This window comes from Zootoca vivipara, chromosome 11 (assembly GCF_963506605.1).
Source record: "Zootoca vivipara chromosome 11, rZooViv1.1, whole genome shotgun sequence".
In the NCBI taxonomy this organism is placed as follows: Eukaryota; Metazoa; Chordata; class Lepidosauria; order Squamata; family Lacertidae; genus Zootoca; species Zootoca vivipara.
Window position 1 is genome coordinate 23,309,948 of NC_083286.1, and position 144,179 is coordinate 23,454,126.

Below are 144,179 nucleotides of genomic sequence, written 5' to 3' on the forward strand. Positions count from 1 at the left end.
TCTTGATAATACTGAACCCTCAAGTAATTTCTTTTAGCATATATCACACCTGTTAGCTGAAATTATGCAAGGCAGCTAACAAGATATCTCAAAACAAATACAGATTCAAATATAAATAGTTGACTTAAATAAAGTAAATCTGTAATTTATACTTTGTAAATGCTTCACTGAATAAACAGCTTTAACTTTCCAGTTCCAGGACAAACATCTCCATCTCTTGGGTACAATCATCTAGAAGAACCTGTCCCTCCCTTGGTGATACCCATATACATTTTTTTGAATATGCTTTTTATTAAGTTATTCATCATACATAGATTTCATTACATTCCACATTATATATTTTAATGTTCTTTCTCTTTACTCCTAAGAGTTGACTTCCACTCTTCTTTCTTTTGTCTCCTTCCGTTGTCTTTATCTTTCGCTTTGTTCTCTCATCTTTCACCTCTCCTTTTTATCTTACATCCTATCTCTTCTATATGTATTTACATCTTTTATATACAGTACAATATATTGTACAGTCTATAACATTATATATTGTATACCCATACTTTAAGTTCTTTTATACATTACTTATACCTCTATTTATCTAATTTTAATAACCATCTTTACCTGTTTCACCATACTATATCCACTAAACTGTATCCACCTCTATATCAATCTTGCTACTGGTTTCTGCTATGATACCCATATACATTTGATGGCAGGGTGTTCCTGCAAAAAAGTCCAAGATAAAAAAATCATAGGATGTTCATACAGGAGAAAGTAATCCTTCAGATATCTTTGTCACCAATGGTTTAAGGTGTTTATTGGTAATTAGGAACACTTTCAATTCTGCCTAGAATCAGACTGAGATGGAATGCAGATCTCTCAGCATCAGAATAATATATTCTATGTCCTGATTAATAACCAAGCAATCACATTTTGACACACAGTAGCTTCCAAATCCCTATTAAGTGCAGCTCCACAAAATCTGGAAGCTAGCAAGGCATGGGTGGTGGTTGTGATACCTTTCTTCTGAAGGGAGAGACATAGCTTGCATACCAACTGAGGTTGATAAATGAGGCCACAGATGTCTTCTTTGGCATCCAGGATGCCACCCAGAAACACCTCCAAGCTGCAAATCCTGATCCTTAAGAAGGAATGCAACCTTCACAAAAGCAGCTTGCACGCCATCTTCAGGGTCAGCTAAACCACCAAGCACTGGCCCTTCCATCTCAACTACGTTGAGCTTCATTATAATAGCCCTCATATATTTACCTAAGTGGGAGAGAGAGCGCGGCAGGGGGAAACCCACCTTAACGTGAACATGGTATCGACAGCAGAAATAATAGCAGAGACTTTTTGAAATGAGGAATGTTGTAATTTGTTCCACTGTAATGGAGAGAAATGTAAGATATGATTATAACACAGGCATGATAGATTGAATTAGTGGCAGATTAATGAAGAGAAAAAGAAATGCATTTGGGGAGTCATGAACCCATGACAGCTGTGCCATCCTTCTTTTGGGAAATTCACAAATGAAGTCTCCCTTTGAGACTCTGAGTGTGATTAGCTTTAGTACTGTTTTCTCCCCTCCACTATAGACTTCACTTTTAGTTCTCATTAAAGAATAATGCCTGAATCCCATCTGAATGACTTCTTAAAGGTTTAACTCACCAAAGGTATTCACGGCACGGAGGTAGCAAAGAGATCTGCGAAGCTAATTGTGGAATATTACACTGAAACTTCATGTCCCAGATCAGTATCAATTAAGGATGAACACACCGTGTCCCACATTATTTTAATAGGAAGGGTATTTTTAATTGGGACAGGTGTTCTCTCTCAGTGAGTGTTTACATTTTGTCATTAAAATCTAGAGATTCCAATCTCACATATAACTATGGATTGTCCATAATTCCACAGATATCCCCGATATTATTTCCATTAGGCTATAAAAAGGGCACTTTTCTTGACAAAGACACTTTCATTGTTACTGTAGGTCAGAGAAAGAAAGAAAGAAAACAGGCAAACAACAACTATCACCCAATAAATAGCTATAGATATTGTTACACACCACTCCACAGCTATGTAAAATTCTAGGGCAGCTGTTCTGGGACTACAATTCCCATCATCCCTGACCATTGGTCCTGTTAGCTAGGGATAATGGGAATTGTAGTCCCAAAACAGCTGGAGGGCCAAGTTTGGCCATCACGGTTCTAGGGGTTACAGGTGCTCACGGTGGGCTTTGAGGTGTAGAGAGCAGCAGCAGGAGCATTCTAGGAAGCTGAGGCAGACAAGGGCCCTTAGCCCAGCTCTCTATGGGAGGAGATGTGTGATCCCCATCTTCCCTGACCACTGGTCCTGTTAACTAGGGATCATGGGAGTTGTGGGCCAAAACATCTGGAGGCCGCAGTTTGGGGATCCCTGCTCTAAAACTCTACTTCAAAGGCTTTGTTCTTCCTGATTCTGAGTTGAGATAGTGTCCCTTCCCATTTCCCCTCTAGTGCAGAGCCACTCCCTTTGGCCCAGCTAAAGACTCGTCCTAAACGACCACTATCTTGTATTTTTAGCATACTAAATACAGTATCTTGCACCCAGGGATTAGAAGGGTGCAATCTACTAGTACCTGGAGATGCTGGGGTCCTTCTGCATGCAGGACAGATGTTCTGCCAGTGAACCACCACCCTTCACCAAAGGGACTGGCTGAGGTTGACTCACTGGAGCTGCTCTCCTGGTTCCAGGGTTTAAGGGCCAGAAGTATAAAGCAGCATCCTATGTTTCTGAGGAGAGGGAGGGGAGGGGAGGGAGGGAGGGAGGGAGGAAGGAAGGAAGGAAGGAAGAAAAGAGGGAGTGGGAGGGAGAGAGGAAGGAAGGAAAGAGGGGAGAGAAAGAAGAGTAGGAAATAAGGAAGGGAATAAAGAAGGAAAGAAAAAGAAAGAGGGAGAGAAGACAGAAAGGGAGAAAGAAGGAAGGAAGTAGAGGGGGGGAAGAATAAGAATGAGGGAGAGGAAGAAAGATCGGAAGGAAGAAAGGAAGGAAGGAAGGAAGGAAGGAAGGAAGGAAGGAAGAAAAGAGGGAGCAGGAGGGAGAGAGGAAGGAAAGAGGTGAGAGAAAGAAGAGTAGGGAAGAAGGAATAAAGAAGGAAAGAAAAAGAAAGAGGGAGAGAAGATAGAGATAAAGAAGGAAGGAAGGAGAGGGAAAAAAAGAATAAGAACGAGAGAGAGGAAGAAAGGGAAGGGGGGGGTCGCCGCCTTGATTCAGCGCCAGAAAAGAGTGTGAAGGGACCCAGGGGCAAAAAGCATTTCCCGTGCAGCGTGAGGCAGTGGGTGTCCGTTTTAGGAGAAGTGCGTAAAGCCTCAGAGTTGCACGTTCGTGCAACTTTGAATCCTCCTCCTCCACGCGGCGCTGCTGGGTGCTTTGTCTGTGCTTCAGCAGCAGCAGCCGTTTCCAAATGTTGAGCCGTGGCAGGAGGAGGAGGATTCAAAGTGCTACAGAGCACTGCTGCGTCGCAGAGGCTCGGGACTCTCCATGCGGCGCTGCCGGGCGCTGACCCGGCAAGCTGCCTCCTCCTTCTCCTGCTGTGGCTCGGGGCGCTCCACACAGCGCTGCTCCGGCCGCCTTTCTACACACACACCCGGCCCCAGCTGTTTGTCAGTGCTTTGTCGGCGCAGCGCTTCAGCAGCAAGATCCCGCTGCTGGGTCCCGCTGGCTGGGGCGCTCGGCGGGCCACATGGCGAGGTCTGGCAGGCTGGATTTGGCCCGCGGACCTTGTGTTTGACACCCGTGAACTAGGGATTGATTTCTGGAGGCCCACTGTTTAAATACAAATTACAAATCTCTCTCCCCCCCTTAACATTCATGTTGCCAGGAATGAGAAGAAGAATGTCCATATGAAGAGAAAGCATGAGGTTCTGGACTGCGCCAGGACTGATTTTAGAGTCTGCTATAATAATAATAATTTAGTTATTGTAGAGAACCTTTTTATATAGCGAAATTTTGTTTAGTCCCTCTTACCCTAGGTTTTAGTGCAATAAAGGGAGCAATAAGAGACGAATGCTTCCAACAAAATATTGAAATACAATAGTCTGTCACACATCAAAAGCTTCCCTAAACAAGGCTGCCTTCAGATGACTTCTAAAAGTCTGGTACAGTAGTTGTTTTTCTCTTTGACATCTGGTGAGAGGGCGTTCCATGGGGGGGGGGTGCCACTACCGAGAAGGCCCTCTGCCCAGTTCCCTGTACCTTGGCTTCTCGCAGCGAGGGAACCACCAGAAGGCCCTCAGTGCTAGACCTCAGTGTCCGGGCAGAACAATGGGGGTGGAGACGCTCCTTCAGGTATACTGGACCGAGGCCATTTAGGGCTTTAAAGGTCAGCACCAACAGTTTGAATTGTGCCTGGAAACATACTGGGAGCCAATGTAGGTCTTTCAAGACCAGTGTTATGTGGTCTCGGCGGCCAATGGTTGTGCAATATGAAATCCAGTACAACAGTTGCAGTAGAAGAAGCTTCCTGCACCTTCTCTTGAGCAAGCCATTTTGCCACAGCACCCAGCACACCATCAAGGGATTTTAATTTAGTGCTACACAAAGTTCTTCTCAGGATTTTAAGAGTACAAGTACATTTCTAAATTCACTTTTCAAAGTGGGCAGGAGTGAAAAGGTCATTGTGGGCCTAAGTCGGGTTGTTCAAAGAAGCAGTACAGTTGGATGTCAAAAGGAATATTTCAGAACATTCTTTGAAAGTATGACTGACTTGGCATATGTAAGATGTCATATGAAATGAAACATCACAGGGTGTGACAGGTGATAATCGGTTGCTAGGAGATAAGAAATCAGGCACAGGCCACAATTATCCAAAGGTTAAAAAAACATTGACAAAATTGGGTTGTTTGTCTCTGTTTAGGAAGCACTTGACAGCAAATGAGGGGAAATTATGTTGTGCTTTCATTTGCCCTTTCTTTGTGATAGAAAGTGATTATGGGAAGGCCTGTATAATTGTAAAGACCCATAGTGGGTCTGTGCCTGTGTAATCTATGTGTACATAGAAACATGGTCACTTGAGAGTCTTGGTCAGTGTAGGTAGAGCACTACTGCCAAGGAAGTGTCATACTGTGTTTTAGGACTCAAGACAAAGACCAGATGAAAAAAAAAACTTCAGGCAGCAAAGTTTCAAAGTTCTAAGAACAATTTTATTGTTTCTGTCAGACAAAAGCAATAAGGTGCAGCGAGAATTGCACAGAAACCATGTGCAAATACAATTTCATACAGTAAAAGTCTGCCCCTTACCAACCCCTCAGCAGTATCCCCTTAACCAATCAGCTGCCTTCTTAGTTTCAAGCTGCATTGCTGTTTTGCTCCCCCAGGGGGTGCGGAATAACTATTATTGTAACCATCTAGCTGTCAGTTATCTACTCAAGCGCTGCTGTACATCGCTTTGCATATACATCTGAATTTAGATATTCTGTGGTTGGCCTTGTTCTTAGGGAATTTCCAGCAGCCAGCATAACAACAGGTGTTTGGCTGATGCATGACAAGTTTCAGTTTCAAGCTTGAACAATCATAGCTATTTCTGAACCTTGCCCTTTGCTAAAAAGAAAGATGCACAGCAAAATGGGGTTTTTCAGCTAACATGGAGTTCTTCAAATTTGGTCAAGCCTAGCACTGCCCAGTGTTGGTCAGATGCCTCAGCATGGCTAGGATTGTTCTGACCCAGTAAAGGCCCAATGCCTCAGAAGACGGTCTTTTCTTTGTCCCCACTGCAGCATTCTTCCTAAGAGTAGTGTTTTGTTTCCCTCCCCCTGCCACCATGGAATGAATACTGGTAGCTATTCATTTAGTATGGCAGAAAGCAACAAGATACACCATTGGTGTGCCTAGATACTGTAGGATGCGGCAGTTTGCAGCTCTCTCTCTAGTGCTGCTTATATTCATAATTTTGTGTGTACAAAATTCATAATTTTGTGTGTTATTTTCGGCACCACAGAAGCGAGTCCCTGTGCTGCGCTGCGCTGGTTTAGCACAGCGTGTGGGGACTCACCAAGCAGGCAGCTCAGTCCAGGGGCGGCTCGTGGGCCAGTTAAATGAACCCCATGGGCCGCTTGTGGCCCAAGGACCTTAGGTTGCTGATCCCTGCTCAAAAATATGTTTGCTCAGCTTCCCCCATTCTGCACTAAATGGCATCAAAAATTCAAGGAATCTTATGCCTCCAGAGACTGTTCAGGGTGAATAAAGAACTTGTGAATGAGCACACAGCTTTGTTAACGAAGTACAGGGAGATACAGAAAAATAGTCGAGTCTGTGCAGTAGTAAGTAGAGTGAATTTGGAAGGGACTTTCATTTACTGTCAATTAAGATATAAGTAGCTTCCATGTTTCAAACTGGATGGGGAACAGCGTGCTCAGATTTCTGCACTGAAGGGAGTTGGACTAGATGGCCCTCATGGTCCCTTCCAACTCTACAATTCTATGTCTAAGTGGCTCAGAGCTGGTGTTATAATGGCTGTCAATTTGAAATACTGTCCCCCCCCCCCCCCCAGAGATTTTGAATGATAAATGTGTCATAATTATGAAACTGGCTTTAGTGTTCTGCCACTTTTGCTGACAAAGGGCTAAGCACATTTTAAATGGTCCTAAATGTATAAAATGGATTACTATCAGCCCTGTTTCCAAAGTACTGTCTGTGTACTCACGAAGTAGCATGCAGCTTTAGGTCACTGTAAGTCCTTTGGAATGTCATCAGTTAAAACTCTTTTTGATCAGAAGCCATACATTCTAAATTAATCATTAATGTGTTTTAAGATACGTAATAGCAGTTCTAAAAATTTTTTTATGGTGCATACATGTTGGAGTGTTTATGATTCAGTTTATAAGTGTGCGTTTTAGTTATCTCTCTCTCTCTCTCTCTCTCTCTCTCTCTCTCTCTCTCTCTCTCTCTCTCGTAGAAATCCATGTTTGTTAAAGCCCACTTTTCTCCGAAACCGCTTGCCCGATCGCGTTCAAATTTGGCCACAACGTCACATGCGAATATGTGAGTGTTTGCATGCACTTAGATTGGACAGATGTCACATCTATGGCAGGTAAAGCAGGTAAAACCCATTGTTCCCGAACACAAAACACATACAGTTGGGGATGCTGGGAGCACAGGAGACGTTGCAAAACAGCCCCCTCCAGCAATGGCTACACTGGTACTGTAGCTAGGAAAGCTTCCCTCTTCACAGCATCTCGGCTCAGCTTTACAGACTGGGTCAAGTGGAGGTAGGGGCTTGCCTGGGTGGGGGATGGGGGAGGAGGGGGTGGGATAGGTCATGGGTCAGGACAGGGCATGCCCACCCAGAGGAAAAGCCAGGGGGTAGGGGAAGGGGGGAGTGGGGTAACTCATGGGTCGTGACAGGGTGGAGGGAATCACAGGGATGAGCCTGTGTAAACAGAACACACGTAAAACATTACCAAAAAATAAGGGGAGAATCTGAAGGTCAGGGGAGTCTGAAGGGGGACTCTGGGGGTCCATTTAACAGTCTGAGCCACAGCAAAGCGTGGCCGAGCCAGCTAGTAAATTATCAGAATGACTATTGCTAACTTGTACGTTCAATCAGATAATCTCTACTAACATGTAACTTGATATTTTATGGCGGGGGGATAAAAGTATACTGGGCGAGATACCAATATTGTACATCATGTAGTCTGAGGTATATAATGTCAGTGTTCTGCATGGAGGAAACGTTTGAAGAATATATGAAGTCCAAAGTCTTCAGAATGCAGTCAGATTTGATGCACAATGCAGGGTGACAGCTCACCTGGGAAAACTGTGCTGAAATGTTTTATTACCCATAAACTTAATAAAGAAAAGATTCTAAATCAAATGAAAGAAAAAGAAAAGAAACTGAGGGAAAATCCTAAAAATCAACAGGTGCAGAAAGAAATTAAGGCATTGCAAGTTCAATTTTCTAAATTGATGAATCAAGAAATTGAATCTAAAATTAAATGGATGAAACAGAAATCCTTTGAGTCAGCAAATAAATGTGGAAAGTTACTGGCATGGCAATTGAAGAAGAGGCAGAAATTGAACACTATTGTAAGTTTAGTGCAAGATGGAAAGCATCTGGAGCACCCGACAGAGATACAAAAAGCTTTTCAGAAGTATTTTAAACAATTGTATAAACAGGAAAATCAAAATAAAGAGGAAGTGGAGCAATTCTTGGACAAATTTGGGCTGCATAAAATCCCAGAAGAGAACAAATCCCTACTGTCTCAACAGATATCAACGCAAGAAGTGGAATATGCTATACAACAAATGCAGTCGGGCAAGACCCCAGGACCGGATGGTTTGACAGATGCATATTATAAGACAATGAAAGATTGGTTAGTTCAACCTTTGAAGGATTTATGCAATGAAATTTTGAATGGAGGAGAGGCCCCTGAATCTTGGAAAGAGGCTTACATCACTCTGATACCAAAACCGGACACAGATAGAACGCAAGTTAAGAATTATCGCCCAATATCCCTACTTAATGTGGATTATAAAATATTTGCTAACATTTTAGCCTCCAGATTGAAAAAGGTTTTGAAAGACTTTATACATCAAGATCAAGCTGGCTTCCTTCCGGGGAGGCATTTGAAAGATAATATTAGGAATATAGTTGACATTTTGGAAATGCTGGAGCAGAAGATAAACAAAAAAGCCATTCTTATGTTTATAGATGCGGAAAAGGCGTTTGACAATATTTCTTGGCTATTTCTAAAAAGAAATTTAGAAAAAATGGGAATGGGCAATGGTTTTTTGAATGGAGTAAAAGCAATCTATTCAGAGCAAAAAGCTAAGATAATCGTGAATAATATGGTGTCAGATGAGATTAGAATTGAGAAAGGTACAAGACAAGGGTGCCCTCTCTCTCCTTTGCTTTTTATATCGGTCCTGGAAGTCCTGCTTGACAGGATTAGAAAAGATGATGAAATAAAAGGTGTAACTGTAGGGAAGAGACAATATAAACTTAAAGCCTTTGCGGATGATTTGGTGTTAACTTTACAAGATCCAGAGTCCAGTGTTCAGAGGGCTCTGGAAGTTATTCAAGAGTTTGGAAGGGTAGCAGGTTTCAAATTGAATAAATCCAAAACTAAAGTACTAGATAAAAATTTGAATAAGGAAGAGAGAGAGAAATTGCAAGAAACAACTGGTTTATCTTTTGTTAAAAAAGTGAAATACCTTGGAGTGTATATGATTGCAAAAAATTTAAATTTGTTTAAAGATAATTATGTGAAATTATGGAATGAAGTTAAGAAGGATTTAGAAACGTGCACCAACCTGAAATTGTCTTTATTGGGCCGTATAGCAACGATTAAGATGAATGTATTGCCAAAGATGTTGTTTTTATTTCAATCATTACCAATAATTGAAAAGCTGAGTTGTTTTAAAGAATGGCAAAAGGTGCTATCAAAATTTATATGGCAAGGGAAGAAGCCAAGAATCAAATATAAGATATTGACTGATGATAAACAAAGAGGAGGCTTCTCTCTACCTGATTTTAAAATTTACTATGAAGCAGCTGCCTTTTGCTGGTTGAAAGAGTGGTTTACATTGGAAAACGCTGATATTTTGGACTTAGAAGGTTATGATAATGTTCATGGTTGGCATGCATATGTGTGGTACGATAAGGTTAAGGCCCATGGAAGTTTTAAAAGGCACATTGTTAGAAATTCACTGTTCAAGGTTTGGTCCAGATATAAAGATTTATTAGAAAGAAAAACGCCAAATTGGCTCTCGCCTTTGGAGGCCAAGGTTCGCAAAAGATTAAATATGGAGACCGGTTGGTTGAAATATAGAGATTTGTTGATTCAAGATGGAGACCAATTTAAATTAAAAACATATGAGGAGTTGAAAGGTAAATTGGATGATTGGCTCCAATACCATCAGATAAATGAAGTGTTTAAAATGGATAGAGTAATTGGCTTTCAAATTGAGAGGTCAAAGGTGGAAACAGAATTGTTAGAACCTAAGACGAAAATACTCTCGAGAATGTATAAATTGCTGCTAGAATGGCATACAAAAGATGAACAAACTAAAAATGCTATGATTTTGTGGGCAAAGGATGTGGGACATAATATTATGATAGAGGATTGGGAAAAGTTGTGGAAGGAAAATATTAGATTTACTGCGTGTAGTTTATTAAAGGAGAATATAATGAAAATGATGTACAGATGGTACCTTACACCAGAAAAGCTAGCAAAGATTTACCACAACAATGACAATAAATGTTGGAAATGTAAGAAAGAAATAGGTTCATTTTACCACATGTGGTGGACATGTCCACTGGTGAATGACTTCTGGAATAAGATTTATAATGAACTTAAGAAAGTGCTAAAAGGCACATTGGTGAAGAGACCAGAGGCATTCCTAGTGGGCATTGTAGGGAAGGAGATTCCCAAGAGAAAGGTATCCTTTTTCATGTATGCCACTGCAGCTGCGAGACTGTTGATCGCTAAATACTGGAAGCAGCAAACGTTACCAACGATTGATGAATGGCAGATGAAGATGATGGAATTTATGGAATTGGCAGAGATGACCGGACGAATCCGCAACCAGGGAGAACAAGCAATTGAAGAAGAGTGGAAAGATTTTAAATTGTATTTAAAAAAATACGCTAAAGTAATATTTTAAGAATAGAAATTAAGCGGTAAATAAATCTGTGGATTAGGTAAAAGAGGTTATTTTAGAATAGAAAATAAGAATTTAGTATTAAAAGTGAATATTTAGAGGTAGAATTTGCTAAATTGGAAGTGTGTTTGAGAAACACAGGGACGGGAACCCGAGGAGGTCCCAATATACACTGTGATAAAGATAAGTTATATAGTTTTCTATTTTTTCTTTTTTATTTTTTGGTTTTTTCTGTTTTTCCTGACTTTTGTATTTTTGCTTTTTTGTATATCCCCCATCCCTTCTAAACCTTTGTAAATCCTTTTTCTATTGTGAAAATCAATAAATATCTATTCAAAAAAAAAAAATAAACTTAATGGAATGTTTTGAATGAGCTCATTTGTAAAATGGAGAGTTACAGCACAATCCTGTATGTGTTTGCTTGGAAGTAAGCCCCATTGTGGTGAGTGGGGCTTACTCCATAGTAAGTGTGTTTAGGATTGAAACCCCAGTCATTAATACTTTCCATTTTATAAAAGAGCTCATTCAAAGTTAATGGCTAATAAAAACATTTGAACACAGTTTTCCCAGGTTAGTTATCAATCCACAATGTCTCCATTTATGTGCACATGAGCAAAGCCTTTAAACATTAAAACTGCTTTTGAAATTATTAATGCAGAAACCACCATCTTGAGTTAATTGTAAATTTAAATTTCTGCCGTGCAGTTCAATGGTACTTAAATGCTTACATTATTTCTTCATGCCCAATACTACTAAAATAAAGCCCCAGAGTATATTCATCACCTCCTGGTAAACTCTGGGTAGTTTGTATCATTCATCTTCTTACACCAGTGTGGTGTAGTGGTTAAGAGCGGTAGATTCGTAATCTGGGGAACCGGGTTCGCGTCTCCGCTCTTCCACATGCAGCTGCTGTGGAGGTGTGTGTGTGTATATATACATATACATATACATATACGTGTATACATATATATACAAATACATATATACATATACAGTGTGTGTGTACATACATACATACATACATACATACATACATACAGACAGACATACATTAATAATAATAATCTGTAATAGAATTATGATAATATGTAATACAATTCTGAAAGCAAATTTGAGAATTGGCTTGAAGTTTCCCTTCAAATTCCTTTTAGCTTCAGTATGAAGCACAGTGCAACCTTAAACATGTCTACTCGAAACTAAGTCCCATTGAATTTAATGGGACATATTCCCAGGAAAGTGGGCAAAGGATTGCAATGTGGAGTTGCTTAGTAACCCATATAATGCAAATAAGCGTCTCCACCCCCATCGTTCTGCCCGGACACTGAGGCATAGCTGCCAAGTTATCCCTTTTTAAAGGGATTTTCCCTTATGCTGAATAGGCTTCCTCGCGAGAAAAGGGAAAACTTGGCAGCTATGCACTGAGGTCCAGCGCCGAGGGCCTTCTGGTGATTCCCTCGCTACGAGAAGCCAAGTTACAGGAAACCAGGCAAAGGGCCTTCTCGGTAGTGGCACCCACCCTGTGGAATGCTCTCCCACCAGAGGTCAAAGAGAATAACAATTACCAGACCTTTAGAAGGCATCTCAAGGCAGCCCTGTTTAGGGAAGCTTTTAATGTTTGATGGATTTCTGTATTTTAATATTTTGTTGGAAGCTGCCCAGAGTGGCTGGGGGAACCCGGCCATATGGGTGGGGTATAAATAATAAATTATTATTATTATTATTATTATTATTATTTATTAAATAGCACTTGATGGCATCCCCTTCAAAATTTGACAGTTGCAAAACTGCAGAGTTCACATAAATAAAGAATGCACATTCGAACCTGTAAATGGGAATTTGAAATGTGTGTATTTGAATTGCGGTGAATCTATTTGTCTCTCTTTCTCTCAGTATAAAGATGGAGGGAGAATCCTGCCATATGTATTCTTCAATGAGAGCATATGTGAGTATAAGCAGTGAGGCATCCTCATTCAAACTGAAGCTTTGCACGCTCTATTGTCTAACAAATGAACCTTGGTTGTTGCAAACATATCATAGTGTGCATATTAGACATGACTAATCAGGGGTAGCTGTGATGCCTTCCAGAGGTTGTTGGACTACAACTCTCTTCACCCCTGGTTGGGGCTAACAAAAAGTTGAAATCCAACATCATCTGGAGGAGTAGCATGTTAACTCTTCCTTTTTCTACATGAACAATCCCCCTACATCAGCGACCAAATAAATATTAGAAAATAGAATGAAATGATTATCCCAGCTGGGAATATATTACGCATTGCAAAAAGTCCAGGGTAAATAGTCTGTTTATAATAATCAGCCTTCTTTCTTCTTTGCAACTTCCAGAAGTTCTGAGTCAGCTCAAATTTTGTTTCAAGTCATGTAGTGAGAAATAAGTCTGAAGAGCTCTTTGAATCCGAGGGGTTTTATATTATTATTAGAGGACTTTTGTTTAGGGTAGGATCACGTTTGGTTTGATTGTTGCTGATGCTAGCAATAATAGAAGGGTTGAGAATATAAGCACTTTGAATCAGACGGTTGTCTTGAAATGGTCCACAACACAAACATTGAGCAACAGATGATTCATCCAGATGATGGATATGTGCCTTACTCCCACTGACACCCCCCCCCCCAATCCCCAGTTCTATTTGGGATTTCTAAGATGACTTGGCTGGTTCTCCCATTTCTCTTAGCATCCTCTCCAGGTTTACAATGTTGGTGAATACAAGTTGGTGGCGTCTCACAAATTCATATTGCTGCACTGTTGTCTGGAACCGTAATTTGGTTGCTGCTGCACATGGTCCAACTGTTGTATGTAAGTGCTTCTAACACAAAGATGGTTGCAAAGATAAGTGTATGCTGTGATTTTTGTGGTTGGGACAAAAGTGGGTGGTAATCAAGCAGCGGAAAAGAGATGTGGAATGGAATGGAGAATATCTCCTGTACACCAGACAGGCCCATTGTCTTTAACTTGGCCTCCATGATGAAGATTTTCTGTTGGTTTGCTGCATAATTTGTGGCCCAGGAAGTTATGGTGGCTTATCCTTTTGGTTGCACCAGCTGAAATGCTGCTTGCCATCACAATACATGTTGCACCATTTCATTGGCTTTATGCCACGAAGGTGCCTATAAATTTGTGTAACACAAAATGATAAAATAATTCCATATGCCTATGAAGCCCTCAACAGGATCCTGGTGTGATTTGAGTCCCTTGCATAGGCTATTTCTTCAAGAAAAATTCTGCTGTCATGGCCAAACGATGTAATTAAAATAATTTGGCCCTTAGCTCCCAAGGAGACACATCAACAGAACATCCCAAGCTGTTGACACTCAGTTTTGTGGGGATGCCTTTTACTGCCTGTTGGTTTGCCCATGTTTGGATGCTGAGTATTTTCATCCGAGCAATTTCCAGCAGTGACAGCATGGTGCTTCAATCACCTGATATTCTGGGATGACTGGCTGTGTTTCTCTACACCAGGCACCCCCAAACTGTGGCCCTCCAGATGTTTTGGCCTGCAACTCCCATGATCCCTAGCTAACAGGATCAGTGGTCGGGGGAAGATGGGAATAGTAGTCCAAAACATCTGGAGGGCTGAAGTTTGGGGATGCCTGATCTACACCCTTTGCTCAAGCTCACAAAGGCAAATGCAGCCAAGGAAAAAAAACATAATAAAGAAAGGAGACAGGAGGATAGCCAGAAAGCAAACCAACTGCGGCTAATATATATCACAAGGATTAGTTACTCTGCTGACTCTCATTAAAAGGCTAACGAGTAGTGGACATGCACTAAAAGAACCATAATTGAGCTCCGGCAGGAGCAGCGTCTTTGCAGAAACAGCAGGAAAAGCAATTGTGAAGGCAGCTGCCCTCCTCATAACTCATAACAACTATGGGGATAGGTCACATTTTCAATACCCAAGTGTATTCTATGGTCCACTTGCTAAGACTCATTCATGACAACAAGTGTACAAACATGTCATGTCATGCAGACAGTGCTCAAATTATGGGGAAAGGGCAGAGGGGGCTCAGCCCTCTTACTTGACCCCTTAGCTACCATTTTAGAAGGCAGCAGAGTGTCATTAAGTGTCACACCTTCAGCCAACAATTCAAACACCATATATGGTTAGTGCAGCATGTGCAGCAGAGAACATAACTGAAAGTACAGATGCCGTCAGGAATGATAATTTTCCTGTCCACCAATGTGTAGCCCAACTATGTGACTCCTGTACTCTCTGTATGTACTTTTTTGAACTGAAATAATGATGCATATAATTGTTAACGGACATTATTTGAATGTGGGGTGAAAGATGCATAGGACAGTTTACTACGGCTAATACAAGGGTTTTTGTTTTGCTGTGCAGTGGACCTCCTCTTTCTTCTCTTCCCACACAACCCCCACTTTTGTTCTGGGTTTCCCTCAAACTTTCCAGAGAGAGCAAGGGAGAGGAGAAAAACTCTAGCCAATGGCATACAGGGTGTATGGAGAGATGTAATTCAGCAGCCTCTGGGGTTAGGAAATGTCTCCTGGGAATCCTCAGAAGCTCTGATTCTGCAGGAAAGTGTTGCTGACCACAAGCTGTGACCGTATGCAAGGGCATGTGTGTTTGTGGGACAGAATTTTAGGGATAAAGTATGTGTGTGCATGGGCGTAGGCGGGGGGGGCAGTTGCCCCCCCCCCGAAGCAAAAGGGTGAGGGGCGCAGCGTGGCGGCCCCAGGCTTACGCTCCCCAAGCGCCTCCGGAGCTTCGCACGGGGAACGAGAGCCTGGGGCCGCCTCCTCGGAACAGCTGGGAGGCGTGGAGGAGGCAGCCACAGGGTCGCGCTCCCCGCGCGCCTCTGGAGCTTCGCACGGGGAGCGGGAGCCTGGGGCCGCTTCCTCTGAACAGCTGGAAGGTGCAGGCCACGTAGTCCCTCCCACATTCCCACTGTGGCCCCTCCCCTCCCGTGCCTTGGCCCTGCCCCTTGCTCCCCCTAATTTTCAGGGCCGGCTCTAGGTAGACCCCCGGTGGTGCAGGGCACCACAGCGCCGGCCCGCCAGGTCCGCCGGTTCGACAACTGCGCTGTGCCGGCCCGCCCGCCGCGGCACCGTGCAGCAGCGCCTACGGCAGCCGCACTGCGCGCTGCGCCCGCCCGCCCACCGCGCTGGGAAATGGGGCGGGGGGTGCTGGAGGGATCCGTCGCTCCACAGCTCCAGGGGCGCTTAAGACGGTCCTGCTAATTTTGATCCTGGATATGCCCCTGTGTGTGCGAGAGAGAGAAAGCAGCAGGGGTAAGGCCTGACAATGGATAAGAGAAGAAAGGACATTTTCATTTCTCTGTTTGCCCTGTTCCCTCCACTCCCTCCACTCATCATTTGACTATGGGGGCCCAGCTGCAACTATGCCATTAGATCGTTCATAACGGGATGGCATAGTTACGGCGCTTTGGGGTTGTCTGATCACTCCTTGCAAATGTACTCTCAAAATGTTTGACTATAGGCTTGGGAATTGACCATATCAAGGATTCCCAGTTCAGCCCCCAGTACCTCCAGATACAACTGGGAAAGACCTCTGTCAGAAATCCTGGAGAGGTGATGTTAGTCATTGTGTGTATGAATGAGCCATATCGTCTCATTCATGGGAAGCTGTTTTACTAAGTCCTGAAATGCTCTCTAAATTTCTAGACCAGAGTTTGAACCTGCTATCTTCTGTGCTGGTGAACTTTCCCTAAAATTGCTTCCGTTGTACACCAGAGTGAGATTAAACTAAAGACCTTTTGCTCTTCAGCGTTGTAGCAACCCAGTGTTTGTTTGTGTGTCCACAGTGTTCATTAGAGCCTTTTAGCTTAATCAGTGTGTTTTTTCTGAAGTCCACTCTGATCTCTGCAGGAGTCCGAAGTGTGTTAATTTTAGATCTGCAAGTCTTGCTGTTTTATATACTTGCTCTCCATATGTTGTAACATTCACATTCACAGTACATTACCATTGTGTCATTTTGCTGGCTTTCTTTTCAAGTTTTGTGGTATTTGGGGTTTTGTATTTAATAAGGAGTTATGCACTAAGGAGGATCTGATGTGGTTTCTCTTTTATGAGTTTCAGCAGATAATTAAGGATGGTTTCATGTGGGTGTGGGAGAACTCTACCTAATAACATATACAGGGATTTCTTCCATCTAAGACTCTGTACAACAGACGGTGAAACTATGGCAGACATCAAGAAGAAAATCACCATTGATCTGACTCTGCCAGGTTTGGAGGATGGCTTAGCTCATGGCATTTTGCTTTAGCTTTGTTTTAATGCAGACTCTGAGGGCAAAGTCACGTGACCTTTGTGCATATAGTCAGCAGACTTGCTTTCAGTCTGGTTATAAAATGATAATGGTAAACCAGTTATCTGAGCGCAGATTGCACTTTTTGCACACCACTGAGTAACACCTCCCATCATATCATGGCAGTAGCTCAAATGCAGCCTATAGCCCATGCTAATTGCAAACCCCTCTCAGAATTAGGAATTTCTTTTACTTTTTAAAAAATACATCTACTCTGCCTTTCTGTCCACATATGGGACAGCACCTCCCAGGCATCTAACAATCTGCAATAAAAACAAGCACAATAAAATAGCTACAAATGAGACAAGAAAACATAAAAGATGTAGAACCACAGCAAAAGAATCAACAGCTTGAAACATATAATGAGAGAGAAAAATGCTCAAGCCTTCAATTTGCTTGGAGACTACTGTTGTCACCTGGCATTGGGGAGCTAGTAGAATGGAGCCAGGACATTTTTTTTATTCATCAAATATATAATAAATGTATAAACTGCTACTCCAGAGAGAAACACATTGCAAGTGGTGTACAAATACAAAACTGACAACTGTTGTTCAAGAGAAACAAATTGGTTCAATGCAAAATTGGCAACATCCTTGCTCTTAGGCATTACTGTATATATTGTTGTATCCATTTGGTGGGGTAGAAGGGGTGTTAAGGGAGGGGTGGTAGCTCTGGTGGGGGACACATCACACTGCTTCTGGCGTAGTTTGCCCATCTCTGGTCCCTACCCTTCACTCAGCTCTCACTGTGGCTCTTAGAAGCTGTCAGCAAGCCACAGCAGCCACGCCCTGCATGTGAAGACAAGCTCCAGCAGACTGAGAGAACGAGACCAATAGTGGGTCCAATGGTTTAAAAGGCAGTTTCTGCACATGCTGTAGAGCAGGCACCCCCAAACTCTGCCCTCCAGATATTTTGGGACTGCAATTCCCATCAGCCCTGACCACTGGTCCTGTTAGCCAGGGATGATGGGAGTTGTAGTCCCGGAACATCTGAAGGGTTGAGGTTGGGCATGCCTGCTGTAGTGAGAGCAGGCTGGACACTGGTACCTCGGTATATGAACACAATTGGTTCCGGAAGTCTGTTCATAAACTGAAGTGTTCATAAACTGAAGCGAACTTTCCCATTGAAAGTAATGGAAAGTGAATTAATCCGTTCCAGATGGGTCCACGGCGTTCGTAAACCGAAAATTCATAAACCGAGGTGTTCATAAACCGAGGTTCCACTGTAGTGAGAGGCAAATGGGGACCATCAACCTAGGAAGGAAAACTCTGATCCTAATCCAGGAGTAGAAAAGGCTAAGGAGAAAACCCTACACAAATCCAGAGTGGAGCCCCCAATATAGTTGGATGGCGTCTTGTACTCCTCCTTCCAGCAATTCCTGCAGCCAAGCTGGTCCCAGCCATATTGCTGTGCTTTCCTTTGGAACACATCAACGAGGCTGAGAGGAGAGGGGTCTTGTCATCTGGGCAGCCTAGGACCTCTATACCCACTGTCGAGGCTTATGCCCCCAGACTTCACCCCTGGAGGCACACTCCATTGTCTCTTGATGCAGACTGATGGCAACATTCCATTTGGTCATAACATGGGGTGGAAATGACATTGGGCAGAATCTGAAACATAAGGGTAGCCCCCATAAGGTTCTTGGAGGATTTGCGCAGGCCACACCACTAGCTGAGGAGGAGCCAGACATGATACCCATTGCTCCCCTGTTTCCCAGAGGGATCCCAGAAGCTTGGGCTGTGCCATAATGGGGTCTTACACTGGCCAATTCACAAGGAGGCTCCCCAGCAGGCTGGCTGGGTCAAGGATTCCAGCAGCAGGGGCTATCAGAATGAAGGTCAGATCCTTTGCTCTACTGCCATGCCAACCACAATTACCGTACCTACTGTAAACAAATAAAGTGGTGTTTTGTTTTGACCCATGACTGTTTGGCTAGACTTATTCCCACCGCCCCAAGAAGCAGCATCCTGCACAATATCTGATCACAGCACACTAGCCATCATGAAATGTCTCTTTATATTATATATCAGTTAGAGTTCGGCTGAGCACTTAAGACCATTTGGATCTTCATCTTCCTGGCAGCCAGGCGTATGCTGTCCTGTTCTGTTGTATCCATTTTGTGTGCATTTTTTACTTTAAAAACCATAGACATTTCACCCATTTTCAATGCATTCAGCAGTAGAATATGCATTTGTACACATCTCATTTATGTCATTTATTTTTGTGAGCACTTCTTCGGACAAAAATTGGAGAAGTTGCAGTCCAATGTGAAAGCAAGTTTGGGAGTGTCAGATTGTGGACTAGACAAATCCAACCCCCTTTGATTCCATAGGAAGAGAAGAAAATGGTATTTGCATCTTTCAAACTGCAGAGCTTCTCTTCAGCCGCAAGGTTGAGTTTTCCCAGCACAGTCAAACATGTGTTTTCTGGGTCGGTTTAATTTTGATCATCAGCAAGTGTGTCAGCATTATCAGTGGTTTCTACCAGTCACAGACTTCAGTGCAGCATAGCCTCTCTCTTTAAATACAAGCAAGGTGCCATTAGCTGCATGTTTCATTAAAATCAGGACTCCTTCGGACATTTCTTTGGTAACTTGATGCCAAAATGTTAGCTTCTGAATAGTTCCTATTAAGGCTGACCTTCCATATAAATAACAGACTGTTACATCATCCTTGCCTTTTCATGATCAGCTATTTGATACTGTTTAAAGGAGGAAAAAAGAGAAGAACACTCATTGTCCAAGAGATACAACTGGTGAATGAATAGAGACAAAGCTACGGCAAGCCTTATTCAGGCCCACAGCCACTTTGTTCACTTCAGCCATTGTGGGCCACCTTCTTCTCCACCTCCCCCCCGTTTTTTGTCTCATTGAACATTAACAGCCTGAGTTCTTACAAAGCTTTTTAGGTAACCACCTTCACAATGACAGCCATACCAGACAGCTCCTCCGTTTAATTTCCTTATATGTTAATTTCAGTAAAACTTCTGACATTTCCCCAATATTTTAGGAGCCTGGTGGAGACGAAAAGTTCCTTCCAGTTCTAACCACCAATTACACTGTTTAGTGGAACATTCATCATCCCAGATGTTAGGAAGATGGACAACAGATGCAAAACTCAGAGTGGGGGATGTGATCACACACTCTTCCATATTAGTAAATGTTCTTGGACTGCGAAGACTCTTTACTCTTTTTTTTTAAGGTGCCAAGCAGATGCGAGTTTTAAGCAAACATTTTTATTTATAAAACAATGGAAGAAGCAGAGAAAAAGAGAGATTTGTGCCTAGACAGGGCACTTGTAGTGATAGTTTCAAATTAAATATCACACATACATTTCCCCCATCCTGTTTCATGAAATATTAAGTTGCTCAACCAATTAAAAATAGTACAAGCACAATACATGAAGCTGCTGTCTGACAAGCAAGATTGCACATTAAATTGATATAATCTGCTTGGAGAGGTAAGAGCATCTTGGGAATCTGAATTCTAAATACATTTACTTGAAAGAAAGTACCGGCTCACACAGGCAATTTCTTCTACGCATTAATATCCACAGCCTCTCCTTAGCCACAAGCACACATCCAGTTTGCTTGCGGGGAAATGTTGCCATGAACCAGAAGTATAAGGATACAGATAGAAACATATTTGCCAGTCACAGCAATTATGTAAACTGGTGCGATTGTTTTTTCTCCATGCACATCTCAGGGCACATTGTTTCTACATGTGACTGTATACCCGGTCAGCTCTCTGTGTCTCAGATTTCACCAGACTGCACTTCCAAGTAGGGCTGCAGCCACAACCATACCATATTGGAAGAATATCCTATTGAAACAACCAGAAACTGGTTGTTAGTTGAAACAACTAAATGGCTCTGCTTTGCTGGCCAGGAAGTCACTGCCACTCGCCTCTGGCCCTTCTGTATGTATCCAGCAAACATTTTGACAAAAAAGGTCTATATTGGGGTTGGAGGGACCCTGCATCCTCTTGTTCTCATTGCAGTTACAGTAGTCTTGCATATCAAAGAAACAGACAGAAGCAGTTTGATGCAGGGTTCATTAAGTTGTGGCGTCTTTCTGGTAGTAACACAAGATTCTGTTTACCTGGGATAGCTCAGTGGTTAGAGCATGAGACTCTTAATCTCAGGGTTGTGGGTTTGAGCGCCATGTTGAGGAAAAGATTCCTGCATTGCAGGGGATTCAAATAGATGATCCTCATGGCCCTTTCCAACACTGCAATTACACCCACCCAACAACTGTTTGCTGCTTTGATACAGTTGTTCATAGGCTTGCCCCATTATATGTGGTTTGCACCATTGCAATCCTAGGGCTTTGTACTGCTAAATCATTTTTGGGGTGGGGGGGACGGTAGAGAGTGGAAATAGATTAATTTTTTCATACAGGCAAATCAAACACTGGTTCAACTAGCTGCCATTTCCCTTCCTCATCCAGGGCAGCTTCCTTTTTTAAAAAAATATATTTTTATTAATTTTTCCAATTAAAACCAATTATATCACATTCATTATTTCAAATTATACACATATATATCAATCAAACCGAATGTTATACCAAATCATCTAAGAATTTTTGGGGGTTCCCATGCTTCAAGAAATTGGGGATTCCTCGCAACCGTCTACTGCCGTCTTTTTTCTAAAATTCAAATCGTCTCTCCGAGTCCATAATAATCCAGATCTTTCCCTTACAGTCACATAGATGTTTTCCTCTTTCAACCGATTGTTTCCCAGCTGCTGAGATAAATATCAAACAAGGTTTCACAAATGTTCTTTCTCCTGTGTGAGTTAATCAGTCCAGCCTCCCCATAAATCTTCTTGGTCTGGAGCTCCCTGTTGCGTCGTCAACACGAAGCAGCGCCATCTTAAAAAACTCAAATCACTTTCGTTTTCTCTCATAACCATGTAGATTAACGATCTTTGTAAAATTTACAGCTTTTCCAGGCAGAAGATCCAGACATCACACCGTGCATAGACTCTTGGTAAATTAATGGATCTCCTTGCCCTATAGCTGAACTTAGCTTCAGGTCGCTGCTCCAATTCAAAGTGCGTCACAGCTCATAAATCCTCCGAACGCGTCCAGGCACTCCTCCCGTCCAACTAGAGGGGGGCTTTTCTCGTCGGCAACTCCTCATCTTTAAAAAATATGCTCAGTAACAACAGTTTATAAAGTTCAACTCACACAGTCTTTTGCTTCTCTTTCACTCCAAACAAGCCAGGACATCGCGTCTGGGAAGGTACGAAGTAACTCATATGAAGAAAAGTAAAAAAAAAACTCACTTCCCTTATCGCTCCGTCCCCATCAATCCTTCTTCCAGATGAAATACAGCCTTTGACTCCTCACCCTCAGCAGCGTAAATTTCTCAGCAGTAAACAGCGCTTCTTCCCCTCCTTCTGAAGTATGTCCATAGATTTAAGCCTAATTATCTTCTTTAACCATGGAAATCCCCGCCATGCAGATTAGCGTCCGGGAGTCCCGGCCCTCGTAAGTGCTTCAGCCCAAGCTCCCCCCACTCCAAAAACAGTCGGAGTGGGTCTGGGGGCATCGCGGGCCAGCGGCCCCTCTCCGTAACCCCCGGAGAGGGTAGGGGGTTGCCATTTACTCCCCTAGCAACCGCCAAATTCCTTACGAAGGTCGGAGGGATGGAAAACAGGTCCGCCATTCCTGCAGGCGGAAACCGGAACCCAGGGCAGCTTCCTCTGAAGGCTGGTGAAAGCTACTAACCCAGCCTGCAGCCAAGTGTCTATCATGGAAGGAGATGGTGCCTCATTCCTTTCAGTTTCCAAGCTTTAGACTGCTTTCTTAATCTTCTCCTGTCAAGACAATGAAGAGGAGGAGGAAGCAGCAGCAGCAGATATGTTAGGGAGGAAAGGAACAAGTAGGAAGCACCAAGCACTGATTATGTGAACCAGCCTTGGATTCACACATATGCTTGCCTATTATTAGCACATCATTAGGATTAATATTAGGGACCCAGGTGGCGCTGTGGTTAAACCACTGAGCCTAGGGCTTGCTGATCAGAAGGTCGGTGGTTCGAATCCCTGTGACGGGGTGAGCTCCCGTTCCTTGGTCCCAGCTCCTTCCAACCTAGCAGTTCGAAAGCACGTCAAAATGCAAGTAGATAAATAGGAACCGCTACAGCGGGAAGGTAAACGGCGTTTCCGTGTGCTGCTCTGGTTTGCCAGAAGCGGCTTTGTCATGCTGGCCACATGACCTGGAAGCTATACGCCGGCTCCCTCGGCCAATAATGCGAGATGAGCGCGCAACCCCAGAGTCGGTCACGACTGGACCTAATGGTCAGGGGTCCCTTTACATTTAACCTAGGATTAATATTATTTCCTACCTTTCCTCCAAGCAGCTTGAGGTTAGGTCTCCCATTTTAGGCTCTGTCAGGTAGGCTGAGAGACGATGACTGACCCAACATCGCCCAGTGAACCTAATGGCTGACTGGCACTTTGAACCCGATTCCTAGTCCAACACCCTAATCATTGGAAGCTAGTGCATTACTGCAAAGGAGACACTACCTCACCAACCTCAGCTTGTGGTAAGCCAGCCCTTATCTGCCTGCTATCCTACTTACAACCAGTACAGGGGGTGGCACCGGCTGTCGTCTTCTTCAGTCTTCGTGCTGCCAAAGTAGAACGAAAAAAGCTGAGAACAAAACAATTAGTTGACTCTGCTCATCATTAGCTCTTGCTCCACCTGCTGTTTTGGCCTCCTGCCCTAGTCGCGATTGCACGACAGCCCTCTGGCTGTCTGAGAAACCATGGTCTTATCATTGAGAAACCATAATTGAAATAAGCTTTGAGCTCACTTCCTTTATTATGCTTATTAGAACACCGAAATTTATACCAAGATATGGACTCAGTCAAATACTACTACTACTACTAATAATAATAACAATAATAATATCTGAGCTTCTACAAGGGCTGCATTTTGAATGATGGCAGTGAGATCATACACATGCAAAGTTGCCACTGTATGTACAGTTACATAGAGTTGCTCCTGTGCCTGAAGGCAGGGTTTTTTTTTAAAAAAATCCTCACCAGAACTTAGGTCCAACACCTCTCAGGTGAGTGCCATTGGCATTATAAGAAAACGAGAGGTGTTCATGGTGAGTTCCGGCACCTCTTTTTCTAGAAAAAAATATAGCACTGCCTGAAGGCATACACTCTTTTAATTGGCTTGTTGTCTAATATGCTTCAAGGTTCTGGCAGCCTAATCCTCTTGACTTCTACTCAAAAGTAAATCCCATTGAGTTAATTGTGACCTACTCCCAGGTAAGTGTTGATAAGTTCCTAATGCTGCAGCGGAATCCTGAAATAAATTAACACAATGCAGTTGTGGAAAATAAGGTAAATTCGGGGGGGGGGGTGGATGTGAGGATGGGTTTTTGAATTTCCCCCCAATCTGGTCTTCATTATACTAGACTTTTTAAAATATATATAAAAAAACTGCTTAGACTGAAGGATAATTTGAATTGGTTGTCTCATTGTCATTCTAAGTAGGCAGTTTAATCCGCATAAACCACATAGCTCAGCTGGAACTGCTATTAAACATTTTGAACTGCCAGTTTAAATTCTCCAAACACAAAAAAATACATACTTTGCCCACACTATAAAGATTTCTTCTTTTTTTATTATAATGGCAAAAGGTTATTCTAGGATATGTGGTTATCATAAACTAATTCAATCCTGGGCTTTAGTGCTTTATAATAAGCCCATCCATGACAACCACTCCCTTAATTTGAAATGTTTTATGGCTTAAATAATGAAAAACACACTGAGTCCCACAAGACTTGACATCAAAAATCCCATTCTGCCTAATCGATTTAAGGGGTTTTCCTGTTCTTGGTGCACCTCGCTTTCTGTTTAAAATGCTGATGGCACTCTGCCTTCATAATGGAGATGAAGCTGTTTACAAGAGAAACTCTAGGCCTCCTTTACTATTTTCATTTGTACTGTTTCCCCACTTTTGATCTCTTTAAAACATGCAGTTGGATCTTTAATTACCACTCAAGCGAAATTCCAGGCCTTCTGTTCTTAATGCCATCAATGGGAGTTTGCACAGTTGGAGGAAGTAATGCTTGTGAATACCAGTTGCTGGAAACCGTAGGAGGGAAGAGGGCTCTTGCGCTTCCAACAGGCATTTATCTGGTTGGCCACTCTGTGAACAGGATGCTGGACAAGATGGGCCATTGGCCTGATCCAGAAGGCTCTTTTTAGGTCCTTATGACCTTAAATTGAGAGGTTTTCTTTCTCAAGAGAAAATACAAATTAATCATGTAAGCATGTAGCACAATACATATCGGCTAATGACCGTTATTGTTGTTTTCCAAATGTCCCAATACTATGCCACTAATGTAAGAGTAAGTTTATAGGACTCTGAGTAAACACGGATAGGGTAGAGCTACCGGTATTTACAATTTCTGTATCTGGTTAACTTCTTTGGAATAATTGTAAGTCTCCAAACAGAGGCAACCAGGGACCCAGAAGCAGTACCTGGCAGTGGGAACAGTCAGGTACTGTAAATATCGGGTGAGGGTTTGGAGGTGTTTTACCATCCCCTCTTGCATATTACTGTTTGATCATTTTGGGTCCCCAGGACTCATGTACATTAGGGCAAATGTTTCACAGCAACTCTCTGTAGAAAGCCCAGCAAGTCATTGTCTGGCATGCAAAAAAGGAATATCTCTGTGGTGCAAGCTGCTCTTCCCATTCAACTGAATAGATGTCTCTTGGGCAACAACATTATTTGGGATTGTGATGATATGCCCCAGGAACTACTACCGGTATGGGGTTTAGCAAAATGGTTAATCCGATATACACTTAAATAGGAGTGCTTAAATGTGGTGCTTTTGAATTATGGTGCTGGACGAGACTCTTGAGAGTCCCATGGAGTGCAAGAAGATCAAAACTATCCATTCTGAAGGAAATCAGCCCTGAGTGCTCACTGGAAGGACAGCTCCTGAAGCTGAGGCTCCAATACTTTGGCTACCTTATGAGAAGAGAAGACTCCCTGGAAAAGACCCTGATGTTGGGAAAGATGGAGGGCACAAGGAGAAGGGGACGGCAGAGGACGAGATGGTTGGACAGTGTTCTCGAAGCTACCAACATGAGTTTGACCAAACTGCGGGAGGCAGTGGAAGACAGGAGTGCCAGGCGTGCTCTGGTCCATGGGGTCATGAAGAGTCGGACACGACTAAACAACTAAACAACCATTGAACTTGGGGTGGGGTGGGGATATTTTTGGATACATATAAGATGGCATTGCACATCACTTTGAACCATTTGCTCTGGAGTAGTCCCATTGATCGCCATGGGATTTGTCTAGGACAAATAAGTTCAGGTTTGCAAGGAGGGATCATACCAATTAGTTTGGTTCCAAGAAGTCCAAAGTGACAGTATGCAAACTGCTCCCCAAATCAAAAGAGTATCTTTTGTTACAGAATTTTTTAAAAAAAAACACTCACACATAATTCATACATCCTGTAATGAATATTTCAGACTTTCTTTGGTGGATTAAGAGAATTTGGAATATTTCAAACACATGGTGAAATGCAAATAGTTGTGGAAAGCAGATATTTAAAAGATCTGTAAAATGCAACTGGTTTTTTAAAATTCTTATAAATCATCCAGTTTATAAAGATAAACTTCAAGACTTTAGATGCCAGAATGGCAACCTGGGAACTGGTGTTCAAAGGGTTAACAAACATTAATTCCAGATAAAGCTCTCTACAAAGGGAAGGGATATTTGATTTGTATGGCTTTAAAGTTTTAACAGATGAGCCTATCCCTGTGAGACCACAGACCATTTACCGTCACTAGATTGATTTCTTTCTGTGCTAAAGGCTTGATGATACTTTTCAACGCAGTTCATTGTAAGCAGAGTGATACCTCAAATATACATTAACTAAAGAGTCTTTGGAGGCTGAATTAAGGAGATGAAACTGTGAGCAGCAGGGGAATAGGGGCATTTAATAAGTAAAGAGACAAAACGATATCTTGATAAGTTTAATATAAATAAAACCAGCCATTCTAATGAATACACAGCCAAAAGTAAACAAAGTCATGTTTCATATTGCAAAGCTGTCTTTAGGTACTTTACCTTCGATTAGTTAAAATAAATGGACTAAACAAGCGGCTTGTTTCTTTTCAGCTCCATACTTTTGAGCTCTTCCTCCTACCATTTTTTTCCCTACTTTTCCATTTGTGCCTGTCCTTGCTGAACATCAGTGTGTCTAAAGTTCTTCTGGAAGGTCTTCTTTCAAGGCAGGTGCCATAGGAGGCTGCCTCATACTAAGTTAGATCATTTGCCCACCTAGCTCAGGGCAGTATATACTAGAGGCAGGCAATGTGTGGCCCTCCAGAGATTGTTGACCTGCAACTCCCATTATCACTGACCACTGGCCAAGCTGGGGCTGATGGGAGATGCAGTCCAACAACCTCTGGAGGGTCAAGGACCACAGGCGCTGGTCTAGAGACCAAACGTAGTTGGTCTCCAAGGTGCTACTTGACATTTTTCTAAATTTTTAAATTGATTTTGACTGTGTCAGACCAAAACGACTACCTACCTGGTCTATACTGATTAGCAACATAATTTTCAGGCTTCAAACAGGATTATTTCTCAGTCCTGCCTGGAGATTTTCATGCAAATGATGTGATCTATCACTGTGCTACTGCCCCTTTAAAAATGCCAAAAAGTTCAAGAGGGAGAGACTTGAAATCTCATGTGGCAATGTGGCAGCTTCAACATGCAAAGGGGAGGAAGGAGGACAGTAATAAGTTGGGGTTGAAGTAAGAGTTAACAGTGTTGTATTAATTGGCAATGACAACAACTACGTAGTTTTCTGCTGGAGTGCCTTCAAAACCCGTTCTCCAAGGACCATCTCAAAATTCCCATTCCGGTTTCTTCTGTCTCTAAATTACTACAACCACTACAGATCTTAGGTGGGAGCACAGCCCTTAGAGCTAGTTTTTAAAGATGATATATTTAGAAAATTGAAGTAATGTTTTCCTTTATTTTAATGTTTTAGCTTTTGTAAACAGCTTTGATGTGTGTGTGTTTTTATATATAAAAAAACCACACAACCACCACCAAGCGGTGTATAAATTTTATGAAATAAATAAATATTTGTTCTCAATGGGAAAACCCACAGATATCTTAATATATTCATTTAGCTGTCTCCTAATGGCAACCAAAACAGAATTATGAATCTATAGAGCTGCCCTTTACTTATGGGCCTCCTGAAGTCTAAATCCAAGTTTTGTGTACTTCAGGGGTCAACTGCCTTTTCGAGGCCAATTTCCAAACTGGAGATATTGTGCAGACACCACCACCTATTCTATTGCTGATAGTAAAATGTGTCTTTCAAGCCTAATTTCAGTTACAGGTAGGTAGCCGTGTTGGTCTGAGTCCAAGCAAAATAAAAAAAAATCCTTCAGTAGCACCTTAAAGACCAACTAAGTTTTTATTTTGGTATGAGCTTTTGTGTGCATGCACACTTCTTCAGATACACTGAAAAGAGCCTAATTTTAGTGAGGGGAAGAGACCCTGCTGAGCCAGGAAAGTCCTTTCTGGGTACATGTGTGCCCAGGTTTAGCAATCCCTAGTGTTCAGCAGCAGCTCATCAAGGTCTTAGGCAGAGATGTTCCCCCAGCAATGGTATCTGAAATGCCTTCTTAAATCCAGAGGTGTATAGAATCGATCCTAGGACTTTTCCGATGCAACATATGTGTTCTAACAGTGAGCTATGGCATTTCCCATTCCATTTGCTAGTCATAAAGCTTTATGCCGCCACCAGCCATGCCCTTTAGTGGCATCATCCCATTGCAGAGCACAGCTCAGCTGTTTGCCATGTGGAATTGTTTCTGCAGTCAGTAAGCCTCATTTCTGGCCAGCAGCAGGCATAGATTTTTCTTGCCAGACTTATTCTCTGAAGTTGAAGATATTGAAGAGAAGAGAGCTATTTCTGAACAATGCAATCACCTTTAATTAGAGATTTTAAAACTACTAATCCCAGTGTTGGAATTTTATCTGGAAAAAAGCAAATAAAATAAAATCCAACTTCTTGTGCTCCGCGGGCCTCTTTGAGGCAAAAGGAAAATACACTGGCTGTAAGAGACACTAGAATATTGCAGGGGTAAAATATAAGCAAATAACAAATGCAATGAAAATATTTTACTGGTAAATAGCTTACATATATTGCAAAAGTAATAAGGCACGGAGAAGCTTCTTTGTTTTCACTAGTATGATCTACGTTGAGCATGACAGAGAGAATGTTTCATAAATTGTAATTCTACCAGCTTCCTTTCAACACCAGAACATAAAGCATTGCTTTGCTCCTCTGTCATTTGCATTAAATTTTCATGAAGGTAATTCACTTCAATGTAGCTTTTCTGCTTTATGGTAATTCGTCCCCCGTTTATTTTTTCTTTACGGACGCAACGAGTCTTTGGTTCTTCGTGTCATATTTTATGAACTGCTTCCAAAGTTAAACCCACTTCACTGCCTTCTTTCTCTGTGCTCCCTGCCCCCTCCAACCAGAGAATCTTCCGGTAAGGGTGACACCCTGAAGGTTCAGAGACAATTATAACCAGGCTCCAGTTCGAGATGTAAGCCTGCTCTAAGATTACCCTGTGGAATTTCCCAGAGCGAAATTATGCTGAAATATCCAATTAGAATCCTGTAGGCAGGCATGAATTTCATTGTAGTTAAACATTTGCTGACAAGCTGGCCTTTCAGGTCTTTTTCGGTGTGTACTGAGGGTGGAAATCTGATCCTGATTGGCTTTTCTTTGAGCAAATGCTTTCCCATTCGATCTACTCTCTTTCTTCCGGGGTAGCCATTATGCTCAAAACAATCTTCCCAATCTTGCTATTTACCAATACTGCATTTTAAGCGAATGTTCAGTGTAGGGCTGACCATTTCAAAAAGGAAGAGATTGTGGGGGTGAAGGCGACCCTTGGGGGGGGAACCCTATGAAAAAGACATTTCTGATCTAACACATCCATATTTCTATATGAAGGTTATACAGTGGTATTATACTAAAATTTGGTCTCTGAGGCATAATGTTGCAGCACTTTCTCCTTCTTTACTGGACATATATTAAATATTTTAATATCTGAATTATAAATATTTTAGTATCTCTATACAGCTGGAATGTTTTCTTCAGAAAGATTTGTCACACGGACAGAAAACAAAGCTGAATTTCTTTTAGTGATCCTTCCAGCAACATTCATTTCTTCTCCTTTGGCTGATCAAGGGATGATACATTTTGCTGCTGGCTACCAAGCAGGAACACTTAAGCGCTGGATCTTCATTCCTGTTAGGCATTTGAAGATGACTGCCACAATATGAGAAGTCATATAGTATGTTTTGTCTGCGTGGAGGAATTAAACTGTTCAGCCATTTTGTGTTGGGTTTCTGTTGTTTTTTTTAAAGGGATTGCTTTCTGTTGAGAAACTCTTCCAGCCAATTTGCAAGATGCTCAAAAGGTCACTGAAGAGATTACAGGAAACTGCAGCTTAATGCAGATTTGTGGGCATTTGAAGAAATGAATCACAGGAAACACATCTTGCATGTCCTTAAAGAAATACACAGGTTACCAATGTGCTCCTGGGGACAATTTAAAATGCTGGTTTTGACCTAAAAAAAACCCCAAAACAACAACATCAAACAAACCACAGGTGAAGGATTATATTACAAACTAGCCCATCATTCTAGATAATAAGAACACAAAAAAGCCTGTAGGATCAGGATAAGCAGGGACAACGCCTCCTGTTTTGCTTGGGATGATATGGAAATGTGGCACTTCATCCCACTCCTCTGCCACTGCTGAAACCTGACTTTCTTGTGTTGTGTGGTGGTGCACCATTTTGCAGGTAGAACATTGTCTTCACGGCTGGTCATCCTTGATAGCTTCCTGAATTAGTTTAACTCTTTTATTTATTATTTCATTTTTATTTGATTAAATACCCATTTTTTATTTGATATTGATATTTATTTGATATTCTACCCATAAAAAGCCTGACATGGCTTATTTTTGAGGACCGTCTTATTTTAGGAGAAACACGATATACAGGAAAAAAACAATTCAAGATCCAAATATCGAGATTACTCTGAATCTCCTGACCTCCTCCACATCCCTTCCCTGGGTCCTAATGGTAATATTTACAACAGCAAATCAATACTTATCCAAGTTTTATCCTTCCAAATGATCCATACTTTCCATGACTTTACAAGTGTGATTAAAATCGTGCTAATGTTTTAACCTGCTTACAATGGTCTTGTAAATAAATTATAAACTTTTCCCATTCTTTTTTTAAAGTTCTTGTCCTCTTGATTTCTGAGATTCCCAGTTAATTTTTGCCATTTCAGCATAGTCCATCAACTTGGTTTGTCATTCTACTCTGGTTGGGGTTGTTTCTTCCTTCCTTCTCTGGGCTAATAGCATCTGTGCGGCTGACTAACTCTCTTTTAAAGCCATCCAAGTTTATGGCCATTACTACCTCTTATGGGAATTCCATAGTTTATGAGCTCTGTGAAATACTTTCAGATATCTTCTCTGGAGGCCAAGCTACATCACTTCTACCTTTTGAGATAAAGTGGGTGGTGACAAGAGAAAGCGCATATATATATATATATATATATATATATATATATATATATATATATATAACTTTGATTATGGAATGCTTACCTTCTACTCATTTATAAGGCTCTCTCCTTGATGATTCCTAAGAAAAAGCTCAAACTGCTGCTTCCACCCCTCTTGTTAGCAGATTGATTCAGTAGCAGCATCAGTTATCATTAAAAGCTAAGTGTTTTATCTGTTTCAATTTTCCTGATATTGATTTCTTTTAGGAGTTTTTTTATATATATAAGCTGCCTTGAGAATCCTTGTGATTCAGTGATGGAAAATAAAATAAGAAATATCTCGACACCCATTTTTACAGTGTTTCTCAGTTATTATTCCCAGATGATGAACAGCAATGAAGTGTTAGTTACAGGTAGGTAGCCGTTTTGGTCTGCCATAGTCGAAACAAAATAAAAAAAATCCTTTCAGTAGCACCTTAGAGGCCAACTAAGTTTGTCATTGGTATGAGCTTCCGTGTGCATGCACACTCCTTCAGATATCTTGGTAAACCAAGTTTCAGCAATGGTGTGTGTGTGGGGGGGGGTAAAGAACAATTTATTGCATCCAACAAAATCATTCCATTTGCACAAAGACTTCCACCTGTACAATGGAAATTCACCTCTCTCTCCATCCTACTTCCCCAAAGGAGGCGCAAGAGGGCTCAATATAGTAATATATATAGTAATGTAATATATATATATATATATATATATATATATATATATATATATATATATATATATATATATATATAACACACACACACACATATGGGTTGGGTGGGTGGAGTAAAATTAATTGATAATGACACTATGGATGCCAACCTAAATATTTTGCTGCAGACAGCCATTTAAACCTGCACTCTAAAAACTTTGGATTTTCCTGAATGCAGGCGAAGAAGAGGACTCTCTAATTTCCCTTGGAAACTGGAACAGAGATAGTTAATGCAGATGTCTTATGTGAGATTATGTAAAGGTGGACTCATTTTTCCTGGTCGACTAGCGTGTTTATAATTTCCAGATTTCCACAAAAAAACCTTTTGAGCATGTGTAGCATTCCTGTGGAAGCAAGAGGCTTTTTTCACAGAGTACGAATTATCCCAGAGGAATGAAAAGAAAGTTTTGTGGCATATGTCTCTTTTGTTGTCTTCTGTTCACCTTTCTTCCATTCCTCTGTGTTTGGGTTCACTTGCCCTTCCAACATCTGTTACTGTTTGTCTCCAAGTGCTAAATCCTCCTAAAATTAAGCAAAGCAGCTAATGGATCTTACAGAGAGCTGTTGATAGCATGTAACCTACTTTCAGGCTAATCATTTTTCTGTTCATGTTTAACACTTGAAATATGATTCAGCTTGCTATTTCTTTCATACCACTTGTCACTCCATCAGCTTTGACAAGCATTCTCTTCATTTTTGTGGCACAGCTTATTGATTGGATCTGTTGCTAACAGATGCAATACTAGTCTTTTGCCATATGAGGGTTTCTTTCCCCTTTTTTTTATTTAGAGGTAGCCGATGTTGATATTTTTGTTTTGACCATTTTTGTTTGGCGCAAAGGTCATTTTTAATGAGAAGTAGACAAGAGGCCAAGAACTTTTTCCTTCTAGAATTCTTTAAACAAAATGAATGTCTGGTGTTGTTGCTATATAGCCTGTTGCCAAAAGTACCAATATCATGCTTGGCTGTGTGACAAATGATATTGAAGCTAAGAATCTTTGACATCTTCACAAAAAAACAAGAAAACATATTGATGCAAGAGATGGATGGCATAAGCATTTTGGGGAATGAAAGTCTTGAAACATTCACTAGAGCTATAAGGATGCGGGCACAGTTCAAAGCAGAAATTTCAATGTCTTTCAGGAACAAAGTTTGAAAATAACATTGGCCCACATACATTTGCTTCATAAGAGATAAGAGGACTCCATGAATATAGCTGCAAGGATGGAGTATATGGATCACACAGTTAGGAACACCAAAAGTTACCTAAACAGCCCTGTATGCCTGAAGGAGCATCTCCATCCCCATTGCTCAGTCCGGGCACTGAGGTCCAGCTATGAGGGCCTTCTGTTGGTCCCCTCATGCAAGAAGTGAAGTTACAGGGAATCAGTCAGAAGGACTTCTCGGTAGTGGCACCCACCTTGTGGAACGTCCTCCCATCAGATGTCAAACAGATTAATACTATATGACTATTAGAAGACAACTGAAGGCAGCCCTCTATCAGAAACCTTTTAATGTTTGATGTTTTACTGTGCTTTTATATTTTGTTGGAAGCTACCTAGCATGATCGGGGAAACCCAGCCAGATGCCCGGGGTATAGTAACAACAACAACAACAACAACAACAACAACAACAACAGCCAATTCAGATCCAATTGGTCCATCTACCTCACCATTGCATACATACACTAGCAGATGATCTCTGGGGTTTCCTACACTTTCTTCAGTGATGGGGACCTCAATCTGTCTGGCAGGCTGGACATCTCTCCCCCACCCCACCCCTGGCAACCTGTCAATCACGATGACAGCAGGTGACCAATTTTTGTCATGTGGGTTATTCAAAATGTGCCAGTGCTTTATAAGCCCTGATTATCAGCACTTGCAAAGCCCACTTCACGGGGTTGCACAAACCCTTTTGGTCTAGCCAGCTCTGTACCTACACCATGACTGTTGTCATATATGATGGCAGGGGTAGGAGATGTGGTTTGGCCTTAACAACCTCAGAGGTCAGATGAGACGACCTAGTGGGTCTATTTAGATCCATGGGCTTGAGGTTCCCCACAGTTGCCTTGTGTGGAAATAAAGCATACTCCTTTAATTCCTATAGATTCTGAAAAACTCATCTGTTAAAACTTCTTATACTGTGAATTTTGTGCAGTACTCTTAAGTGTGAGGAGATGGAGAGTGAAACGGGCATATCCCCAATATGCATGAATGTAGCAGCTGTGTGATCAATGGGGAAAGAAATCAGAAAAAGCTGTTCCAATGTCATGCATGTTTTCTCCAAGAGAAAATAAGGATTTTCCTAGCTGGAGGCAGGAATTTGAATGTCACATTTATCTATCTGAAAACCAACAGCACCCTGATTCCTCTTCTTCCTAAAAACATGGCCTGAAAAAAATGCAGTTGAAACATAATTTAACCAGGTTGGGGGGATTGCTCTTCTTCAATATCAGCTTGTTCAAGATAGTACAGTTTTTAAAATGTATGCAAGTATTCAGCAGACACAAAAAGTAGGTCCCCCACGCCACCCTTTAGTCAGTATGGAGAAGCTCTGAAAAACCACATATCTTGTTCTTCATAACCAAGGCAGCTTTAGCGTTCTGTTTACCACACTGTACAGCAAACTGCTTTTGAAATGGAGGGGTTTTCCAAAAGCAGCTTGTAACGCAGAATAAAAATCTGTTGTTCAAAACTCAACAAAGATCCTATTGGATATGACTTGTCCCTTAGGAGTGCCTAAATTAGCTCTTGGAGCCTGGCCAATATAATAAAGTCACATGGGAATTACAGTCCTTCTCTTGCGCTACAGCCCAGAGATCATTAGTTCGAGGAACTTCAATGGAACCAGTTGAAAGAGAACAGTAGAAAATTTACTGCCTTTTTGTGGCAAACAATCCCCCCCCATAAGGTTTCTGTCCAATACAAGATATTTTTTTAAAAGTCCTGTTAATGTATTTGTATACTATATATTTTAGTTGCTTATGGGAACAAGATAATGCAAGCTATTTCACTTTATTTTCAGAGCAGGATATGATTTGTTACATATCCCTCTTTCAGAAACTCTTGTTTTTCGATGTGTAGCATTTTGCAGAACATAAATGAACTATTGTTTCAGGACAATAGCACTTTAGTTTCTCCAGATGTGATGAAAGCACTGGTGGGTCATAGGAAAAGATTCCCTGCTCTTCAGGAAGAATTGAATGACAAAGAGAGAGAGAGAAATACATTCTTTAATAACCTCACCACTGTCAAATGAAATGGAACATGTTTGTTACATGAGATGGAACAACTCTCTCACTTTTCTACAGAATAATAGGAGTGTTAAAAACCAAATTGTTCCTATAAGAGGCCCTCCTGGATCTGATAGCGGAAGGGAGGGAATAGGGATTAGGTAATAAATCAGAGCAAGGAATGTGTTTGGTACATCAAGCCTTGCGAGTCCTCCATGTACCCTTTCCAAAACTTGAATTTTCTCAGCTATTTGAAATAATTTTCTGGTTAATTTCTGAAAACAATATTTCACCTAGACATATTAAGCTGATTGACAGCATTGCAAGGTCACACGGAGCAACATTTTTTTTTTAAAAAAAATAATGTTTTAAATTTGGATTTGTTAGAAAGTGTTTTTAATCCAGATAGTCACTCCCTTCCCCTGAATTTGGAAAAGCGCCTTCTGTTTTATGGGTTGGTAGGACAGATCGTGAAGCTGAGGCTCTAATACTTTGGCCACCTCATGAGAAGAGAAGACTCCCTGGAAAATACCCTGATATTGGGAAAGATTGAGGGCACTAGGAGAAGGGGACGACAGAGGAAGAGATGGTTGGACAGTGTTCTCGAAGCTACGAACATGAATTTGACCAAACTGCGGGAGGCAGTGCAAGACAGGAGTGCCTGGTGTGCTATGGTCCATGGGGTCACGAAGAGTCGGACACGACTAAATGACTAAACAACAACAACAGGACTGTTTCTAGCCCATATAAGTAAACCCTTGGCTTAAAAAGAAACCCAAACAAAACACAAATTAATAGGAAAGATCTAAACATCTAAAAGTGTATGTTGTTGTTTAGTCGTTTAGTCGTGTCCGACTCTTCGTGACCCCATGGACCATAGCACGCCAGGCACTCCTGTCTCGCACTGCCTCCCGCAGTTTGGTCAAACTCATGTTCGTAGCTTCGAGAACACTGTCCAACCATCTTGTCCTCTGTCGTCCCCTTCTCCTAGTGCCCTCAATCTTTCCCAACATCAGGGTCTTTTCCAAGGATTCTTCTCTTCTCATGAGGTGGCCAAAGTATTGGAGCCTCAGCTTCACGATCTGTCCTTCCAGGGAGCACTCAGGGCTGATTTCCTTAAGAATGGATAGGTTTGATCTTCTTGCAGTCCATGGTACTCTCAAGAGTCTCCTCCAGCACCATAATTCAAAAGCATCAATTCTTCGGCGATCAGCCTTCTTTATGGTCCAACTCTCACTTCCATACATCACTACTGGGAAAACCATAGCTTTAACTATACGGACCTTTGTCGGCAAGGTGATGTCTCTGCTTTTTAAGATGCTGTCTAAAAGTGTATAGTACATATGTAAACAAAAACACTCTTCTTGTTCTTCTGGCGTAGAGTGTCATCTATAAAAGGATAAGAGTTTAGGAATAATTGATCAATTCTTCTCTTCATATAACATACAAAAGAGGTCAATGATTCTACGTAAGGGTTGGTCCTACAGCTTAAAGAGCATATCCGGGGCTTTTAAAGCTTGAGAATCCACCTTTGGTCTAGATACCCAAAGGAATGAATTACACTTCACAAGAGAGAGAAAACTAATTGCATGCAGAAGGCACACATATGGAGAGAGTTTGTAAATACTGCCTCGTCTGTCTCTTTTGAACATCGAGAGAGCACAAGTGAGTATCCAGGAATAGATATATATTCTTTTTGCTTTTCTTCTTGGATATATAACTGTCTGAGCCTGTTACTTTCCTGCTATACATAACTGGGGACTTTGTGACTTATAAATAATAAGGATGCTGAGAAGTACTTCTTGATAAGTTTGTTGATTAATGATAATTAAGTGTGTGATTGTAATTTAGCAGCCGGATGGGATGCAGCTGATGCAGTACTTTATTGTATAATTATTTTTTGAAAATGGAACAACTTATTATTGTAAGAATATAAAAATGAGCACTGGTGTTTGTTTGTTTTACGTATTTCAGAATCCTGGTGCCATTTTCTCTAGAGCAGAAACAACAATGTCCAGTTTCCAAATCTGTCACCATTTCAGACTATGAACACAAGAGTTTTGAATATGCATACACCCTCTCCCAGAATAAAGAGATAAAACACTTGTAAATGGATTGACTAAGGCCACAGCTTGATTATTACTACACAAAACAAGAAGATCTGCAATAGTCATCCAAACTTTGTGGCAGCATTCTACTGGCCCTGAGCTGGAAGCGCTATACACTTAGCTTTGAGCCATGCCGCAAAACTTCTGGTGTTGAAGGAGGACCCACGACTCCCTGCATGTCAAGAAGCAGGCAGGGCCTCTAACAGGATGCCTTTCTCTGCCCCCAGAACCCAAAGCTCTGAGTGACAGGTCTGGGGCATTCGTGCACCATCTTGGCACCTCGGGATAGCAATGGTAACTATACCTTTGTGCTAAGGTGGCGGCACGCTTGGCAAATCCACACCGTGATCAACTCCTGCCTGGAAACCAATGTCCCCACTGTGGAAGACGTGTGGATCCAAAATTGGCCTCCACAGTCACTTACGGACCCATTGTTAAAATCGTGTTTATGGAAGACAATCTTACTCGGCTACGAGTGATCGCCAAAGAAGAAAGAAGAAGAAGAAGACCTTTGTGAAGCTTCCAAACTCTTCACCCATGTTCCGAAGATGCTCAGAACACCAGGAAGTCCCTTATCTCCAGATACTCTTGGTCAGCCCACCCTCAGACTGAGTTTGGCATTCTTGTCATCATGGAATGTCCTCCTAACTGAAGTTCCTTCCATCCAAACTAGTATTATTATATTACATACCTCTGGTTCAGCTCCAGTTTCTCACCTCGTTCACCACTGAGTTGGTTTTTGTCATCCCTCAGAATCCTTTCATTTGTTCCACTGGGTCCCCAGAAGACACTTTGGGATGAGGCCTGCCCAATTCCTTCTGTTTCCCTGCCTTTCCCCTCCTCTGTCTGTGTCAGCTATGCTTTCTTTCTCAGCCTATACACTACCTCCCTTATCCCTGTTTGTTCCTTCACACCCTCTGGTTATATGGCTATGCCTTTGCTTCCAGCTTCCCCCTTCCTTCCCTACTATGTGAGTTTCTCTCTGGAAATGTTCTTCTGCTCCCTTTCCTTGCTTAATCTCCCATGGACCTTCTCCAGTTGCTGCTCTGCACTCTCTACCTTTATTTAGCTTCTGATTGGGTGTCTCTGCTTTTCCTGTAGCATGGCTTTGTTCTCACCCACTTCAAGCCCCAACAACCTTTTTTTTTTAAAAAAAAAAACCAAACCAAACAAAACAGCAACAACACAACAACTTCCCAACATGTTGTTGTTTAGTCGTTTAGTCGTGTCCGACTCTTCGTGACCCCATGGACCATAGCACGCCAGGCACTCCTGTCTTGCACTGCCTCCCGCAGTTTGGTCAAACTCATGTTCGTAGCTTCGAGAACACTGTCCAACCATCTTGTCCTCTGTCGTCCCCTTCTCCTAGTGCCCTCAATCTTTCCCAACATCAGGGTCTTTTCCAAGGATTCTTCTCTTCTCATGAGGTGGCCAAAGTATTGGAGCCTCAGCTTCACGATCTGTCCTTCCAGGGAGCACTCAGGGCTGATTTCCTTAAGAATGGATAGGTTTGATCTTCTAGCAGTCCATGGGACTCTCAAGAGTCTCCTCCAGCACCATAATTCAAAAGCGTCAATTCTTCGACGATCAGCCTTCTTTATGGTCCAGCTCTCACTTCCATACATCGCTACTGGGAAAACCATAGCTTTAACTATACGGACCTTTGTCGGCAAAGTGATGTCTCTGCTTTTTAAGATGCTGTCTAGGTTTGTCATTGCTTTTCTCCCAAGAAGCAGGCGTCTTTTAATTTCGTGACTGCTGTCACCATCTGCAGTGATCAAGGAGCCCAAGAAAGTAAAATCTCTCACTGCCTCCATTTCTTCCCCTTCTATTTGCCAGGAGGTGATGGGACCAGTGGCCATGATCTTGGTTTTTTTGATGTTGAGCTTCAGACCATATTTTGCGCTCTCCTCTTTCACCCTCATTAAAAGGTTCTTTAATTCCTCCTCGCTTTCTGCCATCAAGGTTGTGTCATCTGCATATCTGAGGTTGTTGATATTTCTTCCGGCAATCTTAATTCCGGCTTGGGATTCATCTAGTCCAGCCTTTCGCATGATGAATTCTGCATATAAGTTAAATAAGCAGGGAGACAATATACAACCTTGTCGTACTCCTTTCCCAATTTTGAACCAATCAGTTGTTCCATATCCAGTTCTAACTGTAGCTTCTTGTCCCACATAGAGATTTCTCAGGAGACAGATGAGGTGATCAGGCACTCCCATTTCTTTAAGAACTTGCCATAGTTTGCTGTGGTCGACACAGTCAAAGGCTTTTGCATAGTCAATGAAGCAGAAGTAGACGTTTTTCTGGAACTCTCTAGCTTTCTCCATAATCCAGCGCATGTTTGCTATTTGGTCTCTGGTTCCTCTGCCCTTTCGAAATCCAGCTTGCACTTCTGGGAGTTCTCGGTCCACATACTGCCTAAGCCTGCCTTGTAGAATTTTAAGCATAACCTTGCTAGCGTGTGAAATGAGCGCAATTGTGCGGTAGTTAGAGCATTCTTTGGCACTGCCCTTCTTTGGAATTGGGATGTAGACTGATCTTTTCCAATCCTCTGGCCATTGCTGAGTTTTCCAAACTTGCTGGCATATTGGGTGTAGCACCTTAACAGCATCATCTTTTAAAATTTTAAATAGTTCAGCTGGAATATCATCACTTCCACTGGCCTTGTTATTAGCAATGCTTTCTAAGGCCCATTTGACTTCACTCTCCAAGATGTCTGGCTCAAGGTCAGCAACCACACTACCTGGGGTGTATGAGACCTCCATATCTTTCTGGTATAATTCCTCTGTGTATTCTTGCCACCTCTTCTTGATGTCTTCTGCTTCTGTTAGGTCCTTACCACTTTTGTCCTTGATTATGGTAATCTTTGTACGAAATGTTCCTTTCATATCTCCAATTTTCTTGAACAGATCTCTGGTTTTCCCCATTCTATTGTTTTCCTCTATTTCTTTGCATTGCTCATTTAAGAAGACCCTCTTGTCTCTCCTTGCTGTTTTTTGGAAATCTGCATTCAGTTTCCTGTATCTTTCCCTATCTCCCTTGCATTTTGCTTGCCTCCTCTCCTCCGCTATTTGTAAGGCCTCGTTGGACAGCCATTTTGCTTTCTTGCATTTCCTTTTCCTTGGGATGGTTTTCGTTGCTGCCTCCTGTATGATGTTACGAGCCTCCATCCATAGTTCTTCAGGCACTCTGTCCACCAAATCTAAATCCTTAAACGTGTTCCTCACTTCCACTGTGTATTCATAAGGGATTTGATTCAGATTGTATCTTACTGGCCCAGTGGTTTTTCCTACTTTCTTCAGTTTAAGCTGGAATTTTGCTATAAGAAGCTGATGATCTGAGTTACAGTCAGCTCCAGGTCTTGTTTTTGCTGACTGTATAGAGCTTCTCCATCTTTGGCTGCAGAGAATATAATCAATCTGATTTCGATGCTGCCCATTTGGTGATATCCATGTGTAGAGTCGTCTCTTGTGTTGTTGGAAGAGAGTGTTTGTGATGACCAGCTTGTTCTCTTGACAGAACTCTATTAGCCTTTGCCCTGCTTCATTTTGAACTCCAAGGCCAAACTTGCCAGTTGTTCCTTTTATCTCTTGATTCCCTACTTTAGCATTCCAATCCCCTGTAATGAGAAGAACATCCTTCTTTGGTGTCATTTCTAGAAGTTGTTGTAGGTCTTCATAGAATTGGTCAATTTCACTTTCTTCAGCACCAGTAGTTGGTGCATAAACTTGGATTACTGTGATGTTAAAAGGTCTGCCTTGGATTCGTATCGAGATCATTCTGTCATTTTTGAGATTGCATCCCATTACAGCTTTTGCCACTCTTTTGTTGACTATGAGGGCCACTCCATTTCTGCTACAGGATTCTTGCCCACAGTAGTAGATATGATAGTCACCCGAACTGAATTCGCCCATTCCCTTCCATTTTAGTTCACTGATGCCCAGGATGTCGATATTTATTCTTGTCATCTCATTTTTGACCACATCCAGCTTACCTCCACTCATGGTTCTTACATTCCAGGTTCCTATGCAATATTTTTCTTTACAGCATCGGACTTTCCTTTCGCTTCCAGGCATATCCGCAACTGAGCGTCCTTTCGGCTTTGGCCCAGCCGCTTCATCAGCTCTGAATCTACTTGTACTTGTCCTCCGCTCTTCCTCAGTAGCATGTTGGACGCCTTCCGACCTGAGGGGCTCATCTTCCAGCGTCATAACTTTTATATGCCTGTTGTCTTTGTCCATGGAGTTTTCTTGGCAGGGATACTGGAGTGGCTTGCCAGTTCCTTCTCCAGGTGGATCACGTTTAGTCAAAACTCTCCACTATGACCTGTCCATCTTGGGTGGCCCTGCATGGCATAGCTCATAGCTTCTCTGAGTTATTCAAGCCCCTTCGCCACGACAAGGCATTGATCCATGAAGGGGCTTCCCAACATAGACCTGCCTATTTTGAAAATATTCCGCTTCCTGTTTTCCAGCATCCTCTGTGCACTAATTGCCAATGGCCCCTCCTCCAAAATACATAGTACAGACATAGCTGCCAAGTTATCCCCTTTTTTAAGGGATTTTCCCTTATGCTGAATAGGCTTCCTCGCGAGAAAAGGGAAAATTTGGCAGCTATGAGTACAGAGTAGGTTAAAACAAATAGTGCTTCTTTGCCAACTTGGCTGATTGACGAAAAAATATCTACTCCAGTGCTAAACAGCATCCACAAGTTGGAAGTTTGGCCAGGAAGCAGGCGGTTGTCCTCGTAAATAAATACATAAATAAATACAGTTTCTTGCAATGAAATAATTTAAACTGATGGAGGTTTATTTAGTCTCCCAAGCTAAATATGTAGCCAAGAAGTTGAATGCTGCGAGTCATATTGGTGCCTCCCTATTGCAAACCATTGGTGGTGATGAAAGAAGAAGAAGAAGAAGAAGAAGAAGAAGAAGAAGAAGAAGAAGAAGAAGAAGAAGAAGAAGAAGAAGAAGAGTAGTTTGGATTTGATATCCCACTTTATCACTACCCTAAGGAGTCTCAAAGCGGCTAACAATCTCCTTTCCCTTCCTCACCCACCACAAACACTCTGTGAGGTGAGTGAGGCTGAGAGACGTCAGAGAAGTGTAACTAGCCCAAGGTCACCCAGAAGCTGCATGTGGAGGAGTGGGGAAGTGAACCTGGTTCACTAGATTATGAGTCCACCGCTCTTAACCACTACACCACGCTGGCTCTCATATGTGGATATGTTCCCACTGCAGTGCCTTAGAAGAAATTGCTATCCTCCATTTAGACAGGATAAAAGTGTCTCTCCCTTTAGCAAAATATGTCCATTGGGTTAACTGATCCTCTGACTAGAGCCTCTTTCAACACTGACTTCATGCCTAGGAGAAGGAGGTGCATATGAACACATGCTCACTATATTTGGCCATAAGCATACTATAAGGGGGCTTCTTTCTCCCACACACATTCCGCAATTTTTGTTTTTAAAAAACCCCCAAAATCATTTCATTAACTTGAGCTGTGCTCCCTGTCAAGAGATTTCATATGCCTGCTGGCTTCTCACATCTTCTAATACTCCTCCCACCCTGCATTCCTGCAGCACAGAGTCGTAAAGACTTCATTGTGTAACCATGTACAGTACCTTGCTTGTGTATAAATAAAGCAGTTTCACCTCTTCTGCCCTTTGCTGGCATGTGTGGCATATTAATCACTTTAAAAATGTTCCACAGTCTAATTCACCTTCATAGCTAGAAAAGAAAATCAAAATCAACTGTACCTTTGGGGGTTGTCTTATTTTCGCTGATAGGACCTCACACTTTGATGGCCCGTTAACAGCTGTATAAAGGAATAGTCTTTCAACTTGCAATGCTTCAGGCAATTTTACATGAGTTAAGGCTAAGTCAATTGATCTGTCTCTTAACTAGAAACACCTTTTCTAACTCAAGTATCATTTACCTGGGGAAAATACAAGTGTTGTTGTAATGGCATGTTCCCACTGCTGGAGCTGAAGGCTGCATAAGAACTCCCAGTTTCTAAAATGACTTCTAACTTGCCTATATATATTGCTTTGTGTTGTTGTTGGTTGAAAAATAGTATAAAATCAATATTATTTGGGCTGTACACAACCCCACATTCCATGGAACTTGGTGATCTAGTGAAGGTGTGGTGTGACCTTTGCAGGTCTCTGTGCAGAGTGCAACCCATTTGGGAGCACGGGGCATTTAGAGGGGACTGGGTGGTCTTGCAGACTTTTTCTTGCATCAAACAAAGGTAAGCCATTGTACCAAGGAGCCAGCTGTTAGTTGGTTAAAAAAATCTCCTTCAGAATGGTGCTGAGAACATTGCAACATGATAATGCACTGTGGTTCCTAGTGACATTGTATGGTTGATGCCATGAGCAACAGCTCACCCAAACAAAGATGACTGCTTCCAATGGACCTCATCAAACAGCAAGCAACTCGCCACCCTTAACTTCTCCCAGGTCAACTTTAATTATTTGACCTCCAAAAGGGTATCACTTCCCAATTCTCCCACTCCATAAACACAGGTCCAGAGGTGGCAGATTCAGATCATCCCTAAAAGGAATATTGTTAGTTAGTTAGTTATAGTATGTAGTAGGTAGTAGTAGTAGTAGTATTTCTTACCTGCCATTCATCAGAAGGGTGGTTTGCAACTAAGGGTGGAAGGCGCTATCAATTTCAGTGCTCTCTGTTTCTCATTTTTCCATTCTTAAATTTAGTTCTCCATATTTCTGCAGCAATTTGTATTCTTTGGGGAGAGGGGAAGTCCTCATAAAAAGTCTTCAGCCTTTTAGTGTGAATGTTGCCTAATAAACACATTTCTCTAAATATATACATATTAATAAATATATATATACATATTGAGTAATATGTTTATTTTAAGGACATTTCCCTATAATATATGCATTTTGCAAAGTGGTTGGTTGATTAGAGAAATACATTACAAAATTTAGGTAACTGTGAATTTTGAAGGATATTTTGCGTTTTGGTTCTCACACTGTTTTTAGAAAGTGTGAATTTGATAGATTCGGCTTCCATGCAAACCGAATTGAATTTCTCCCCCATCCTTTGTTACAGTATTAAAGGCTTTTGTGTGTGTCCTCACTTCCTCAACTCTCACCAGCCATTCCATTAGGCTATAGCAGGGCAAGAGAATAGGACCATCCTAGTGGCTCTGCTGACACACCAGCTCTGCTTGGCACCTCCCCTCCCCATAGTATTTCCATTGCAGGTGGGCATTGTAAGAACTGTTATGTTGCTTTAAGAATTATCAGCCGAGTTTATTTGTTTTCCTTGTTTTGCCCCACCCCCCTTTTCTTTTGTGTTATGGCTCTTAGATCACCAGCCCATGGGCAGGTTGGGAGTCTTTTCAGGGGGTGTTCAGGACCATAGCTGCCAAGTTATCCCTTTTTTACAGGGATTTTCCCTTATGCTGAATAGGCTTCCTCGTGAGAAAAGCGAAAACTTGGCAGCTATGGTCGGACTGACCACCTGATTTGGGTTAATTGTGAGTAACATCAAAGGACAGAATCACTCCACTGCTAGACATTGGGCAAAAGTATGGATATCATTGTGGTTTTGCCTGGGCTACTCTCATTTTGTTGCTGCTGATACTGCTAATTTCAACAAGTCCTTTTGTCTCAAGTGTGAGCTACCCACACATATCCAGATCTCTAGAGGTCTGAGGTTTTCCTGAGTAGGATGCGAGTCTGAACCAAATGTGAAAGACAATGCCCCCTAGACACTGAATTAGGTCTTGGGTGCCGAGCCAAGGGTTATAATAAAAAATGTTTAAAACTCATTTAATTTTTTTCCTTGCATTTCCATTTTGAGGATATTCTGTTTTGACTTTTTCCCTTCCTGATAGCTTCTTTAATCACTGTGTATTTTCTAGCTTCTACTCTAAAACTGAAGCCCTAATCACACTTACCTGGGAGCAAGCTGCATCAAACACAGTCCCGTTCACTCTTGAGTTGATAACTTCTCTCCCCTTTCTGAAGAGTCTCCTCTCACACTTTTGTCTAGATCAGTGTTTCCCAAACTTGGGTCTCCAGCTGTTTTTGGACTATAACTCCTATCACCCCTAGCTAGCAAGACCAGTGGTCAGGGGTCTAGAAGATCTGGTCTAGAAGATGAGCCACTGGGCAGAAATATGCACATTTAATTCATAGAACCATAGTGTGTGTGTGTTAGGTGTTTCTGTAAATGATGGTGGGATGCTTTCCATGCAGATGTCCCAGTGAGTACATGGAACTTTCTCCCAAGCTACAGAGAATGTGTCAACCCCTATTTGAATAGAGTTCTATGGAGCCATGGGAACCTGGCAGTACTTTGGGGAAAAAAACCCTGGAACAATCAGGTGGATGTTATTGGTATGTTTCTTTAAATCTGCACTACATTTCCTCTCTTGGCTTATCAGTGAAGGCTGAACGTCAGAATTATAGACACCCTGCTGTGGCAGGAACAGGAGGTTTATAAAACAGGGTGATGATAATGATGTCTGTGCATCCCATGGCGAAAGCTCGCAAAGTTATGGCTAGGCAATAGGAAACAAGCAAGTCTTCTGAGGTCTGGATATGTTATGGTCTCACTAATTGGTCTGGATTTCAAGCTGATGAGATACTGAGATACATTGTTAATATTTCAGTCCACACTGCGCTTTTCTTGTTTCAGTGTGCTGCATTCCTAAGACGTTTATTTACTGGGAGCAATTACCCCAATAGATAGCATTATATATTCCCATGAGCTAACCTGCCATTCTGAAGTTTTTTTAAAAAGGCAAATTAAGCTTTTTATCACATTGACAATAAGCCTTACCCAATAAAAAAAGGCAAGCGTTAACAACAAGTCGGCATGCTCTCCACAAGGAAAGGTTGATACGTGCCACTGAATACTGCAGATGGTTTTATGAGGCCTAATTGTACAATTTGTCTTCACTCATATAATTAGAAGACCTGGCCAATAGGTCTTCCTGTTGGGTGGTATATTGAAACCCACAGGCTAACGGAAAAAGATCTGGGGGGGAAAGGAGATCTGGGAATGGTCTCTATCCCCACCCCCACCCCCACCCCAATAAAGTTAGCGTGCCCCCATTTGGGAAATGACAGCAGTAATATTCCTCTGGTAAAGCTGAAAATGAGGTCTCTCCTACTTATTAAAATGCCTATTCATACAAAATTAAATCCTTTCCATATCCTAGCCTCTGATGACAGTTCCATTTTTTTCCTTGTCTGGTTTGAATTACCTCAAGTCTGTACCCAGAAAGAATTTATCCCTTTCAAGAGACTTCTCCAAGCCTCTAATAAATTCACATGGGTCGCCCCATCAATGCAGTGAATTTGCATTATTATTTCATTATGAGAAGGAAGAAAGAGGATTAGATCTCTTACAGCATTGGCACGGCCTAATTCAACCTGAGCACATGATTAAAGCTGGCATTTATGACCGTAACTGTCAGGGAAACTAATTGTAAACTGAGAGTTGTGGATAATTATGGCCTTTACTATTAAACCGGCCCTCTTCTATTTATCACAGAGCCAACTACAGACAATACTTATGTTTGCCTTTAGTTCTCTGATTACCTGGACTCTTTATGCAAATGAAAATTGATCTTGGGTCTCAAATATATGGTTCTGAGTAAATTCAACTTCATCTTTGCTTCAGAGACCATGAATGGAAAAGGTGACATACACCACAATATCCATGACAATACAATTAGTATTCTTCCTATCACAAACTCTTAGCTCTCCCTGCTTTTTAGCTGCTGATTCATTTCACATGGATGCTGTTCAGGTAAAAAGTTCCATCACAAGGATGGAAAGGTAAAGGTAAAGGGACCCCTGACCATTAGGTCCAGTCGTGACCGACTCTGGGGTTGCGCGCTCATCTCGCATTATTGGCCGATGGAGCTGGCGTATAGCTTCCAGGTCATGTGGCCAGCATGACAAAGCCACTTCTGGCAAACCAGAGCAGCACATGGAAACGCCGTTTATCTTCCCGCTGTAGCGGTTCCTATTTATCTACTTGCATTATGACATGCTTTCGAACTGCTAGGTTGGCAGGAGCTGGGACCAAGCAACGGGAGCTCACCCCGTCACAGGGATTCGAACCGCCGACCTTCTGATCGGCAAGCCCTAGGCTCAGTGGTTTAACCACAGCGCCACCTGGGTCCCTATTTTAAATGTTACTCATTACTATTTAACTTTAAGCTACATCAGCTAATATATCCCTGTGTCAGGTGTTCTATATGTTCAGTAGAAAGGGAATGGCAAAGGACTTTGGGGTGGAGCAGGGATGGGGAACCCGTGGCCCTCCAGATGTTGTTGGACAGATGTTTTATCAGCCCCAGTCAACAAGGCCAATGATCAGGGATGATGGTAGTTATAGTTCCAAATTATCTGGAGGGCCACAGGTTCCCCATAGCTCAATTGGTAGAGCATAAGACTCTTAAATAAACCCCACATTGCAGGGAGTTGGACTAGGTAACCCTTGTGGGTCCTTCCAATTCTATCAGACTAATTCTATTTGTGGGATAGAGCATTGTTGTGCTAACTCTGCAGCAGAAGTGGCTAATCTGTGACCTGGCAGGTATTGTTGAACTCCAGCTTGAATAGAGTTGTATCAAATGCTAGTCCTCTTCAGGTGAGACTCATTGAAATTAATAGATATGACTCATGTAGTTCCATTAATTTCAATGGTTCAAGTCCGATTAAAACATAGCTGGATACAACTGATAATTTATGACCGTTGTCTATGCTGGCTGAGGCTGATGGAAGTTGGAGTCCAACAACATTTGAAGGACCATAGGTTAGCCATCCTAAAGTTATTGGATGCTACAGAGATCGAGGTTATGTGAGGGCATAGCTTCACTTTCAATGTAGATGTTTCCTACCCCCCTACAATGGAGGTATGATGAATTAGGGGTTAGACTGATGGATTGGCAAAAGGAAATTGGAAAGGGTAAAAGAAAGATATTGTGTTCTAAAATTATAAATCATTGGGGGGTCCTCCCTGTAAAATGGCTCAGTAGATTGATAATATGAGATCTCAGAAAGGAAGGAAGGAAGGAAGGAAGGAAGGAAGGAAGGAAGGAAGGAAGGAAGGATTTTAAAGTCAAGGGTGACAGCTTTTTGGGTAAGAGAAAGTTAATCATGAGAAGGGCAGAAAATGATAGAAGTTGGATGTGTTGGCGCTGGACTAAAGGCATGCTGAAAGTACAGAAGATTAGGGGTGGAGTGAAGTTTTTGGGTAGATCACAAAGGAAGACCTGGGGCTTAGGATGCAGGGCCATGCACACATGGCAAAGTAGGGTATTTCTAAGTGCAGAGTTAACCATTTGCCACAGAGCTGGTCTGAAGATGCCTGGAACAGAGAATCAGGGGAGCAGCAGGCAGGAAGGCAGGCAGGTCAGGGAGAAAAGAAAATGGCAGATATAGGCCTGTCCCTACACATAACGTAGAATGAATTGGTAGATTGCTAAGTGGCAAAACGGATTGCACAGCTTCACACTGCAGGTGGGGAAAATCACATTCTTGAGGCTTCCCTACATGTTTTACCCTCTGAGGTGAGATGCCAGATGGCTAGGGATAGAACCCTTTTGAGCTGCAGTGCCTTGCCTGTGGCACTCTCTTCGTTTTCCCATTCATCTCGCCTGCGCTATATTGGTATTCAGATGCCAGGTGATGTAGTTGCTATTCAGCCATGGTTTCATGGGATTTAGTTTCTTGATGCCATTTTGCTTGGAATTTCAGCTTGTATTTTAATTTTAATATTCATATTATTTTTTGTGAGTTTCTTTTCAACTACATTTTGATTGTGATTTTTTTAACTGTCTCAGAAATGGCCAAACCATAGCTTATCAGGCAAAGGGCTTGACTTGAAGATTCATCTATGATTTGTTAGTCCCCCCCCCCCCTTATATGCAAAGGATTATGAATGTTATTTACATGGGGGAACATTGGATCAAAAGTAGTATAAAATACCAGCAGTCTGAAGTGGTACAGCACACTCTGCTGCCCTGTTTTGGCCTCATTCCAACATTATTCTTCAGCATATGATGATCCAAGCTATTCAGTGGCCCAATAAAAGATACTTAAGGGGCAGGGAGGGAGAACAGAATGAACGTACAAAGATTACGGAGTCCATTATATCTGAGTCACCTCTTGATAAACCAGTTCCCATGTAAAAGAACAATGGAAACATTAATTTTTACAGAGTTTTTCCATATTTATCCTACCAAGATATGAATTAATGCACAAACTTAATAGAAGCACAATATCCTACTGAAGTAAGGTAAAGGTAAAGGGACCCCTGACCATTAGGTCCAGTCGTGACCGACTCTGGGGTTGCGCGCTCATCTCGCATTATTGGCCGAGGGAGCCGGCGTACAGCTTCCAGGTCATGTGGCCAGCATGACAAAGCCGCTTCTGGCAAACCAGAGCAGCACATGGAAACGCCGTTTACCTTCCCGCTGTAGCGGTTCCTATTTATCTACTTGCATTTTGATGTGCTTTCGAACTGCTAGGTTGGCAGGAGCTGGGACCGAGCAACGGGAGCTCACCCCGTCACAGGGATTTGAACCGCCGACCTTCTGATCAGCAAGCCCTAGGCTCAGTGCTTTAGCCCACTGTGCCACCTGGGTCCCTACTGAAGTACTAGCCCCAAATCTGTTATCTGCTAGACTTATGATGTTTGGGTCCAGTTTAAGTTCTCAGCATGATTATCCTTTATTATTCAAAGTGATTTGTCCACCCCTAGCATAGATGCGCTGGTCTTTTACTGGAGGCTCTGCGTGTTTTCTGGATTTAATTGCAAGCACAATTAATTTAGTCCATAAAACCTTTAATCTATTGTGTTTACTTGGTAGTCTCTATTTTTTTGAGAACTGGTGTGTATTTGTCCTAATTAATTGGACCAGAAAACTTGCAGCCATTTACAGACCAAATGGCCTGACTGCACCAGCAAATCAGGTTTCTAAATGGGTGCCATTATGGGCCAAGTTAATGGCACAGATAATTTACCGAAGACTTAGCTGACTCAAGATGAGAGACTAGTTTGGGAAGCAAAAATCATGAATTCAAGTTGGAGCATAGTTTGCTATAATTTGCAATGGAGAGGACAACTTTGTACTGTATTGCACTCAGTAGGAAGTGGAAAAGGCAGAGAACATACTGGCATAGCTGCCAAGTCTCCCGTTTTTCAAGGGGAACCCCCGTATTTTAAACCGTTTCCCACTGGCAGCCTGGATTGGGGAAAATCCCATAAATCCCCCGGATTTCTTACCTGCCAGGGAGGCTCCATTTGGGGTCCTGGCGCCGCCCAATTTCCGGTGCCCAGACATGGGTAGTGCAGCACCAGAGGTCGCTTCTACGCATGTCCGGACATGTGTAGAAGCGACTTCTGGTGCCGCGCCGCTGCTGATCCCGCACTTTCCAGCGGGAGACTTGGCAGCTATGTACTGGAGTCAGGGGAGCTATGTACTGGAGTCAGGGGAGACACCTTGATCACGAGAAAATCTGAAAATTTCTCTTCAGCCCACTGGGATCCATTCTTTCCAACTGTATCCTTATATTCCATTGCACATTGTAACACAAGACCAGTAACAAAAATGGTTTGTTATTACAACAACTAAGAGCATATTGGTGACAACACCATAACAGAGCAGGTATGCAATCTCAATTGACCATCACTGCATAAATGGCCTGTTTACAAGCTCCCAAAGCAGTTTACAATGATAAAAAACAGGGAGCGTTTAAAAACTCAGATCTACAATGGGCAACATTAAAATATGCTGAGAACCTGTTGGAATAAAAACAAACCAACCACTTTAACACAAGAACATAAGAAGACTCTCAGATCAAGATTCCTCAAATCATGTAACTGTAGAATCATAGGATTGGAGGGGAGTCACAGGGGTCATCTGGTCCAACTCTCTGCAATGTAGGAATATCAACTAAAGCATTCATGACAGAGGGCCATCTAACCTCTGCTTTAAAACCTCCAGTGAGCACCCTGTTCTTACGGTGGACAACCAGATGCCGATGGGAAGCTTACAAGTCGGAAATGAGCAAAGTAACACTGTTTCCACTTGTGATTTCTAGCAACTGGTATGCAAATGCATACTGCCTCCAATATAGCCCTTGTGAATAGTAGCCACTGATAGTAGCTCTAGCCTCCATTAAGTGTCTGCCTAATGGCCTCAGTAAAGGGTCCGGAATTATCTCCCTTTGGAGTGATGGCCACACTTAAGGTGCTACCACTGAAAAGGCCCTGAAAAGATTTGCTGTCATATATAAATGTTTACAAGTAACAGTAGTAGGAATGCTGGTAGCTGAAGCAGCAGTGGAAGAGGAGAAGGAAGTGGAGGTAAGAGAAATTATAACTGTAGAAATAAATTTGGGAAAATACGATGCAGCAGCCTATGTGAATGATGTGTGGCTGCTGCTGGCAAAACCGTACGAAAAGATATGTATCTTTCAAATGGAGGGGAGAGATGAAAGGAATTAGCAACTCAACAGTGATGACTATTAAAATGAAAGGGAAAGAAACGATGTGGCTTGGGGGTTGTAGAATAATTAAAGGAAAGAGAAGCCATAGAAGCAAATGTTAATAGACAACAGCTATGACAATAATAATATTATTCCAAAACGAAGTGTTGGATCGGGAAGCTCCATTGACCCAACCCATAAAGTTTAGCTTCTGATAAACATTAGAGCACTATGTTCTTATTGACAACAATGGAGAGAGAGAAAATCCAAATGCTTATGACAGACTTCATAGCCAGGCCCTAAATGATCTCACTTAGCAAAATGAATAAAGCAGAAGACCTTTATTCTATCGTGGATTCATCATTGCCTTAAGATATCCATAATATGACTCATGGTTTCAACCTGCTGGTGCCAGAAGAGTTCCTCACTGCATGAAAAATAGCCATGGAAATTTTATTCCAGAAGCTTCCCAAGGAAGATTTCTATCTCCTTCCCCCATTATAACTGGTTATCATTTCTTCATTTTCTGGTGTAGCATTTCTCCTTTTTCATTTTCTTGCTGGCTGGAAAGAATATTGTTTTCCTTCAATGTCTTTGACAGGCACCATGATTTCTGCAGTAAATCAAGCACATTGGTGGTTTCAGTTTGAGGTAACAGATTGCTGTCAGTTGGCTTAAAGGATTAACTTTGCCTTGGTAATAGAAAATCCTAAAATGCTTTGTAGTGCCATTTGGGTATTGGATCCTTCTTCTGTGAACTTTTCATGCCCTTTATGTATTCATCAAGAATACGCCCAACTGGAGGAGGAAAAAAAAGCAAGGAAGGTTCTTTTTCAACTAGATCTCATAACCACTAAGTACAAGTTTGCCATCACCAAGAAGAACATACTAAGGGTGTGCCCTCAACATAAAACAGTCTTCAATATTCTCCTTTGCAAAAATAAATAAATAAGGAAGCCCAAATAGCAGTTGACTATCAAAAGTAAATGCAGCAGAAGTATTAATGTATCTATGTACTGTACATATCAGCAGCTTTAAATGCAGCAAGGACATTTCCCCCCACTGTTTTTAACTCACTTTTTAAGATGGCTGTACATACCGGAAAGGGGGGGGGGTAGGGATGTTTTGACCCAATGCTCATTGCCTCATTTGTTTCACCGCATTGAACTCCTGAGAGTGAAGCTTTTATCTGAGCATGTGCAACAGGTGTGCCAAATGTACACACCTCAACTTATCTGTGAAGTGAATCTAGCTTATGTTTTCAAATTGGGTGGAAGATGGTTTGAGGGGGAACCACACCAAACAGCGGTATTTCTCAAGAAATAGTGGGATACACATGAATTGCAGCTAACACCATGTGCACATAGTCAGCTTCAAACACCAACATTGTGCTGGAGCCAGAGGAAATGACAATGTGTACATTGATTCCGAACTTCAATGTCTAAAATCCCTGGTAAAGGACAAGAATCCAGAGATCATGCTAAGGGTGCCCAAATTCTGTGCGACTGCCATAAAATTTAAGGAACAAGCTGTGCTACCATAATGACTAAGGGCTTAAATGACCATTTTCAATTATATTTTAGTGATTAAGATTTAACTTATATACTGTATTTTTAACTGCTGCTATATTTGTATTGTCCCTGTTATACCCAATTGCAAATGCAAATGTATCCCTGTCATGTTTTATGACTTCCCTGATATTGTATGTGAACTGGGACTGGTCTGTGACCGAAATTAACAAATTCATTCATTCAATGTGTACACACCCTTAGACTAGATGAAAAAGAGTGCATTTGTTCTATAGATCACAGCAAAAAAGCATAGATGATATATAGTACACAGAAATAATATCTTAGATGGTTTCCCTTGCTCCCCGCCCCCCCATACACATTTGCCAAGAAACAAGCTGAAGTGGGAGGAAAATACAGGGCTAGTCTTCATTTGACTTTCAGTATTTGTGGCCGGTTCAAAGATTGCTTCGTTCCATAATGGGGAACATAACTCCATTGGAAACATGGCCATATTTACCAGTAAGTGTGGTTGTACCTGAATAATAGAATTGCAGCTGAGACACAACAGCATTGTTCTGTGCCTGTTAAATGAAACTTTACACAGGGATGTGGAACCAATTTCCCACAGGGGCGTCTTAGCAACACTGATGGCTTGACTGTGCCATTTTAATGGGTGACTTTGTTGAGCCATTGTCTTATTATTTCTGTGCTCGGCAGGTGCTCAGTGATGGATGCCCACTGGCGGCGTATAGCTTACTGTTCCTGTGGTGCTTACCTTCGTGGGATTTATGAGCTGGTGTAGCTTTTATGTTGTCTGCAAAAGGCATCTCATTTTTCAGCTCATAAACCTTCTGCTAGGAGATCTACCTGATAAGGGGGCGGACCAAGTTTTAGATAGGATCTGTGTTATTTAGGTACTTTTAATTACAGCTTTCACTGATGGCTGTGAGACTGTAACAAAGCAAACAAGCTAACAAATTCAAGAAGCCAACACATGATCTTTTTTTCCCAACCACTTTTGTTCCCCCCCCCATTATTAAATGTGGTATTGTACGTACACATCGTTGAATTGTCCTACAGAATTCAAATTGCATGGGGTTATGTACTGGATTAAGGACATGGGTGGTGCTGTGGGTTAAACCACAGAACCTAGGGCTTGCCGATCAGAAGGTCGGCGGGTCGAATCCCCATGATGGGGTGAGCTCCCATTGCTCGGTCCCAGCTCCTGCCAACCTAGCAGTTCGAAAGCACGTCAAAGTGCAAGTAGATAAATAGGTAAACGGTGTTTCCGTGTGCTGCTCTGGATCACCAGAAGTGGCTTTGTCATTCTGGCCACATGACCTGGAAGCTGTATGCCGGCTCCCTCGGCCAATAATGCGAGATGAGTGCCGCAACCCCAGAGTTCGTCACTACTGGACCTAATGGTCAGGGGTCTCTTTACCTTTTTATGAGTTACAGTACCTCTGTGCATGACATTGTGTCCTATAGAATTTAAATTGCATGGGGTTAAGTCAGGCATCCCCAAACTCGGCCCTCCAGATGTTTTGGGACTACATTTCCTATCATCCCTGACCACTGGTCCTGTTAGCTAGGGATGATGGGAGTTGTAGTCCCAAAACATCTGGAGGGCTGAGTTTGGGGATGCCTGGGTTAAGTACTGGATTATTGAAAAGGTACCTCCTTCTCTTCTTACTTGACTCTCAATGAGTCAAGGTTGGGGATTACCCTGGGGCCAAATTTCCCTATTCCCTTCCAGGAGATACATGCCAGAGTGGGACAAAAATGGACAGGGCAGCAGAGGTGACTCTTATATGAGAGATTACATTTGCAGAAGTTGGAGGTCTCTACACATTCAGAGAGACCTCCATTCAGTGAAGGAAGAGGCATTCTAGAAAAGCAAAAAAGGATTGTAGAGGAGTAAGGCAGTTGAAGGGTGGTCCCGGGAAAAGTTCTGGAGGGATGCATTTGGCCCCCAAGACTTAGGTTCCCCCTCCTTAAGGCCAAACACTACTCCTCTTTCACCAAGGATCCATCCTCATTCCCGAGCATCCTTGAATTATTCTATGCCTCATCACCGCACTGTCTTGGGATCCCTTGCTTGCTGCTTATGTAAGATTGACTTATCTGACATTAAATCATCTCATTATGAATTCAAGAGTGAGTTCAGTGCTTATTACAGAAATTAAGAATCCTCCTTCCAAAGGTGTTAAAGGCATCTTTATTAAAGCATGGAAAGGCACCTCACAGCTGGCATATTAAATGTTAAAAAAGCACCTCACAGCTGGCACAGAAATCTTATTATCCCTGTCTTATAAAGTCAGCAGTGTATCTCAGCGTATCTCACCAATTCAAGATCTGAAAGGACAGAGGTTCCATGTTTTTACTAGAGAATGGAGGGCCTGATGATACAGGGAGTGGTGAAACATTGGGCGGGGTATGGTGGATTTCCACAGGCTTCACTATAAAAATATAAAATGCATTTCTTATTAGACATTGGGAGGAAAAAAAGGTTACAATGGCATATAGGGGAAGACAAAGGAGCAGGAAAGGAGTGGTGGAATTACCAAGAAACCCTCCAGACATCTTTTCTTTTGCACATTCCTGATGACTTGTGTTCATGATACTATCAGGGCGATCGCATGCGATTCTTCTTTCAATACTGTGTATGCCTGAAAAGGTTCATACTGCTTAAGTTTCTATCAGTGCATATCCCTTAACCTAACTTTTTATGCCACAAGTGTTCTGGTTTATTTTTGCCCTGCTTTTGGTGTGCTGCAACCCCCCCCCCGACAGCATTAATGTGGTAGAGATTGTCGCAGAGCAAGGCAAAGCAAAATAAAGCAGCCACCAATGTACTATCATTGGGTCAAGAATATGTTGCAGCATAACCTGCAACGAAACACCAGGCTAGAGGGGCCCCACAGTATGGAGAGGGGACTGATTGAGAGGAACTGATTGTTAATGTTCTGCATTGGCTAAGGGGTCATGATAGAGTTTGTAATGGAGAGATAACCATAGAATCATAGAACTGTAGAACGAACCACAAGGATGATCTACTGCAATGCAGAAATATTTTCCCCAATGTGAGGTTTGAACCTACGAACCTGAGATTAAGTGTCTCGTGCTGTACTGACTGAATGTTTTTTTTTGCTTCCCTCTTTTACCCCTTCCTTCCTTCCTTCCTTCCTATTTCCGGTTTATTTTAAAAGTATTAACCTATTCCATGTTCTTATTTCCATCAGCATTTCTTCTTGTCCTTTCCCCTTCGGAGGAAGAAGACCTTTTTTCCTTACTTCTCCTCCAGCCTCCAACTTCTCTGTCTACCGAGCACCTTTACCCTGCCTGCAAGGAACTGCTGGTTCTGGCACTGGTCCAGCCATTGCGCTTGTCTCCAGATATAGTCAGCTCTGCAGTAATTTTTTTTTGCTCTTTGGCTTTCCTTAGAACCAAAACCAGATGCACCAATATTATGTTAGGAAGGCTGAGTCCCTCCTGCCGACTGCTGTAGCAAATGTTCTGAGTCCTGGAAAATGCTGCCCTAGGCAACCAAGTTAGTGGTAAGGTTGGCCTTGCATTATATTTTCCAGAACATATTAAATGCTTTTCCATGCTTCTTGTTGTTTTGAAGAAACACTCTGTTAATTAATTCATCGTATCATCCTCTATGAAGGCAGCATCTCTGTGAATATTCATAATATAAACTAGACAGCACCGTATAAATTTATAATGAATTTTAGAAGGCATTAAGTCGGTCTAGCAAAGACCGACAGAAGGCATTAACTAGTGCAATAATGTAACTGTTTTGCTCATGTATACTTCTGTAAAACTGAAAAGTTTTGAATGAAGAGAGGTTAGGGAAGGATCTCGGCATGCTTATATTGCAGTATAAATGCACATAATGGGTTTCTTTCCTCTTTTCAGATCCGGCCCATTCATGAGGCGAGATGCAACAGCCACCTATAGCAGTAGCCCCCAAAGGGCAGCACACCCATTCTATTGCCCAGCTTTGCCACTAGTCTCCCTGGCCTTTAGGGGCAGAGAGGGACCAGTTGTTACACTCTGTGGAACGCCTCCATTCCAGCCAGGCAGCGAGAGGCGAGGCACTCTGCCAACAGCTTTGCTGCCAAACAAGAGGGGGAGGTGTCCCCCCCGGGTTATTTTGCATAACTTTGCACTGGCTTCTGCCTTCAGCCAAAGCCCTTGCAGAGTTTGCCCCGCTCTATCTCGGGGTCAACAGTGTGTTGTTTCGTCTCAGATGCCAAAACGCCTTGGGCTTCCACTGCCTATGTTATAGCTCTATTTCCACTTGTGGTTATTGTTCCAATACCCCCCCCCCCTGTTTCTATATGTGTTTTCTGTCGGCCTGCTTACCACAAGTACCATTCTTTTTGAGCACACCGTTAGTGTTCTGTTTTGTTATTTATGATATGCCGCATAGTCAAACAGACTTCCATGTGTTAGCTGACAGTGGAAAAACTCCTGGTCCACACTGTTTTGTAGAAATCTGTGTTGTGTTTTTATTTTGGATGGTATGAACACTATTAAAGCCCACCTGGAAAGTGACTGGTACAGTTTTCTGATGCCAAGTACACCTGTTGTTTAGTCGTTTAGTCGTGTCCGACTCTTTGTGACCCCATGGACCAGAGCACACCAGGCACTCCTGTCTTCCACTGCCTCCCGCAGTTTGGTCAAACTCATGTTTGTAGCTTCAAGAACACTGTCCAGCCATCTCGTCCTCTGTCGTCCCCTTCTAGGTGCGTACATCTAGGTGTGTCTATTTCTCAGTTGAGAATCTACTTGGAAATGTTACATATATTGTTCTAAATTCCTTGGAGGAAGTTTGGCATATAGGAGACCTTATATAAATGTAACAAACCAGGGGGGGGGGACCTGCACACTTGATTTAAACACGTGAATGTCTAGCAGTTTTATAAGTATGGGTGGAACTCTTAGGTTCTACTTCACTGAGTTTTGGCAGGGAATAGGATGACTGTTCCTTTCCGTGCAAATCCCTGAGAGGAGCACAGAAGCCAAAACGGCTTCTGCAATTCCTCCAATCCAGTGAGGAGAAGATAATAAAAATACCACTACTTCCTTAATGTATTGGATCCCTTTGGATGAGAAGAGAGACAAGCACAGTCCAGCGGCTGCAGTTATTTCCCCTTCTACTCAGATGTATATATTGTTACACACCATCACAATCTCTGAGCGGTGCAAGATTCCAGGGGTCCAGGGTCCGTGTTTCTTTTGGAAATGAGGCACAGCAGAGACTGTGGTGTCTTCATGATATATGGTTTGTTTACATATATCTACAACTTGTACCTACGATGGAGGAGCTTACAGAATTGACACTCCAATCAGTTTTTGCTTCTTCCAAAGCTGCAGCCTTGGATTCAAAACAGAAAACAAACATGCTCTCCCCCCTCCCCTGCCAGTTTGCTGACTTTTACAGCCTGAAACCGTTTCCCTTCAGCTCACATTATCCCCAAATGCAATCCTTTAAAAGCTCCACGTTGCTTTGTCTCTGCTGTCTCAGAGCTCAGGGAGGCACCTCACTGCTGTCTCACAGAGTCCCCATTTTTTTAATGGCTCATTACTGTCCCTTTGTTTTCCTTTAATGGTCCATCTCTCAGGTGATCTCCCGAGGAAGCTGGCCTGATTTTTATTTTAAACCTTGTTGGATCCGGAGGTTCAGGAATCATGCTTAAAGTCTAACCTTTTACTGGATCCAGGATTTTAGAGATGTCTAGCACCCTCAGACTCATAACACTATATTACTTTTTACCTTCTCTCCTTGGATATTAAGACTTCTGTTTTGGGATTCAGATATGAGGTGGTCTTAAGCTGAAAAGGTGTTTTGCCGTTGTTCTATGGTTCTCCCTGCTCCCTCCTTTTAAACTGAGGGCTGCCTCCATTTAGTATTTTTATAATCTCAGCTGTGGGCCTGCAGGTAACATTTGGGAAATGCTGATTTCAAAACTGTGGTCAAGTAAGAGCAATTTATAGTCTTTCTCCTATCTCTCTCTCCCCCCCCTGCCCCCGTTCAGAAGGCATGCATACCTACCTTCTTGCACCCTCTGCTATTAGTAGACTTGGGGATCTTTTCATGTCTTCCATACCTTGCTTCTGTGCTCCAAATGGCTTCATGGTATCACCCCGTTAAAATATTGTATTTCCTCTACTGCTTCTTAAATTCTCCAAAGAACTGGAGGGTAGTAACAAAGGAAAAACAAGCAGAAGCTTATTCCCCCCTATTTTCCTTTACCTCCTGTTTTAGGCTGCTATAAGCCTTAGTCTAATGCTTTCTTAATGTAATTTGGTAGGTGCCTTATGTTTGGGCTTCTGTGCACAATTTCACTTCTTGAATTTGTTTCCTTCAGCAATTCCACTTTGTTATGGTGTGAAGACCCCTCCTACACACACAGACACATACATGTGGTTGCGATGTTCACATTAATAGTGGCTTCAGTTGTTTATTCTTCCTGTTACAGGTAGGTAGCCGTGTTGGTCTGATGTAGTAGAAACAAACAAACAAAAAATTCCTTCCAGTAGCACCTTAGAGACCAACTAAGATTGTCATTGGCATGAGCTTTTGTGTGCATGCACACTTCATAGCTGCCAAGTTTTCCCTTTTCTCGCGAGGAAGCCTATTCAGCATAATGGAATTTCCCTTTAAAAAAAGGGAGAACTTGGCAGCTATGGCACACTTCATCAGATACACTGAAACAGAAGTCACCAGACCTTTATCTATAGTGGGAGGGGTATTACTCAGAAGGGTGGTGGGAATGGGTGATTGGCTGATAGGAGTGGTAAACAACTGTTAACTACTGCAATTGGTCTTGCAGGAAAAAGCAAGGGGTGAGATGGCTAAAGAAAGCTTTATCATGTATAATGAGATAAGAATCCATTGTCTTTATTCAGACCAGGTCTCTCCATGGTTTTAACCTTCTGAGTATTACCCCCACACACAAACACACACTGACTATACACAAGGGTCTGGTGACTTCTCTTTCAGTGCATCTGAAGAAGTGTGCATGCACACGAAAGCTTATACCAATGACAAACTTAGTTGGTCTCTAAGGTGCTACTGGAAGGAATTTTTTAATTTTTTTTTTTGTTTATTCTTCCTGGTTAGCTATCTGCACTCTTAAATTCCTTATATTAATTTAAAAAAATACTCAGAGAATGAAAGCAATATAAGAGAAACGTCCCCATGTCTTTGTGATATATTCTACTGAAGAATCAAGTACAGTATCCTTGTTCTTTTACCAGTAAGCACTAGGCTAGTTATGATCTTTATACATGATAATGTGAGAAGGGCCAGTCTGCTGGAGCTCAGATCTGCCTCAGAGTCTGTGGGAAATTACATTGTATGTACGTAAGTATGATATAAAGGTTGGGCAAATGCTTTTGCTACTAGCAATTTCTCAAGCAGGGGCTGCTTCAGTTAGAGGACGAAGCCCAACAAAATATGAAGAATTAAGATGAAAATGAGATCTAAATTATTAATAAAACAAAGTATCGCTGCTTCCCCTCCCCCCCCCGCCAATGCACATTTCCTGATCTATTGGATTTTCTCTCATTGTTCTGCAGAAATTGCTTCTGACTATACAATGGGCTTCTTGCAGGGCTATGGGTCTCAGGTTCTTGATTTTTTCATAATTCACTCAAATGCCAGCTCAATAACATTAAGTGGAAAAATAGAAAGATATGTATTCACTTTTTCCGCAGAAACAATTTTGAAAATCCATTTACATGGAAAATAAAGAGACATTAAGCCCGGTGCAAAGCTGCAGCTGAATGCAGAAATCTGAAAGCACAATATTTTATTTCTCCAGATAACACAATGCAAACTGTTATTTACTGCCTGAGAGAGCTAAGGAGCTCTGTGTTCTCTAAGGAGGCGGCTGCTTCTGTAATTTACAGAGTGATGAAATCTGGCTAATAACACTTTTACATTTTTAAAAAGAAAATAACCCTAAACACTGACTCTCTCTGGAGAGTTTGAAGCAATAGCAGGTATTAGTTAAGCTGCATTTCAGTTTCATTCATCGGCACTAATACTTCCCAAGCTGCTCTGTCCCTGAAATGCTGGCATTCGAACATTCCTCAGATAGCAAACTGTTTGCCACCTGCCACGCTGCAGTGCTTAGACAAGTTTCCCTGGAAGATGTTTTGCTAAATAATATCATCAACAACACAATTACATGGTGGGGAAAGAGGATTTCTCTACTGAGGGAAAAATACACATCTCCAGTATGTCAGCTGAGTGAAAAAACATGGCAAAGACACAATGATGCTTTGCAATTGTAGAGTTTATCTGAACACAATTTGCCAACACATGAAGAATACTTTCTGTACTATCTAAAGCAGGCATCCCCGAACTGCGGCCCTCCATATGTTTTGGCCTACAACTCCTATGATCCCTAGCTAACAGGACCAGTGGTCAGGGATGATGGGAATTGTAGTCCAAAACATCTGGAGGGCCGAAGTTTGGGGATGCCTGATCTAAAGTGTGTGAAGAAGGATCTTGGGAGGTTTGTTCCCATCTGGTACACCCAGATTTTTCCCTTCCATCGGTAGTGTTACACTGAAATATCTTGTGTTGAAATGAGGCCTTCAAGCTGTAGGAACATAGAATCATAGAACTGTAGACTCATCTTGCCTGACCTCCTGCAATGCAGGAATATTTTGCCCAACGTGGGACTTGAACCCACAACCCTGAGATTCAGAGTCCGTCTACTGACTATGCTACCCAGGAAAGGATATGAGTTCTTGTGTTTCTGTACACAGGAACAAGGAGACAGTCCATGCTGAGTATCCTAGTTGCTAACATCATGTGCTCTAGGCCTTCCTCCAAAATCTTCATGTACAATATGAAAATAGTGTACAGTGGTACCTTGTTTTGAGTCCGCCCCATTTAGGGCGGGTCCGTGGAGTACTCAACCTGAAGCGTACTTAACCTGAATCATGGGTGTAATTGGTTCCAGAAGTCTGTTCATAAACTGAAGCATTCATAAACTGAAGCGAACTTTCCCATTGAAAGTAATGGAAAGTGAATTAATCCATTCCATATGGGTCTGCGGCGTTCGTAAACCGAAAATTCATAAACTGAGGTGTTCGTAAACTGAGGTTCCACTGTAATCTAAGATATTATGTCTTATGCAGGGACAAGTATAAGATATTATGCAGCTTTCTGAATGTAACTTTTATTCTTTTAACTTGTTTTGGAGTTAAATTCTGTAAATAAAGCTTTTGAACCATATTTATTAGACTGCATATTTTCTATTTCAATACAATAGTCAGTTTTTTTTATCCACCCAAAGGTTTCCATATGTGCAATAGAAATAACCTCAAGAACCACTGTGAGCCACTTCTTTATCCTGTGTACTGTACCATGGGACTAATAGTGGGTGTAGAAAGCAAGGGTTCAGAAACCTGTAGCCTGTTTAGGAAAGTTTTTTCATGTTTGATATTTTATCGTGTTTTTATTATTCTGTTGGAAGCCACCCAGAGTGGCTGGGGAAACCCAGTCAGATGGGAGGGGTATAAATAACAAGTTGTTGTTGTTGTTGTTGATGATGATGTTGCTGGGCTGAAATACCCACCATCCCTTACTTTTGGTCATGTTGCCTAGGGCTTGTGGGAGTAAGAGTTCAAAAACCTCTGGAGGGCCACAGGTTCCATGGCCCTGGGCTAAAAGAAACAATGCTAACGTTGGGCAAAGAAAATGATTCACTGTGATGTTGATATAGCATTTGAACATAGACAGGCATCTTAGCATTCATCAAATTATAGGCAAGGGTGTGTCTGGTAGAGGGATGAGAAATAACTCCCTGTATTTGGGCTCTGCTTAGTGCTAAAATGAATTGCCTCTACCAAATTAAGTGAGACCCAATGTGTAAGATCGAGATCTTAACATTTTGAAACATTCTGTTGAAATAACAATTCACACTTTCAATGTTGGTCAATGAAATGTGTTTCAAAGAAAGAAAGAAAGAAAGAAAGAAAGAAAGAAAGAAAGAAAGAAAGAAAGAAAGAAGCTTCCGTGAGTGTGGTGTTTGGAATAGGGTGAAGAGATTTAATGCGTGATATTGTTCTTGCCAATATCTTATAAGAGAAGTAATTGCAGTGCATTAAACTGGCTCCTTCCATTGAGTATCCTCACACCAGTTCTTAATATCCATATCCACAAAAATTGAAAATGGCTTGTAAGTGCAAGTAAAGGGTACTTATAAAATTAACAAATGAGCTGTAGTGTGTATCACGCTGGGATACTGCTGCAGCCAGCAGAGAAATTGAGATATCCCAGCATGACACACATTCTGCATTTTCCCCTCTTGTGATTATAAAATAGAACTATGAAAAGAACAGAAAGAAAACTCTCCCTCTCTCCCTTCCCCCCTCCATCTCTTAAATGACACTTTTTATCAATTCTTGCTCTTCTAACTTGTACAATGATAGACTGGTTCACAGTTACAAGTTACAAGTGTTTGTATAAAATAATGTATACTTATTGAATGTTGCATGTGAATAATTGTATGAGTCTTTCACACAACTATTTGTGTGCACAGGAATGCAGACTCTACACTCTTTGAATATTTTATCTGTGGAGCTTAGACTATAGAATGTACTTCCCTGCCTAGCTTCTTTGTTGCTTGCCTTTCGATGAACAGCAAAGAGTGGGGTTTTTCAAGAGGCATTTGGGCTGGTGGAAAACTGCCTTTGTATTTTTGCGCCAGTGATGGTTTTTGTTTTAAGATTGTATTTATCTTCTTCTTTATATTTTGTGAATGCTATTGTTTTTAGCTGCCTTTAGGTCTTGGACTCAAAAATTGGGTTAAACCAAAAGTATGGATTTATAAATAAACAAATGTGTTAGCAGAAGATACTTTCAAGCAAGCTGGTCTAGAAACAGGGTCCTCCCACTTATTCCAGTTATCCAGTTATCACTTCTGGATATGGGATCATATGAGAAGAAATATGAGGTATAAGAAAACTACAAGGAGTAGTAGTAATAATGTGCAACCAACTGCATGTTCTCACACCAGCATCTGGGATGAGGACCTTGTTGCTCCCTAGATTCTGTGGGGCTCCAGCTCCCATCAGCCCCAGCCACCAAGGCCAATAGTTTGGAGTGATGGAAACTGTACTCCAGAAACATCTAGAGGGTAACCAGTTCCCTGTCCCTGCTCTATGGCACAATTCTAGCAGATGTGTGTACTTCAGCACCAGTCTTCTGTACCATATTCATCCATACCTTCAATGCAATGAAGGCGTCATGTATTCAATGCTTCCACATGTCTTGGCCATGCACCCATTCTGTGACAAGGTAGTTTGGGATTTCTGAGAATGTGAGAAAACCAGAAGAGAGATGGCTCTTGCAGGAACCTCTGCTAATTGATCACAGAACAGGTGACAGCTGTTTGGGCAATTTCCACTTCTTTGGTTAGCATTTTTTTCATCAATGACGACAACTACAGTGACTCAAGCGTTCAAAACCATGACTTTCTAGAAGAATGTAGCACAAATTGCAATGGTACCAGTCCAGCTGCTAGACAAGCAGTTTGCGCCTGCAGTGGAGCAGTTCTACTTTGATGACCCGCTTAAAGAAATCCCCCCCCCCAAAAAAAATGTCTTCTGAATGGGATAGAAAGGCATACTCTTCCTCCTCCCAGTTTAGAATTATGTAATCTTTAATTGTTATGTGAAAAGAGACAATAGAAGCTGCATTTTGAATCAGGAAGTGGAAACAGACCGGGGAGAATAAGGTCTCATCCACACTGGAGTTTAATTGGATTCTCTCGGTCTCCCATTGCAGCGTCCACATGATATCAACCTCATCCAAGAAGCAGCCCATAGTTTCTCCCCACTAAATTCTGTTTTCCCAATGTGCAGATAATTAGATATGGGGAGAAAATCCAATATACAATAATATTACTTAGCTGTGGACACAATGAAGCACATTGTGGCTTCTTTTACAAGTGTGGTGTTTCCCTGGCTGCCATTTATTACTACACCCTCTACCTCCATTGTGCATACACGACCGTGCACAAAACAGCTGTATTGAAAATAACAATTGCCCTAGCACTTACTGCGGTGGAGAGGATAGTGAGAGAGAAAGGGAGAGAAAAGGAAGGCACTGCCTGCCTGGTTGAGATAGATTTCACAGGCATTAGCATTGAAAGTGCTTGTGTGTGGACGAAGTTGTTCAAATGTGCGCGCAGAAACAGTGACCCATGTGCACATGAATGCCTTTGTGTGGACACAGCCGGAGAGAAATTAAAGTTCTTGGTGAGCTTTGCAGCAGGGACAATCAGACAAATGCTTAGAGGAGCTGGGGAGTCAACAACAACTGGAGATCAAAATTTGCTCAACCCTGTTTTGCAACCAGAGAAGAAGTGAGCTGCAGTACAGCATTGAAGCCAACTTGAATAAAATATTGGGGTCCTCCCCCCAGATAAGCCCCACTCTGCATAATTGAGCACAGTACACGGCACACACATACCATTGGCAATGCCCATCAACTTTGGGGGGACTCGCTCCCCTCAAATATTTTATCAGGGAGCTGAAGAAGGACCTCGGCCTCTAGGAGTTGGCTCCTATGGCACTAGAAGAGGAGGAGGCAATGTTGTGGAGATATTTCTCTGTTTTCTTACACTGGACAATGTTGTGTGAATAGTTTCCTCTTTCCCTACATTTTGTTGCAACGAGGCAGCACAAGATGAACAGAAAGCAATCCTGTGTTTTGCTTGGGCTTTTAATTTTGCCCTCCCCAGGCCCCTGCACATGTACAGAGCTTCCATCCATCCTGCAAGGCACCGAAGAGGAGAGGCTGAGGCAGGCTCTGAAGTGGGATATTGTGGTTTGACTTGGCTCTTTCTATTCCCTTCACCTTCTTGATCAGCTTCATGCATATTATGAAGTGGTCCCACTTTATCCATGCAAGCATATGCTGCAATCCAGTAGCTAACCTATAAAATGCCACAAAGCTCTTTGACAGGTTTTTCATTTATTGTGGGATGTAACTTGAACCTTGCAGTCAAGTTCTCTTGCTAAACCCAATTAACAATATCTGCATGAACTTCTCTTATGCCTCATTTTCTCTGAAAGATAACAGCCAGAGCATGGTAAACTGCCTCACAATACAGTATTTTTTTTAAAAAATAAATCAATATTTTCTTTATAATTTTTCTTTGCTCTGAACATCTACATCGTAGGGAGGCTTCTGTGCAATCTGAAAACATTCTTCCATTCTTTTTTATTTAGCAGAATTTATAAACTGATTATACATATACATATATATATATATTACACACACACACACACACACACACACACACACACATCCCAACTATAAGTGGTATACAATCTCTAAGGACTTGTTCCTAGAAAAGTCACTGTTGTATTAATTTTCTCAATGACTCTTTCTAATTGGATAGTGAATTGCTATATATGAATAGATATACTGTATGCATTTTTGTCTCCTGACCAAAAAGCTCTAGTGCAGTGCTTCTTTCCCCAGTGCATACTGCAATGAGGTGCAGTTGGATGGATGAAAACTGTGTGAGTGTGTGTGTGTGTGTGTGTGTGAGAGAGAGAGAGAGAGAGAGAGAGAAAGAGGCATCAGCCTGCCATTTTGAATGTCATGTAATGTGGCTGTTGGGTAGGGAAATAGCAGCCAGAGGGAAATCTGGGCAGCCTTCAGACCATGCCAAACTGAGAGGGAGAATTTAACTCCTTCGCTCCCTGCCGTGGTCCTGACAAACATCATCTCTCAATATGCTTTTTGAATATATTAAGGGAAGCTCCATTGACACCAATGGGAGCTTGTTCTGAAATGCAAAAATAAAAGTAGCTTTGAGAAAGAGATTTTTGTCAAGGTGGTTGCAGGCAAAGAAAGTGTTGAAATTCCCCTCCATGTCTGGCACAGTATGGAGGCTGCTCCAATTTCACTTTGACTGCTATCGGCATAGCAATAGGCATGCATTCGTGCATGTATTCATGTGATGGTTTGTTCGGTCCCCTTTCTTTTAGGATAGCTGCTGCTTCTACTGCAACTGCTCTTGGAAAGGATTCTTCTAAAAAAACAAAGAAAACACACCACACACACAAGGGATAAGAAGGTAGAAATCTACTATTTACAATTGGATTGCCATTGAGTCTCTTGGTTGTTCTGTGCTTTGCTTGTTTTATTGATAGTGGGGTTTTGTTGCTTAAAAAACAACACATTTTGCTCTTTGGGGCTGGTTCGGTGACAACACCATTATTGGTTAGCTCAGAATCTTCTTTTGAGTATGTATCATGCAAGAACAACACAAATATTTGGTTGTTGTCCTCAGTGGAAACATGAAGGTAGAGCAGGTGTAGACCGGGTGTACTTTGGAAGGAGCTGCTGCTATGTTTACACAGACCCGGTACATTAGGGATTCCATCCTGAATTTTTGAGATTGAGCCTTAGAGTGATTTAGTTCAGATGTCTGGCTTTGACTTGATTTGGAATGTTGGTCCACCAGGATATTCATCTGGACCAGGAAGCTAAACTACTTAGGATGGAGGTTGAGTTTCTTGGTGGGTTACTTCAGGGATTATCTTCCCTGAAGCAAGACTGCTTGGTAGAGGCAGGTCTCCTCATCACTGATTTTAGATGATGCCTTAAAAGATATGGAGCTGTGAATCTCCTGTACCTCCACTGTCATGTCTGAGTGTGGATGCAATTGTCTGAGAATGAGGTGTGGATCTTGAGGCTACCATCCTTTCCCAGAGCAGGAAGGTAGGTTCTATGCTAGTCTTACGTTGACATATAGTTTAGTGGGGTTTTTTTCCATTTCACCAATCCTCAATAATGTTGTGGCTAGGTTGAATGCCATATTTGTCTCCTATCTTTGTTCCAGATAGGCAGCAATAAGATATTCTGCTGCAGCTTGCACAGAAAGTGTTGTATTGATAACATGATATCTGCCAAATAGTTTGGAAGGCTGACAAGCAATTTAAATAATCAATTCTTGATTTTTTTTGTTTTTGTTCTGAGCATTTCTTTTTTGCTCTTTGTTACACATACTCCTTTGCTTTCCATCACTTTCCACAGCAGTATCGATCTATCCATATTTAAAATATTGATGTGTGCTCTAAAATACACCATGGTACAACTGCACTTATTTAAATGGCTGGTGTAAAGACAGCCCCCCCAAAGTTCAGAAAAGCAGTGGCTTAGACAAATGAGTCCTGTCACATGCTGTTTTCTTCACGATGTATAAATACTGAATATGGATTTTTCTATTGAGCATTCAGATATATAAGTTCTTCTTTGGAACAACAGTAGAACTCATATGACACATGTAGCTCATTAGTTGTGGTCTCTTTTACACTTGCAGGAAAACTAGAAAAGATCACAGAATCATAGAATTGTAGAGCTGGAAGTGACCCCAAGGGTCATCTAGTCCAACCCCCTGCAATGCATGAATCTCAACTAAATCATCTATGACAGATGGCCATTCAACCTCGACTTAAAAACTTTCAACGAAAAAGAGTTCACCACCTTCCAAGGGACTCTGTTCCACTGTTGAACAGCTCTTACTGTCAGAAAATTATTCCTGATGTTTATCCAGAATCTCCTTTCTTGGATCTTGAAGCTATTGGTTTGGGTCCTAGCCTCCAGAGCAGGAGAAAACAAGCTTGCCTTCTTGTTAGTGGCGACCGCCCTGTGGAATGCCCTCCCATCAGATGTCAAACAGATAAACAACTATTTGACTTTTAGAAGACATCTGAAGGCAGCCCTGTTCGGGGACATTTTTAATGGTTGTTGTTTTCTTGTGTTTTTAATATTTTGTTGGGAGCTGTCCAGAGTGGCTGGGGCAACACACAGATGGACAGCATGTAAATAATAAAATTATTATTAAATTATTATCCTCCATGTGAGAACCCTTTAGATCAGGCATCCCCAAACTTTGGCCCTCCAGATGTTTTGGACTACAATTCCCATCTTCCCCGGCCACTGGTCCTGTTAGCTAGGGATCATGGGAATTGTAGGCCAAAACATCTGGAGGGCCGCAGTTTGGGGATGCTTGCTTTAGATATTTGAAGACAGCTATCATATCTTAATCTGTATGCTTCAACTGTATGATATGTTGAGTCGTGTTCAATACCCATGACCAATTGCAATTGCTTTCCACATAAATGAGATATGTAATAAACAATAGCTCTAAGCAGGCTTGTTTCCGAGTTGAGTCACATTACAACTTCTGCTCTTGCTGAATTTCTGGCAGGCGTTGTGTTTAATAATATGGCTTTGCTTTGTAGATATGTTAGTCTTGATATGACCAGGTCTTGATATGACCAGTCTTTGTCATTTTTATGTCTGTATTATTGATGTATGGCTGTGGCAGTGATGATGATGGGAATCCCTTGTGTTGTGCCATAATTTATCATGCTGGAATTTCACGGGTTCCACTGTAGCAAAGATAACAAGGGCAGATAACACATGACCCTGGATGTATATCATAGACTGCACTGTTGATTGGGTATCTGCTGTCATGTCACATGGCCAAATCAGCTCACCTATAGATGACGTATAGCTGGCATTTCATTGATCATCCACATTTCCACCAGACTGCAATATGGCAGAATTTGGGTTGCTGTACATACCAGAGTACGTATCCACTCAACTCTGTGTGCCAAACAGCAGCCACCACTGTACACTGAATGATTCTGTGAATAAGTCCTGATTCTACAAACTAAGTGCAGATGTACTTTCTAGGGATGAAATGACATGACAAGGCAGGGTAAGTGACAGGAAGAAAACTGAGAAGAAACAAAGGGAAAGGAAAATGGGGCAATTTGTCTGCATAACCTGACACATATGTGAAATCAACAGGATAAAATGGTGAGCAAATTTATGGAAAGGCATAAGACAGCCTCCTCAGAGAAGCAGAAGGATATCTGAGAGAGGAGATGAATGAGGTATTTGAGGGATTCTACATGTTTATTCACATCCTGCAACACGGCTGAGAGAAGCAGGGTGGCGAAAATTGAATAGAGTGAAATACCTGATGGCAAGGACAAGTAGTTGGAATCAGGCAGAGAACAACTAGCCTTTGTGTATTTTTCTGGGTAGAGAACAACATCTGACAACACCTTTTCATGGTGTTCAAGGCTAGACATTTTCTTCCTAGTGATAAATTTTAAAAGAATTCCCTGAAAACAACAGTTGCTGCCTTCTAAATTCATCACAATGTAATTTTGTGCATTTGTGACAGAATGATGAATGCATGAAAGGGACATGTAGATTCTAAGAGATTTTTATTTAGCTTTCCATGGAACTACAGAAAGTACTAAAAATGTTTTGTTTTGTTTTTTGTTTTTTTGTTCTGCTGTTGGTCTTTAATGTCCCATGGGACTCATTGTTATTGCTGCAACAGACAAACATGGTCACCCCTCTGCAAATGCTTGCAGAGATTACTTTTCTCTGAGTATGCATAGAATTGCATATTACATATACTCATCGATCAGATAGTATTCAAATGCTCCTCAGGGTGCCAGTTCCACACAATCCTTTCTATTCTTATTAAAAATTAAAATGATCCAACTTATCATATCATATCGGCATACAAATGTTGTGAAGAAGTTCAGGAGCAGATTTTCCAAATTAATGTTGCCATATGACTGATATACTGTGATGGTTTCCATAGAGAACTGTTGTTACCTTGATCCTGATAAATTATGAGTCATTGCTATATATTTCTATTTGTCATGGGACCTTTTGTGAATAATAATAATAATAATAATAATAATAATAATAATAATGTATACTGTCTGCCCTCAATACTACTGGTATAAGTGATGATCAGCATTTTGGCAGCTGAGATTTTCAGCTGACATAATATAATAATAATAATAATAATAATAATAATAATAATAATAATAATAATAATTTATTATTTATACCCCGCCCATCTGGCCGGGTTCCCCCAGCCACTCTGGGCGGCTTCCAAAAAAACAGAAATTCTAAAATACAGAAATCCATCAAACATTAAAAGCTTCCCTAAACAGGGCTGCCTTGAGATGCCTTCTAAAGGTCTGGTAATTGTTGTTCTCTTTGACCTCTAGTGGGAGGGCATTCCACAGGGTGGGTGCCACTACCGAGAAGGCCCTCTGCCTGGTTCCCTGTAACTTGGCTTCTCGTAATGAGGGAACCGCCAGAAGGCCCTCGGAGCTGGACCTCAGTGTCCGGGCAGAACAATGGGGGTGGAGACGCTCCTTCAGGTATACCGGACCGAGGCCGTTTAGGGCTTTAAAGGTCAACACCAACACTTTGAATTGTGCTCGGAAACGTACTGGGAGCCAATGTAGGTCTTTTAGGGCCGGTGTTATGTGATCTCGGCGGCCGCTCCCAGTCACCAGTCTAGCTGCCGCATTCTGGATTAGTTGTAGTTTCCGGGTCACCTTCAAAGGTAGCCCCACGTAGAGCGCATTGCAGTAGTCCAAGCGAGAGATAACTAGAGCATGCACCACTCTGGAGAGACAGTCTGCGGGCAGGTAGGGACTCAGCCTGTGTACCAGATGGAGCTGATAAACAGCTGCCCTGGACACAGAGTTGACCTGTGCCTCCATGGACAGCTGTGAGTCTAAAATGACTCCCAGGCTGCGCACCTGGTCTTTCAGGGGCACAGTTACCCCATTCAGGACCAGGTAGTCCTCCACACCCGCCCGCCTCCTGTCCCCCACAAACAGTACTTCTGTCTTGTCAGGATTCAATCTCAATCTGTTAGCCGCCATCCATCCTGACATTGCCATCCCTTATGTTATCACTTGATGATCTTGGCTGAAAGTGTGAACTGTCTCAACTGAAATGTATTGTATTCAGAATGGTACTGATGGATAGGGAAGCTTTTTGTGATGACCTTTTTTAAAAAAACAATTGCAGCTCATCAGTTGATGCTGCAGCTACCAAGTGATGAAACTGTGCAGGGGCGTAGCCAAGATCAAAACGGGGGGGGGGGCAAGAGAGGGAAGGAAGGAGGGAGGGAAGAGAAGGAAGGAAGGAAAGAAAGAAGGGGTGAGAGAGAGAGAGAGGAGGGAGGGAGGGAGAGAGAAAAAGGAAGAAAGAAAGAGGGGGGAGGAAGGATGGAAGGAAGGATGGAGCTCCCGTCCGCCATCCGGAAATCGCATCTATGTATGTCCGGAAGTGCGTGGACGCAACTTCTGGTGTCGGCGCCGGCCATTTTTGGTGCCCATAGATGGGCAAAGCAACACCGGAAGTTGCGTCTACGCACTTCCACACATACGTAGATGCGACTTCCAGCGCCAGCCATTTTCTGGTGCCCATAGATGGGCAAAGCGGCACCAGAGAAAAGGCCACCGACAGGAACAAAATTAAGGGAAATTAACGGGAGAGAAGCTGGAACGGGAAACCTCCGGGAAATGGTAAGGAAAAACGGGGTTTTCCCGGGAAATATGGGGTACTTGGCAGCTATGCTCTGAGCAGTGAAAGAATCCAGGGTTTGTGTTTTCTTTTGAAATGAGGTACAGTGTCATCTTTGAAATATATTCACACATATATACAATCTGAGCCTATGATGGAGGGGTTAACAGCATTAAGACCCCAAAAGAGCCTTGCTTTCTCCCACAGCCACAGCCTTGGATTCAATCAGAAATCAAACGTTGTTCTCTCTCTCTCTCTTGGTTCTCAGCTTGCTGCTTTCCTTCTCACTCACATCACTTCACTCTGTGCCCTCAGCTCTGGCTCTGTCTAACCAAATACCCGAAAGCTGAGGGAAGGAGACCCGCCCATTTGCCATCTTGCACAGCGCCCCTTCCTTTGTCCCTCTTTTTGGCCCATTTCCTAGGCTGTCACCTTGCTAGGAAGCTAGCCTGACTATTCCAAGAATTAGAAGAGGGGCCCAAGCATTCAGCCTAACCCCCCAACAAAAATAAACCAACAAAATAGTAGTAAAATGCTTTTTGGAAAACTGTCATGGTCAGGTGAGATAGTCCCCTTTGATATGTTAAGTGCTGCAGTTCCCATCTCAAATCTCTCCTATGCAGGTCACTGTATCTGTGTTTTCTTCACAATTGAGGGATCTTGTTCAAAACGGCAGCTTAGATTCTGCCCTATCAGATCTTTGGGCAGGACCACAGTGCCCTGTGCTTTAGCCTGGCTTTGATTGCTTAGCTATGATCTCCCGTGTGATGTTATTGTTCTATGTAACAGTTCAACATTTGCTACGAGACTGAAAGGTGAAGAAATGGCTTCCTCTCTCTCTCGTATTATTTGTTCAGTGTTCTTGCCAGAGGGCTTTGTGCTAAAACTTGTTTTAACGTCCTGATTAACATGCTTCAAGTTATTTGACTTGTCCAGATACGGCGAGGATGTGTGTTGCGAGGCCTTCCAATGTAAATTTTAACTTAATCTCAAGTTAGAGATTCCTCGAGAGGCGAGCATACGGCAACATTTCCCAAGGCCCCAAAGTCTGTGCTGTTCAAACAAAGGTGACCTCCGACCCTGGTAAAACGGAAGACTTCACAGTTTCACTTCCTAAGACGGAACTGCCAACATTGTTAGTGGCAAAACAGTCTTACATTGTATGGTTCTGGCTGACCCGGGGTCTTACTTGAGCCGGGAAGGGAGGAGGTGGAAAAGCGAGCTGTAAAAAGAGTAATATTCTTGGCAGAAAGGCACTGCAGAGAAATTCCAGGGCGTTGTTTTCAGTCTGTGAAAATCTGTTCACACTCTCAGGCAGATTAGTGGCTGCCAGGATCATTCTGTGTGAAAAGAGCAGTCACAGAAAAGAGCAGTCACAGAAAGGTTGGGCACTACTAGAAATGTTGGGCACTACTAGAGAAGACTGTGGAGAAGCTCACACCAGCACTAATTTTTACTGGATTGTAATCGCTTCTAGAAGGCTGTGTTCATCCATATTTTTCAAAGCGTTTTGGGAAGGGATGGAGTGTTCAGGTTTTGGGTGCCATTTCAAGATTTGCCCTAGTTTGGGTGGTCAACCTTCACATGGCTGCAGTTGTGTATGGGTGACCATGGGATTGCACATGCTGGCCCTAATTTCCCTGTCATGTACCCAAGAATTCAGGTCCTGCTATGATGGAAGGTATAAAGCTTGCTGTATGTGCATAGACTAGGGTTTGAAGGCCCAGAATGTAGCCACCTTGTTGAAGATGGTCAGTCCTAAGGCTAGTCAGTGCCTCAATGGGAGACTCGTGTTTTTCTAAAACCGCACTCAATAAAAAGCTGTAGTTCGAGTCTTAGCTTTAGGATAAAATGATTTGGGGTTTCTTCGGAGGAAGGCTTTCTACATGGAACATTTTCTTAGGCCATTTGGGTTAACGATGTGTTCAACTTTAACAGACCTTTATGGTGATGCCGGGTTTAAAGGTAATTGAATAATTCACATCTGTGTCATATTTATTTACTTAATTAATAAGCAGTTTGGTTGGCATTTGCATGTAATAATAATCATATGCAAATATTTGGAAAACAAACAAACAAACTGGCCGTGCTGCCTTGATTGCAGATGGCAATGCATTTATATAATACATTTTATTTATTTCATGGAATCATATAATCATAGAGTTGGAAGAGACCACAAGGGCCATCCAGTCCAACCCCCTGCCAAGCAGTCAACACCATCAAAGCATTCCTGACATATGCCTGTCAAGCCTCCGCTTAAAGACCTACAAAGAAGGAGACTCCACCACACTTCTTGGCAGCAAATTCCACTGCCAAACAGCTCTTACTGTCAGGAAGTTCTTCCTACCTAATGTTCAGGTGGAATCTTCTTTCTTGTAGTTTGAATCCATTGCTCCGTGTCCGCTTCTCTGGAGCAGCAGAAAACAATCTTTCTCCCTCCTCTATATGACATCCTTTTATATATTTGAACATGGCTATCATATCACCCCTTAACCTTCTCTTCTCCAGGCTAAACATACCCAGCTCCCTAAGCCGTTCCTCATAAGGCATTGTTTCCAGGCCTTTGACCATTTTGGTTGCCCTCTTCTGGACACGTTCTAGCTTGTCAGTATCCTTCTTGAACTGTGGTGCCCAGAACTGGACACAGTACTCCAGGTGAGGTCTGACCAGAGCAGTATTATTATTTAATAAACTTATATACCATCCTTCATCAAGAACCTGAAGGGGACCATGCTCTAGTATTGAAACTGGAAGCTCTGGTACTTGGTGTGAGTTGAGTAGTTGACTCTAGCATTCCAAATGCTTTGATAGCAACATAAAACTGAATTGTCAGAACTGGTTTGGCTTTATAAGCTACCCAAATAATAAAGTACACCATGAACTCCACCCCCAGTATGTAAGACGTGGGAATTCACAACTATCTTCACTTGGTAATTTGTTCCTTGTTGTTTCTCTTTTCCTTCACTGCAAGGCATTTTATACTTTTTCTTTGGTAACCCTTTGAAGATGGAAAATAATAAGTGATTTAATGCTTCCAACAGAAGAGGGAGGTGCTAGGTTTGTAGTACAGAAAGCCCACAACTTATTCAGGGGTTACATTCCACAGATTGTGCCTAAAGCTAAAATCGTATTTAGTCAAAACGCATTGGGTTCAATGGTGGGTAGGATTGCCAAAGTCATATTTGGTGGAAGCCTGCCCCCTTTCCACTTCCTTTTAATTTTATTTTTTAATTGCTACCCACATACAGCTGATTGGGCACAAGTTAATAAATGTGTTTAAGTTGCAAGATTACTGTATTTTTATTTTGGATATGGCATTTGTTTTTGTTTCAAAAAATACATATATCTGCTTCTAGCACTCAGAATTGATCTGAATGTGTGTGTGTGTGTTGTGATGAGGAGAACACAGTAATAGACTTCATGGGGGCTTTCCTAGGTATAATTCAGCATCTTCATGAAGAATCTCCATAGCTGCCAAGTCTCTCGTTTTCCCCGGGAAACCCCCGTTTTTCCAGCTGTCCCCAGCTGAAAAAACGATTTTTTTTTGTTTTTCCCCGGTTTATTCTGGTGCGGCAGCCATTTTGGAACTGGGCACAACAGCATCAAAAGTCACTTCTGAGCATGCTCTGCCCAGTTCCAAAATGGCCGCCACACTACTTCCAGTATGCTACTTTCGGTCTGGTCCCTTATTTTTCAGAGAGGAACTTGGCAGGTATGAGTGCCACTTTTCTAGGTATGTGCCAAATACTTACCAATATTTGCACCCTATTAGTGACACTAAAGAGTAGACTGGAGTGGAAAATCTGAAACTGTCAGACTATATGTCCATATAGTCCATGGAAAGATGAGGTGACATCAGAAAGCTTCTAGACACAATTCTGCAATTGCCAGACAGTGGGATGGAAAGGAATCAGTGTTTGGCAGCTCAAAACTGTTTTTCTTTCAGCTTGGTGGGGCTGGGTTTTTCTCTCTCTTTTCTTTTTAAGAGCTCTCCACAAGCCCAGGGCTCTCATTCAATTTTGGATCAAATATTTGCTTTACGTACAAGCCTCAAACCTCATTGTGCAGTTGTCTGAAACTATTTTGGATAAGCAAGCACAAGTCGCTTAAATCCCACTTGCCTCTTAATTACATGTAATATAGTGTAATGATATCGTGTCCACTCTCCCGCCAATATATCTCATTATACAAAAGAGTCATTGTTTGTTTTTGAACACAGCAGCAGCCTGAACAGATAATTTGCTTTTTTTAAAAAAGAAAAAAGCAACAAAAACACGATAACCAACATTGTAAAATGGACTCCTTATGCTTACTTTTTAAAGAACTTTCTTAGGCAGAAAATCATTTCTATCCCCTGAAATCAACAACAATAGGAAAATCAATGTTGTTATGACCATTAAAGTTAATTTTCACGTTTACTCTGTGCTGTGTTTCAAAATCCAATGCTGCAGCCAGCTTTGAAGCATTTAGAGGCCTATTGTGAGCTCAAGTACTTACAAGTTTATATCTTGGTTTTTCCCCCACGGATCTTTTGTGTAGCTGAATGAGGATGTATTCTGCAAGACTTTCAGTCTTTTGTCAGCAGCATAGCAACCATCTCTGGGAAAGATGTAGACAAACACATGGAAGGCTTTGAACTTCAAATATGGCTTGAGCAGTCCTTTTATTCCGACCGTGAAAAAGAGCTACATCTGTTCCTTTATATGGTGTATCCTCACACTGCAATCTTATTGCTTACTTACCTGGGAGTAAGCACCACTGAAAAAAATGAGACATACTTCTGAGTAGAGTTGTATATTCCTATGTCGTATTTGCGATACAGAAGTGGGCTTGTAGAAATTGATAGGACAATACTTTCAGGGCATTCTATTCATTACTTATGACTTGGTGCCAACTAAGTACTGAATTTAACCTGCTCTCTAAAATTCTCCTGTTATTAACTTTTCTATTTCTTACTATTCTGTTAGCTGGGAAGCCAAATTTATGTTGAAGGTGCAGGATGTAAATGAACTAATGTTGTCGTATTTCTAGAAGTGAAATTCAGAATACAAAAGTTGTCCAGCTTTCTTTGGGAACTCAGAGTTGCTGAGGCCATCATAAAACACCCATATATAAGATTTTAAAATATATACAAATAAACACCCATGTAAAATATGTAATAACGAGCATTTTCATTGGAGTTTTTAGGCAATCAACCTCAAAATCCAGGACATTTTGCTGATTTTCCAAAAATTTCCCCAGACACTATTTTCGCTGGTTGAATCCTGAAAACGTCCAGGAAATGCCGGACAAATGGCAACCCTAAAATAAACAATAAAGAGAATTATATTGCCATTACGGCAATAGACCCAAAGCGTCTTCGGCAGAATTGGAGAAGTATTCATCAACTTCAGGTACGGCTGTTCTGGCACTGTTGATTTGTGGCTGCACTTTCTGCTTAGTGCTCTGATTCCTCTGTGGGCAAAAGCTGGACTGAAATGGATCTAGAGCCGATGTTTCATCCAGAAACCTACCAAGCTGTTTGGCAACTGCTCTCTCAATTATCTTACCCAGGTACAGAAGATTCGAAACCAGGTGATAATTGGATAGATCTAAAGGATCTAGAGATGTTTTCTTTAAGAGCGGATGCACCACTGCTTCCTTCAACTCCTCTGGGAAAGTCCCCGTGCCAAGGGACAAGTTGATGATCTCACCCAGGGGGGCCCGTACCTCATCTGGACACGCTCTAATCAGCCAGGACGGGCACGGGTCAAGGGAGCAAGTGGTGGGCCTTCCAGCTCGGAGGAATCTGTCTACATCGGCAGGGAGTATCTGATCGAATTGGTCCAATACTGAACTCGAAGACAGTCGAGGGGCCTCCAGTTCTGTTATTGTGTCCAAATTGGCAGGGAGGTCACGGCGGAGTGTCAAGACTTTCTCCGCAAAAAAGCTCGCAAATGCCTCACAGCTATAGGTCAAATCCGCATTTAAATTTGGCTGTTCCTCTAGGGTTGTTAGAGACCTAATTATTCTAAAAAGTTGTGCCGGGTGAGAGATTTAATAACTTTCAACACTATTTGATTTAATAACTTTCAACACTATTTATACAGTCTGATTAATTTGTATATTGTAATAGAGGTATAACCCCCATGTTGCTTCTGATACAAAAAGTATGAGCCCCTAGATTTTAAGTACCGTATATATCTTCTATTGGGGCCAGCAGGGTTTAGAAACTCACATGTGCTTTTAGGATAATAACTCTGGTTAGCAAGTTCCAACCTTCTAGGCCACTTTGCTAGGAAAGTCTAACAAGATGAGAATAATTTCCACTTTGCTGTAGAAGAATTCTGTAAGAGGCAGCACATTACTGATGCTTTTAATTTCCATTTGATTGCAATCATTTAGATAACTCTTCCAGAGATACCAGATGAGCCTGTGCTTTCCATTAAGACATATGTATTAAACTTATAATAGAAGTACAAGAAATAGCGTAACATATGTTCCCTTCATGTCCGAATGAAGGGTGGTTAATTCTAGTTGCTCTATATGAAAAATGTGACCTATTAATAACTATCGTAATGCATTGGCATTATAAGTTATTAATTGTAGAATGGGTGATGGAATTCCAGGCACATTAGCACATTATGTTTTCTTCAAATCCATCAGCGTTTAAAGCATCCATCAATACTATCACATATAGAACAGCAGGGTTTTTGAATGTACACAAACAAGCTCAATAAATAATAATAGCAACTTGAATAAGCACAGCAAGTAACACTAACAACTCTGAAGGCAAGAAGGTAGGACAGTCATACCTCGGTTTAAGTACGCTTCAGTTTGAGTACTTTCAGTTTAAGTACTCCGCGGACCCATCTGGAACGGATTAATCCACTTTACATTACTTTCAATGGGAAAGTTTGCTTCAGGTTAAGTACGCTTCAGGTTAAGTATGCAGTAAAATTCAATAGAACAGAAAACAGAGCACAAATCCTTTGTTATATTTTTGTGGACCACTTGGAGAACTTTCTGGCATTAACTGGTATATAAATATGTGAAATAAATAAATGAAGCCCCCAAAATGGTGCCTGTCTGGCTTGCTCCTTCATCATCATCATCATCAATACACACCAGGGCTAAAAAATATGAATGAAATCATGTTTGGCCTCAAATCATTTAGAGCTAATCCACACATTACATCCTGAGCTATGAAGGGAAAGGATGCAAAATAAGCACAGTGACTCTCCACAACTCCTGAAAGGAGTCGTGATTGCTACAACTCCTTGTTGAGTATATATGCTCTGCAGTGAGCCTGCATATCATGGGCATAGCCAAGGGGGGCAGGGAGGGGCAGCTGCCCCCCTAAATCAATACAAAACAATAAAAATACATAACTAACTGAGTTTCTGCCTCCCTCAACAAAAGGCCTGCCCCCCCCCAAAAAAAATTCCTGGCTATGCCCATGCTGCATAAAATGCTCTGTGTAAAACGCAAAACGGCCATTTGGCTTTGAAAGAAGACCTCCATGATGGTGCCCATGCCTTTAATAAGCACTTTCTCCTATTTTATCTGTAATTCCAAGACCATTTAAATCTGTCACGGCTTCCTCCAGACTAATGCTTCCTGTTTGTACCATATCCTAATAGACATTAGTTAAGCCATTTCCTTTGCTTCTTAAATGGTTTTTAAGATACAACGTTAATGAACAGTATAGATAGCTAAACATCTGGGTACCAGTTCAAAGAGTTCTGGCAATTACTTCTAAACTGTTGAAAGCTCTTGCTTCGAAGACGCAATTTATTGAAATGATCTGGAGTTGTAAAAGTTCATTTTTTGTAAAGAAAAGATATAGAAAGCTATTTACGAAATTAAATGTACCTTTTCAATCCAGTGATGCTGCAGAGAGCAGTTCTTCTTTATGAAAAATTACGCTGAGTAGCTTTAGGATCATATTAACGGCAAAAATGAATCATATATAAAAAGCAATTTCTTACCAAGGACCGGCTATAAAATATGTGCCTTTGGCTTTTTGTTTACCCTTTGAACTGAATGCAGTGCTATTGCTGACTGATCTAGTTACCTTGAGACATGGTTTTGTGCCCATCAGATTTTCATGCAATTATCTTTTTAGACTGAGTAGCAACATAAATCATCTTCATTTTGTGTGAGATGTTGACATGTATTGATTTAATGTTCTCAAGAAACCTTTCAGGGAAACAGAAAAATCAAATGGCTAGATATTAAGAGATAACATCTTAACAAAAATGGATAAGTAGTTGTTAGAAGGTTTGTCAGGGCGTAATAAGGCCAGCTGTTCCAAAGATACATGGCATCATCGTTGTGACAATTCTTCTTATCGTTTTCTCGGGAAGTTCTCTGTGATGAATTTGTTTGTAGAAATCGAACCAAACATTAAGAAAAAGCCCACAGTTAGCATTTTAAGGTGGAACGAGCTACCCATGATTAGTAGTGGCAAGATTCAGCACTTGGTTTGCAGTTTGAGAAATGTCTTTTAGCCGATTGATGAGGTCTTCAAATGTCTGTTCAAATGGTGCCAATGCGGTGGTGCAGATCCCTAGAAGGGCTTGGGGAATTCTGTCAATGTAGGCATCCAATTCTCTATTGGCCTCCATAACCGTTTCATACCTTTTTGCAGGTGAGCACGGACTTTAGACAGATCGGTGTCTGAGGCCTCATCTGAGTCCCCAGATAATGAGCCTTCAATTTGCACTTTTAGATCTGGACATTGAGGAGTTGCTTTTAGATCAATGAAATACTTGAATCATTACTGTTACTGGTATGTATGGAAAGCTTATGGTTGACCCTCCATGAGATTTTGGCCACACCATGCTCTCTGAGTCTCAAACCAAATCTCAAACTTCTTTTTAAATTATTCTTGTAGCACATAATTTATTTTAAACACTGTACAAATAAATCACAAAATAATAATAATGCCTACATCTAGAATTCACAGTGATAACTCTCCTCATCAGCCTACTTAAGGCTATTTACTCAGTTTGAATAATGGCAGCATTGCATTGGTGGGCCTTATCCATTAAACAGTTATTAGGGTAAAGAAATGAAAATGAAGTCTCTCTTATTTATTTAACCTCATTTGTTAGTTGCTATATCCTTACATGCTTAGGGCACTTCACAATGAGGCAAAAACCACTCTGCTAACCAACAAGTGCTGTATTTTTTCTGTGTATAAGACTGCAGTGGTACCTCAGGTTACAAACATCTCTGGTTACAAACACTTTGGGTTACAGACTCCGTTAACCCGGAAGTAGTACCTCAGGTTAAGAACTTTACCTCAGGATGAGAACAGAAATCATGCTTTTAATCTTTAAGAAATTAGTGTATTTTAATATTTCTGTTGGAAGCCACCCAGAGTGGCTGGGAAAACCCAGCCAGATGGGCGGGCCATAAATTATTATTATTATTATTATTATTATTATTATTATTATTATTATTATTATGCGCTGGCAGCGCGGCAGCAGCGGGAGGCCCCATTAGATAAAGTGTTGTACCACTGTATATCCCCCCCAATTTTTTTTAAAAAAGTTTAAAATTGGGGGTCGCCTTATACACGGAATGTTGAGATTAATTATTTCTTAATTTTGGGCTCAAAAAATAGGGATCATCTTATACATGGGGGTGTCTTATACCCAGAAAAATATTTTATATTAGTATTATGAATTGCTATATTGTCTTGTGTGGAATTGTTTTAAAGGCCTTTAAAACAACAACCAATCATAAGGAGCAATGGAGACAAACAACAAAGAGCATATGACCTATGCGAACCTGGCAGGGTTGATTTTGCTGAAGTGAACCTGAAATTGTAGCCTGATATTTGAGGGCAGGAAGCACAGTCACTGCTGGAAAAGCGCTGGCGACTCTTGGGGCTTGGCCTCTGTAGCTGCATGGAGTGACACAGCAACGCCAGAGAAAGTTTTCCTTATATTCCCAGGGTGTAAGCCATGCTCCGCAGAAACTTCATACTGAGTATCCATCAACTTGTATTCATTAGTTACTGCGAAGAATTCTAAGTCTTTGTTACACATCCGATGTCACAATCAAGCATAAGACCTGCCAAGCTCACCGGTTTCCTATTAGCTCTCCCCCAAACCACAGTAATTCTGAGCACATCATTTTAACACAGCAGGAAGAAGGAAATTGGATTTCTATTATGCTCCTTGCCAAAGACATACAGACAATTCACCTCTTTGCACTTGAAGTCACCATATGGGAGATGAATTGCATTAAAGCTGAGTTCATAAAGGACACCCCTAGATTACAGCTCCATATTTAAATTCAAAACTCCAAGACATCAAATGAAGAAGCACAATCTTGACATTTGAGACAATTATTTAGGTGATATTTCATCATGTAGTGACTAAAATAAGGCAACCGTATTTCTTCTGTCAAATTCCTTTGCTTTGAAAGTTTAAATATATGTTGCAATATCAAGAGATAGCAACATATATTAATGTTCAGTGCCAATTAAAACTTTGGGCAAGAACAATCTTCTGGCAGAAAGAACCATTTCCAGCATGTTTCAGGGTGCCTTCTCGTGCATTCTTGGGAAACCGCATCGAGCAACATCCCTTGTGCTGCAGGAATTGTTTGGACTAGTGTTGAGCTGAAGGAGGGGTGTTTTTCAGAAGCCTTTTTGTTGCTATATTGGAGGTAAGGGACAGACTCTTTCTACAGGTGGGGATGTGCTTTGCCCCCAAAACACAGCTGTCTGGGTACATCCATGCCTCCCACTCAGGTAGTGGTGATATATGATTATTTTGGAAATGAATGTGTATAGCAGTCTTCCCCATGGGGCTGATGGGAGTTCTGGTCCAAAAGATCAGGAGGGCACCAGGTTGGGGAAGGCTGAGACCAAGGCTGAGACCATTAGAGACCAAGTTCCCTCCCCCCCATAGAATACTTGAGGGGGCCACCCCCCCCCCAAATGGCGGGCATTTCCATTCAAATTGTGACTGTGCACAGTGTCTTGTTATCAGCTATGTGGGACAGGGCTTTCCTGCCCCCCAATATTTTATTCATGTTGACACCCTTGGCTGGCACATATTCTCTTTCACTCAAACACTTGTACGGTATATGTATACAGTCATCCAGTATACAGATTCAAAATAACATGTTAACAAACCTTATGTGACATATCTAATGGGCAGCAATGTGCTTTTATCCGTCTTCATTTTAGAAGCCAATGTAATTGAGCATGGACAAGAAAATATTGGCAGTTTTTCCGTGGTATGGAAGCTTTGGCAGTCTGTGTAATGTAACACGGCAGGGAGTGCTGAAGTAATATTTATCCTTGAGCTTTCTTCTATTTATAATCCTTAATTTGCCTAGATTGTTATTATGATCGTCAAATCAATTTCTGAGAGTGTAGCATTGGACAATCATTATAACATCAAGAAAACCTTGAGTATTTCTTTCCACTGGGGGCTGATCCAAACCTGAGAGCAGTTCCATTAGTAGGGAGTAATTCCAACAAGCTTTAGAGTCTCTGAATTTTCTCGTGCTGCAGTTTGCTGCATAATTATTGTCTCTTATTCAGGGCATAATAAATATGTGTTTCAGAGAATTGTCTGGTATCTATAAAGCTATTAAGAGTTTCTGTCCACTTTACAACTGTACTTTTGTAGAGGCTTAACAGCAGAACTGGAGATCAGATTGGACATTAGAGCTAATAGATTCTGGATTTATGGATATAGAACTTGTGATGGTGAAGCACACTTTAACTGAAATTTACTTAGTGTCCAATTTCAAGTCTCTTGACTTTCCAGCTTTCTTCCAGTGCCTTGATAAACCATCTGACTTATTGTCGATATGCTGAGAACATACGTAGTTAGAAATATAATGGGCTAGCTTTGTTCTCAATGGGAGGGAAAGTGTGTATTTTCAAAAATAAAAAAATAGTACATATTTGTAAAAAAAAAAAAATCAGAATAGGATGAAGGAGTGCAAAAGCACTGATCTGTCCTCATTCCTGCCCTGTTCAAGGCAAGAGCCGTACAGGACTTTGAATGAGGTGGTCTCTCCCCCTTCCTACTTATAAGATTGCATCATTACTGTAGTATCCTGGTTTTTATATTTCTCTTGCTAACCCCAAACTCAGAACCAAGCACTCGACTTTTCTGTATTACTGAACATCAGACAAACCAACAACAACAAAGAAATCAAAGTATACGTTGTTTGGTAACTTCTTTTTTGCTGTTCTGAGCAAGTGTACTTTTTTCAGGCAAAGTTTATATTTATTTATTTTGGACAGAAGGCCATTTATTATTTACAGATGGTTTTCTTTGCAGTGCCTGTTGCCCTTGATAGAGAAAATCATTCCAAGAGGAAGGAAATAAATAAATAAGAACAAACTGATTAGGAAGGATTGGAGGAAGCATCCTAAGAGGACAGTTTGATAACTTGCTAAAGGCTCGGCAACTATAATCTTGCGGCTGCCCTGCTTCTCCATTTATTTTTATTCTCATTTTCTTTCTTTCTCTTTCTGTCCGGAGGAAGGATATATTTTTCTATAATTATCAGAAGCAAACTTTTCGCTGACAGCACATGCAATGATTAATCACACATTTTTATTACGGCAGAGATTTTCTTTTTCTTTTTTTCACATCCTGTTTTTCTATATATCCTTTAATTCTCTGTGTCTTGTACAGGCAGAATGAAGCAGTTTGCAGTGGAGGGAAAGAAAGAAAGAAAGAAAGAAAGAAAGAAAGAAAGAAAGAAAGAAAGAGCACAATTCATTTTCTATGAGTATGAAAAGGGGAGAGAGAGAGACACTTAGATCATTTGGTGGTGTTTTTGAGGTCTATCTCCTTCCCTTAATGTGGATGTGTAATCCCTGTTAAAATGAAAAGAAGCCCATCTAAAGAACAGAAAATGATGCCTTGTGTACACAAAAGAAAACCAAATTCTTACCTTCTCCTTCCAAAAAGCTCAAATGCTGAGTGAGTCACTTGGGTCATTAAAACCGAAGCCATCAATATAGACTGGAAATATAAAGACAAGTGGTGATTCAGGGCATGGAGGCCAGCAGTCAGTGTCAAGCCAGCTGCCAAGAGCTGAGTTTTAGGATGGATTTGGCAATGGCCCTTTTGGTATGACTCCCTGCCATACCCTTTAAATCAAAACAAAATGTCAATAGCCAAGATGGTCTGGTTGTGCAACCAAAATGGCAACTAGTGATTAGTGGGTGATTCAGTGCTCTCGCTCATGGATAGCATTTATTTCAAAAGAACCACAGTACATGAAAAATGCTGAATGTGATCATAGACCACAGACCTGATCCTTCAGCCTTTTCTGCTACAAGTGGTCCCCTGCTGTGAACCTGAAGCGTGTGGAATGAATCTCTTGTGGAAATTAAGATTACTGGCAGGAGGAGTCAGGATGACAAGGCCAAGACTGCAGTCAAAAATGGTTTCTCTATTATTTGACCACATTCTCAAAGATTATGGGTTTGAATCTCAGGCCGGTATAAGCAGCTCCAAGCTGTTAAAAGAAATATGGCTCGTTGAACTGAGGAAGAGAGTCTGAAATAGCACATGGACCATATTCTGTACTGCCAAGGAGGGGGGGGGGAATCACACAGCCTCAACTGCTCTAACAAAAACTTGAAGTAGTTTTGGTGTGATACAGTTGAATGATTAACTGGTTTGACTAATCAACTAAAGATTGAATTGTGGATTAATTTCTCTTCATGCTCACTATCATAGTAAATGAGGCCAACTTAAAAAAAAAACAACAATTCTGCCACTGGGGCGTTGCTGAGATGCTGACCCAAGGAATGTACAAATTTGTTCTTCTCTGTGCCATATTCAATAAAGAGGAAACTAAAAAACTCTTTCCCCTTTCTAGATAATACTATGGCTTCCCTTCTAACAGTAAGACTCTGGCAACCGAAATACGATGGAAGTGCATTTCTTTTCATATTTGGCTCTCCCAGCATGGTGATGGATTTTGAACTTGTTTTGCTTAAAGTCATCTCCATATGTTACTGTAAGAAACACCCCATATTCACAAATGAGATAAAGGTTAAAGTGTATTTTCCCCTCCAAATAACAAACACATTTTTGTTGTTTATTAAGCTGTATGGCAGTTAAAATGAATGGTCCCTTTTAAGAATCTTCAGAAACCTATCTTTGTTGAAGGTTTTATAATGCTTTGTGATGCTTAAACATATTAGACTTGATCCAAAGGTGTCCTTCTCTTTGCCAATAATGTGGTGAAGTGTGAACAATATTCTGTTTGAATATTCAGCCCCTCTCAGTTTATACGTTCCTGAGAAGGGACCAGCTTATAATGCAATGCTGTACATGTATCCTGAGAAGTAAACCTTGTGGAATTCAGTACTCCTGGGTTACTCTGGGTAAGAATGTAGCCTTACTGGTAATTCTGTATTGTGGATATAGCCTTTGAATTTTGCAGGCTAAGATAGAAAAGTCAAGGCAAATATTCAAAATTCCTAAAGCCTTATTACCAGAGGCTATACATGAATGCACACAAAGAGACACCCTGAGGGATTGCTGGAGGGAGTTTTCAACTGTATGATGGCATGTGGCATCTCTCCCCTATCCCATGCATGAAAAGAAATAGGAGTGAAAATGCTAATTGCCATCCAATTTATAACTGTAAGTTAAGAGAGTAGCAAGTGACATCTATATGGGGAAAGTGGATGATGTTGTTGATACTACAAAACATTAAATAGTGTCTGCTTCTTAAAATGTTTACAATTTGAACTGAAAACAGACTTGAGGTGTTTTGGACATCGTCCAATGGTCCATGGAAGGGTGTGCCAACTCCCAAGGGTCATACAATAGAGGAGAACATCCTCCCTGTGAACACAGAGGAAGCTCCCCCACCTCAGCACCTGTGAGGGATCGTGCTGAGGAGGGCTGCACTGAGGAGGAATGGTGGGTGTTTCCCCCTCCCTCTACTCCTGATCAGGATCCTGAATCTTCCCAGGAGCAGTATAGATTTGGAACAGTGGTTTGCAGAGGGATATAGCTCAGAAGACAGAAGTTGGGAAGAACTGGGTGGAGAAGAACTAGGAGGAGAAGAACTGGGAGAGAGAGAGTTAACAGACTCCCTCTTGCTGGAAAGCGTACATCTGCCCAGCCCAAGGTCACGATGAGCAGATAAGGGGGCAGCGCAGAAAGCAAAGTGGTTGTGAGATCAAGTGGCAAGATGCGGTAGTGACGTGGATGACCAGGGAGGAAGTGGGTGGAACCCTTAATTGGGAGCACCTTCATTCCTACCGTGTTTCCCCTTTTTTAAGACACCGTCTTATTGTTTTTTTTACTCAAAAAAACACACGGTGTCTTATTTTCAGGGGATGTCTTGTACCTTAAGGCCTCCTCGGAGGGGCCAGGCAGCTGGCTCGGGGTGCTGCTGGGCGCTCTGGGCGGCGCTGCAGCAGCAGCCGGTTCCAGGCACCAAGGCAGCTGCCTGTTCCGGTGGCGGGGCGGCAGGCAAAAAAGAAAAAAAGAGGCCAGGCCGCTGCAGGGCATTCCGAGCGCTTGGCACTGCGGAGCGCTCCGCTCTGCAGCTGCCTGTTCCGGTGGCGGGGCAGCAGGCAAGAAAGAAAAAAAAGAGGCCAGGCCGCTGCGCTCCGCCCAGGGCTGCAGGGCGTTACGAGCGCTCGGGGCTGCAGAGCGCTCCTCTCCACAGCTGCCGGTTCCGGTGGTGGGGCGGCAGGAAAAAAAGGAAAAAAAGAGGTCAGGCTGCTGCAGGGTGTTCCGAGCGCTCGGCGCTGCGGAGCGCTCTGCTCTGCAGCTGCTGGTGGCGGGGCGGCAGGCAAAAAAAATAAAAATAAAGAGGCCAGGCCGCTGCGCTCCGCCCGGCGCTGCAGGGCGTTCCGAGCGCTCGGCGCTGCGGAGCGCTCCGCTCTGCAGCTGCTTGTTCCGGTGGCGGGGCGGCAGGCAAGAAAGAAAAAAAAGAGGCCAGGCCGCTGCGCTCCGCCCAGGGCTGCAGGGCGTTACGAGCGCTCGGGGCTGCAGAGCGCTCCTCTCCACAGCTGCCGGTTCCGGTGGTGGGGCGGCAGGAAAAAAAGGAAAAAAAGAGGTCAGGCTGCTGCAGGGTGTTCCGAGCGCTCGGCGCTGCGGAGCGCTCTGCTCTGCAGCTGCTGGTGGCGGGGCAGCAGGCAAAAAAAATAAAAATAAAGAGGCCAGGCCGCTGCTCTCCGCCCGGCGCTGCAGAGCGCTCCGCTCTGCAGCCGTCGGTTCCGGTGGCGGGGCGGCAGGCAAAAAAAAGAGAGGCCAGGCTGCTGGCTCAGGCGCTCCGTGCGCTCGCTGCTGCAGCAGCAGCCGGTTCCAGGCCCCTCTGGCTGCCTGGGTCCCGCTGGCTGGCTGGAGCGCTCGGCGGTCTTGTTCTACACGGCATGGAGGTATGCCTTATTTTCGGGGGGTGCCTTATGTTTCACTGAAACTAAAAAATGCTGCCATGGCTTACTTTTTGACTACGTATTAAAAAAGGGGAAACACGGTAGGAATGGATTCTTTGTTCTCTCGCTGTGATCATTAAAAATTCTTACTGGTAAGAGACTCCTTTTGCTTTGTTTTGCTTACCTGCTGTCAAAGGGTGGGGGGGGAGGAAGAAGAGTCCCTGAAGCCTGACAGCACCCTCTGTGGTAATGGTAAAGGAGGGAAAGCTGTGGATGGGTCTGGATGTTGTTGCTGTTGTTTGGATCTGCTCGATCCAAAGCCCTTCTATTCTCTTGACACACCTCTGGAATGCGGAGAAAGTACATTAGTCCTGGATTTGATATACTAAAAATTCTGGGAAGGATTCCAGAAGAGAGAGGGAGGTGGGGAGTCAAAAACTACCTCAAGGCCTGCTCTACCTCCACTTTCCCAATTCCTCCAAGGGTGATCCATCAACTGCCCTGTGGTCAACTGATCTTGGTGTGTTTCTAAAGCATTGTTTGTTCTATTTTTTACTAGGTGTAACTGAATGCTCCTTGCAAGCCACCTTGGCATGATTTATATCCTGAAATGCCAAGTATAAATACTTGTGATAAATAAATAAATTGCAGCCGGGGAGGATCTGAAAAGAAAAGAAACCAAAAATAGCCATTGTAGTGAAAGCAAACGAGATCATTGCCCTCTTCAGGATTTTGCCCTGCTACTATTGGACTGGTGGGGCTCTCAGTTTGGAGGTTCCTGCAGCTTGGAATCTCTCACCACCATCTGGGTAAGTTTGCTCTGCCCGAGTCTTTGTTTATATCTTTCCTCTACATTGTAAGAAATAATTAATTCTGTGACCTGCATTCCTTACCATTACAGAAACTGAAATGCAAAGAAAGTCACTCACTATACCTCTGTCTTTGCAGCTGCCCTGCTAGTAATGGAAAAACCCATATAGCAGAATCTGGTTTGGGAATCTGGTTAAAACTATTGCTACTCTTCGTCCCCCCTCCCCCACCTATATAGAGTTATTGATAAGCTCCCTTTGTGAGCTGTCAATGGCAAGTTCACAGAGATGCTATAAATATCTGTGTTAAAATGTAAAATGACTTCCCCTCCCCAAAATGCAAGCCTTTTGGTATCACGTAATTGACTCATACCCTTCTGCCCTGGGAATGAAAATTGTGCCGTTATTATGATAGATTAGACTTCATTTCACTGCATTCAGATTCAACTTGCTTAATCAATGCTTTTGCGTGATAAAAGAAAAACTTCAGACATCCTGTCTACACTTGTCTCTTTTCCATTAACTATATATTAATGGAGGAGACTTTTAAAAGTTATAGGCATATATCATCAGATGAGATGTCAGAATAAGCCAAATTAGACAATAATCAATGTAAAATAATTGATGGCAGTTCTCAAGTGAAATTACAGTGCACAGCAAAAGAGTAATTTTTAAAATTAGAAGAGCAAAGAGGACATAAAGACATAAAGTGATGAACGGGGTGGGGGGAGCTTTGGGAATGGAGTATCGATGTAACATAAAATGCAAAATGAGCCGTGCTAATTGTTGAATAAATGTGTCTCAGTTGCAAAGCTATAGTGACAAAATTCCTACTTTGGAGTAACCGCAACCCTGATTGCCTCTGAATCTATTATTTATTTATTTAATATTTCTTTGTCCGACTCTTCAACTCAGAAGGGTTCCCAGAGTATCTCACAAATCAGCCACAGAAATCAACAATCCAGTCACCGATTCACCAAATATGTATAAAATGGCAAAACAGTAAAACAAAGTATTAAAAACAGAGCCAGATTAAGACATATAACTACTTGTTAAAATAGCGTCTAAAAGATCTAAAAAAAAAAACAGCCCTGGAAAGTTGTTGTTTTTTCTTTAAGATTAAGCAACCAAACTATTACTTGGTAGAGAAAGCAACCCTACAGTGATGGTGGAAGATTCCAAGGGTGGAGACCACCAAATTCAAAGTGTTGGAATCTTTGTCCAATGGGAGGGAAAATCAGAAAGCCAGCCCTGGGGCTGTCAAATTTTCTCCCCTGTTTTCAGTATGTGTCAGAAGAATGGGAGGACTGTGAATATGGAAGTCTGTTGTTGTTTCAAAGCCTACTCTGAAATAAAAAATGCTTTTTCCTTCTTATGTTGCAAAAGAGCACATCAAACTAGACAATGTTTCCATTTTGTCATGAGATGCTGAGCGGAGAAGAAGTATCTTGCCTAAAGCAAGATTGTTTAAAAAAGCCCAAAATCCAAAACTAACAATGTATCTATTGGGTGTCTCTTTCCCTCTGCCCACTTTATTTAGAAGCATCTCCTCACATCATGAACCAGCTTCAACCCTCAGGCCATCTAACTGTCCAGTGCCTTCTGTGTGATGCCTCAAACCACCCCAGGATTGAGGCACACTCTCCACTGTGCTGGCAAATGCAAGCCTCCCAGCTACCTATTGTGCAAGAGGAAACAATTATGATTAACATCAGCTGGAATTAAAACCACAAGGCAGTACAATGGTATTTCCATCATAAATTTTTGGTTGCTTTGCAGCAGAGACCTGGACGAGGAGAGCAGGAAGTCCTGACAGAAGACAGCCAAAGAGAAGACACCAAGGAGGGAAGGAGGAAGGTAAGCCAGCTCAACATCTGCCTGTCCTCTACCACTTTCCCAGCCAAGTGTTTTCCAAACACCTGGTGCCACACTCCAGCGCCACACCAGCCCAGGAATCTAACTCCCACCCCCCAAAATGTTCCAGGTGACAATGTGAACATGCACCTAAGTACAAAGTGTGGTTTCTAGATGTGACAATTCGGGAATTATTTAGTATGATCTGGTTCTAGGATATTTTTGTCTAGCACGTGTGTGTTTATTTTTAACTAACCTCATGGGTTAAATACAACTCTTTTTTTGCATGTGAGTGATATGTTCTTGGTTGTTGACCCATGCCTATAGATTAGAGCGCCCTTTCCCTGGAGCTTCATCTGATTTCTGAATCTGAATATGTTTTGGAAGCAGTCTAAGTCTAAACCTTTCCATTTGGCAGGGATTTAGTGGCTGGCTAAATATGGAGTAGGAAGGTATTTGCATTTCCAGTCTTTTAAGTTTGGCTGTTCTCTACTATGAACCAGAGATTTAGCATGGAGTGCAAGCCAAAATAAATCTAAATTTACAATACGATAGTTCAGCTAACTTGTTCTAGCGAGCTTGTTCTATCTTCTACTCCTTAACATCACGTGTCACCTTTGCACTTCTTATTTCTCAGCTTTGCTCCTTCCATTTTAAGCTAAGTATTTTGTAATAAATGTCAATTATTCTATTGTGGAAGATATGATTCATCCATTGTTAAAATGCTTTATATGCCTGGATTTCCTTTTAAAATCTTTTGTCGTGTTCATTCTGTTTGCTCCCCCATTTTGCTCATGAAAGAGAAAATTATAAAGACAATAGCTTAGAACATAAGAATTAATCAAGCCTTAGCAAAAAATAAAAATAATCTACAGGCAGAAGCACAATTTTGAGCCTAAAGCAGAATGATAATGTCTCTTCAAAACAAGGACTTTGTATCTAAATCAAATAAAATGGAGTGAAAGCTGCTGATTGATAACAGTAAACATCACAATGAGAGACTTTCTGATAAGTCACTTTATCCTTTATTTGCTGAAGAATATAGATAATGAGTTTGTTTGTGATATCAGAAAAAGACAGGGAGATAGAGGAGGTAGAGGGATGAAGAAGTAATAACTCAATGAGATCTTATGCCTCGAGATATTCATTATGTCACTTATATTTTGTATGCCTAACTTGATCTGGGTAGACTTTATTTCAAATCACAATTGTTTAAATTGTGCAAATAGACATCTTGCAAATGAACTATAGGCTGTCACCATATTTTCAATGAAAGCAACCAACAGCCCTGGGAGGAAAATGACAGTTTTGGTTCCTGGTCCTAGCGAAAAATCTCCAATAGGTGATAAAGGTGACTTGAATTTTAATTCAGCTGATTGTCCCTCTTCGTTTAAGGCCACTGGGCTGCCTAAAGCATAGATTAGTGCATTGTCCTTGCTGTTATACCTTTGTGACACTGCTATCTATGTAATCCCTTAGTGACCTATGACAGCCTTGAAGATACAGAGCCTATTGCAATTCAATATTTATCCCCCTTTTGCTTCCTTCACTCTGTACTTGCCATGCTTTGGGTAGATTCTGTCTCACTGTTGGGACAGATAATTGGATATGTGTTCAAATTCTTTCTTCCTATGGGAAGAATAGCAACATCTTGCTAAGGATAGTATTAATCGATCAGAAAGGGGTGGTGGGGAGGGGGAGGGGAACACCAAAAATGACAGAAAAGCAAAAAGGGAGAGACAAATCTCCAGTCTGGTTTCAAGGGAATAATTTATTGACTTGAAAAAGACCCAGTGTGTCAAGGGCAACTGTAAATTGATCGAAGGACCACTGCTGAAAACGGATGCAATACAGTATCTGAGAACATGAGGTGTGCAGCTATTCCAGGCTCACTTCATCATGACATCTAGGCTAGGTGTCCTCGGGGAAGCCATAATCACAATCTCAGGCACCTCATCTGTAATCAGACCCTCCAAGTGTCACTATTTTCCAGGGACAGTCCCAGATTTACCGACACTATCCAGGGTTTCTGATTTAATCCCAGAATGTCCCGCTTTCCCTTAAGATGTCCCTATTTTCATCAGAGCAATGTTGGAAGCTAAGGAGTTATGTGCCCCCTGAACCAATGAGATAATTAACTATGGAACCTTTAGAAGACATATGAAGGCAGTCCTGTATATGGAAGTTTTTTTAATATGTTATTTTTATTATGTTTTTATATATGTTGGAAGCTGCCAAGAGTGGCTTGGGCAACCCAGTCAGATGGGTGGGGTATAAATATAACAATAGGATATCCCTATTTTCAAAAGAGAAATGTTGAAGTGTATGTAATATGGTTGTAAGAAGGAGGTGTTTTCCTATCCTCACAAACCCAACAAAAGAATTAAGTGACAAGTTGCTACTCAGTGCAAATTTATTCTGTCTGCACCCCTCAATGAACCAGAAAACAAATCCTGCTATACTTTCCCCCACTCTTTACCAGAGTATATTTGCAAAAGGAGAGATTCTCTACCAAGTGGAAAAGAGTCTGCTCCCCACGTTGTGCCAGAACCAAAAGTGATGGCAAAGAAAGCAAAGCCAAAGGCAAATCAGACCCATCCACTCAGCCAAGCCATTGGCGTACCAGATCATTGGCCAGAACAAAGACAATTGTGGCGGGGGCGGGGGGGGCTTTGACCTTCTAGATATTGTTGGACTGCATCTCCCACCTTCCCCTCACCCTTGGCTGTGTTGGATGGGGCTGAGTTAAAGTCCAACAACATCTGGAGGGCGACAGGTATCTGGAACCCTACTGAGTCGCTAGTTGGTAGGTAGATTCCGACAGCATCTGCTGATGACGTCTGTTTTTCCTCCTCCAATACTGCTTCTTGGTGGGTAACACTTACTCCTGCCCATAAAGATCTTCCTGCATTTGTGTGTGTGTGTGTGTGTAAGAGGGGGGGGCAGTCCACACTCCTAGATTGGGGGGGAAGGAGGCTCTGGCAGGGATGCAGAAGGAGGCCAGGGGTAATCTGAGCATGATAGGGCATTTCACCTGAATGCAGTTGCAGGGAATTCATTGAAGTCTGTCAGCCACATCGTTTGATGGGCAACTTTCCAGGGGTCATGGACCAGTGATGAGCAGGGCCAAAGGCAAAGCAAGCGGAACAGCCAGATGCAACTCTTTGCACTATAGGCTACATTCCAGTCAGGCAAGCATAGATAACAATCTCATCTTAAGGATACATTCCTACTACCCAGGAACACTCAAGAACAGCACAGAGCTGGTGAAGAATGAGACCTGAGGGGGGGTGCAGGTAGCCTAGGGAGGGGCATTGCTTTGGGAAACTCTTAAGGGCCACAGAAAAATATTCCAAGAGCTGCTTCCAGGCCTGGGGATCCCCATCCCTACCCTCACAGACCAGCTTCCACGGTTCCCAAATTGCAGCCCTACACACACTTGCTAAAAAGTAGCCTAAACGCCACTGGATACAGTGGGACGACAATAGGTAAACATGCCTAAGGCAGAATTGCTTGTCATGGGAGTGTAATCAAAAGTTGCAATATATGAAGGTATATGGAATAGACTAGTGGAGGAAGGAGAAAATTATAGGGAAACATCCCCCTGACTTCCAATGACCATGATAGAAAATGAAGGAAGGAGCAGGTGTGGGGGGTGGGGTGGGAGGACACATGAAAGAAAGAAAAAAACCCTAACAGGACAAAGAAAGGCAGGTGGAGGGAATGCAATCTTCTGTAGGTGATACAAAGTTGTCTTTTACTTAGCAGTGTCTGTGTTTTCAGATGCAATGACTCAAATCACCTTGAATAAATAGTGCTAAGTTTAATTCACCTCCATTTACCATGTATGATCAAATACAATAAGTCATGATTCAAGAAAGCACTTAATCACGTGCTTAAATCCTTTCCAACCCAGATATGCATTTACTTTGATGAGGCTTAAGTACTGAAGTACCTCCATGAATAGGGATGCTTTGGAGGCCTGCCTGCCAAAACATAATTATGGCAGATGTTCAATAGCCCAGTGATCGAGGCAACATACATGTGGCTTCTAATTCTCCCTTTCATTCTCCAGCTTTCACCAAGGGCAGCTTCGGGGCACTCAGAAAAGTGTGAGCTTCCATAAATGTGTATATCTGGTTAGAAGCAGGCATGTGTTATTTATTATACCGGTAAGCATTAGATCTGGGAAAGTACACTGACTGAAGCAGAGATCGCTGTGCAAAACACCATTATAATTCCCACTCAGGAAAAATTTGCAGAATCAAGAATGTAGGGCAACACGTATGTGAAATCTTTGGGCGAGAATATTCATTCCCACATTGGGAAAAGCAGACATATCACAGTGTGTGAGTGGTAATGTGTCTTTACTTCTTTTGAGTAAATGATCAATGATGCATCTCCATAATATTTTATTTTCTAACAAACGTTTGGGAGGAACAAGGAAAATGGGATGATATCATTAAAAAAGGCCTGAGTCCAGACCCTCCAAGTGTCCCTATTTTTCAGGGACAGTTTCAGATTTACAGAAGCCGTCCCAGTTTCTGATTTGATCCCACAATGTTCCGCTTTTCCTTAGAATGTCCCTAATTTCATCGGAGGGTATGGAGTTATGTGACCCCCACGCCAAGGAGATAAATAGCTATACAGGGCTGTCTCAAGCATGTCAGGCGCCCTGGCACCATGGTGCGGAGATTGCTCCGGCGCCCCTGCTCCACCCCATTTCTTGCAGCGTCTGGTGGGTGGGCGCAGGGTACAGCACGGCTTCGCCCCCTGCCAGACCGGCGCCCCGGCGCCCCGTGCCACCCAACCTACCCCTAGAGCTGGCCCTGTAGCTATACAACCTTTAGAGGACACTTGAAGGCAGCCCTGTTTGAAATGTTTTGTTTTATTATGTTCTCATATATGTTGGAAGCCGCCCAGAGTGGATGGGGCAACCCAGTGAGATGGGTGGGGTATAAATAATAAAATGCTGATGAAGATGAGGACAGAAAAGGAAGTCCTTATTTGTATCAGAGAAATGTTGGAGAGTATGTGAATCCTGTATTTTGCATGCTGATTTTATCAGAGAAATGTTGGAGGGTATGTGAATCCTGTATTTTGCATGCTGAGATAGGTTTGTAAAAATCTTCCAGTGATGACCGACCCCCCTTTTATCCAGTTTCTTGAAGTTAACTGCTGTGTCAAGCTAACTTCAATAAGTTATTTCTTGGGTCATTAACTTCTTTCTTCTGGTGTACAATATTATTTAGCTGATCCCAAGGGAGTAAGTATACAGTGGAAAGGAAATAGAATGACATTATAGACCTGAATAGGGAGCATACCTTATTAATTTTTTTTAAAACCAAGAAATCTTTTAGAAAGGTCAGGTATAAACCACTCTGTGCCACATATTGTTCTGTGTTCTGTTCTAGTCTGCTTCTAAGGCAGAGTTTTCTGTTTAATGACACGCTGTTCCCTTAGCAACTGTGGCAAAATAAAGCGCAAGTACCAGTACTATTCAGTGATATGAAACTGTTATGAAGCTAGGAAGGGGATTAGTTGTTCTGATTAGGTTTTTCGAAGGCAAGATGCATTTCCACTACTATAGAAGTAAAATACCAGGCATCTGATTCGGAGGCCAAATTCTGTATTAATTTAATTCTCTCATGAATTCGGAGGATGGAAATAGCAAATGCACTTTCCCAGTGATACATGGGTTCAGGTCACTGCTTCAAAGAGCAGAGATCTAACTAAATCCAGAATTGCATGCATAACCGGGCCCTTATGGGTAAATATTGAATAGCTGCAGCCCACCGTCCAAATCTGCTTATCCAAACATCAGTTCTGGAAGGTGAAAGAATGTCGTATGCGAAGGCTGGGATGCATGTTTAAAGATGCGCTTAAAAAAAAAAGGCCCAGGGCATACCTGGGGTTTAGCAAGCAGTTTACTCACTCCCAGGGGAATACGTTTTATAAACCTACACAACAATCATGTTAAATAAAAGAAAAATCTGTTGTTTTAGCAGGGATGAAAATATGATTTGCTCTCATAGGTTTAACTTCCATCTGTAGAAATCAGAAAGTGAAGTTGGATGGCCATCTGCCATGTAACCAGTTGAGATTCCTGCATTGCAGGGGGTTGGACTAGATGACCCTCAGGATCCCTTCCAATTCTACAATTCTATGATTCTAAGTTTTTTCTGAATGTGAAGCCACACACAATTTATTTCTTGGAATATTTATAGGCCCCTAAACATTAGCAGGGATGTGGGTGGTGCTGTGGTCTAAACCACTGAGCCTTGGGCTTGCCAATCAGAAGGTCAGCGGTTCGAATCCCCGCGATGGGATGAGTTCCTGTTCCTCGGTCCCAGCTCCTGCCAACCTAGCAGTTCAAAAGCATGCCAAAAAGTGCAAGTAGATAAATGTACCGTGCCGGAGGGAAGGTAAACGCCATTTCCGTGCACTGCTCTGGTGTCGGTGTTCCAGTGCACCAGAAGTGGCTTAGTCATGCTGGCCACATGACCTGGAAAAACTGTCTGTGGACAAACGCCGGTTGCCTCGGCCTGTAAAGTGAGATGAGCGCCACAACCCCAGAGTCATTCGCAACTGGTCTTAACTGCTAGGGGTCCCTTTACCTTTCAAACATTAGCAAATACCACAGCTGTGTACGACAACAGTAAAAATAAAGCAAATAAAAGCATTTCTCCAAGGAGAATTCTGACACTGCCTTTTGTTCTTCTTTGTTACATTCATATACTACCTTTCTCTTTGAAGGATCTCACAGTGGTGTACATGGTTCTCCTCCTTCCCATTTCTCCCCACAACAACCCTGTGAGGTAGGGTAAGCTAAGAGATGGTTACTGGCCCAAGGTCACCTAGTCAACTTCATGGCTGAGTGGGGATTCAAACCCTGCTCTCCCAGGTCCTAGTCCAACACTCTAACCATAATGCTACACTGGCTCTCAGTCAACATATCCACAGCACTTAAGGACCCAGTCCATGTCTTCATGAAACAAACCTCTGGCACATATGGAGAGCCCCATGGATGATTGCTGTGAAAGGGCAAGCACATAGCGGATAAGATGTTCTCTCAGATATCCCGGTCCCAAGTTATTTAGGGCTTTATGTAATCACAGCATCACATGATAATGTATGCAGGACAAAGCTATGGTTAAAAGCACAGGGGGGCAGTAGAGAAGTTGGCAACTCTGAAGAGTGCACTGCTTCAAAAATGTAAGGCAAATGCCTTACACTTTTTAATGAGCATTGTATATCTGGGATCTATAAAAGAAGGGAAGAGTGTGGTTAATTTCTGCAGAGCTGAGGGAAACTTGTCTGTGTGCTGTCTGTGCGGTAGAGCAAGATGACTAAATTCAAAGGCACACTCAATTGAATCAGCATTGCCATTAAACCGGAGACTAGGATAGATCATTGTATTGGTACATTCGAAGATGTGTGTGACATCCTGTATAGAAATATAGCAATTTGGGTGGTAGCTGAACCTGCTAATTGGTAACAGTAGAATGCTTTGCAAGAAGATGAAGGGCCGATATTTCAAACTGAGCTTTTAATTGGCGATGAGACTTTGGTAGGCCATGTTTTATTTACTTGGGTTTATGCAGATATTTTTATTTTAAAAAAAGTTATTGCACTTTGAGCCCATCTAGCGTAAGCTAGAATTTCAGTAGTCAAAATACTACAAAGCAGAGGCATATCAAGGGCTGTTTTGTTTACCTGATGGACTAAATTTGCTCAGTCCAAAGCAATTTTGTACATATATTTCATTCATATATTTATACATGTGTATTTTGGTGACCTGCCTTTCGCATCTCAATATCTTAAGGGCTGTCATATGGAAGAGGGAACAAGCTTGTTTTTCTTCTGCTGTGGAGTGTAGGACCCAAACCAAGTTACAAGAAAGGAGATTCCGACTAAAGGCGGGAAAACTTTCTGTCAGTAAGAGCTGTCCGACAGTGGGACAGTCCCCCTCAGGAGGTTATGAAATCTCCTTCTTTGGTGGCCATCTGTCATGGATGCTTTAGCTGAGATTCCTGCATTGCAGGAGGTTGGACTCGATGACCCTTGGGTGGGTCCCTTCCAACTCTATGATCACTTATGGTGTGTCCTCAAAACTGGAGAGAATTAACAAACTTCTAAATGGCAATATACATTTCTGCTCTTTTGGAGAGGGGGAATGCTCCCCTTTTCCAAACATCTGCTACAGCCTTGGAGCAGAGCAGTCATTTTCAATCAACCTGTTATTTGCGAGGTCCTCTGAAGTGTTTCGTATTTTGTTGCCAGTAGCTGGAGCAATCGCTAAACTCTTGATCCACTGCTTTTGCAAGAAAATCCTTGCTCTTTGTCTTTGTTCTACAAGGCTTATTTGTTCAGCTTCATAAACTAATAAACTGTGCTGAAACGGCATCAAGTCAGTGGACTTTAAATGAATCTAAATCACCTGCTTGAGAACGTGGAATTCTCGGCAGGAGGGAAGTCGAATCCTCCATTAACCTATAGACTTATGGGTGAATATCTAATGCTGCACAGGTAAGCAGATGGCAGGGTCCCTCCCTGCTTTGAGGCTGAAATTTGGCAGCTGAGAAAACACAACACTGTAATATGTTACATTTTAGGGTATTAAAAAAAAATATCCTTCTTAAGAAAATCACAAAGGTATTCAAATAGCAATAAAATGGTGATTTGGCACAGTGTAGGCCCAGAAACTTCTGATATCAAGAATTGTAAATTCCCCAGCACCACCAATCCCTAATATATAAACAAACATTTTAGACTGATGACATTACAAACCTGCTAATCTGGGACAGTTTCACCAGCCACTTCTACAGTGAGTTGTGAATAAAATTCCACTCCACTGGTATTTTACAGAAGAGTTGCTTAGCTGTCTATAGGCTATCACTACAGTAATGCAACTTTGGATGAATTAATTAATAGGATCTCCATATTCACTTGTGCCAGATTTTTCTTTTTGTTCTTCTTGTTTACACACTGCAGAAAAGTTCTGTGAGCTTACACTACACTCATGGAGTTGTGAACTTTGTGCTCCAGTAAGGCACAGACAACACTTGAGATTTCTATATGGGGGCACGATTGGGTGAGCTTCAATGGTCTATTTCATTACTCACATGGTAGTCTTATTAATCCAGTGAGGGAAGGAGATAGTGGAACCTCCATAAATGGATTGAGTTTGTCAGCTCTCATCCAGTCCATTACCGAGGCAAGACAATGGACCTACACAACCACTGCCACACCTGCAGATGTGAAGGAGATGTAGACCTGTGTGTCACCAGCATATTGTTGACAACATATTCAAAAACACTGGATGGCCCCACTCAGTGGTTTAATGTAGCTGTTAAACAGCATGGGGGGGGGAATCAAACTCCGAGGGGCCCCACATTGAAGGCTCCATGGGGCTGAAGAGCACTCCCCCCCCCAAGCACCACCCTCTGGAGCAACCATCCAAGTAGGACTGGAACCAGCATAAAGACATGCCACAATCCCTAACTCAGTCAGCTGCTCCAGAAGGATATCATGGCCAATGGTACTGAAAGTCACTGAGAACTTCAAGGAGAATTAACAGGGACATATTTCCCCTGAGGTAATCATACAGGGCCACCAAAGCAGTTTCTGGGCCAAAACCAGACCTATACCCCAATTGAAATGAATCTAGAAAATCAGTTTTCTCCAAGAGTACCTGGATCTGGTCTATGTAACGCCAAGTACAGCATGATGTAAGCTGCAACCCATATGTATTGTGAAGTTTCTTGAGAAATACTCCTATTTGATGCATTCCCCCCCCCCCGGCCTGCTTCCATATGTTTTGAAAACGTAAGCTGTGTTTAAGCTGAAGTGTGCACACTTAAGACAGCTGTTGCACATGCGCAGATGACAGCTTTGTTGAACTGGAGTTCAGGGTGGTTGTAGGGATGGGGAAACAAATCAGATAATGTGCATCAGCGGTGTATAAAGATCGCTTGAAACACAGCGGGGACGAGTAAAAACCTATCCATGCTTTAAGCTGCTAATGTGTTCATAGCCCTACTTCGGTAGTCACTCTGACTGGTGCCAATACTTCTACAACAATCATAAAAAATGGGTACCTCTCCATTTCTTAATACTCGCCTTCTAACAACAATAATTAGACATGGGTAACTCACCATTTGTTAACCAGATCATTATGATTATTAACAAGCATTACCATCCAAGAGACTGCTTTGTGTTACAACGTGTCTTCCAGCAACCTTCACACTTCAGTCTTCTTAGTTCTTGGTCAATCAATGACCCCATCCCCACCTCCCTCCCTCGCTTTGTCTTTCTTGGCTGCAAAGTAAGTCTCATTAATCTTCTTTATCACTTCATTATACTGGAATTACAGTAGTAGTCCAAAACTGGCTTAAGAATTGGAATTCAGATGCATTGGTGAGCTTTAGTTCAACCTTGGACGTTGAACTAAGCACAATCAATCTAAGGATAAATGCTTACGCTCATCTAAGCTGAATGAGACACTGGCAATACAGTATATTTAAATAAATTAGGCACTTACAAGTAGCAGAGCTGACTACAAATTATTTTGTCCAGAAAGTGTAATAGGTTAACATCATCTTTCCCTACATTACAGAAAGAAGCATACTTTATTATTACCCCTCCCCAATAAATTTGAAGTGATGTTTTACTAATTCAATTTCACCCTTTCTTGATTGTTAACAATTGCTGAAATAGTCTTTGTCAAGCAACACTACTCTCGTATTCTTAAAGGCTTAAGGCTGATTCACACGTGTATGCATCTCTTGATGGTACATGACTCACAGCGCACATGTGAATTGTGTGAATTGCCTTTTTTGAAAAGCATTTTGTTTGAAATGATGCGAGAAGATAGGAAAGCTTTGTCTTAAGTGCTTGATCATATAATTCCTTTTCTGTTTGCACATCTTCTTTGCAGTGGCTCAGGTCTTCCTGCATTGAACACATCTCATTAAATGTGCCCACCTTTCATTGGATACCAGGATTGAACACTCACCATTGCTTTAGAGAAGGAATGTTAAAAGCATCTCTCTGTGAGTGAGCATGTTCGTGGCTGATGCACGTAGATGCCTTTCCCTCCACTGATGGGGGGGGGCATGTTTGCATAATTTTTGGTCCTCCGTCTCTTTTTCTCTTCTAAATGTGACAGCCATTTGTTCTATGCTACACCCTACAGCAGTCATTTTGTGACTGGCATTCAAGGCACTTTCCTGAAATCCAAATGAGCCCACTGGCCCGAAGAGCTTGGCAACCTCTGTGCTACAGAAAACTCTCAAATCCATATCAGAAAGTCAGGTGTATGTTACAGAATTGCTCAAGGGGTCACAATAGGATCTTGCTTTTCAGACCAACTGCATACCCTCCATCATTTCTCTAATAAAATAGCGATATCTTCTATTATTATTATTATTATTATTATTATTATTATTATTATTATTATTCCCCACCCCCATCTGGCTGGGTTGCTCTAGACACTCTGGGTGGCTTCCAACATAAAAACATAATAAAATATTAAACATTAAAAACCTTCTTTATACAGGGTAGCCCTCAAATGTATTTTAAAGGTTGTTTAGTTACTTATCTCCATGGCTTGGAGGTTGCATAATTCTATCGCCTCCGATGAAAATAGAGGTGTCCTACCATACCCGCCAACATTTCTCCAATGAAAATAGGGAGGTCCTAAGGAAAAGCGGGACATTCTGGGATCAAATCAGAAACTGGAACAGCTTCTATAAATCTGGGACTGTCCCTGGAAAACAGGGGTACTTGGAGGGTTAGCAATTCCTGCAAGCAGAGTCTCCTCTACATTTTTAACTTAAAAATCTAAAGGTTTTTTTTGGGGGGGGGGCATGTCTGGACTAATGGGATCAAAGAACAGCTGTCCTGATCCTCAAATGTAGAGCTGCCTGGGTATGCAATTATAGAAGGGGTATTTGGTTTACTTTTCACAGCTTCCCCCACCCTGCACCCAAAGCTGTCATATTCCTAATACAGTTTTCAGATACTATATTACTTTCATTATTCATATCTACATCTCCATGCGTGAATGAAAGTATTGTTGGAGGGCACCATGATTCATTGAATTAACCTTGAAACTTGAATTTCTTGAAGAGCAGCTAAATTTCTTTCAAGTGCTTCTGAAACTCAAGGTGAATTTTTAAAGCTGCTTGTATGGGAACAGTATCTATGTGCCTTTCTGCTGTTCCAAGGATGAACCACAGAATGATCTGAGGACACATAACATGGTTCTACTGATACAGCTAAGCACATTTGCTCCTGAATTTTCTGGAAGGAAAACCATAGTTAAGCGATTGTAAGCTCTTTGGAGCAAATGAAGGAAATGCAGAAGTCAACCTGGGAATAAAACATGGAATTATTTGTGAGAGGTTTAAACATGGGATGCAGCAAGCCACCTTCAGGTCCAAGGTTGGAATGAAGTGCTTATGGCACCTTGACCCAGAAAAAGGAATAGAACTAATTCAGATTAGTACAGATTAGTACAGATTTGTTAATGCATCTTCAATGAAATATAATGCAAGGCATCAAAAATTACATGAAAGTATTACTGAAAACATGGTACGATGTGATTTGTCACAGAATGTAACAAAGTATGGCTTCACAAAAGGTTGATCATGTCAAGGTAATTGGAAATCTTTTCTTTTAAAAAGAAAATAATTCTTCCCACCCCACCCCGCCGCCGCCCCGCTTAGGCACAGAAAGTGCAGTCAATTTAGTCTGATGGGATTTCAGACAAGAAACTGACAAATTTTAATAGCTACTCAAAATAAAAAAGGTGGGGTGGGGTTAATAAACGTATAGCAGAATGAATAAGAAGCTGGTTAAAAGACAGATGAGAGAGGGTTATGCTGAAGGGCACACTCTTGAGTTGGAGAAAGTGCTTAAAGAATCACCCTTGGGAACTCTTCTAGCCATATATTTTTATTAAAAAAAACCATGGAGATGGAAGTAGGTATGTGCCACTGAACTTTGCTGATGACACTAAATTGGGAGGCACCATTAGTATGACTGAGGATAGGAAAAATTATATTTGATGGATTAGATTACATGGTTATATTAGCTACCAGCATGGGATGAATTCTAATAGTTAAAACCATAAAGGCGCACAATGTGGTCATACCACACTGACTCATGAAGTAGAAAAGAAGAAAATGTGGTGCTCTATATATTCAGAAGTTGGATTAATAATAATAATAATAATAATAATAACCCCAGAGTTATGTTAGAGCCAGTATAATGTGATGCTACTGAATAATTGTTTATACAGATTAAGTAATTGTCCTGCTTGCTTTTTATTGGAAAAAAAAATACAATGTCACCTTGCAATTTCATGGTAATACATGGCTTGCATTGTTGAAGACTTGACTATAAGGATTCAAAATAAGAAATAAAGTGTGAGACTAGAACTGTACCCTGAGGAGGAACCCTTGGGGTATAACAAGGCAGGTCAGTTGTTTCAGCACCAGGGAGAGCTCCCAGTAGACACCCTAATCCAGGCATAGGCAAACTCAGCCCGCCAGATGTTTTGGGACTACTGTACAACTCCCATCACCCCTAGCTAACAGGACCAGTACTCAGGGATGGTGGGAATTGTAGTCCCAAAACATCTGGAGGGCCAAGTTTGCCTATGCCTGTCTTAATCCAACCAGGTTTGGAAGTGAACTGAAGCCCTTAAATATGCTTCTAGCCCACCCCTCCAGTACTCCACCCACTTTTTTTAGAGAACTACATACTCTTGCTTCTCCTCCCATGACCACCTGATTTGTCCATTCTCTGTGCCATTAGAGTAGTAAGCCCCCATCTCCAAGTGCGCGCCCATCTCTGTCTATTACAGTCTTTTAAACTCAATTCCATTGGGAGCCAAAGAAGGCAGGAAAAACCACAGCTTTCACATTTGACTCCGTTTTCCAAGGACTGACAATAATTTCTCCACTTCTATGAGAGATAATTCTGCACATGAGAAAAGCGAGAGATGGGCTTAGTTTGAAAACCCCCTAAGAAGAATCCTTGTGATCAAGTGAAACCTCACTTGATAAAGACAGTAGATCTAAAGTTAATGGAGTGAACACAAGATAATGGCAGGACTATAATGTGCTCTGCGTGAAGCAACCTTGATGACTATTGGAAAGCTTCAGCTGGTGCAGAATGCAGGTCCCTAGTGGGCAAGGTTTACAAAGAGCACTGTACTGGCATTGTCACGCAGCGGTGAATTAATCAAATGAGAGTCTTCTTCATAAACAGAATAAAACTTTACTGACAAAAATAAACTTGTTCAGAAACAGCATAGTTAAAGAACATACACAGAGTGCTCATAGCAGCTATCTAACTCTTCACAGAGGCATAGTCTTAGAGTCCTGGAGCCACTCTGTCTGCCTTAGCTTTATATAGCAACAACAATACAGATACACACACTGGCCGAGACACACAGGCACTGAGTGAGGTCCATAAAGAGGCTGGCTACTTTTTTATATAGGGAGAATGAGTCATCACCCAAGATGAGTCACGAGACACAGTGACTTAGCAGTTTTCTGTTAACAGTTAACAGGCTTAGGCTTGAATGATTTTGTAGGCCTTACTGCTTCTTCTGCTCTCAAGAACCTTTGTCTCATGACAGGCATGTCTTCCAACATTGTGTTCTATGCCTTAGAGATGCCGATTTTGATTTATAAACTTAAATGCATCTTTCCCCGATTCATTATTCTAATTGCTAAAATCGATGGGACGAGCAATTCAGTGATGATTTCACCTGGAACTTTGTTTTGTTTTTAACAAAGAAGAAGCTGAGCGAGGCTAAAATTTGGGTTGAATGGCCAGTGTGATGTGTGTGTTTGTGTTTGAATGGTCAGATTAACTCTTTAGTCCTTGTTACTACCATAATTTTATTTATATTGCACATTTTCCACAAATAAATCTGTGCTCAAGGCTGTTCACACAAACATCTAAGTACTGTACTGTAATACAGTTACATAATTAGGGTTGCCAGACTCAATAGTGGACAGGACTTCTGTGCCTTTAATTGCCCTGCTCTCTTTTGAGTCCGGAAACCTTAAAGAGAAACCAGCAGACCCTTTGGTTAATTTCCAAGCAAAGGGTCTGCTGGTTTCTCTTTAAGGTTTCCAGACTCAAAAGAGAGCAGGGCAATTAAAGGCACAGAAGTCCTGTCCACTAATGAGTCTGGCAACCCTATACATAATATGGCATACAATATATACAGGGGTCAGCAAACTTTTTCAGCAGGAGGCCGGTCCACTGTCCCTCAGACCTATGCCCCACAAATAACCCAGAGATGCATTTTAAATAAAAGGACACATTCTACTCATGTAAAAACATGCTGATTCCCGGACTGTCCACAGGCCGGATTTAGAAGGCGATTGGGCCGCATGCGGCCCCCGGGCGTTAGTTTGGGGACCCCTGCAATATCACATTTACATTAAAAAAACAATTAACAGTTTATTTAAAAGACACAAACACTTACCTAAGTATGGAGCTTACCAATACAGGAAGTTCTGAATAATAATAATAATAATAATAATAATAATAATAATAATAATACACCCATCTGGTTGAGTTGCCCCAGCTACTCTCCCCTCACAGTTCTTCCACTGGAAACAACTCCCTTATTAATGGGAAAAAGATGGAGCAACATAGGTGAAGCCAAGAGACTCTCACCACCCACTTTTTCATTTCCTTTGTTTATCCACTCAAAATCACATCAAACTGCTTTCCCCCAGTGCCATAACCACGGCATGTCAGGTACCCCCAAACTTGGCCCTCCAGCTGTTTTGGGACTACAACTCCCACCACCCCTATCTAACAGGACCAGTGGTCAGGGATGATGGGAATTGTAGTCCCAAAATATCTGGAGGGCCGAGTTTGGAGATGCCTGGCAAAAATGATTCCCATTTTTATCCTTCTTCACCTGTGGATGGGAAGCATGTCAGGGTGGGAGTAGAGGATTTTGAGTGGACAAATGGCAGGAAAGGGAGGGATTCAGCAGCCACTGCACAGCTACTGTAATAGTAGTAGTAGTTATCTGACTCTAGTTTAACATCCTGCATGACTGCTATTCATTTATTAATTTTTTTAAAAAAAAAACCTAGGAGGAAGAATTGTGGAATTGCTTGCCTCATATATTTTGGCCCTGAGCCTAGACATAAAAAGCCTCCTTTCTGCTGAGTTATAATGGGTTAAGCCAGCAGAGGAAAATTTAATTAATTAATAACATAGCATACTTCATATTTAATGGGTGTTTTGATCTTGTTGGTTTAAGCCTTTTCCTGCCACAGCCTTCAGGACAGGGCAGATTAAATGCTGACATAAGCAAATAATAATAAAAGAGCTGGACAAGAGCAAATGTGGGAGGAAAGTAAAGGAGAAAAGGTTTTTAAATCCTAGAGAAGGTGAAATCATGGAAGATGGAACAAGCTGGTTTTCTCCTGGAGTATAGGACTCAAACCAATGGCTTCAAGTTACAAGAAATGAGAGTCCAACTAAACACCAGGAAGAACTTTCTAACAATAAGAGCTGTTTGAGAGTGGACTCCTTCGGATGCTTGTGGGCTTCCTTGGTAGCTTTAAGCAGAGGTTGGATGTCTATCGATCATGAACGATTTACTTGAGATTCCTGCATTGCAGAAGGATAGATCAGCTAACCTCCAAGGTCCCTTCAAACTCTGCAATACCAAGGAAACAGGATGAAATGGTAATAAATGGTAGGGTTGCCAGACTCCATAGAGGACAGGACTTCTGTGCCTTTAATTGCCCTGCTCTCTTTTGAGTCTGGAAACCTTAAAGAGAAACCAGCAGACCCTTTGTTTAATTTCCAAGCAAAGGGTCTGCTGGTTTCTCTTTAAGGTTTCTAAACTCAAAAGAGAGCAGGGCAATTAAAGGCACAGAAGTCCTGTCCTCTATTGAGTCTGGCAACCCTAGTAAATGGGGTGGAGTGGGGAGATAAGAGTTGCAAATTTGTATGAAAAGGTGTGTCTTCTTCACCGCAAAGGCTGATAAAAAGTATGCTTTGTATACTATCCATTCAACAGTTTTGTAAGGGGTTTTTTTTGTGTGTGTGTGTGTGTGTCTAAGAACTGAGATCCACAACCAAAACTCTCAGCAAGCCTCTTTTGTGGTTATTAAACACTTTAATACCACTTCAGTGTTTGTAATCACTGCATGAGCTGTTTACTGCCTTGTACCCTCTTCCACCGTGAACATTATCCCATAATTATTATTTTCTTTCTGTGAAATGTAGGACGAGATTTGAAACTCAGATCTGCCTGTTTTTGTCATTGAGCTTTGCTATGTTGAAATTGGATTTGAAGTCCCGTGTTCAGGAGGACGAATAGGTTCTGGAACATTTTACAGCCTATGAAAATGACGATTCTGGGAAAAGTAGAGTGCTAATAAAGTTAACTGAACCTTTGGGTGATCAAGTGACAGCCCACTGTGGATTTTTGAGCACCTGGTTTTGTTTCCACAGCCCAAACATTAATGCAGAGTCCAACATGTGACTCGAATATTTCATAGTTTCCAAGCTAAAGGCTTGTGGTGGGCTCAACTTGACAAGTTCCCCACAATCACCTCTTTCAATTTAATGGTTAAAAATGACTTGCAGTTGGAAGCTGAGCAGGAGAGAGAAAGGGTGGGGGGTTTTTTTGTTCTTTTTTAAACAAAAAAGAAGGTTTACATGGGGCAATTAGAAAGAAAAGAAGAAAAAGCTTTCAATGCAGAGTTTGTATGATATCTGGGAATGGCGAGCTTTTAAAAGCAAGCCCCGAATGTAACAACAATAAGTAAAGTAGCCAAAGCGCACACAGCTCTCTAATAATTGCAATCTGCTACACCCCCTGTGTAACAGATATAATTATGCTAACAGCTTTCCTACTCAAGACACCATACACTCCTATTATGAAGCCAGCTTCATTTAATTAGCATCATGCAGTAAATTAGCAGTTATAAGGACTGCTGGGTACAAGGGGCTCTCCATTTTCTCACCATCTACTTAATCCTCAGTCAATGTTGAGATTACTGTGCGCGGAATCTCCATACTCAGAAAGAAAAAGAGGGCGGGAGAGATGTTGACACCCTCCCCCCAAGTTGCAGCTCAGTTAGTGTATGGATTTAGAGCGAGCAGCCCTCTGCACATGCTCAGGAGTAAAGATTATTGAGCATACACGTTGATGCTATTTGGGAGAAATCTTTTGACAGCTGAATGGACAGTTTTCCTGGGCAATGATGCTAATACACAGGCAGGAGAAGATAAAAGGCAAGTTTCTTCTCCCGGAGAGATGTTGTGCTAAGCTAGTGACAGTTCCCTTGTAGAGCTTCACTAAGAGGAATTTTTGACGAAGTTTCAGTCATACAAATACCAAAATGCTGCTCTTTCTAGGGCAGGGTCAGCTGGCAATTATCGTTGCTGAGCAGAGAGTGAAGCCTGCCCCACTCAGGTCCGTTCATCAAGCCACGCCCCCCTAAGGCTACCACAGTTAGGTTCTTTTGAATCAGTGGGTTTGGCAGGAACCGGTGAGCCTCCATGACAGCTGAGGGGGACGTGCTGTGCTCAAAATGGCGCGGTGTGTCCAAGCAGCAAGGGAGGTGCTGCGTCGAACCGCAACCACCGCTCACTGAGGAGGTACACTAAGAGGCCTTTCTCTCCCCCCCATTATATTTTATTCAGTTTCAACATTTTTAACATATACAGTCATAACAAAATTTCATCTTTTATTTTTGTTGACTTCCGCCCCTTTTTCCATGGAGTCGTTTTTTCTCCCCTTCTGCTGCACCCTATCTTCTACTTCTCATTTGTATCTTTCTTCGTACAGATGCTGTTTGTGAACAAAAGGCTTATTAACTATGTGTGGCCAATTTCACTTTTTTACATTATGCTATCCAACCTGTGGTTTGGGGTTCACAGCAGCAAAAAGCCTTGTCCATGATTGTAGTTTACTTTTTTCAAACCACCTCCTTCATGATGGAAATGAATACGAGGGTTCACGCAACCCTGTCTACATGTAGAAATAATGCTAAGACAGGGTTTGGGGGCTGTGCAATCAAGTCACATACCCTGCTATTGTACCAGTAGTGATTTTCGTCTGATATCTGTGAGTTCTAGGTGCATGTTGGTAGGAAAGTGTTGTAGCTCAGTGGGCAAAACATCTGCTTCAATCTCTGACATCACCAGGCAAGATTAGGAAAGATTCCTTGTCTGAAACTTTGAAGAGCTGCTGCCCAGTCAGTAAGCTAGTTTGGGCCAGCAATGCAATGCAATGTTTTCTAGGAAAAGAGGTCTTGGAACTCACCATGAAGGCCTCCCTTTTTCTCTTATAATAGCAATGGTGCTTACCTGGGACATGCCAGAACTTAGTTCCTGCAAATTCTGGCTGAAAGGCCCTGGTTTCTCCTCATGTAGAGCTCCTCCCAAAGAGGATTGAGCCTGTTGGGCCAGCATCCCTCCTCATTTAGAGGAGCACTACACACACATTGCTTCAAGCATGGAACTCCCTCTGATGTGTGTTGAATGTGTAAGCATTAGGGGAGCATGGCAATGGTGTGTAGTCTCTGGTGTAGTCTGCACAGTTACTTATGTGTGACACCCCTGCCCTTGTGACTTGCTTTGCCAGAAAAAGTTTCTCCTGAAGTGATTTTTTTTGAGGGGTGCAGAGCTGTTATTCCACTCACAAAAACATCTGGAGAATTTTGAGGGAAGCCAAAAAGAGTTTCGGTAATATTAGCATAAATTCATCTGGGGAGTTCTGAACATCCACAGACATCTAATCCAAATGGAATTCAAAGCAAATGTGGAAGTTCCTCTCCAGGCTAAGCATTTGAGGAATTCTGAGGGAAACCACAAAACCTTCAATTTGATGAGTGAAAGCTAAGCATGTTTCACACATCTCTAGCTATGATTGTGTCATGTAAATCTCACATAAAGCCTCTTCACATTGTTTTCCTTTGAGTCCACAGCCACATGGATAAGAGAAACACTGCTTCATGTGGGCCACTCCAACAATCCTTGGACTTTGCATTGACTTCATTGAGATTAAGCAGGATGCTGTTCTTCGTTTGATATCTGACTATCCCTAACTTCAGATGGGCTAACAGCTAACATACAAGCCTGAATGATTAAGTAGAGGCAACATAAAAGAGAGAAAGCTGTTTCTTCTTTAAGGAATTAGGGCACAACAAATCAGACCAATTCCATAGTGGTTCAGGCACTAAACCTAGCAGTGCCTGTTAACCCTCCTTTAATCTAGCTACGTGGACAACAGCCAGTATAGATGCTAAGGTGATGCTCAAATAATTTTGTGATGCCGTTACAATGTTAAATTGTTGCAACTTTTAGGATGCCTAAGCCATTATATGCTGGGGGAGGGGATGCAAATCTAATAGTGTGCATAGAGTACTGTGTGGATGATGGAGACTCCAGATTCCAATCCCTCGTCAACTGGAAAAGTCACCTCATTTCAGGCTAATCTAACTCACAGAGCTGTAGTGAGGATAAATGCACAATTGACATCAACATCTAGGCCATAGCTGCCAAGTTTCCCCTTTTCTCGCGAGGAAGCCTATTCAGCATAAGGGAAAATCCCTTTAAAAAAGGGATAACTTGGCAGCTATGATCTAGGCTACCTAAGCATATTCCCAAGGTCTTAGTGACAGTCCAACTGGAATGCATTGTTTTGTACTACTTCCTGATGCCCATCTTGCCTCCTTACTAAAACAGACAAGCCTTTTTTTTATTATCTAAAGCATGTTTACAGATGTAACAGAATGACAGTGATCCAAATCCTGTATGCTAGAGTGGGAAGTTACTGGGGACAATATACTCCTGTTGTCCTCTTCTGCCATTTTAATTCAGTAGAATGGTCTACTTGGCTGCTAGGTTTATGAGACTTTGTAAATCGAGATCCAGAAGCTGTCTGTTACTGGCAGGTTAAGTTCCCAGACTCTCCAACTTCCAGAATGGAGCCTGGATAAATGAGCGAAGCTCCTAAAAGCTGTAGGAATGATGGATAATAATATGCTGGTCACGGCAAGTATTGGGATCAAGCCATTAATCAATTAAAAACCTACTAAGTATGGTTTTATGATTATGGGACATGCTCTTGTTAGTCATGCAAGAACAGCATGCAGCAATGTGTGTATTTTGTATTCTATTCCTTAATAGAAAAAATGTAATCCTTAGTGGACAGCTGGTTCCCCAGGATTCATTAATTCCACCTGATCCATCCTGGAGACATAGTCCTCCTTGTGACATAAAGGTTGTTTGCTGTAGAAAACATTATTTCACAATCCAAGGCTAATGACTTCAGGTGGGAGTAAAATCTGCAGTGACAGATACACTCAAACAAATTTCCTGTGTGCAGGGAAAGACCGTTCTTGCCAAAGAACATGGGAATACACAAAATATGATTAATTGTGTGGGGTGCTCCCATCCCGGTGGCCTGCAAATGATTCCCATTAGTGGGAAAAAGAAATACCTCCCAGCTTAGTTGTTTCAAACAAGATTCAGAGACTTTTCAAGGAAGACAGAGCGAGAACCACCTTAATGAAAACTCTAGAGAGTAGAGGAGAGATAAGAACCAGTACTAACAAGGAGGAAAGCAACCAGAGCCCATCCATATATTTTTCCCTTGTGCTATATTAGAATAAATAGCTTCCAGATTATTTTGTTCTGCTCTCTCATTTTCAGTTCTCACTATGCCAAAATATGCATCTCTGAACTACACAGCAAACAGGAGAAAGTGCTCCCCCTCGTTCAGCATAGCACCAAGTTGCAATGAGGAGTGTCTCAGGAAAAGTTGGGTAGGTTTTCTCCTAGGATACAATTGCATTGACTCCCAGAACTCTGCATTCAGCAAAAGATCTGAACAAACCATACAATTGTATGTTCATACAGCTTTGTTCACATATTGCACTGAACATACAGAGGCTTGGTGTGGGGCAAGAGATCTCCATGGATTTATGTGAAATTCTGCCATTTATCATTTCAGTGAAATGTCTAGTATAAGCTATCAGTACTTAGAGGAGTGGGAATCTCATGGCCCTCCAGATGTTGGACTCCAACTTCCATTAGCCCCTGCAGCATGGGCAATAGAATTTAATAACAGCCTGGATAGCTCTGTTGGTTAGAGTATGGTGCTGATAATGCCAAGGTTGCAGGTGTGATCCCCGTACGGGACAGCTGCATATTCCTGCATTACAGGGGGTTGAACTACTAGACACTCCTCAGGGTCCTTCGCAACTCTACAATTCTATGACTCTATATATCTAACGCACAGCAAAAATGAGTTTTTTTATTGTTGAGTCCAAAAGCTGTCATTTCTGCACTTGCGAGTTTATAAGGATCTAAAAATAAATGCATTGTGCAGATTTAAGGTACCAGATTGAAAAGCACGAGAAGGCAATTGAATGGAGGAATCAAATGCACTAATGAGCAATATGATTAAACTGCAATTCTTGGAATTAAGCTGAATTAAACCTACTGCCGTTTCACTGATCACTTTGCTGAATTTGAGATCAGCTATGTTGTTGCCTTCAGAGGGGCTTATGTACAATACAGATTGGCTTATGTACAAATATGATGGCTTCAGAATACTGGGGTGAGAGTTAAGCTAGAGCATACCTCACTTGCAGGTTTTCAGCAGAGCCAAATATGTCTGTTTAAGAATGTATGTATACAGCATGAATGGTCCCAGAAGACAGTGACAGAATAGAATTTATGGATTAAAAATAGGTGATTGAGGCCCACTGTATAATGCTGTACATGTTCATTGATTTTATGTCTTTATTAACTAACTTTAAAATACATGTCAGCAATTAAGTTCAGGCTTCTTGACCTGTTACTTAACTCCATGCAAGCTCAGTTTCCAAAGGGTGGTTTATGATGAATTGCAACTAATTTAAATGTACAAAATGCTCCTTTGTAGAATAAGGGTTTATTTATGCATACAAGATATCCATAATTCATCCACAGTTGAAATGGGAGGGCAGAGCCAGTTTTTGAGGAGTTGTTATTTGTATACTTTATCTAGGCCATCGTACAGCAGAGGATGCCAAATATTTGAGCCCCGAGATGCTGAAAAAAAAGACCAGGTAACATCATTTTTATATTCTTAAAAAACTATTGCTAAATCGGGTCCTCCCTCAAAGAGGGCACGTGTTGCGGTGAGACCTGGAGACCGACCACCTGTGTTGTGGGTGAGTAAGATTGGTCAGCCACAGCACCCAATTGGTAGGTCTCTCGATGTTGGGTTCAATCTGGCCAATGGGGGCGGTCCAAACAGATCGACGGACCTATATATACCCATGCACGTGACCCAGAGCTTCCTCTTTCGGTGTGTGCATTTGGAACACCCACCCACCTCTCCCTATTTTAGGGCTTTGTTGTGCTTGACTTTGCTATGCCGTTGTGTGTCGTCTGTCGTTGGGACAGGGGCACAACAGGAATTTTCCCCGCTTGGCTGATTGGCTGGTGCCATTTGGGTTTTGCCTGCTGCATAGCAAATCGTCACAACTTGTAAGGTTGCAGATAGGCACTGGTTCAGGTGATAGGGATGGGAGAACACTCTCACCATCCCTATGTGAAGGGTATTCCACCCACCCCTCCCCCCTTTCTTCCTAACGTCTCAACAATCAAGATTAATGTGTAAAAATGATACATGGGAAAAATATGAGACATTGTACTACCTTTGTAAACCAAGAAAATCCTTTAAAAAAAAGCAAAGGAATCCATGGACTGAAATGGTTTAGTCAACCCCTGAAAGGGGGTTGTGCCTGTGCCTGAGTCCAGGGGGACATCTGGGTGGTGGACATACCGGTAGGTTGTCCCCAGGCTTTCTGCCTATCCAGGTGTGCACCCTTGGCTGACCTATGCTGGTGCCCTGGGTCAACGCTGCATGCAAGGGTGCAGAGAGCTAGTCGAACCAGAGCCTCTGCAACCACTCACTTTTGTAATCAATAACATTGTGGCCTAAATTCTGCCAAAAACCAAACCAAAATTATTGGTACCTCTTCACCCACTATACCCAGTAAAAAGGCTTCTGGTTTTTTTTTTTTAAAAAAAACAAATTTATTTTTCAACATTTTCTTTAACTCATTATATATCATTTCCCCAAAAAACCTTTACCTCTTTACAAGTCCACCACATGTGGTAAAAAAATACCTTCCTTTTCTTTACACTTGCAGCACTCATTAGTTCTTGTCTTATAGATTTTGGCAAGTTTAGCCATTTTTATCCATGGAGGCCCAAATGGTCTCTGTGGTGAAGAGTGTCTATTACCAGCTTTGGCTAGTGCATCAACTGTACCCTTTCCTGGACAGGGATAACTTGCCCACTGTGAAACATGCTATAGTAACCTCACATTTGGATGCAATCTGTGTAGGACTTCCCTTGTAGCTTGTTCAGAGGCTGCACCTGGTACAGATCACCACAAGGCAATGGTACTCCTTAGCAGGCACATAAAGCACCAATGCTGAGGGATCTATATTGATTGTCTATTAGTCACTGAGCCAATGCAAAGCCTGAGATAACTCTGGGCCAGGTTACCTGAAAAAAAAAACCTCTTTCTTTTTCACTGCTTGGTAAGGGCAAGGCATTCAGTTAATTAAACATGGTTAGTTTTGCCATGGCCCAAGTATCATTGGCTTGTGGTAACGCATAGAGGTAAGAGTTTTTTCACTGGAAGCACTAGTGTGGTGGAATGCTCTTTCTGCTGAAATTTGAAAGGCCTCATCAGTGTTGGCATTCCGCGGGCTCCTGAAGGGACATCTGCTGTGGCAAGCATTTCCCTGACCTGAACATCAGATTTCATAGTTTTAACTGTTTTTCCAACCATTTAAATTGTTATTATTAAACTATTTAAAATCACTATAATTGCAATATAATTTTATAATATAATATCATTAGAATTAGGGAAGTTTTAATGCCCAGTAGATTTGTTACTTTGTGTTTTAATTATGTATTGATTTTTTTTAGTTGTAAACGGCTTAAAGGTCATTTGGCATATATATATATATATATATATATATATATATATATATATATATATATATATGGTGTATATGTAAATGGTAGATATATACATAAATAATAATAACAATTACTTAAGGCTTTCTCAGCAAGTTATTTATCTATTTTGAAATTCACACCATACCAGTTTACAGCTTTGGTTCTGTAGGTACCTATTAACCATAGTAAAACCATATAAAAACAAAATCAAGATAATTACCCAGGCTTCTCTAGTAGTAGTTTTTACATCTACCGTGTAGAACTATGTAAATTGCCATAGTATTAAGGACCGGCGCTTGAGCTCTGGTGTCCAAGACGATACTATGGAAGGAGTATTGACTTGCTCTAACACCATTTCAATTCCACCTTCATATTCTGCAGCCGATTAACATAGATGACAGCCGGGGATGGAAATTCAATAGATGAGCAAATCAATGGAAAGAGAGGCCACTTTCTTTTCATGGTGGGAGTTCTAAAAGCCAGCTGTGGGAAAGCTTTCTACTAAAACTGACTCCAGGAAAATATGGTACGTTACCCACTGTTATAAAAGTGGTTTAGGGCCAGATAACGCAAGTACTAAACTGTTCCGGAAACATCTGCTCCGAGGGAAGCCTGTAATCATTAAAACTGAATTTACCATAAGATAATTAGTAGAAGCAAAATTAACATTAGCTTACTCAGAGAGACAATTTCTGTATATTAAGTGGGTAATAAAACTGTACATCATGAATGCATTTTGTATGCTGCGATTTGTGAATGCTTAAGCCGTAATTTGTTGTGTTTCTGTACGTGGACAATCAAAATTCCATAACTGACATCCAAAATGCAATTGTTAAAAAATAGATTATGATAGTGTGAATAGTTTCTTCTGGTGAACTGTTAGGTCTGGTCAGTTTCATCTTCCTATGATTTTCAGAATTGTTAGCACTATAGAGCCCCCTGTTGGCAGGATGCTAAATTTGGGAGCAAAGACACTGCTTGTTTTGGCTTTCCCTTCTCTAAAATGATACATAATTCTCAATTTTTCATTTTCTGCCTTACTCTGAAAAACTTTCAAGGATACCTTTGTTTTGTCTTTCCCAGCCAGCTAAGAACATTAATCTCAGATTCTCATTTCTCTAGTTTTGATCAAGATAAACAGTTAAATAATTCATACTTTTATTCTAACCAATTCTCCAAGCCCTTTATTACATTCATATGGTCAAATAAATCATAGCTGCAATTGCTGTGGAATGAAAAGGGTCTCAAGAAGCTTTTGTGAATATAGGTTTGAAAAACATCCAATTCCACACTTTATTTTTTTTAAAAGGTGTTGGCCATGATCTAAAGTTCATAGTTCAGTTGGGCCCTGAATAAACAAGGTTTGGATGTCTCATCAACATAAGAATGTAGATGCCTCTAACAATCCATAGATCCTTGCTAGCATGTACATTCTGATCAGAAGCCAGCTTTTATTTGGCTGATCCCTTGTTGGAAAGAAAATAAGGAAATGACTTGGAAGAAGCTCTGAAATAATATCTTTTAGGGTTGGGATACCGTTTTGGTTGAAGAGTTAACAAATACAATAAAATTGGCTAGGGCATATAAAAAGATGGGTAGTTTTTGGATCAGATTGGTTTGATTCTGTAACGTATGTGAATAATAAAACAATGATGTAATGCAGCCATCTCAATATGCTACTGTGTGGAACTCAGACTTGCTCATTTTTTTGCGGTAATAACATTAAGAATAAAAACATTCTTAATAACATTAAGAATAATAATATCCTTCTCTGCCAACAAGGCCAAGCCTCAAAGATTAAAAGAAAATAATCTAAAAATTTCTTTAAAAACACTATGAGGCGATATGGCAAATAATCCATCTAAGGTTACATATGAAAGAATACAACAACAAACATTAGAACTGAATAATAGCTCAAAAAAATGAGTTCAGCCTACTAAGTCTAAGACAAATACATTGGGTAGAGGGAGAAAGATCGACAAAAAACTAGCTAATTGTCTAAAACAAAAGAAAGTGAACCAAATAATACCTTTAATAAGAAATGAAAATGACATCGCAGAAACCTCATCAATAGATATCAATAATGATTTTTTTTAATTCTACAAAAAATTATATGAAGGGCCATCAGAGGATGAGGTGGAGAGCTTCTTTCAAGATATTAAAATACCAACTATTGAAGAATATCAAAAGGATATGCTATCAGCACCCCTAAATGCCCCAGCCACTCTGGGCATCCAACATACTGTACAAATAATAAGGATGACCCCTATCAGCATGAGAAATTAACAATATGGACCAACCCAAAATTAAAAATTGGAAATCAAGTAATAATTTGGCAAAATTGGATGAAAAAATGTATTTTGACATTGAATCAATTACTTGATGAAAATTACAAATTTGTGGAATATAAGACTTTGTAAGTAAAGTACGGATTAGCCAGTGAAACACAATGGCAATACAGCCAATTGAAACAGATTATGGACAGATTAGCTACATATGAATGAATTGCATGTCAATGCAAAATAAGAATGGATAAATATGAAGAAATCTGGAACGAATATTTAAGTGATAAGGCGGATAGTGGTGGGAAGTAGAGGGAGGAGAGAGAGGTGGGAAAATAGTGTTTTAAAAAAGGTGTAGTCATAGATATATCAGTGTATTCAAATCTAAATTGTCAAATTGTGTTATTACTGTTGTTATGGTTTTTGTTGTATGTGTCTTTTGTGGTTGATGTTTGTATCGAAAAATCGATTAAATAAAAAAACCCATTAAGAATAATAGTGGCATTTGTTATCTTTATACTGTACTTTGTAGAGAGAAATTTTTGCTGTGCCTATTAGTCTCTAGATCTGAGTTTTATTGAAGCTGTCTACAGAATTTTATTTATCAAGGTAGACCGGCACCCTCTGATTTTGCACCATTTTTTCTTGCTCTTTTTGGGCCAGGGTTTTTGGTGTTGCCATTTTTGCAGTTTTAATCAGTTTATTTAATTACTTTCTGGTGCCACATGTATATGTGGTTGTGTGATTAGTTGAACTTAAGTAAGTGGGGAGACAACTGTATGCAGTAGTTGGTGATTAGGCTCAGATTGATCCTGGCATTGAAGTGTGTATGTGTAAAATGCTTAGGAGGTAATAAAGGTGTTCCTTCCCAAGTACAAATGACCTTGTGTGAAACAGTCCTGAAATATTTCACTCGGATGGTTTGTAGAATGCAAGCAACACCACTTTCAGTATCATTTGTTTTATTAATATTTGAAACGTCAGTATAGAAACCATATTATTATTGAATTAATAATCATAAAATCAAAAGAATTTTGGAGTTGGAAGATACCCCAAGAGTTATTCAGTCCAACCTCCTGCAATGCAGGAATCATGTTATTGTTATGAACTAGGAAAACCAAAAATAATTCCAATGTCTTCGGTTTTGATTTCCATCATCATCATCATCATCATCATCATTTATACCCCCCCCTTACCCTCATGGGACTCAGGGGAGCTTAGGGATAAATATGAGAACTGTTAAAAACAGAAAAATAAATTATTCAAATACAATTAAACACTGATAGAATTAAAACACTTATACCTATAGATAATCTGTGATAATTTTTTTGGCAGGATACAGTGCAGATCCTAACGTTTACATGGCTCTTTCTTCCTCTTTATTATTTTCAGAGAAAAATAGATATTTACTCAAGATAGGGCGAAAGAGATTAGATTTTTTTTTAACTCTAGCAATTATTGAAATCCTGCAGAATTGCTTTAGGAGGTTACATCTGTCCAGGAGTAGCATATGAATTAAATTAGGTTGAACACAGATCCCATTGACAATCCACTTGTCACTTTCCTATTCCATCTGTATCCATTTACCACTTTCTTCTTGCCATTGGCAACACTACTAAGCCAATTTATTATCCAATTTAGAATGCTACCATCACTAATGCACTCACTCACTAACAGTATTGTTACAGTGTGCCATACAGTGTGTTCTATATTGTGAAAACCATTTGTAAAAGAAAACCCAGGAAGGTGACCTGCTCCTTTACCTTTTCATTACTCATTGCCACCTTCTTAAAGGCAATAATCACATTAGCAGAACATTGTGTTGGTAATCATGACTAACCTATTCATTCAAAGGTGCACTCTTTTATCTATGTTCAATACAACCAGATTCTCACACGCGTACACCCGGCAACATCTGGTTTTCAGGTTGTGTTGTGGTACAGTGGAACCTCGGTTTATGAACACCTCGGTTTATGAATTTTCGGTTTATGAACACCGTGGACCCATCTGGAACGGATTAATCCACTTTCCATTACTTTCAATGGGAAAGTTCGCTTCAGTTTATGAACGCTTCAGTTTATGAACAGACTTCCAGAACCAATTACACCCATGCTTCGGGTTAAGTACACTTCAGGTTGAGTACTCCACGGACCCATCTGGAACGGATTAATCCACTTTCCATTACTTTCAATGGGAAAGTTCACTTCAGTTTATGAACGCTTCAGGTTGAGAACTCCGAGGACCCGTCTGGAACAGATTAATCCACTTTCCATTACTTTCAATGGGAAAGTTCGCTTCAGTTTATGAACGCTTCAGTTTATGAACAGACTTCCGGAACCAATTGTGTTCATAAACCGAGGTACCACTGTATTCCCCTTTTCTGTTTTCCCCCCATCCCTTACCTAAGAACAAGTTGTTGTCGTTGTTTATTGAATTTATATACCACCCTACACCTGGGAGTCTCAGGGCAGTTCACACAATATTTTAAGGGGGGGGGGAGCTGTTTGAAGACTTGTTTCAGAAGATTATACAGTATTTGAACATGCAATTTATGTATGTGTAAAGTGCTCAGTCATATGTGAATGTAAAGTGCTTTGCTTAAGAGCAGTGGCAAAGATCCAATGATCTATTGAAAAAAGTGCATGCAGACCTCCGTATAAAGAGTGACTTTCTTAATTGTGTAAGCCATAGCAATAAGTGGATTCTGTGAATAAAGCTTAACTACATCTAAAGATCTACTTCTGGATGAAGAAACACAATCCTATGTATTATCCCATTGCACCAGAAGTGGTCACATGACATGGAAAGCTGTCTGCGGACAAACGCCGCCTCCCTCAACCTGAAGCGAGATGAGTGCCACAAGCCCATAGTCAAGTTTGACTGGACTTAACCTTCCAGGGGTCCTTTACCTTTACCATATTTAACTGTAAGATTGTCTTGCTTGGAGTTTACAGATGCTCAGACTTCACAGATGTCATGACCACAGGTACATAGCATGAGGAGGTGCAAACAGGTGCCCCTATGAAAGGCTTCCTCATCAAGGCCAGAGTCACGAGGAGGCAAGCCAAGCCACACCTGGACTCGGCCTTCGGGGTTGAGGCAGTGGCACCTCCTTCTCCTTGTGGCCTGCAAAAGGGCACCTGAGTGCCCCAGGCACCAACAACCCACACTACGCCTCGGAGTCCAGCATCCTGCTCTCACGATGGCCAGACAGATGGCTGTGGGAAGCCTACAAGCAAGGCATGACTGCAACAGCACTCTCCCTTCTTGTGATTCCCAGAAACTATTGTTCTTAGGCATGCTGTCTTTGACAGTCGATACAGACAACAGCTGTAATGACTAGCAACCACTGATAGCTTTATCATGCAGGAATTTGTCTTACCCTCTTTTAAACCATCCCAGTTGGTGGCCATCACTACATTTTGGAGAAGCAAATTCCATAGTTTAATTACATGTTGTGTGAAAAAGCACTTCAATGCAAACCAAGGAGGACCTTCCAAAAGACAGAAAGACTCTTGTTGCCCAGACAGTCTGAGCCCAACAGGAAGCATTTATAGCTAAGTGGGCTCAGTGGCCAACTTGGGATAATAGGGTCTGTCCAGAACCCAGGAGTCCAAACTACAGTAGTTCAAGGTCCAAGCTGCAATAATGCTTCACTACACAAGGCACCCATGCATGGGTCTGAAGGTTTTCAGTTCCAGCCCAGATTGTTCCTAACACGTGGATCTGAAAGGAATATGAAGCCTTGGTTTGATACAATCCCTTTGCTGGAATCTATAGTGGTTTTGATGCCAGTGTAAATAGACAGAAGGAGAAGGATCAAAAGGGCCACAGAGTTTCTTCAGATCATAGCCAGAGTTTGCTTGGGGTGTGCCTAATACAGATAACAAACAGGGCTCTTTTTTAAAGAGAGAGAGAGAGAAATGTCACATTTCTCCAGGCAACAGGTAGCACCAGCCTAGGGAATCTGGAAATTAACGTCCTAGAAAGCAGTTGGCATAGTGTTCCTTTGGCAAGCATTTTCCCTAATCACATTGCATATGAAATCACATCTAAATTCATTGTGATGTTACATCTATATCTGTATCCCAACTCAACATGCACATAGACATTGCACCATTAATGGAGAAGTTTGAGGACACCACAATTTACAGATGTCATTATCACAATGAGATTATGAGGTTCTTACAAGATTAGGTATTTAGGGAACATTCTAAGCAACAAATCAATATAAAAATCCTTATTTTCCCTTATTATTTCATAGTGCATAAATAGACATGTTTTCAAAATGTGTTGAGCTATACTCAGATGACAGCCCAGGAAAAACTTACTGCCAATAAGAAAAGAGAACGGTTAGAAAATTATAGCATCAAATATCTGAAAGGCAGCATTTTATATCTGAAGATAATGTTTTCCATGTACCACTGGGAATAGCACAAACCCAACATGGCACAATCACAGCAAATTTCTTCCAATATCTGCTGGCACAAGAAAATAAGCCCAAGCGTGGGATTTGAACTTGGAACCTATACATGTAGAAATGGTGCAGAAATGACAGCTGGGCCTAAATGCTTTCACTCTGGGGCTTGTGTAATGAAGCTTTAGATAAAGAAACGCTGTAATGAATGAGTGACATTTGCTACCACAACATGCGACGTCAGGCCAGACTGTGACATCCTACTGGTATTTGAGTTGTTTACAGTCTAATTTCAATTAGCTTTGGCTACTGTCTCTTTAGAAGGGGGAAAAAAACCTGTAGCAAGGGAATGTTCTCTTAGACCCTTGTTTAAGTATTCAGTATGGAAGAACTGTGAAAAGCATTAGTTTTCTACCATGTGCATTATGCTCAGAGCAACTTTTCTGAAAGGGTATTGGACATGGTTCTCAGAAAACTAGCTTTCATCCCTCTTTTAGCTATAAATGAACCATTCACTCCCTATGGCAATTGGTAGAAAAGGACAGGAAAAGGTGCCTGGAAAAAAATCTCTCCTGGCCTTGGTTTTCCCAACCAGCAAAATGGAAATAACAGCATTTTCCCTCGCAGGGTGCTTTGTGATTATAAATGAGATTAAAATCAATGCAGACCAAGTTCTGAAGCAGAACTCAAATAATACAGCCCTCCCTAAAGCACAGCCCAAATGCCTGCTCACTAACATGAAGGTTTTTTTGTGCATCATTGCTGCTATTCCTGTCTTTTATCTATCCCTCAGTGCAGCACTGGCTGAACTGAGTTGTTCCGCCATTTTTTACATGGCAAAGCTATAATTCCCTAGTTGGAATTATAAAGGTTTTTGCCAATTAATAATTATAAATTTGCAAGGTATGTATATATGGGAATGGGAATGAATCCTAGAATTGTAGAGTTGGAATGGACCAGCCCCCTGCTATACAAGAATCACAACTAAGCTACAACATAGACCTCAGTTACGAATACCTTCAAACCATACACTACCGTAACTGGCTATAATAAATGTATCAACTAATACAGAATGAGTACAAAAATTCTTATTATTATATACACATTTAACATATGGCATTTCACTTGAAAGCTTATAGTTTGTATTAACTTACTTGTGCAAGTTATCAACTGAAGAAGCCCATTTGGGGCGAAACAGGGATGTACCCGGGAACCTTGTCTTTCCTTTTCCTATGGACGGTACCTGTGTGCTGATCCTGGCACCGGTGGACACATCCGCTACCATTTCTTGGACTTGGGCCCACCACACCCTCCTGCCAGTGAACCCACGAGCGTCTGGTCTGCGCCTGCTGCGCCTCTTTTCTTGGGGTACTCCTCCAATAGCTTATTTGTTTGGACTGCAATCTCTATTAACACTTTAAGTTTTGGGACTGTACCCTCGCCTTTGACATAGTTTGCTTTTGTGTATATAATAATAAGAATTTTTGTACTCATTCTGTATTAGTTTATACATTTATTATAGCCAGAATCACAACTAAAGCATCTACTATTACAGATGGTCGGTCAACCATCAGTGAAGGAGAGCCCACCACCTTCCATCCCTGTCAGTTAAATCAGAAAGTTCAGGAGCAGGAGCTTTCTTTTCAATATTCATAGTGACCTGGAATTTTTAGGGTACACCTGGATATTGGGGATCTCAGGATGCTGCAGTATGAATGATAGATTCGCCATAAACCAGATTGGAAACTCACCCCCTTCTGCCAGGCAAAGGCTGTGATGGGGAGTGAATGGTAGGCATTTTTTTCATAGATTCCCTTGCGTCTGTCAATGTGGCATTCCCAAGGAAAGCCATATGAGTTCTTCTAGAGCTATTGCAATTGGGGAGAGCATGCAGCTGCATATGTTCTTTGGGATCCTGGCTAGACTGAAAGAAAATAATAAGCACAGAGAGTGGCCAGAGGGGCATGGAAAAGGGGGTAGGAGGGAAGCTGACTGGGAGAATGGCTCACAAAGACTGAACAATGTGTTTCTCCAAGTCTTAAAACATGAGCAAGTTTTTCTGCAAATTACCAAATGGGTAGTGGAGAAGAAAATAAAAGGATAACATTTTTGGTAGCAATGGCAGATTTATTATTCTTAGCCATAGATTGTGATAGGGATACCTCATAATTTAAATTATTTCAAATGGACTGATGACAAAGTTTTAAAATTAGCTGTGTTACAATCATTGCAATGTTAGTAAATAAAATTATAATATTAAAATGAATAAAATACTCTGTGTATCTATTTTAGGTATGTTAGGTACAGTGGAACCTCGGTTTATGAACACCTCGGTTTATGAATTTTCGGTTTATGAACGCCGCGGACCCATCTGGAACGGATTAATTAATTTTCCATTACTTTCAATGGGAAAGTTCGCTTCAGTTTATGAACGCTTCAGTTTATGAACAGACTTCCGGAACCAATTACACCCATGCTTCAGTTTATGAACGCTTCAGTTTAAGTACTCCGCGGACCCATCTGGAACGGATTAATTAATTTTCCATTACTTTCAATGGGAAAGTTCGCTTCAGTTTATGAACGCTTCAGTTTATGAACAGACTTCCGGAACCAATTACACCCATGCTTCAGTTTATGAACGCTTCAGTTTAAGTACTCCGCAGACCCGTCTGGAACAGATTAATCTACTTTCCATTACTTTCAATGGGAAAGTTCGCTTCAGTTTATGAACGCTTCAGTTTAAGTACTCCACGGACCGTCTGGAACGGATTAATTCATTTTCCATTACTTTCAATGGGAAAGTTCGCTTCAATTTATGAACGCTTCAGTTTATGAACAGACGTCCGGAACCAATTGTGTTCATAAACCAAGGTACCACTGTATATGAATCTGGGATCTTTTGGGGGTAAGGAACAAATTGTAATGTTGCAGTTTATAGCGAAAAGAAAGAAGAGAATAGCAATCATTTTCAGAGGGAGATTGTGTACCGGTACTGTTATTCCGGGAAACAAGCAGAATGTGAAGATCAGAAGTTATATCTGGATAATAGTCATAAGATAGCTGAAGAAAGAACAATTTTATTTTGTCTTGAGAAGGCATGATTGCAATTACTCTTTAGCAGGTACACAGGAAACTCGGAGTTTATGAAATGGAAGGCTGGCATGTCTGACCAAACAAGAACTGAAATCAGCTTTTGGAATTCCAGAATAATATATCTGACACAATATTCCAAGAAATTAATAATGAAAAATGGATTTGGTTAATTTTTATTGAAAGTGGTGATGAAGTTCAAAGGTTATGCAACAAACCTGTTGTTAAATAGATTAGAATAAATTCTTGCTACCAATAAAACAGCTTTGCTAAGGGTATCAAGACTAGTGTTCTTTGGTTACATTTTCCTCCAAACTATAATTCCTGCCCCCGAGATTGTTAGGCAAGCAAGCTGTTGCCCATAACTGTGAACATACAGGGTTTCCTTCTTTTTTATTATAATTTGTTTAACTACTTTTCAAAAAAAGGTTGTAAGAGATCCTCTAAAAATTCAATGTTACCAAAAAGTATCTGGTGACAATATACATAGTCCATAAGCAATTATAGATCACTGTTGAACAAATATAGACATAATATAAAACCAAAATAAATAAACCACAGCTATGTGAATGCAAGAGAAGTAGCGACTAGAACTGTTCATAACATAGGCATAATGATTAAACAAGACAAGGTAGCAAAACATGAACCCTGTTTTAGTAAGGGAAAGTAATTAAAGTAGTCAAATGCCCAGAGTAACTATCTCAGCCGTATTTGTTCAGAGGTTGAGGGGGGTCCTTGGCCATGTTGAGGATACACACACTGTGTGCTCCTCGTGGACAGAAAATCGAGGTATTGACAGCTCAAACAAATTGACACAGCTTTTTAGGATTAAAATTTGGCCGCGGCTTTATTGATTACAGACGTAGGTTGGTCTTGGCTCCAGTATTGGGCATGTATACTATATTAGCCTTCTGGCTGAAGACTGAAATTTTAACAGGGTTCTGCCCGGGTTATGGACCAGGTCAAGATCCAGGACAAATAAACTGTTCCCCCGGCCACTATTGGAAGTTCTACAGCTTGTCTGCTCCCACTTGGCTTCTGGAAAGTAATTACCACCCAGGCACCTTTACTGGGGTACCATGAGATATTGCACCTACATGGGGTCAGGGAAATGCTCCAAAATTACACAACATCCAGAAATAGATGAAAGATTCCACCGAATAGCCATATTTGTTCATCTTTGGCCATGTTCCTCCTTGCTTACAAATGAAATAAAGTCAGACCAAACGGGTTTGAAAACATCATTCTTTCTTTGGCCCTTAAGGACTCTTATCTTCTTAGTTAGTTTTTCCAACAGAGCAATATCCCATACTTTCCCCCCAAAATTGTGTGATGGTCTTTCTAGATGCTAGAAGCAGGTGCACTGTGAAGCTTTTATTTTGCAGGTTTTTGTTATGCTCGTCAGATATCAATAAAAGTGCTAAGTGAGAACTTGAGATACAGTCAAACCTCTACTTACCACCGCCTCTTCTTACGGTCCTTCCAAGTCATAACCGCGGCAAACCTGGAAGTAATCGGCGGGCTTGCTGCCATTCGTGCATGCGCAGGAGCAGCGATTGCCGTTTGCGCATGTGTAGGCATCCAACAATATCCAGGCAATGGATGAGAGATGCAATGTTTGACCATTCCCCTTTGCCATTACAACCACTCATACACCTGCTAAATCTTCTCTGTAAAGAGTTTAGGAGGCATAAGTGCTGGAGGAGGAAGTGGAAATTGTTTCCCTCTCCGATCTGGGGACAGGGGACTTCCAAAATTTGCCTCCCTCCCCCATTTTGCCGGTGCATTTGTCCTACCAATAGACACCACTGCATATCACCCTGTGTCTACACAATCAATGAAATGGGAAATAGCTCACAGCTAAAGAAAGTCTTCCTGCATGCAGTGATGTCAAAGGCAAAGCAGAAATACACCTTTCTCTTGACTTAGAAAGCCTTGAATGTTTTGGATATAAGGGAACTGAAATTTTATGGGTTTGGCTATTGGCAGAGAGTCTTTGGGAGGTACCAGAGATGTGCTTGGAAATGTGTCCAACGTGTGCTTGGAATAAGAGAATTGCAAGGGATCTCAAAGGTAATCTAGGTGGAGCTGAATGAAAACAAGAACTGCTACTATAAGTCAATCTAATTTCTTGAGAACATAAATGCTGGATTTCCCTCACTTAAATAGAGACCATCTCACAGTTTTGCTACCTGAACCAATACAGTATTTTCCAGGATGCCCAGTCAGTCAACACAGAGAAAGCAGCAATTCACAAAGGGAGACACTTCCTTGAAAGTGATGAGCCTCACATAGTCAGAGTGCATCTGTGCCAGAACTCTCTAATGTTCTTGATGAGTTAGCAGATGGTGATGATGTGATCCAACATTGACCTGTCAGGAAGAAATCCCACAGACACATTTTTTTATTTTTATTTTTCCATTTCAAAGCCTATTGGGATTTGTTTAAGGAAAGTTGTCACATTTATTTATTTCTAGTAGCTAGAGGGAAGGTGTGGGAGAAAGGTACTATACCATACTAAACTATACAATATTATATTCTGTTCTGATTATGCTTATTGCATTGGTGAAGTGAACTGAAGTCCATGAAAGCTTAAGTTATCATAAGTTTGTTAGTCAGTTAAGGTGTCACAAGACCCTTGCTTTTGCTACAGCAGACTAACAAGGCAAACCTTCTGGAAATTTATAGTATCTTAATTAAATCCGAAGGTTATGTGTCCTCTTTTTCTGTTGCGAAAAGATTCTTGTTTTAATCTGGGTGCGATACACATGCGGGACGCGGGTGGCGCTGTGGTTTAAACCACTGTGTCGCTTGGACTTGCCGATTGGAAGGTTGGCGGTTCGAGGCCCCACGATGGGGTGAGTTCCTGTTGTTCAGTCCCAGCTCCTGCCAACCTAGCAGTTCGAAAGCACGCAGTGCAAGTAGATAAATAGGTACCGCTCCGACGGGAAGGTAAACAGTGTTTCCGTGCGCTGCTCTGGGTTCGCCAGAAGCGGCTTAGTCATGATGGCCACATGACCTGGAAAAACTTGTCTGTGGCAGCGGATAAACGAGATGAGCGTCGCAACCCCAGAGTCCTTCGCAACTGGACTTAACTGTCAGGGGTCCCTTTATCTTTTTAATGCACATGCACACACAGGGATTGCAAGATTTGAGGTCTCCAAAGTCTACTGTCTCTACCATCCTACCTAAACTCCGGGCTCTCAACTCTTCTACTCTCCTGCTGCCCCTGTCTTGGTGAAATCTTCAAAGAGATGTATGAGGTGCATGAGGGCTGTTTTTGTCTTTTTAAAAAAATCTTTAAAGGAAGGGTCTCTCACAGCAGCACATACCTGACCATGCCCATTTCGTCTGTTTACGCTTCCTAAAAGGGAACCAGAGTGGTGCAACACTATGATGTTGCATTGCTTTTGAGCCACTCCAGAAAGTACGGCTCTCTGCTGTCTTCTTTCTTTTTTCTTCTGTGCCCTTCTGAATATGACATAAGAAATAATATAATAAATAAGAAATAGCATGCTCTGTTGTCACTAGAGATACGAAACCTTGCCTCTCTCGTGATTCCTAGTTTGATGGAGAAGACCTAGAAAAGCTGGTTATCACCCCCATTTTATGAATAATCTAGTGGAATGCTCTGTAAATTTCTTCAGGGAATTATTTCCAACTCTATCCCAACAACTGAGGCAATATTTTTTTTTTACAGCAACTTAATGTCTTAATATAGACATCAAATAATTTTATTTATATTGGCTGGATATGTTTTAAGGAACATTTGTAATGTACAGTTCAAGCGCGCAAATCATTTTCAATAGTTCTAGGTTGTTGGCATTAAAAGGACACAATTCATTTACATCCTAATTCCAAACACATATTGCAGGTAAGACATACTGATTTACCGAAAGTGTGTTTAGGATTGGGATGCCCTTTCCTTCAAACGCCTGTTAATCCATGTCAAGATCACAAAAAACAGGCAAGAAAAGGTGACTCTTAATGCCATGAAGAAGCAGATTATCAACATAATTAGCCACTTCATCATACTACAGTGGCTTTTGTCTTCTTTCAGACCTTAAGAAAGAGAGAGAGAGAAAGAGATATTAAATGGAATGTGTTGAAATTGTTCATTTTAATAAGAAGAACGTTGATGTTAGAAGACAGGACTTGTAGACATAATGCTAACATGTTAAACACAAAGCCAAAATGAGTGGTTAAGATGCGAGTAAAAACCTCATTATGTTACCATTGACCTTTTTAGTCACAGTTATGTATGATGGGTTGCTAACTGTGGCCATAGCCCCATTGATGGCTTCACACCAGCACATGTCTACCAGAAGAGAGAGAAGCAGGAAACTGAAGGAAACCATCTTGCAGGATGTTTGAGTAGAATTGAAGACTATAAATGTAACAAATAAGGAACATGTGTGTCTGCTTAGGGAGCACACATGTTTCATCACTAAGGCAACGGAGACTGGAACCAATCCAGGGGTTAATCTTGATGTTTTTAATTTTATTTTAACAATACCCTACAGATAAAGGTGGCATTACACAATGACCTTCTTTAGACTACTGGCAGACTCATGTGATGTGCTGACAGAATGTATGAAAGGGACTGGTGGGCTTCCAAGCCACAGGTGGCAGCAGCTGTGCTGTTCTGACCACAAGGATAGAGGGAGGCCTATATTTCTCCTTGGTTCTCCAAAACTTGCATGCTAGGACCAGTGTTTGAAACTCCCATTGTTCTAGGCACATTTTGCGACAGGGAATTTCATTAGCGCAAGCAGTTTCTGAGCTCTGGGCACAGTACTGCACCTAAAATTTCATATTAAAACTGCAGTGGAAGGAAAGGAGGGCCTTTTTCTGTCTCCCTACTTTCAGCTACTCTCTGAAGATTGGAGAAGGCAGGTTTTCCCCTTAAGGAGAGCATGTATTGTGGAAGGGTTAACAAGACGTCCCCTGGTTTGTTGGGCAGGTCAGTTTGGATGGCCACTGAGAGTATTGTTGCTGGGCAGAATGTTATGTTGCAATTGTTTGATTGCCAGCCACAGCCTATATGTACTGGGCAAGCAGCTTGCGGTTTCACTTTTGGTGCTTGCAACGGATCTCCCGCCTGCCCCCCCTATATTTAGGGGTTTGTTTGCACATGACATTGCTGTGCCTGTCATGGGGTCGTCCGTATTGATGCAGGGGCCTGGTAGGAATTTTGCCACTTGGCTGATTGGCTGGTGCCTTGTTTTTGCCTACTACATAGCAAAATGTCACAACTTGTAAGGTTGGCGGTTAGGCATTGGTTCAAATTGGATGGTGGAGGGGTACGGATTTGGCTGGGCCTGCCCCTCAAAATTGCTGCTGCCTTCAGGGGTATTCCGTTAAAGGAATCCTGGGGCTCCACATGTTTGTCCGTACCCCCGGTAGGGGCTAGGACCGCGCATGAGCCTCAGGGGGCATCTGGGGGAGAGGTCAAAGGCTTGGTGGCCCTGCCCCGGCCTCTCTCAGAGGGTGCTTACCTACCCTGGCTTCCCCAGTACACTAGGGGAGCCAGATCTGTCCCAGGCGGGGGACAGATGGCATGGGAACCAATGCCTAAGCAACCACTCACATCAGTTGTATTTAAATAATGTTGTGGCCAAAATTAATGCCAAAAAACCTTAAACTTAAATTCTGTGTGAAGTGTGAGTTATTGGTGGGAAGTCATGGTACCTTGACATGCAAGGGACTTTCTTAGGAATATTACAGGGGTGGACAGGGGAAGGACCAGACCTTGTGGGAAATGAGCATAATATTTTAGCTGCAGTTCATTCATTTTCAGCTTTGTATTCTTGTTATTAAAAAAGTGTGCCTAGACATTCCGTTGTTGCACCCATAACCATTTAACATGTCATTTAGTTCCTAGGTTTCTAACCTTGGTTAGGACGATCTCAGGGTCCAGTTAAATCCCAAACCTAGGCTGTTTTTGGAAGAGGAAGAACAGGACTCCTCTGCAAACCCCAATGTTGCCAGCAGCCCCATGGAACCCACTCATTCTGCAGAGCTTGTCATGGAATTTAGCTGAGCTTTCCCCTGGTTTTGAGCAAATCCAAATGCAACCAGGATGAAGGAAGCCAACTGTCACCAGAAGTAACACAAACTGAGGCTTAATCCTCAATGAAAAATACTTCACCAATTATTAGCTGTTATGTCTATATCCATCTATGTATCTTTTCAATATTCAAACAGATTTACCCCCACATTCATGCTGCAAAATGTAAATTTACTTGGCCATGTAAGTCATTGGGTCAATGGAAAATCTAACACAGTATGTAATAGATACAGATTCTCAGGCTGTACTCTGTATAAAACAGTAATTGAAACTCCTTCAGGCTGAACCAGATCTTGACTGCTAAATTTTGTACAGTTTAAATGCATTTTAATAAAATATTGAATGTTACCGTGTTTCTCATATTATAAGACACGTCTTATATTTATTTTTTCCTCAAAAAAACACACTATGGCTTATTTTCAAGGGATGTCTTATTTTTTTCCTCCTCCTCCTGCTGCGGCCGGCATTGCTGCTGCTCCTATCACTATGTCTTATTTTCGGGGTATGGCTTATATTCCTTGAATGCTTAAAAATCCTGCTATGGCTTATTTTATGGGGATGCCTTAAAATATGAGAAACAGGGTAGTTTTCCACTGCAAAGCACACATCGTGGAATTACTTTAAAGAATAGAAATGACTGATAAATACTGAGCTCAGCTGGTCTCTTTCATGCTGGTCCTGGTATTGTGCACCTAAAGCTCTGCAAATATACAATGCCTTTCTTTTGCTCTACATGTACAAATAGAACTGTAAGGCTGCAGCCAGAGAAATTCACCTGCCCACCTTCACTTTTTATTGCCCCTTAGGGCAGGGCGGAGCTACCTGGCGCGGTGGAGGTGACCATCCTTAGCCGCCTGCCACCCGCATGGGGAGCACTGCTAGCCGCCCATGCGAGGAGCATCCCTAGCTGTCTGCCGCCCACGCGGCGAGTGTTCGGAGGTTCCGCCCACATTCCAAGCGGGGGGGGGGGGGCGTTTGGCACAGCGATGTCACCTGCCCTCACGGCTGACACCCGGTGGGCACCACACGCCCCGCACCCGCCTTCCTCCACCCGTGCCTTAGGGTTGCCAGTGACAATGTAGCAGAGGCAGTCTAAGCTACAGTATTTCCCTACAAATGCTCTATATCAGGAATGGGGAACTTATGGCTACCTAGTTCTTGTGGGTTCCCAATTAATCAGCCCCAGCCAGTGCTTGCAATGTTCACTTAGGATGGGAGCTGGAGTCCACCAGCACCTGAAGGCTCACAGGTTCCATATCTTTGGTCTAGATCAGTGGTGGCCAAACTTGGCCCTCCAGCTGTTTTGGGACTACAATTCCCATCATCCCTGAACACTGGTCCTGTTAGCTAGGGATGATGGGAGTTGTAGTCCCAAAACAGCTGGAGGGCCAAGTTTGGCCACCACTGGTCTAGATTCTGGGCTCAGCAACCAATTGGCTTCTTGCTTCTGAGCCTAACACACACCCACACCCACCCACCCACCCACCCACACACACACACACCCTTGTCTGCTCACTTCCTTTCTGCCAACACCACATCAGCATTGTCTGAGATTTTGCACCAGCATTCCATCTCCTCAGATCCCTGTGCAAATCTGTCAGTTTTGATTTCTCTGTTTCTTATTTTTCTAGTCTTTAAGTTCTGCATCAGTTGTCATTTTGATTTAAGTCTTTGTGAAAATTCATCAGCATTTTCATAGTTTCACAAGCATGTTCCCCTTATATAACACATTTTAATGTTGTTGTTTTGCTAATGAATGCATGCATATTTTCCACTAGCACAATATTTCTGCATAGATTATTTGGTTAGAAAACTGCATCCCAAAAATGGGAGAAGTGTGAATTTCAAAGGATAACTGCATTTCAGGAAGTGCAAATCAGAATTTTCGTATTGAAATATGAACCACCCCTAGACTTGGGTAAAAACCTAGAGAAAACACTATTGAACAGAATCACTGTAGCACAATAGGAGTGTTTGGGAGAGTCTATCCACAGTGGAGCATGAACTATTCCAGGAAAAACCCACTTTTACATGTGCTCAGATATTTATCTTGCGAAAAAAAGTAAAATGAAAGGAAAGATGGAAAAACTTTGCAAACATTTAAAAAAGAAAGTCTTTCTCACTAAGCTAAATGAAAAGTAGTTGATCCCACTGGAGTTTAGAAAGCTGAGGGTCAAAGTTCGCCTTGGACGTGCTGCATTGCTTGGTTTCTAAACCTTAATCTCCACATGATGGTCTGTAACACTCACTTTCTCACTGGGGAAACTTTAGAACAAAGGCATGTTTCATTTAAGGTCACACAGAGAACTGCCTTAAAGAGGATGAAGCATGGCTGCATTCACGCCAAGTATAACAGGGTGCCACTTCAATATAGTAAATTGAGCTGTACTCATTTGTACCAGGTCCGATTTTGGCTCGCCGAGTACTGAAGCAGATCCAGTGCTTCTTACAATATTTATACAGATGGCGGAAAGAAACCCACTCATTCTACTCCCTCTTTGGAGCAAAAATATTATTCCCTCTGAGAAGCTGAGCACACAAGTGTTTTCAGCCAGCATATCAGGTACAGGAGAAACCACATCAAAGTGAAGCATTTAGTCCACGATTCCTTTCAGTAGGCTATCATCCCTCAATGCATCGCCTTGCATTGCATATTCCAATTTGCTTCCTTTCCTCCTCCTCTTCCTGCAGCTCCATTCCACACCCTAATTGTGACAAATTATATCAGGAAAAATATTACCAGTCATGATTTTCCTGTGGCACGCATGCAAGGTGGGAATTTAATGACTTGCACATTCTTTTTTTTTCACTCCCAAGTATAGAACACAGCAGAATCAAAATTTGACAAGGGACATTTAGGAAAGTCTGTCAAAATGCACTGTAATTTGTTTCAGCACACTGTGCTTTTAAATGAACTTATTTGTCATAAAAATACTACAGAATACACACACACACACACACACACACACACACAGAGAGAGAGAGAGAGAGAGAGACAGAGAGAGAGGGGGGGTGCCTTTGAAAGCTCAATGAATAGGGTATCTGTTGTTTTATGAAACTAAGTTACATTTCCAATGAGCACAGTATTGGAATACCAGCTCAGGACATCTTAGCACATATCCCAACCTACTGTGTTGCTTGGGGAGTAAGTCCCCCAGGAGCAATGGGCAGTTGAAAAACTATATACCGTATCCCATGCTAAGGAAACCTATGTTGCTGGTTGAGAATAGGTTGCTGTCAGTCCAGTAATCCTGGCTAAGAAACTAATTCATCCTTACCCAATTAGCAGCTTCACAGTGCAATCCTATGTATGTCTATTCAGACATTGAGCTCAGTGACGATTTTCCTTAAATAAATGGGTACAGGAATGAAGCCAATGGAAATTTGGTACAGATAATGATTACCAAACAAAAGCTGAAGGGTTCACCATTAGATTGTATTATTTCATTGATCTTATGTGTATTCCAATCCTAGGGTTGCCATATTTCTAAAAGTAAAAAACTAGGAGACCCCAAAATTGTTGAGCCTTTTAATGAAAACCCAAAAGCTTTTTTTAAGCGACATTAAAAAAAAAATTGGAGTGTTTTTAAAGGCATTTTCGGATGTATGGCAGCCCTATCCATACCACCTTTTAGTTGAGCAGCAAGGTAATAGAAAACAACAGCAAGTTAAAAAATCCCAGCTCACTCCCCACCCCCCTTGAGAACTGGGACCAGTGCTGGGACCAAAAATCTAAGAATTAAAATCTATCGTAAAACTTTCAGCACTATGGTAGTGAGACAGAGCACCTAAACTTTGTTTCTGGTCAGCAGTGAGACACAGGATGTTGTCTGCTCTTAATTTGGAACAATCACTTTGCAGGAAAAGCAGAAGCTTTCATTGCATTTTGGCAAAATCTCTTAGTGTCTCTTGTGAATAATAAAATGCTATCTGATGCAAAATAGGTGCTGTCAGTTAAGCTGTGCAAAATGTTTGTTAGCACCTGAGTAATTGACTTCTTAATTTCCTCCCAGGTTGAACTGCTTTTGATTGTTACGCTTAATGTTCTGTGGTTGCTGTCATTCTGTAATTATCAACTGGAGCATTTTGCAATTGTTTCACTATGAAATAATTCTATATGGATTCTGTTTAATAATGATCATTGTCACTAAATAAAGTTTGAAATGGGAATCGGCAAAGAAACTTGCTCGTTTCAAAGAACACCTGATAGACAGAGAAGCTTCTATCAAGATGTTCTAAATTATGCTGGGGATGGGAACAGATAGACAAACTATTTGTGATGTTAAGTGCAACACTTGCTGTTTCACGAATCTTTGTTGTTGTTTAGTCGTTTAGTCGTGTCCAACTCTTCGTGACCCCATGGACCATAGCACGCCAGGCACTCCTGTCTTGCACTGCCTCCCGCAGTTTGGTCAAACTCATGTTCGTAGCTTCGAGAACACTGTCCAACCATCTCGTCCTCTGTCGTCCCCTTCTCCTAGTGCCCTCAATCTTTCCCAACATCAGGGTCTTTTCCAAGGATTCTTCTCTTCTCATGAGGTGGCCAAAGTATTGGAGCCTCAGCTTCACGATCTGTCCTTCCAGGGAGCACTCAGGGCTGATTTCCTTAAGAATGGATAGGTTTGATCTTCTTGCAGTCCACGGGACTCTCAAGAGTCTCCTCCAGCACCATAATTCAAAAGCATCAATTCTTCGGCGATCAGCCTTCTTTATGGTCCAGCTCTCACTTCCATACATTGCTACTGGGAAAACCATAGCTTTAACTATACGGACCTTTGTCGGCAAGGTGATGTCTCTGCTTTTTAAGATGCTGTCTAGGTTTGTCATTGCTTTTCTCCCAAGAAGCAGGCGTCTTTTAATTTCGTGACTGCTGTCACCATCTGCAGTAATCAAGGAGCCCAAGAAGGTGAAATCTCTCACTGCCTCCATTTCTTCCCCTTCTATTTGCCAGGAGGTGATGGGACCAGTGGCCATGATCTTGGTTTTTTTGATGTTGAGCTTCAGACCATATTTTGCGCTCTCCTCTTTCACCCTCATTAAAAGGTTCTTTAATTCCTCCTCGCTTTCTGCCATCAAGGTTGTGTCATCTGCATATCTGAGGTTGTTGATATTTCTTCCGGCAATCTTAATTCCGGCTTGGGATTCATCTAGTCCAGCCTTTCGCATGATGAATTCTGCATATAAGTTAAATAAGCAGGGAGACAATATACAACCTTGTCGTACTCCTTTCCCAATTTTGAACCACTCAGTTGTTCCATATCCAGTTCTGACTGTAGCTTCTTGTCCCACATAGAGATTTCTCAGGAGACAGATGAGGTGATCAGGCACTCCCATTTCTTTAAGAACTTGCCATAGTTTGTTGTGGTCGACACAGTCAAAGGCTTTTGCATAGTCAATGAAGCAGAAGTAGACGTTTTTCTGGAACTCTCTAGCTTTCTCCATAATCCAGCGCATGTTTGCTATTTGGTCTCTGGTTCCTCTGCCTTTTCGAAATCCAGCTTGCACTTCTGGGAGTTCTCGGTCCACATACTGCTTAAGCCTGCCTTGTAGAATTTTAAGCATAACCTTGCTAGCGTGTGAAATGAGCGCAATTGTGCGGTAGTTGGAGCATTCTTTGGCACTGCCCTTCTTTGGAATTGGGATGTAGACTGATCTTCTCCAATCCTCTGGCCATTGCTGAGTTTTCCAAACTTGCTGGCATATTGGGTGTAGCACCTTAACAGCATCATCTTTTAAAATTTTAAATAGTTCAGCTGGAATATCATCACTTCCACTGGCCTTGTTATTAGCAGTGCTTTCTAAGGCCCATTTGACTTCACTCTCCAAGATGTCTGGCTCAAGGTCAGCAACCACACTATCTGGGGTGTACGAGACCTCCATATCTTTCTGGTATAATTCCTCTGTGTATTCTTGCCACCTCTTCTTGATGTCTTCTGCTTCTGTTAGGTCCTTACCACTTTTGTCCTTGATTATGGTAATCTTTGTACAAAATGTTCCTTTCATGTCTCCAATTTTCTTGAACAGATCTCTGGTTTTCCCCATTCTATTGTTTTCCTCTATTTCTTTGCATTGCTTATTTAAGAAGACTCTCTTGTCTCTCCTTGCTGTTTTTTGGAAATCTGCATTCAGTTTCCTGTATCTTTCCCTATCTCCCTTGCATTTTGCTTGCCTCCTCTCCTCCGCTATTCGTAAGGCCTCGTTGGACAGCCATTTTGCTTTCTTGCATTTCCTTTTCCTTGGGATGGTTTTCGTTGCTGCCTCCTGTATAATGTTACGAGCCTCCATCCATAGTTCTTCAGGCACTCTGTCCACCAAATCTAAATCCTTAAACCTGTTCCTCACTTCCACTGTGTATTCATAAGGGATTTGATTCAGATTGTATCTTACTGGCCCAGTGGTTTTTCCTACTTTCTTCAGTTTAAGCTGGAATTTTGCTATAAGAAGCTGATGATCTGAGTTACAGTCAGCTCCAGGTCTTGTTTTTGCTGACTGTATAGAGCTTCTCCATCTTTGGCTGCAGAGAATATAATCAATCTGATTTCGATGCTGCCCATTTGGTGATATCCATGTGTAGAGTCGTCTCTTGTGTTGTTGGAAGAGAGTGTTTGTGATGACCAGCTTGTTCTCTTGACAGAACTCTATTAGCCTTTGCCCTGCTTCATTTTGAACTCCAAGGCCAAACTTGCCAGTTGTTCCTTTTATCTCTTGATTCCCTACTTTAGCATTCCAATCCCCTGTAATGAGAAGAACATCCTTCTTTGGTGTCATTTCTAGAAGTTGTTGTAGGTCTTCATAGAATTGGTCAATTTCACTTTCTTCAGCTCCGGTAGTTGGTGCATAAACTTGGATTACTGTGATGTTAAAAGGTCTGCCTTGGATTCGTATCGAGATCATTCTGTCATTTTTGAGATTGCATCCCATTACAGCTTTTGCCACTCTTTTGTTGACTATGAGGGCCACTCCATTTCTACTACGGGATTCTTGCCCACAGTAGTAGATATGATAGTCACCCAAACTGAATTCGCCCATTCCCTTCCATTTTAGTTCACTGATGCCCAGGATGTCGATATTTATTCTTGTCATCTCATTTTTGACCACATCCAGCTTACCTCCACTCATGGTTCTTACATTCCAGGTTCCTATGCAATATTTTTCTTTACAGCATCGGACTTTCCTTTCGCTTCCAGGCATATCCGCAACTGAGCGTCCTTTCGGCTTTGGCCCAGCCGCTTCATCAGCTCTGAATCTACTTGTACTTGTCCTCCGCTCTTCCTCAGTAGCATGTTGGACGCCTTCCGACCTGAGGGGCTCATCTTCCAGCGTCATAACTTTTATATGCCTGTTGTCTTTGTCCATGGAGTTTTCTTGGCAGGGATACTGGAGTGGCTTGCCAGTTCCTTCTCCAGGTGGATCACGTTTAGTCAAAACTCTCCACTATGACCTGTCCATCTTGGGTGGCCCTGCATGGCATAGCTCATAGCTTCTCTGAGTTATTCAAGCCCCTTCGCCACGACAAGGCATTGATCCATGAAGGGGTCACGAATCTTTAAGAACTGTAAATAGCAGCCAGCTGGTGAGCGGGCTGATCAGGGTTTGGACAAGTCCTCATTTGCCAAAACAAAAATACTTTTTAAGGACAAGGAAGGAGAAAAGGAAATGAATGGCCAGTGTCAATTCCCAAAGTTGGGGTGGCAGTTTTAACACTCATTAACTAAATAAAAAGTGGTGGTCTGAGAGCATAGAATAATGTATACCAGGCACCCCCAAACTCGGCCCTCCTGATGTTTTGAAACTACAATTCCCATCATCCCTGACCACTGGTCCTCTTAGCTAGGGATGATCGGAGTTGTAGTCCCAAAACATCTGGATGGCAGAGTTTGGGGATGCCTGAATGTATACCTTATGTTGACATCTTCATAAACTTATAGCTGTTTCCATAATTCTTTACAATGCTATTTGTATCAACTAGGCCTCTTATTCTCCACCCTGATTTGGTAATGATAAAGTTAATATATATATATAGTATTTTAATCTGTATTTTAATTAATTGTTTTTATGTTTTATTGTGGTTCTGTTGGTGTCAGCCGCCCTAAGCCCGGTTTTTGACTGGGGAGGGCGGGGTATAAATAAAAAATTATTTATTATTATTATTATTAATATCTAGAAAACAAGACAAGGCACCGAGTTTTCCTCTTTAAGTTTCTTTGTAACATACATGGTAGGAGTTAAAGACAGTTACTGCTCGTTTTGTGGCAGATTCTGCAGGTTTCCGCCCCCCTAATGTACTCTATTCAGTAAACAGGATCTGATGACTCCCTATATTGTCTTCCATTCCAGAAACAATGCTTCTGTATTGTGTCCTGTGAGCATTGGCAGTAGCAAGCCTTGGGTTTGTGCAACCTCTTTCCCCTTGCGCAGCTACAAGGAAGTGATCAGAAGCTTTGGCTTCCTCTTTGAAATGAAACAGTTTCTCGTTGCATCAAAAGTGTTGTACAGTGGTACCTCAGGTTACAGACGCTTCAGGTTACAGACTCCGCTAACTCAGAAATAGTACCTTGGGTTAAGAAGTCGTGCTTTGGTGGTGTGGCAGCAGCAGGAGCCCCCATTAGCTAAAGTGGTACCTGAGCTTAAGATATAGGTGCCAAGTTCCGGATTGAAAAATCCGGGATCAGCAGCACCGTAGCACCAAAGTCGCTTCTACACACTTCCGGACATGAGAAGAAGCGACTTCTGGCACTGCGGACATTTTGGAAATGGGCAAAGCAGCATCGGAAGTCGCTTCCACGCATGTCCGAAAGTGCGTAGAAGCGACTTCCGGTGCCAGCACGGCACCAGAAGAACATGGCCGACGGCAGGAGCTCCGTAATCCTGGGGAATATGGGGTATTTTGCCATTTGGGACACCTGCGGGAAACGGTAAGAAAACACTTTAAATCAGCAAGCAAATGCTTTCCTCCTACAAAATTGTCTTCTTATTACAAGAATTTTAGTTGCACTGCCCATATCAAGGGAGGCGAATGTAGCATTATCCACAGGTTTTGGACTCCAGTGTCCATCAGCCCCAGCCACCAATGATCAGGGATGATGGGAGTTGTAGTCTAGCAACTTCTGAAGGGCACTGCATTGGCTGCCCCTGACCTATATTAATAGTCTTCTTCCTCTCCACAAGCATGCTTTCTCTTCTAAATTATATTGCGCAATGAAGTAAAATATCCAGACAATTTTGTTGTTGTTGTTGTGAGTGAAAACTCTTTATTAACATAGTTTGCATTTCAGAGTTGAAATTAAACTGAAAGCAGTTTTGCAGCTTCATTAAAATGCTTTCCTCACTGTATTTGCCTCAGGAGATACAACATGTTTTGTTCATGCAGATCCTATGGGACAATAAGCAATATGCTATATGTCAATTATATTAATTTTTATAACACCTGGAGTGACTTAGCTGTAACTGAACAAATTCATTTAATTGCTCTCAGAACACTGGGCCTCATGCAACATATTTAAGGCTAAATTGTTTAAGTTTGAAAGTGGCACTATCAGTTCAAATCAGTAGGCCAGGTTTTTAGCACTGCTTTAGTCACTGAGGTAATGATCCAGCCAAAGTTAAGCATATGCCTGATTCTTCTTCACTGAAATTGCTTGGATTTCAACTGGTTTAACTTTAGCTGAATAATAACGAAAGAATGTAAGAAGCATAGCTGCCAAGTCTCCCGTATTCCCCGGGAAACACCCGTTTTTCCAGCTGTTCCTAGCTGGAAAAAAAAATGGATTTTTTTGTTTCCCCCCGGTCTATTCTGGTGCGGTAGCCATTTTGGAACTGGGCAGAGCATGCTCAGAAGCGACTTTTGATGCTGCTTTGCACAGTTCCAAAATGGCTGCAGTGCGACTTCTGGCGTGGCGGCCATTGTGGAACTGGGCAGAGCAGCATCAAAAGTTGCTTCTGAGCATGCTCCGCCCAGTTCCAAAATGGCGGCAGCACTACTTCCGGTCTGCTACTTCCGGTCCGATCCCTTATTTCTCTGACAGGAACTTGGCGGGTATGGTAAGAAGAGCTCTGCTGGGGGGGGGGCAGGTAATCATAATCGATCACAAGATGCAACACAGCATACATACACACCATTTGAATGGCAATGTCCATCAACTTTGGAGGGGCCTGCCCCTCTCAAAAAAAATTTCAGAGTGCCGAAGGGACCTCAACCCCTAGGAGTGGGCTCTTATGGCTGGATTGCACCAAAGATCCAACTGGTCCAGCTTCCTGTTCTCACAGCGGACAACCAGATACCTATGGGAAGCTCACAAGGAGGACATGAATGGACTAATATCTTCAGCTCATGGTCTTCAGCAACTGATGAGCAGGGGTGCAGTGCCTTGCATACTGGAGATAGTACATAGTCATTATGACTAATAGCCATGACTAATAGCTATGAATTTTCCTAATCCCCCTTTAATGCCATTTAAGTTGTTGGCCATCACTACATTTTCTGGTAGCAAATTCAATAGCTAAAGCACTGTGTGAAGAAGTACCTCGTTTTGTCTGTCTGGAGTCATTCAGCTCCATTGGCTGATCCCTACAATTCCCATAATTTCTGGTAATTAGCCATGCTTGCTGAAGTTAATGGAAGGTATAGCTCAGTAATGTTTAGAGGGCCAAAGGTTCTTCACACCTGAGTTACAAGAGATGTGTACATATCGGTTTTCATTAAGGTAAGATCACAATACTCAAAATAAGCTTGGGAAATCTTGCTTCTCATGAGCATTGTATTATGGAAATTGTGGTGAGTCCCTTCAGATGATGATACTGCAGGGAGCACCTGTTTCATGTTGATGCAGTCCAATTACTTCTGAATTTGGGGTTGCTCCTGGATAGTCAGATAGCTGTGGTGGCCAGTAGGTGGTTTGTCTGTTTTTAAACAACTGCATCCCTGGCAAACAAGGATATGAACATTTTTTTTTTAATTCATGCTCTAGGAAACTCGAACATGGACTGTTGTAATGTGTCTTATGCAAAGGGTGGGGGGCAGATGCCCTTGAAGATTGTTTCATAGCTGGAGCTTGTGCAAAATGCTACAGCCTGCTGAGATATCACATTGTCTACTTTGTCAATTGGAATCAGTGCCTGTTTGTTCTGGGCCTCAGTTTAAGGATTCTGTTTTACCTGCTGTCTTTTTCTTAGCCAAGGTAACAAG